Source organism: Acomys russatus, chromosome 26 (genome assembly GCF_903995435.1).
Source record: "Acomys russatus chromosome 26, mAcoRus1.1, whole genome shotgun sequence".
Taxonomy (NCBI): Eukaryota; Metazoa; Chordata; class Mammalia; order Rodentia; family Muridae; genus Acomys; species Acomys russatus.
Window position 1 is genome coordinate 7,365,730 of NC_067162.1, and position 144,179 is coordinate 7,509,908.

Below are 144,179 nucleotides of genomic sequence, written 5' to 3' on the forward strand. Positions count from 1 at the left end.
TACAAAACATTCTTAGTCACAGGAGTCACACAAAGACAAAAAAGGAAACAAAGCACTAACCAACAAAATGAGACTTCCTGATGTGCACAGGTATTGCGACATTGGCATCAGCCATACTGCGGGAGCGACCCACTTTGTCTCCCAAACTTGAGGTTGCCTGGCTCGTCCTTCAGTTCATCAGTCTCAACACTACACACACAAAATCGCAATCAATACTACACACGTACACAACAGTCGTCGGACACACAAACACGTTCAGCTCACTGATTTGAGAGGAAACGAATGTACCGGCTTGGCCATCCAGGAGAGCGTTCAGTGGCCAGATCCAGCACTAAACAGATGTGAGTCCTCCTGATGGGAGTTAGAGAGACCCACCCTCCTGATGGGCACGGACGCACCCCTAAGGCCTCTCCGATGGGGGTCAGTGATAAGCTCTTTTTAAACAACAATGTATGGCACTGGGTGCATAGAGCGCTCTTTGTTCATTGGCTAAGCTTTGCCTAGATCATTAGAATTTACTGAGAACTAGACTCAATCAAGATTCTCTTCAGCAGATGAATGACTAACCCCAGCATAGTACACTGCTACAAGGAAGTGTCAGTCAGCAGTTACATTCAATAAAGGCTGGAGAGCTGGCAGGGTGGTTAAAGACTCTTATCCTCTCATAGAGGACCTGTGTTCAGTCCCCAGGTCCCACATGAGACTCTTCACAGCTGCATGGAACTCCACCTTCAGGGGATCCGATGTCCTCTTCTGGCTTCTGTGGTCATGCATGTGGTGCACACGCATACATGCAAGGCACTCACACAAACACATAGAATAAAAATAAATTGTATGTTGGGCTTGGGGAAATAACCTTCCAATGCCAGTTATGTTTGCCTTCCCTTTCCTGTTATAAAAATGTGTCTACGAGGAAACGATCAAATGTTGACAAAAACAGAGCTCGCATATCAAAGGAAATAAGAGAGTTTATTCTGAAGCCAAATATGAGGGGCGGTGGGTCCAGGAACACAGGTTTAGATTACCCCCCCCCCCCAAAACACTGTGTTCAGTGTGGCAACAGTTTTTATAGTAACACGAGGGAGCAAATCATAAATCAAGATACTTTAAAAAGCACATGATGGAGATGTCAGATAGACAGGCTACAGTGAAGTAGGGAGGCTTCCGCTATAGGTCTCAGATGTTGTCTGTTGGTGACATGGGGAGAGAAGAGGAGAAAGGGAGACCCAAGAGAGAGAGAGAGAGACAGAGACAGAGAGAGAGACAGAGACAGAGACAGAGACGGCAAAAAAAAAACAAGAGTAAGAGGACATTCCTTTTTTTTAATAATTTATTTATTTTATGTGCACTGGTGTCTTGCCTGAATTATGTCTACATGAAGGTGTCAGATCTTGGAGTTATAGACAGTTACAGTCGTGTGGATGCTGGGGATTGACCTAGGGTCCTCTGGGAGAGCAGTGAGTGCTCTTAATCACTGAGCCATCTCTCCAGACCCCTCAACTGATGAGACTCCTGAGAGCCCAGTGTTCAGTTCCGTGCTACGGCTCTTTTCTCTTTTCCTTTGCCGATTGCGGTGGCCAATGACATTCTTAGCCTGTGGGTGGGTGGACTCTTGGGTCTATTTGTACATTTGAAAGTACGTGGCTAAGAGTAGCAAGGATGGTACTTAAATAACCAATGATTATTTGGAGGGCCAAAGAGAAGCCAAGATAATTTTGACTCCCAACAAATAATATGCCAGCTCCACAATCAAACATTGCTTAATGCAGGCGTAAGCCCTTTCTGAAAACTTCAATCTATGAAGCTCTTTGGTTTTTAAATCAGAAACAGTCAATGCTTCTTATGTAGGACAGCATAGACTGGAAGCGGGGCTCTCCAGCAGGTATGTCACCGCCAGCCTTTATTTACTATTTCTATTTACTTAGACTTTTATCCACACAAGCACCAGGCCATTTGTACTTCTTAGGCCGTGGTCTTGGATCAGTGAACTAATGCGAAATTATCTTAATATTGTGAAATCTCTTTTTTGTGTGTGTAATGAACCTAGTCCAAAGTGTGTGGTGTGTGTGTGTGTGTGTGTGTGTGTGTGTGTGTGTGTGTGTGTAATTACAAATGGAAACAATTCCTTTTCCTGTTTGCAAACTTGTCATTTTGACAAAAAAAATGTTTAGCAATGTAATATAGAGATTATATTATATAGAGAGAGGTCTCTATTGTAGACCTCAACCCACATACATAGGAGATACGGCCAATAATGGCTTTCATTCAGCCTAACAGTGTTTTGGTTAGTATCTTGGAATAGATTTCTCATTATGGAGCTATAAAAAAAGAGAGAAAAGATGTAAATAATCTTTTAATTGCTGCTATTTCCATTTTGCTGAACCAAAAAGCTTATTTTAATTTCAAAATCATATGTTAATAAATCTTCTAGGTTTAAAGCAAAGAAATCCTCCCCAAAGCTTCAATTAAAACATTAAAGCCTCCACTCTTGGAATTACACAGGCATTTCTCTTTTGAAATTGCACCCAAGGCTTTCAGACCATGTTATGAATTTCTTATTGTCGGATACAAATAAAAACGCTACTTAGCAATTTCATCGTCTGCTCTTAACTGCCCCCATATGCTGTGTTCCAACGTGATGCCGACTTAAGACTTCAATACCAATCAGTCATTTAGAGCACGGAGTTGAAGCTATGAAAAAAAGTCTGTTGCTGGCAGCTAGCGACGGTCACACTCAGAGGACTTGCAAGTGTCCCGGAAAAAAAAAAACAAAAAACGTTTTATCTATATCTCAAAATGGACTGGCCTCACTTTTTTCCCTGTCATCAACTAGATTTTAAATGGACTCATTTCACTTGTTGGATCTTAGAGTTCTTTGAAGACTTAGTAAAACAATCTATTTGGTGTGTGTGTGTGTGTGTGTGTGTGTGTGTGTGTGTGTGTGTGTGTGTGTGATGTGAATCCATGTGACACGGTATACATGTAGAAGTTAGAGGAAAACTTTATTTTACTGTTATTTTTTTTTTCCTTCCATCTTTATGTAGGTTCCGGGGATTGAACTCGGGTCATCGGGCTTTTGTGGCAAGCCCCTTTATTCCCTTATTCATCTCACTAGTTCTTGTTCATTTTTTAGAGAAATTACTAGCTAGACTGAAACCTGTCTTTCTTCTCCCTCTGCACCTCACCTGCCTTTCACTGTCATGTGTCACTTCTCATCATAGTGTCAATCTTGGTTTTGATATCTCTTTAGTCAGTGCAATATTTAAATCAGTATTTCCTTGTTGTTGAAGCTTGCTTCTTCAGTGCAGTCGTATTTTTAAATCTTTATTCAGGTTTGCATTGTCTAAGTGCTAAGCTAAGTAAAATGTATTACAAAATAAATTAGATTCTTTTGAAGAGCATTTTTTCACAGAATTTTTTTTTTTCATTTGGGGGTCATGATTTGAAAACTGTGACAGAGTCCTACCATTTGAGAAGATTTTGTGATGTATTTACAGGAAGTATTCTGCATCTCAGAATACTGAACAGGTCCTTGGCTAATAAGTAGTGCTGACGTCAAACAACCTGAAAGTAGAGTTACAACACGCAGTGCCAAGGCTCTCTGTATCTGTGACTCAAAATAGCACATTAATGTCTGTTCTATATTCCCAGGGCACACAATGAAATACATTTATTCATGATCAGAGCTGAAAGCATGATAATGTATGCTAAATTAAATGGAGACTTTAGTATAATCATAGAACTATTGGGCTTGAAGGAGATGCTGATGATGATCAGGCCACCTTTATTTCCCTTCCTGTTTCTTGGTGGGGACCATGTGGGCCACTATACCACAATGCTTACAGATGTGTTACTCCGTGTTAAAATGTTTAAACTTGTACAGCGTTGAGTACCTTTTTTTCTTTTCAAAACTCTCTAGCAACAGTTACTACTTTCAGTGTTGACTCTCCACCTAGACCGGAAGTTTCAAGGGTACTAGAGGAAGTTGAGGGTTTAGGCTAGCACCCAGCAGTTCTCCATTCCACAGCAGGATACACACAGAACTGGAGATGAGGCAACTGGAAACTTTTAGAGCAATTTGACACAGCTTTGATATGATTTCCCACACTGGACGAAATAATTGTTCAAAATAAACCAGAGCTGAGAACCAGGTCCTCCTCACAGGTCCTTTGAGATGTACAAACCAGGTAGTCTTGACTACTCTACCACCGAGAAGCCGGAGAACATTCCCAGTCTTTACTGAGTAGTTAAAATACAATAGAAAATGTCCAAAGGTTGAATCGATTTTTTTTTTTTATTTTTGAAGTGGTTTTGGTTTGACATAAAAAGTAAGAGGAAGGAACAAAGTTCTCAACTCTCCCCGTGTGTCACCGTTGTGTCATTCCAAACAGTACACCCGCCCTGCCGCATCGTTACACTAGAACATCACAGTGTGCACCCGTGTCTGTCACGCCCGCCCCGCCCCATCGTTACACTAGAACATCACAGTGTGCACTCGTGTCTGTCACGCCCGCCCTGCCGCATCGTTACACTAGAACATCACAGTGTGCACCCGTGTCTGTCACGCCCGCCCCGCCCCATCGTTACACTAGAACATCACAGTGTGCACCCGTGTCTGTCACACCCGCCCCGCCGCATCGTTACACTAGAACATCACAGTGTGCACCCGTGTCTGTCACACCCGCCCTGCCGCGTCGTTACACTAGAACATCACAGTGTGCACCCGTGTCTGTCACACCCGCCCTGCCGCGTCGTTACACTAGAACATCACAGTGTGCACCCGTGTCTGTCACACCCGCCCTGCCGCATCGTTACACTAGAACATCACAGTGTGCACCCGTGTCTGTCACACCCGCCCTGCCGCGTCGTTACACTAGAACATCACAGTGTGCACCCGTGTCTGTCACACCCGCCCTGCCGCATCGTTACACTAGAACATCACAGTGTGCACCCGTGTCTGTCACACCCGCCCTGCCGCGTCGTTACACTAGAACATCACAGTGTGCACTCGTGTCTGTCACACCCGCCCTGCCGCGTCGTTACACTAGAACATCACAGTGTGCACCCGTGTCTGTCACACCCGCCCTGCCCCATCGTTGCACTAGAACATCACAGTGTGCACCCGTGTCTGTCACACCCGCCCTGCCATGTCGTTACACTAGAACATCACAGTGTGCACCCGTGTCTGTCACACTCGCCCTGCCGCATCGTTACACTAGAACATCACAGTGTGCACCCGTGTCTGTCACACCCGCCCTGCCGCGTCGTTACACTAGAACATCACAGTGTGCACCCGTGTCTGTCACACCCGCCCCGCCCCATCGTTACACTAGAACATCACAGTGTGCACCCGTGTCTGTCACACCCGCCCTGCTGCATTGTTACACTAGAACATCACAGTGTGCACCCGTGTCTGTCACACCCGCCCTGCCGCGTCGTTACACTAGAACATCACAGTGTGCACCCGTGTCTGTCACACCCGCCCCGCCCCATCGTTACACTAGAACATCACAGTGTGCACCCGTGTCTGTCACACCCGCCCTGCCGCGTCGTTACACTAGAACATCACAGTGTGCACCCGTGTCTGTCACACCCGCCCCGCCCCATCGTTACACTAGAACATCACAGTGTGCACCCGTGTCTGTCACACCCGCCCTGCCGCATTGTTACACTAGAACATCACACTGTGCACCTGTGTCTGTCACACCCGCCCTGCCCCTTTGTTACACTAGAACATCACAGTGTGCACCCGTGTTTGTCTCGTAAAGCATCCTAACTCCATGTGGACATGTGGTGAAGTGAGAGCAGGAGCTAAGGAAGCACACATTTCAGGAAAGGAGCCACCAAGGACTCGTGCTCAGATCCTCTCGGAACTGAGTTGAAGAAAAAGGAAAAGGGCAGGACTGTCTCCCAGAACTCAGAGTTGGGGGAGCTACCAGGTCTCACAGAAAGAGGGGACAAGCCACTGAAAGTCAATTTTTTAAAAAGGCTCTATCACTCTCCTTCTCTCTTGTCTCTCCCTGTCTCGCTGTCTCTTTGCTCCCCCCCCCACTCCCCTGGCCCCCCAAACTGCCCCCATCTCTCTCCTTTCTGAAAGCCTGTTTTCTCTGTGACTCTGCATATGGCTTCTCGGGCTAATCTAAATAGTCTCTTCCTTAACTACAAATCCGTTCATGACCACTCCAGCGAACTCAAATACCCAGCACTACAAAGGGATGTGTAGATCATCCAGCACAAGAGAGCCCAAACCACCCTGCTAGCCACGAAAAGCCCAGAATATCTACAAAGACAGCCAAACACAAGATTATACGCTTCCTTAAAATACGTCATTCTCCAAGTTGCTATTGTAACTCAATTGCATGTTTCTTTAGCACGAGCATTGTAAACGGCAACGTTATAGCATGATTTTTACTCAAAAACAATGCAAAATAAATACATGTATGCTCTTCCAACCCATGGGCCCAAGACAATTTATAGCCCAGCATGGGCCAGAAAAGCCAAAAGGCTGGCCATTCCTGGCTAAGAAGATGTCACTCCAGTGGTTTTAAGAAGTATATCTCAGTCATAAAGGCATAAGCCTACAGAAGTACACACTCTTCTGTCATTAATACCACAGCCACCACAGTGGCCTCTCTTGTCCATCTGCAGAGGATTGAATTTTTTTTTTTTTTCTTTTTAAAAGCTAAGTGAAGAATCTAGAACAGGAAGCCCAGCGGCCTTGCATGTGTATCCGGTGATGTAGAGGGGGAAACTGGCTTCTGAGGACACGATGTGGGGCTCAACGGGGTACCTGCTCACCCCCAAGGCTGCCCGCCTGCCTCTCCCTCCCAGCTCTGATGCTGCGGCTGATCAAAGGTGAGAAATACAGAGTGCATATCCGTGGTCACTTCTGTCTCCAAACTTTCCTGGTAGACTTATTCCTGGACGTTAATAACTCTTGTAAGTTAACAAGGACCAATTCCCTTCACAAATCGGTGGAAGAATGATAGTGTGAGGATATGTGCGTGTAAACAAAATGTGAGCCTGGGTATTGGGATGCACCCCTGTAATCTCAGCACTCAGGAGGCAGAGACGGGCGGAGGGCGGTAATCAAAGTCAAGACCAGCCGGATCTACATAGTAAGTCACAAGGCAAGCCAAGGCTACACAGCAAAGTGTTGTCTTAAACCAACCTCCCTATCTAAGAGCCTAGCTGCAGCTCCAGCCTTGGTGAGGAAGGAGCTGACACCCTCTCAGCACACTCCCACTTCCTGTGTTCGCAGAGACCCAGGGGAAAGACGGTTCCTTTTGCTCTTCTGTTATTTCCTAAGCGCCTCAAGTTCTTTGTTGACAAATGGTATTGATCGTAAATCTAATTACTTTTTACTGTCGTTGAAGAAGGTTCCTGGGCACATAACAAGTGGTAGCTATTACTCCGTTTGCCAAGCAAAGCCTTACTGAGAAAGGAAGCCCTTAAACTTAAATAGTGGAGTTAATAAAGAAGTAGTAAAAATAAATGAACCAGGCTTTAAACTCAAAAGTTTAGAAACAGAAAACGAACTTAATAAGAAGAGAAGAATTGGGAAAAGCCATGGGAAAATGTGCAAATGAGACAACAAAAACATTGAATAGGCCTAATAAATATATTCAAGAACAGTTTCTTCTGATGTTTTTATAAAATGAACTGTTGGGTAACCTGAGGAAGAAACTGGATGTGTAAACCGTAAAATTAAAAAGACAAAGACATCAAAAAAGACATGTATAAAGAATTTTGCAAAACCTTGAGGAATGTCACTATTTCTAGGAAAATGCATATGAAAACCAACATGCTTTAGTTAATTTTTTGAGAATGCGTAAATAAGCGAAACTAAGCCAGAAAAATTTTTAAAAAAACCTAAACTGACTTTAAAAAATAAAATAAAACAGAGTAAACTGAGGTTGGTGAAATGGCCCAGGGGTAAAGACACTTGCAACCAGATCTGATGACCTGAATTCCATCCTTGGGCCCCATGTTGTGGAAGGCGAGCTCAGGGCATTTCAGAGTTCTGAAAGCTGTCCTCTGATCTCCATGCACATATGCCATAATAAAAATATGTAAAACTTTTTAATAGAGAGAACTGCCAAAAAACCACAATCAAACAATTTCACAATGGGATTTCACCAGGCATTTAAAAATATCAAGATTCGTCAATGGTTTCAAATCATGAAAAGATGTTAGCCTATTGCCCCAGTCTGCTTAGCAACCTATGACGTCATTACCTGCCTGCCACTAGGCATGCCCCTGCCCAGTATATAAAAGGGCAGACGCACCTCGTCCCTCCCTCTTACCTCTCTTGTTTCTCTCCTCCACTCTCGCTGTCTCTATCTCTCTGTCTCTCTTTCTCTCCAGGGTGACCCTCCCACTTCCGTGCTCTCCTATGTTCATATAATAAACTTCTCTGCATCTTATCTGTTGTCTGGCATCTTTTTTTTTTTTTTAATCATTACAGACCTTTTAGATAATTCTTATATAATGCCAGGATAACAGAAAATCACATCATAAAAATAAACACCATACCCACCTGTTGAAGTAGTTTTCTCTTTTCTTTTTGAGACTAATATAATTACATTCTCCCTTCCTATTCCTCCCTTCAAACCCTCCCATGTACTCCTCGAAACTCTCCTTCAAATTCATGGACTCTTTTATCACTAATTGTTATTGCATGCATATATGTATTTGTACATACATGTATATTCCCGAACATAAGCTGCTCAGTGTCTGTAATATCAGTTGTATGTATGATTACAGGGCTGACCATTTGACACTGGACAGCCATATGGTGTGTTCTACTCTGAAGACGACCACCTCTCCCACTCCCAGCTTTCCTTAGTTGCCTATAGCTCTTTGTGTAGGGTTGAACCCTCATGGGCTTTTCCATGTCCAGTGTGGCATGTCCATTGGTGATAGCCTTCTGTTCACATTTGTACAGTCATGCTGACGAGACTTTAATAAGTATAGCTCCTGATATTTCTAAGAAACACAATCTCACAGCAAACCCCCCTGATCCTTTGACTGTTACAATTTTTCAGTGCCCCACCCCCTTCCAAAAATGTTTGCTGAGCCTTAGGTCGGGGAGTGTTTCATAGACGTAGCCATTGGGACCGCGCTCCACAGCTCAGCATTTTGACTGGTTGTGGGTTTCTGTAGTGGCCTCTATCTGTTGCAAAGAGAAGTTTCCAGGATGAGAGGTGAGGCTATCCTTGTCTGTGGGTGGAAGGACAAATGTTTAGAGTGCAGTCAGGGACTGTGCTGGTTTAGTAAAGTAGTAGCTGTAGCTCCTCCTCCGAGATCCATGACGTCACTATCCCGGGGTAGCTGTCAAGGTTTGCAGCACCAGGCATGGCTTCCCTCTTCTTGAGTTGGTCTTCGGTCCAATTAGAGCACTGCTGGATACTGTCAAGTTTGTGTGCCACTCCTGAGCCCTTGGGGTTATTGTGTCATGCTGGTCATCGACATGGTATAAACCATGGGGTCATAGCTGCGTAGGACTTTTGGTTGCTTTCTTCCTTTGGAAGCTTGTGTTGTGTCTTTAGGTACCATGAAAACTATTCCTCAGGGAGAGGCAACTCAAGTCAACTCCAGTTCGGGGTCTCCAGATCTTGTTTCTGAAGTGCATGGTGTCTCAGCAATAGCTGGCATAATAAAAATAAACAACATACTTAACCTTTTGAGTTGAAAATCTTAAAACATTACCAAGCACAATTCATCCAGAATTTACTGAAAACTCCTCTCGAAAATGAAATGATATCACAGTACTGAAGCTGGTTGAGAAAAAAAAAAAGCACATCACTATTTCCATAGACACTGGAGAATGGCGTGATAAAGTCAATAATAGTGCCTTTTGAAAGGCCAAAAAATACAAGCTTTTAAATGGCTGTAATGGGCACTTCCTATACATTGCAGCATTGCCAGCCTACTGACAAATAGGAAAACAAACGAAAAGATCCATTCTCAGCTGCTTTCTCTGCCTCTGCAGCAACATGACCGGCTTGGGGAGGTCAGGACTTATTTCATCTTACACTTTACAATTCAGCAGCAGCAAAACCACGGTCTGAGCTCAAGGCAGAAGCTTGAACCATGAGGAACACCACTTCCAGACTGGCTCCCAGACTCACATTCTACATTTCTTATATAGTTCAGGCCCACTTGCCTGTGGATGATACTATCACAGTGTTCTGGGCCCTCCCACATCAATTAGCAACCAAGAGAGTACCCTGAGGACATAGCAACAAGCTAATCTGTGGGATGCAACTTTTCAGCTGAGGTTCCCTCTTCCTAAGTGTGTCAAGGAGACAACCAAGATTAGCCAGTACACTATCCAATTAAGATAAGAACAAGGCAAGGAGCTCTATTATCACTAAGGCAGACAAGCCAATGCAATGAGTAAGATGTGATCAGCATAAAAGCTGGTGAGAAAGTTACGATTTTGTAGAAATTACCATTATATAGCTGGAAAATTTAAAAGATTTACCTAAGAAAACTCTTTCAACTGTTAAGTCCACATACTTCTGGAGAAAAAAAAAAATTAACATGCTAAAACCAATGTTAAAAGATACAATGTATAGGGCTGGGGAGATGGCTCAGAGGTTAAGAGCACTGGGTGCTCTTCCAAAGGTCCCGAGTTCGATTCCCAGCCATCGCATAGTTGCCCATAACCATCTATAATGAGATCTGATGCCTTCTTCTGCCTTGCAGGCAGAACACTGTATACATACATTAAAAAAAAAAAAAAAGGCGTGTGCCGCCACCACCCATTGAAAAGATACAATATATTAAGATACTGTGTATTCGATAATAGTAACACATCATTCACCTATAATCACAACACTCATGAGGCTGAAACAGGAGGATTGACAAATCAAGGCCAGCCTGGCCTACACAGCAGCCATAAACTCTATTTAGAAACAGAACGTAAAAAACAGGAAATGGCAACATGAGTCTTTAGGAAAGTGAGCACAGTAATTATGAAATCCATGTAAACGATAAGCAAGAAGAAATCGCCAAAACTCGACTGCGCTGCCATAATGTTAGATATTAAAGTGCTCTATAAAGATGCTGTAGCTGAAACAGCAGCGCTATATGGAATGGTGACGCAGATGCAGAGCTGTTGAGAGAAACTCAGGCCCAAACAGAGATGCCGTTTTACAGGAAGGTCTAGGGTGCGAGAAGTGGTCTGCTATCATCAGTGCATAAGAGAGATCTGCAGTAACAGGACCAGAGTTCAAATGTCAGTGCCCACATATTAAGGCCAGTGATCCCACAAATGCCTGGACACCTGGCTCGGAGGGGCACAAAGGCCGAAGTGTCACAGTGGCTTGCTGGCTTCCAGACCCACTGACAAAGTGTGAGCCTCAGGCTCACGCACAGACCCTGCCTGCCTAAAAGAAATTGCTGGCAAAGCAAGAAAGGGGGCACTCAACGCCCTCATCTGGCCTCTGTGTGTGCACACAGGACCATGCATCTGCATATACACTCACAAAGACACACAGACACACACATGTACATATATACGTATAAATTAATCTTTAAAAGAAACCCAATAAAGATAAAACAGTGAACAGATAATACACAGAGAAAAACAGCTTAGAAAACAAACTTATATGTGGTTGCTCCTAAAACCCAAAGTGAAGGTGACAAAAATCCAACAGGTCAAAATATATTAAAAAAAAAAAAAAAACCAGTTAACATATCAGAATAACAAATAATAAATAAAAATATTCCATTTGTTCATATTGATAAAAGTGAAAGTCAGACTAAGTTAAAGCAATTTTCCTCAGAAGTTACATAACAAGTGATATTTACCTCTTGGAAAATAAAATGCACATCTCAAAAACTGAGGTTGGAAAAAGCATACCATCCATAGAATATTTTTAAATTATAACTTATATGAAATACATATAGAATCTAATGAAAATTGCTAGGCATGGTGACATCTGCCTTAAATACCAACACAGATGAGACAAAGGCAGTCAGGTCTCTATTAGTTCAAAACCAGCCTAGTGTACATGGTGAGTTCCAAGCCAAACAGGCCTACACCGGAAAACATTGTCTGAAAACAAAAAAGAAAAAGAAAAATGCTTAGGAAAGAAGCTAAATTGAACCACCTGCATGTTGAGAACACAAGACTGTACTGCTGTTTGTAAACACTGACAGGAAGGAGGGCTGGGAATCAAACCAAGGGGCCATCTAAGATGACTACTGTCTTTAATCCAAAGCAATTACAATTGATAATCCTTAGCAGTGGGCGCATAGGCATGTTTTAGTTTCTCTACATTGTTTAGTGAATCCATGGCTTTTAAGCAGCTGCACAGCCTATCAGAAAGCAGAAAGCACTGTTTTGTTGCTATGAAGGACATGGAAGCCTTGGCAAAGAGTCAATAACATTCACTGAAGGTCATTCAAAAGCATGACCCATCCTTGCTTAAGCGCACTCTCACTTCCGCCTAGAGGTAAGTGACATCAGCGGACTTGGTGGAGCAGGGGCTAAACTCTCACAGACTCCTTGTTGCTGTGGATTCCATTACTGAGTATTGCTGAGGTGGGCGTCTACGACTCTATTCACTATGCCGTCATGGTTCTCAAAGAAGAAACTCCGCCTTGAGCTTTCCATGTCGGAGGAACCCTGCCTCCCTGACATGGTCTCAGTACTTCACTCTCTGAGTGTAACAGCCATCGCACGCACATCCCTCTGTCTGCAGGCTGCCCCTGAAACTGCTCATTAAACTTGAAGCCTTACCCAACCAACATGGGTGCTCTCTTTTCGTTATACTTTTCTCTGGATCTGCTTGAATTTCCTATTTGTATTTATTTCGCTGTCAATATTTTTACCGCATTGTTACCGTCTGGTAATACGGCTAGATAGTCATCCACAAACTTGCCATATTGGTCATCCACAAACTTGCCATATTGATGCATGTGCACGGCACCTCCAATTATCTCCCTGGGGTAGATTGTCACCAATTTGTGTGTTTTGTGGGGATCCGCATCCTGAGGAAGTAGAGACAGTGAGCTTTTCTGGTAGCTTCAATAGCAGCTGTGTTTGGGACCCAACAGGACTGTGGTTTTATTAACTGACTTCAGATATATGTACAGATTCCTCTGATAGATACTGAGGGGAGAAACACCAGTTTGCATATGGGTTCATGGACAAACCACACACACACACACACACACACACACACACACACACACACACACAATTTGAGTCACAGAAAATGGTGTTACGCCTTTAATACTTAGCTGGGCATGGTGGTACACACCTGCAAACCCCACAGAGGTGGCACAGTCATCCAGTGATACATACTGAGCCTTCTGTCAAATGACCAAGAGTGCTTTTACTATCCAATCAGTAAACGTGTCTGATTGAGCTGCCCAGCTGACGAAACGTGTGTCCCTTTACACAGGCTGCTCTCTCTTTCTGAAGGGAGCATCTTCCCCTCCCTGGGCTGTGTCTAGTGATGCTCTGAACCTTTCCTCCTGCACTCCATCAGAACTAGAATCCTTTACATGAGCTCTCCAGGGTGCAGTGTTAGGTTGTGGCTGCCTCTTTATGAGGATTCATCAATGACAGAGGTTACAAAGTCCCCATTAAAAACTTGTATATGTCCTATTTATTCTTTTAAAACGTAGTTCTACATATTTTGCTTCTGATAGAAAACTGGATTTGATAATTGGATGTCCTCGAAATTACTACTAAACTCTGTGGTCCATAATAAACACTGATTTGGTGAGATGCAAAATGAGCCAACCTGCCTTGATTCAGCTGAGCTTATTTCCTGGAGACTGGGATATTTTCCTGGAAAGAACCATTTTGATGACAACTTTTGTATTCTGTTGCCCTTTATACAGAAAAATAATTGCTTGGCTCACACGCTAAGATTACAGTCACCTCCTCCAAAGAGCAAGGTTGCGGTCTACATAGCTGAGTGGTCAGAGGTGAAATGTATAGGCTTACTTTTTATCTACTTTATTTTACTGGGATTTCTTATATCTCTTTTTCCCTACTCCATTCTTTATCCACCCCAATCCTTTCCATCACCCAACACCAAATAAGAAAGAAAGAAGGTTAGAAGGGAGATGGGACATTGTTCTCCCTACCTACTTCCTGATGGTTGGTTGGTTGGTTGGTTGGTTGGTTGGTTGGTTGATTGATTGGTTGGTTGGTTCGTTGGTTGGTTGGTTGTTGGTTTTCATTCATGTCTATTAGTGTGTGTGTGTTATGTACCTGTTTGCAAACATGAGAACAGTGCCTGTGGAGGCCAGAAAAGGCCATCAGATCCCCCCTGGAAATGGAGTTACAGACAGTTGTAAGCCACCTGATATCAGCACTGGGAACTGAATACAGGTCCTCTGTGAGAGTAGGAAGTGCTCTCAACCACTGAGACATCCCTCAGACCCCCCAAGAAATTGCTTTTTCATGTGGGTGGGGTGGGGGGGATAGTAAAGGCCTTTCTGGGAAGATAAGAGGTGAATAAAGGGTGGGAGCAAGTCGGGAACCTGTTGAGATAGCCTTAACTGTTTGCAGACATCTCTCCAAATCATCATTAGTCACATTGTCATGTGATAGACTCTACCATCACCATCCTGGGAGAGGTGGTCCTTTCAATATTTGTCCCAACTCTAAGCATAAATAACAACAGAAAACCCTAAAGACAAGCCCCCAACATCTATTCTCAGGTTAATGCGACTGCACACCTGTGACCCACAAATTCCACCGACTTTGGGGTGCACAATTACATGCTGATTCTCACAGTTCACTTAAGGGTGGCTTCTTTCTAGACCTATTCTTGGGGGTGAGGGGAAATCTTGTCAAAGGAAGATATTTGTTTCTTCTAAGCAAATACCATAAGAGACTTGATTTTTATTAATTTTAAATTATATTCACTATTTTCAACTATGTGTATGGGCGTGTGTCTGAGTGCAGGTATGTGCACGTGAATATAGGTGCCCGTAAGGATGGAAGGTGTTGGACTCCCTGGAGCTGGGAGTTCCAGGTGATTGTGAGCTACCTGATGAGGGTGCCGGGAACCAACCCGAGGGTGCTCCTGAACAGCAGTGCGTTGTCTTAACCTCTAAGCCTTCTCCCCAGTCCCTTCTTTTTAGATGATAGCAGTCCTTGAGCCAGTGCCTCTGCGACAACAGCTTACAAACAGCTCTGGCTACAGCAGGCAGCAGGTGCCCTGGCTCTCACATAGACTCTGTTCCCACGGTTCCCTCCTAGTTGTCAGAAATCAGGAAGAGAGGCCATGCCGAGTTCCTCTCCGAAATACCACTCAGCATGAAGGAGAGCAGAACTGTCCTCCTCACTCCCTCTTCTGTTCTGCGAGTTCTTTGGGAATGTCAGGAATGGCAGAATGAAAAGAGAACACGGGGTGGGGGTGGGGGAGGGCGTGTTCAGAAATGCGGATAGAAGATTCTTTTTTCTGCTTCCTCTCTTTTCTAAACCAGAGTTCCTCCCCTTCCCCCCCCCCCACCCCCCGCCAGCACTGACGACATTTGAACCTAGAGTCGTCTTTGCCACAGGAAGTCATGCTGTGCTCTGCAGATTATTGATCCGCCACAAAGTCCCAGCCGTCCACAGCCCCACGCCTTCCAGCTCAAAGACAGAAATGTCTCCTAGAAGGAAAAACTGTCCCCATTTGGGAATGACTCAGTGAAATTGTCCTCACATAACTTTGGAGGAAATTACAAACAACCCAGGTGTAATTGTATGTATGTATTAGAATTACAAAATATATATTTATATATAATATATACACATATATTACACACACACACATATATATATGTATATATATGTGTGTATGTATGTGTGTATGTATGTACGTATGTATGTATGTGTGTATGTATACTAGGCCAATTGATCTTAGAAGGTAACCAAGCTTTTCTTCAATTACACTTTCCATAGCCATATGTCATTACTGGATATAAAAATATTTTTCCAAAGTGTATTATTTTTAAGGCTATTAAACTAATAAACAGATCATCTCTTCTTGAGTCTGCCACTCTGCCCAACTTTGACATAAAAGCAAAGGGAAATTTGTAACATACTAAGAACATAGAGTATTTTTGCCAACCCCAATCAACATCATTTCTAGCTCTGTAAGTATTGGAAATGTTCTTTGGCATTTTCATGCATGTATGCAAAGCATTCTGGTTATGCTCACTCAGCACCCCACCCCTGGTCTCTGTCTCACCCCTCACAATGCCCTTCTCTTCCCAGCATGCCTCCCTTTCCATATTTATGTGGGGTTGTTTATCTTTGTTTGAATTGAAGACCCAAAGAGTTTAACCAGGGTCTTCTGTGTGTCCATGAGTTTGGACCCTGGTAGGGTCACTGGTGGCTACACAACTGATGGCCGTGACTCTACATTTGCTTAGAATCCATCAGTCACCACTAGTTCAATAGTTGTGAGCAGGCCTCTGAAGCCATCCCCCATCCATGGTTGCCTTTTGTCAGGCCCATTCATTTGGAGGCTCCGTGTAGGCAAGCATAGTTGCGTTGTGTTCATGATTGAAATGGCGGTATCATGCCCGGATTACGGCATTTCGTGGCCCTTCTTCCTGCCTTCTTTTAGGCTCTTACATTTTTTTCAACCCCTCTTCTGCAATGTTCCATGTCTTGGAGGAGGTAGTATATAAATGCTTTGTTTATGGCTAAGCATTCAACTGTCACTTATTTTTAGAGCCTTGAGCAGTCATGTGGCTTTGGTGCAGAGAGACTTCTCTGATTAAGGCTGGAAGCAGCATCAAACATAAACAATTAGAAGGCCCATGGTTCTTTGAATGAGGGCAGCCCATATATATACTTTCTTACTTACTTACTTATTCAACCTTGCATCCTGGTCATAGCCCCATCCCTCCTCGCCTTCCAGGCCCACCCTCCCTCCCTCTTTCCCATCCCCATCTCCTATTCCTCAGAAAAGGGTAGCCCCACTTCCAAGCCACCCCAGGTCATCAAGTTGCATCAGGACTGAGCATGTCCTCTTTTCCTGTGGCCTGGCAAGGCAGTCCTCCTAGGAAGAAGTGATCAAAAAGCTGGCATCAAAGTCCATGTCAGGCACTTACTAGGGAACCCACAAGAGTTGTCCATTGGCTACATTTTTATAGTGGGCCTAGGTCTAGTCCATGCATGGTCCTTGGTTGGTGCTTCAACCTCAGCAAGACCCTCTGGGCCCTGGTTAGTTGCTTCTGTTGATCTTCTTGTGGAGCTCCTGTCTCTGGGGAAAGCAGGGGTGGGAAGACAGAATACCGGTAGAGAAAAGGCGGTAGCATCTCTGGGACAAGCTGCAGACCTAAGTCAGGATAGACTCCCGAGAGGATATGATGGAGACTTTAGCAGAGACTCATAACAGGGGCCATAGAGACTGAAGAGGGCTCTCCCTAACTAGGCCCATATATTTAAATGCCTGGTTCCAAGTTGGTGAACTGTTTAGCCAGGATTAGGAGGTATGGCCTTGCTGGTGGAAGTGTGTCAGTCAGGGTGAGCTCTGAGGCTTCAAAAGCCCATGCCAGGCTTTGTGCAAGAAGAGGTCATAGCTAAAAGCAATGGGAAAATACCACAATACACCTACAGGTGTATAGTGTTCTGTTTGCCTTCCTGTGGAGCACAGGAAGGCTTGCTTTGAGGAACCTAGTTGAGGGTATGTGATCGCACTCCCTAGACAGAGAGAAGTAAGAGAATGTGGAAAAGTGTTTCAGCAGCCCTGAGGGAGAAGTGACAAAAACTGTAGAGCTCAGTCCATCAACCTGTTGGCAAGCTACACTCAGTAGAGAGCCAGCCAGTTGGAATCCTTGGTCTTATAAAAACTGTCCTTTAAACTGACCTTGCTCCACACCTCCCTCGCATCTCGCCTACTCTGTACCTGACTCCCCGCCGTGATTCTGCCCTGCTGTTTATTTTGCTTAGAATGTTCCAGTACCACCTCTTGGTTGATTTCCATCTCTCGTCTTCAGCCCACGACTTTGTCACCAGCTGAGTCTAAGTATGAGTGGCTGTGTGACTTTCTGGGTCATCTTTTACTAACGGCAGTGGGCCTTGAACTCTGTCCGTTCCCCCCCTCCCCAGGGAGTGGACAGGAAGGATAACCAGACTAGGGCACTCAGGAAAGGACTGCCATCTGACTACCAGGCATGTGGAAGCAAGAAAGTGAGGTGTCACATCCACAGGAGGCCTTGACTGTGCTGAGGCTCGGCTTTCAGTCTTCTATTAAGATGTTTCTGGCCAGTGAGGTTCCTCTGTGCAATGTCAGGGACATGGATTTCTTTCTGACACGTGCTCTATTCTTCAGTGCCAGGTTTCTTTCCAAGGTCCTCGTGGGCCCATATCCACCCACCCACCTGAAAGTGAAGAAGAGCATGGGGCATCACATGGGAAGGGTCCCTGTGACTTCTTCCCCTGAGTGAATCATGGGTCATCACCACTCAGTGAGCCAAGTCACATGATCACATATGACTACTCGGAAAGCTGGACAAAATGGTCAAATGGAAAGGTCCAGGGGTAGAGAACTGGTATTTCGATCACCTCACAAACTCTTCTGCACATTCAGTATTAATAAAATAAAGGAACCTTGGTCAATGTTATAACTGTGTCTCTTAGAATGTGAGTTCACTGTTACAGCATGAATGTTCTGTATCTTCCTAGTAGCAACACACATTTGGAAATCCAGTGGGGAGACTTGTTTTAGATTACAGTAAAATTCCTTGTAGCATGTTCACATGTGGTTATTTTGCTGTGTGGTTCTTAAACTGGGTTCAGCTGGGCCTGATGGCACACGCCACTAATCCCGGCACTCAACACTGAGGCAGGAGGTTTGCCATCTGTGGGCACAGTCTGATGCTTTTCCAGGGCATCATGATGAACACAGAGTCTAGATCCTCACAGCACCAAGTCAGATCTCTTCCTGCCATGTCACATCTGAGCCCCAGGGTCATCAGCAGAGACAGCAAACCTCACCACGGACAGCTACAGGAACTTTGCTCAGCATTTAAGTTGCAGCATGGTACACCTGCTCAGAAGCCAGTTTCCGTCTTTATTCTACTTTGATGTCACAGACACAGGAAATCCGACTCAGGCAGAAATACGGTTGTAAATGACAATTTTTTATTTCATAGCTTTCCTTACCTTTTCAAGAAAATTTCAATTAAACAAAAATAGCAGGAAAAACACCTTCCCTGCGATTGCTCGCCAGTGTGTATTACGGCTCCCATGGGACTTTTTATGTGATAGGACACTGTAGCTCCACCAAGCCTGAGGATGCTACCCAACTCTTTCTCATAAAGACCAATTTACAAACTCTGCTCGCAAATTCAAATTACTATGCAATTACCAACCACATCTTAATTTACAGCATCTGATATTCTAAACCTCACATGCAAAAGTAATGGGACTAACTCTGTAAATGTCTTGATAACAAATAAATCAAGAAAAAAATAATTGAAAATAAAGTACACACTGAGAAAACCCGAGGGTTCACACAAATGCTTAAAGTGACTACTCATAACTTGTTTTTACAGGCAGTTTAAATGAATAATAAACAGGGTAGATTATTAAAAACCAGCTCCTTGGGTGACGATAACAAACAATGACAGCAGCTGAATGGCTCACTCCGCTCCCACAGCAGCTGGTTTGGATTACTAAAATCGACAATTTTCAATTGACACACAAGCCATCTAGATTACTCTGGATAACATAAGGAGATGCAGTAAGATGGCTCCGTGGTTAAGGGCACCTGCCTCCAAGCCTGAAGACCTCAGTTCAATTCCCAGGTCCTCCCCCACGCTGCACCACCTCCTGCAGTGGCAGAAGGAGAGAACTGACTCCAGCAAGCTGTCCTCTGACCTCCACAGGAGCACTATGTATTGGTGCGTATATGTACGTGTGCACACGCGTATGCACGTACATACGCGCACACACACCCAAATAAATAAAATGTATGAAAAGAAAGAATTTCTTTTTTATAATTTTTTATTTTATTAATTTGTTCAGATTACAACTCAATTGTTATCCCATCACTTGTATCCTCCCGTTCCTCCCTCCCTCCCTCCCACTTTCACCCTATTCCCCTCCCCTAGGTCTATGACCGAGGTGGACCTCTTCCCCCACTATATGGTCATAGACTATCAAGTCTCATCTTGGTAGCCTGAAAACTCAAGAAAGAATTCCTAAATAGATAAAATCTTCAAAATGCAAATCATACTCCTCCAGAAAATATACAGAAGCTAAAACCAAGCCTGTAGCCGGGCGTGGTGGCGCACACCTTTAATCCCAGCACTTGGGAGGCAGAGGCAGGTGGATCTCTGTGAGTTCGAGGACAGCCTGGTCTACAAAGTGAGTCCAGGACAGCCAAGGCTACACAGAGAAACCCTGTCTCAAAAAAACCCAAAACAAAAAATAAAAAATAAAAAATAAAAAATAAAACCAAACCTGTATGTTGTGGTTTGTGGTCTGGAGCTATGTATACTGACCCCCAAGATCTGAGTGTACACCAAGTAATGTTGTGTAAATCTTGTTCCTCAAGTTGGTTGGTTAGTAAAAATAGTTAGCCACCTGTAACTGGGCAGAAGATAAGTAGGCGGAGCTTAGGGTCCCAGGCTTGGGGACGGATGGGGACCAGGAAGCTGGAGAAAAGGAAGTCACCACGAGGCAGCGTGGACCATGAGCACATGGCGGAAATGAGCCGCCGTGAGGGCTGACCTGACGGAGCAGGAGCAGCTCAGGCAGGAACAGTGACTGCAAGTATCCTGGGGCATGCAGCTGGGAAATAGCAAAACAGCTTAGAGCCTTGATACCTGCCCAGCTATGGTGCTTTCAAGCTTATATAAATCTAAACAGCCTCTGTCTCGATTATTGGGAACTAATGGGGTAGAGAAGCCCACTAGAGTCCAGTATCCCTTACACAACACCAGCCTAAAAATATCTACAAATAAAACACCAGATAACTGTGTAAAGCATGACAGCTGAAGATACACTTAGGATGGTTTACTTTAAAACAAGCAAAAACCACTCTTAAGCACCTACTAAGTATTCGGCCCAAGGTAACATACGGAAATCAAAAAAACGGAAGCAATGGCCAAGGAAGCAACAGACGTCAGACGGGCCATTGGTCCAGATCCAGGAAGTCGCTTGTCGCTTCGGTGAACTCCTCACTCCAATGCTCTGCTCCGGTCCCGTCATCCTCCTCTCTCCCTGTGAGCTTTCTCCTTCTATTGCTTCCATTCCATCTGTGCATCTTTTCCCCTTCCTCCCTCTTGGCTTCCGCTAAACTAGCCTCCCACTTCCTCCCACGGTTCCCTACAACAGAGCACTGAGTCACTGAGTGGGCATTGGCCCAGACAGAAACCTGCATCTAACGCTTAAAGATCAGGCTACGATGTGCAGAGCCGATCTCACACCACAGCATCACAGCTCACCAGGGACAGGGGCCAAGTGCCCCTTTACCATCCTGCCCTTGGGATCCACACAGCTTTATATGTTTTTCACATATTTTCATTACGACTTTCATTAACAATGAAATAAAATGCGTATTTTTTCCCCAGCCCATGATGATATAAACCCTGGTGAGCTAAATAGTCCCCCAGTGTCTCAGATATGCAACATCTTCCAAAAGTAATATTTCAGAAGACAAAATGTATACGGTGAAACAACATTCAGACGCCCATGTGTGAGAACCGTGCCTTAGGTGCAAAGCATGCACTGACACGCTCACCTAATAAGCTCGGAGGCAGCCTTCCCTTCACTTTCTTCTGCCAGAGGGGCTTGCCTAGGTATCCTTGTAAAGAACTGAATTTAGGCCTGCTTCCAATTATCCGAACACGCCTACAGCACCTGTTAATCTTCCTGGCCCTCCAAATTCCCAATGCCATTTAGTTTCAACTTGAAAATGAGTTTCTTTGCTAAGCTGAGTTTTAACAGTAATCTCAACTTTCCGGCCTGTGGTTAGGGAGCTTGGGACGGAGGCGCGTGCGCATGCGCCGAACCTCCAGAAGGCCCTGTCTGCTGCTCTAAGGAAACCACCCTCGACAAACCCAATATAACCCTTCCTGGCCGAGAAGAAGCACAGTCCCATGTATATCCACCTACACAGTTCATGCATTCAACCATCCTACTGTTCATCAGCCTCTTTAAAGTATGCCTTTAAAGTGACGATTACACGTCAGTTTTTAAAACAAATAATTAAGTTTTCTTTCTTTTTTTAAAGACATTTTCTTTTTTTTTTAAGATTTATTTATTTATTTATTTATCTATCTATTTATTATACAGTGCTCTGCCTGAATATACACTGAAGGCCAGAAGAGGGCATCAGATCACATTATAGATGGTTGTGAGCTACCATGTGGTTGCTGGGAATTGAACTCAGGACCTCTGGAAGAGCAGCCAGTGCTCTTAACCTCTGAGCCATCTCCCTAGCCCTCAGTTTTCTTATAAAACAAAAATGCCTAATAAACTTTATCTAAGTGCATTAAATGTATGTAGAATGCCCTTAAAGCAAATTAATTGATTCAACATTTATAGCAATCACAGTTCTCCAGAGAAATGGTGCCGGCAGGCTACAGATTGTTTATCATAAAGCATTTGGCTCGTGCATCATGGGAGCTGAAATCTCACACTGCCATGTGCAAGCTGGAGGCCCAGGAAAGCTGAGGGTGTTCAGCCAGAGTGTGAAACAGAGCAGTGGCCTAGGAATGATAAGAACGGCAAAGAACGGCTGCCTGAGCTCAAGCCAGCAAGCAGGACGGGAAGGGGCGGCTTCCTCTGTCTCCACGTTTTTGTTCTCTTCAGGCCTTCAGCGGGGGAGATGCCACCCAGACGCACTGGGGAAGGGTGTTGGGGATGGGCTAAATGGCCAATGTTCTTCCATCTTGCCAGAGCCTAGGTTCTTATTTCTCCAGCAGTCTGTCATTTACCAGAAACCAGCTGACCCTGTCATGGTTCGGCAGTTAGACACCTGCTGTTGTTTATTGTGGCGGATGGTCATTCTAAGACCCCCAAGCTCATAGTAAGAGCTACTCCTTTCTGGCTATAAACTAGCTTTTCCAGTAAGACTACTGGTAAAATCAGATTAAAGGCCAGCTGCCTCCGAGCAGCAGTTCCGGGAACTTTTTCCTGACTAATCACATCTTTTACAACTTTCCTTTCTCTCTGGAATTTCTCCCCCCTTTGTGATTATATCAGCTGTAAAGGTAGACACCTGCTGGAGCATTCCAGAGTTAGGTATCCATAGCAACCCTCGCTTATGCATATACCCATGCCCGAGTGCCTATAAAAACTCTGTGAAATTTTTCAATAAACGGGATTTGATCAAAGACTTGCTTCCCTTCTTTCTGTCTTGTGTTCTGTGCCTATACAGGAGAATTCTCCTCCTGAGCATCAGTCAAACCCCGGCGGGCCAGGTCAGAAGGGGATCTGCTCTACCACGTCAACTCCTGCACATGCTAGTCCCCTCCTATCCAGAAATAATGTTTAATCTGGGAACTCCATGATGCAGTCAAGTTGACCCATAAAATTCACCATCGCACACATGCCTTGGAAGTATTTCAAGTATCATTAATACTTCTTGAAAGTTTCTTTACCCAGGTGACAATATATGACATTCTTCCCACCATCATTCCAAGGTCTGCTTATATGGGAAAAATCAGTCTCATTTTCAGTCCTAATCAAATTAAACATGGATAGCTGTAACTAAGGACCTGCATTAAGTCAGCTTGAAGCTGCTTAATAATTTGACTCAGGGTAAATGAATCATGATAAAAATTAAAAAATAAAAAGTATGGCCACATGCCATCTCATTGATAATCTTCCTTGCCATTACTCCTGGAATGGACCTATTAACAAATTGATAAATTACTGTCATATGAAGAAACTTCTATAGTTGATTTCTCATCTGTACCCCCAAACACCATGTTGGCACTAGAAAGGCACACGACATCCATTCATATAACTGCTCCAGAACATTGTCACATGCACACCAAGGGCATGAGTGCAGAGATGCCCTCGGGAGATCCTAGAAGAAAATAGTGAGTTGAGTATCCATCCAAAGATTATCCTAAGCTCACGGTCCAGTGCTCTGTCTCTGGCACACTTCATGGGGACCCACTCCTTTTCTCTATTGTTCCCTAGTTAGGTTTCTACTCTGGGGTAGCACAGTGACCAACTCAGCCGGAGGAGGAAGAAAGGGTTTATTTGGCTAGCACAGTCAGTCCTTGAGGGAAGCCAAACCAGGCGTCAGAAACGAAATCGGGGTGGGGGGGGGATGGCTCAGAGGTTAAGAGCACTGACTGCTCTTCCAAAGGTCCTGAGTTCAATTCCCAGAAACCACATGGTGGCTCACACCCATCTATAATGAGATCTGGTGCCCTCTTCTGGTGTGCAGGTGTACATGCAGGCAGAGCACTGTATAGATAATAAATAAATCTGAAAGAAAGGAAGGAAGAAAGAAACAAAGAAAGAAAGAGAAATGAATGCTGCTTACTGGCTTGCTCATAGCGGCTTGCTCCGTTTGCTTTCTCACACAGTCCAGGACCATGTAGCGGGGCCTCTCACCTCAGTCAATGATCAAGAAAATGCAGACTTACCCGCAGACAGTCCGAGGGAGGCAAATCTTCACTAGAGATCCCTTCTTTCCAGATGACGCTGGGGTGTGTCAAGTTGAAAAAATGAAATTTTTTTTAAAAGAAAGAAAACTCAATTTTATCTCACCCTCTTGGAATAAAAATAACTAGTCTAATTTTTTTTCATCACTATATTATAGAAACAGAAAACTCATTGCCTGTCATCTCAGGCTTACAGCTAGAGGGGAATATGGTCCTGTGATAAACCGTATCTTGAGTTTTGGCCTCATTGTCTGATCGCTGTTTGGATGGACAGTTGTACTTAGAACTGATACTATGATGGTTAAGACTTCTGGAGACAGTAAAAGGGGGGTGAATGGACTTTGCATGGGTAGAAGATATATGACTTTGGGGGAAACTAGAGTGTTGTTGTTAATTTACCAGTGTGGCTTAATAATGTCTATCATTAGGCCTATAATTATTATTACGGCAGTGTTTTCTAACCTGCTAGCAATCAATCAAGACACAGACACCTGTTGTATTTCAACATAGCCTTTGTTAACCTGGGGCAGGCCAGATATTAATTCCCTAAACTACTTCCCATAGTGGGGCAGGTATGGGATACCTGTCCCAATCCCAAGGCATCTGTTTCTAATAATTTCTATTAAGCTGCCTCCCATCCATAATCACATATACTTGCTAATGTTCTTCATCTGGGCCAAATCCGCCATCCATGCCAGTCATGTGCTTCTTCTCCACCTATCCCATAATGGCACAACCCTCTTCTCCTCTCCTCTCTCCTCTGGGTCTCTCTTCTTCTCAAGATTCTCTCTGTCTCCCCAAAGCCCAGGAACCTTAGCCACGCCTATCTCATTTGCCTTGCCCAGGTGTGATGGCTTTTTATTAATGAGCATCAAAATACATCAGCCCATCCTCCAACACTAGAGCATTGTTGTATGGGTTAAATTCCAAGAATTCACAGATTTACTAAAGTCCTAACACCCAGAGCTTCAAGATGTGACCCTTATTTTAAGATAGATACCATTACAGAGAGGGTCACAATAAAGAAGGGTTAGGAAACCAGGCCTTGCCCTTGTTTCACTAACGTCCCGAGGGAAAGGAGAAACAGCACAGAGAGGAAGGGCTGTTAGACAGAGCCTGCCCTCAAGAACACCCCGCCATGTACAAAGACACACATCCCTCAAGACACAGAGAACCCCGCCCAGATCTTTTCAGAGGCTGGTTCTGGCCATGGGACAGTCGGTGAGGCAGGACTTCATAACAGGCTGTGCCACATAGGTAACTCCACTGAAGCTGCAGTTCTGATAGGTGACAAATGACCTCTGTAGCCAGTGTTTGTCACTTGAATGGTTTTGTTTTTGTTTTTGTTTTTGTCACAGTTCTGTTTGTTTTTACTTGTAGCCTCCCTTCTACAGGTCCTTCAATGTCTTAGAGTCTCTTAGTGGTTCCAGGTCAACTAGATTAAACCCTCCAGGTACGCAGAACCTAAGTGTTTTGATAATCATTGGCTCACAGTCAGATTCAGATGTTCGCAAATATACAGTGACTAAAACCTTTCAGTTCCTCCACTGGTAGAGAAGAAATACTTTTGACAAACGTCCATTGCATTAGTCTTGACTAAGATAGGCTGTGGAAGTAGGAAATGCTATTGGAGAGCTTTCTCGCTGAAAGGACAGACCCCCTCCTTACCTATATCAGGCATTCTCCCAGAAGCTGCGTGTGACCTTTCTGAAAATACCTTGTCTCTCTGCCAAACACACGCAGGATATTTGGGCAGGGTATGTCCCCTTGTCCTGTTGAATGTCATTCATTCTACATATGTCAGAGCCCAGCCAGTATCTGGTACCTGACAAGAAGTCCTGTTAGACTGTCAAGGGTATATAAGGAGTCTTGTCCTATGAGACCCATTTTGGTGATAGTGGAATTAATTTACAAGGTAACAATTTTATGTTTAATGACTATAAATCTCCATTTCCTATCTGTAATTATAATAATAACTCACACTTATTGAGTGCTCACTATGTGCCAGGCAGTGTTCCAAGTATTCTTTTAAGCGCAGTAGCCCATTTAATTCTCGCAGCCACTGGATGAAGTGGGATTCATTATTACACATAAATTAGAGACAAGACATAGCCACCTTGAGAGGTTTGTGCCGGAGTCACGTGACTCGGGGCTTATTAAAAATACGAGCAGTGCATATGCTTTGTAATTTTGTTTTGTTTCTCTCCTGCTTAATGATAGATTTGAAATGCAGCTTGGGTTCAAAGGATAAATTCGAGGTGATGAAATATAGAGATACAACCCGGATAAAAGAAATGGCTCTGAGGAAACAAAAATTTAATGATACAAAGATTTGGCTAGAAAACGCGTCTGAGAAGCATAAACACAACTGACAGCCGTGTCTGATGAGCTGGTGCATTCTGGGAGAGGAAGGAAGTTACGCCTTCTGTACTGACTTCTGCTAATGAACACCTGAACTTCATGATCTGTTAATTACTACGTCACAGTTGCTTTCTTCCCTCTGTTCTTGGGCATCTGTGGTGATTGTCAGACTCTCCCTGCTGGTATATAATGCTTTAAGATTAGCACAGAATACCCACCTCAATTAGCAGGTATATGCACGAATATGAAATTTATTAACATGGCTGACAGAGCCACATTTCCGGAAGAGAAACTAGAAAGGTGTGGCCACATCGACCATACTGATGACCTCAGTAAGATTTTGGTCTATGCGTCTAAGGCCAAACTAGCGTGTCCTAAGGATACAGCAAGTTCCAGGAAAAGAAATAAGACAGTAAGTTGGGGAGGGCCTAGCCGGGCGTGGTGGCGCACGCCTTTCATCCCAGCACTCAGGAGGCAGAGGCAGGCGGATCGCTGTGAGTTCGAGGCCAGCCTGGTCTACAGAGTGAGTCCAGGACAGCCAAGGCTATACAGAGAAACCCTGTCTCTAAAACTCAAAAAAAAAAAAAAAAAAAAAAAAAAAAAAAAAAAAGATGTGGAGGGCCCTTCATATATAAAATGATATGGTATATGCTGAGCAGCGAGGGTCAGAGAGTGAAACCACGAACTGCATAGAAATTTAGCAACTTTTATCTCAGCCCGGCACCTCCACTTTTGCATCATGGAGATAGTGTGTGCAAAAGATAGTTGTGTCAGAGGGAGTGATGCTTAGACAGGAACCAAATACTCATATGTGAATGCTCAGCTGGTAAAAAATGTAATACACATAGACTAAAAAACGAAGTTCCGTTATGCCAGGCAAAGCGATGCATGCCTACCATTCCATCACTCTCAGGCTGAGGCTGGAGGCTCACAAGTTTGAGGCCAGACTAAGCTGTACACTGAGGCATCGTCTCCAAACAAGAACCATTTGAAAAGTTTGACTATAACGTTTGCCTTTTACACAAGGCAGTTGGCAGCTTTCTGGAATATAATGCCCCCCATTCATGCATAATGGAATTATAGCTACGTTTAAATTTTTTTTAATGCATGTTTAAAAGAACATTTTCTGGATGTGCTGGGTAACATTGCATAATGAAGCTAAACATACGTTATTCAGCATGAGCTGTCTCTTACAGTTTTGCTATATGAGCAAATCTGGGTGCTAATGAAGTGGATTAACACCCAGCTCTAGAGGTTGTTTAGAGAGAAGATTAACACTTTCCGGCGCCTACGGTATTCTTCTTGTTTTGAAAACAGTAATGTGGTGGTGGCTGTGGAAGAGGCGGCTGCCGGCTGCCGCTGAAGTAAATAAACCACCTGCAACATCAGAGAAAGATCAAACACATTCGTTTATGGATGACAGTGCCCGGGTTTAAAGCACTCCATCAAAGCCATTTTTGTCAAGAGTTTTGCACGCGTCTGTTTTCAGGCATTTAAAACAAAAAACAAAAAACAAAAAAACTCCCTGACAAGAAAAAAGAAATCAGGTGAACTGGACTACCTTGCACAGCAACTGGCTGGATTCTTTTTCTTCTTCTTCTTTCTTTCTTTCTTTCTTTTTTAATTTTTTAATTTATGTGCTTTGGTGTTAGGGTGTCAGATCTTGGAGTTACAGACAGTTGTGAGCTGCCATGTGGTTGCTGGGGATTGAACCCCTGGTCCTTTGGAAGAGCAGGTGGTGCTCTTAACCACTGAGCCATCTCTCCAGCCTGGATTCTTCTTATCTCTAAGAAACTGAGACAAGCTGGGACTTTACACTCACTGCACTCAGACGGGAATCACGGTCACTTGAAAGCCCTATTCCAAGTGTGCAAGGGGTGGTTGGTCCAGAGGTTTATTTGTGGGGCTTCCTTAGGTACTGTTCCTCACGCCTCCTCACCTCTGGTTACCATATATTTTTCAACAAAGAAAGTAACAGGAAAGAGAGGAAACAGCCCTGTCTGGTGTTGATCAGCTATGGAAACCCGAGTCTAAGAAAGCCACAGGAAGCTGACCTGCACAGCCAATTGCTGTATGTCAGACCGGTTGACTGGGAACAGATTCCAAGCTATTCAAGTTTGTCCGCCTGGAAGTTGATGATTCCCCACCCCCAGGGAGGGGGGGGGGGGAGAGAGAGACAGAGAGAGAGAGAGAGAGAGAGAGAGAGAGAGAGAGAGAGAGAGAGAGAGAGAGAGAGAGAGAGAAGAAACTGCCAGGGTTGCTACACATGTGCAGAATTACCAGACCTGGAACAAACTGCTTCATCAGACAGATGGACAGACAGAAAATCCTTTTTGTAAAATCGCCCCCACAAGCTCTTTTAACATTCAAAGTGACACTCAATTTTGGCGAGGAAAAAAAAAAAAAAGCACTCCTGTCAGCGGTAACAGAAGGACGCTGGCTCTGTACTGCACAGGAGCGAGACACTATTGCTGGGTGAATGAATGGAGCGCGCCAGCAGTGTCTCCCACGCGCAGAACTCACCCAGGCGCAGTCGCCCTCGCTCTCCCAGCCCTGGGGGACAGTCCTTTTGTAGCTCCCAGGGAAGAGGGTATCCAGAGAAGCCAGCCAGACGGACGCAGGCAGCCGGCGCAGTGACCGATCAAGGTAATTGGGATAAAGACACTGGGAGTGGAGAGGGAGCGCCTGCCTGTTCATTAGGTCTCCGTGCGCTGGGGCACACCAGGGTGGCCACTGCCACCAGCGCAGGTGGAGACCTGGAACGCAGAAGAAAAGAGAGAGCCTTTTTCTCGCTATTACCTGCTGCAGCTCAAGTGCAGCCTCTGGCACTGGCGGGATCCAAGCCTCCCCTGCCTTCCCGCAGAGCATCCCAACCTCCATTGCCAGCACCTAGCTCTAAGTGAGCCCTCAGACAGGGTATCAGCTCCAGAATTCCATCATCGGGGACCATGACTGGGGATTCTCTCAACCCATGTGGGGTGTCCCCACAGCTGGTAGTGGCTCTCACCTGCCTGCTTCTCACTTGTCGCGCACTGAGAGAACAGCTACCCCTGAGTGGGAATGCGTCCCACTGGGAGCTCTACCTGCCTCCCTGGGGAGCACCTGATGGTGGTAGTCACCAGAACCCTGGCATCCTAATCGCCAACCCCGGCTTTCAAGTGCCCCAGGGCCGCTCCGTTTGGCTCGATCCACTGCGAGACCTGGTGATTCGAGTACAGCCAGGGGACCAGTGCCAGGTAACAGTGCTGGGCATGCCTCGACTCCAAGGCACGCTCTCCCCGCGCCACTTTCCCTGTGACTTCGGGGCCCAACAGGTTAAATACACTCACTTCGGCTTACCCAGCGCCACAAGAGCCCGGGTGCAGCTGCAGCTGAGCTACGCCGCCGCCGCTGCCGCCGCCGGGAATTCCACGCTGGTGCTGCCCTTCACGCTAGAAGTGAATGTCTTCTCCAGGCTCCAGCTGATGAGATGCAACAGGCCGTTGGTGGTGCTTAAACCGCGATCCTACAGTCACGCCATCGACAGGAGAGTGCTAGACTTTGCCTCCAGGAGCAGGTGCAGACTCACCTTACTTCCTCACCCTGGCGGACCACTCCCCAAGTATGGGCGCTTGGTGGATGCCACTGGGACCCCTCTCTCCAGGGGCCATGTGGTCAACTGTGAGGCTTTTGTCCAGGCTGGGGTGCGCTACCAGCATACTGCCACAACCTCCTCACCTAGCAGGGATTATGTGCCCATGAGAGTGGAACTGCTAGGGCCAGAGTCCCAAGGTCCTGGGTCAGGGGAGGTGTTGGCCCAGGAGTACTTTCAGCTTCAAGTCAGAATCCGGAAGGGAGCCAGGAGCACAGCACCCAGGCCCAGTTTCGAAGCTTTAATGATGTTAGAAGTTGATCAGTCCCTACTAACAGCACTCACGCCTGATGCGCTGGCTGCGAAAGACAGCGAGTCGGATGCTGACAACCTAGTCTTCAATATTCTCAATGGCCCTGAGGACCCACTTGGACACCGTGGTCCGCAGGGCTATGTGGTGAGCACAGATGACCCCCTGGGTCTTCCAGTTTCCTTCTTCACCCAGAAGGAGCTGCGGGAGCTGAAAATTGCCTATCGACCCCCCACAGGGAGCTCAGAAGGGGACCGCATCTTTCAGCTGGCACTGCAGGTGGTAGATGAAGATGGTGACACATCTGACCCTTTTGCCTTCACGGTGGTGGTGAAGTCTATTAATGCCCTGGCTCCAACGGCTAGCTACAGTGGAGGACTTGTCGTTTTTGAAGGCCAGGCAAGGCCCTTGTCTGATGTCCAAAGCTTTCAGATCAATGATAAAGATAATTCGGAAGAAATCAGAATTGCTGCGGTCAGAGGTTTGCGCCATGGGCAGCTGGTGGTGCATGGGGCACCTGCCGGGTGTAAGCATTTCACACTAGCAGACCTCAGTGCAGGGCGGGTGGTGTACAAGCACGACGGCAGTGACACCTACAGTGACAGCATTGTCTTCAGGATGGAGGATGGGCAGCATCAGGTGGAGTTCCTCTTCCCAATCACCGTAGTGCCCGTGGATGATGAGGCACCCGTGCTCACTGCCAACACAGGGCTCTCGGTGACTGAAGGGCACGTGGTCCCAATATCCCCCTTTGTCTTGTGTGCCACGGATATTGATTCCGAGGACTCAACTATCCTCTTTGTGTTGGAAAACCAACACATGGAGGGGAACGAGGAAGAGAGGAGTGAGGATCTGGCCCCTGATTCCTACAACTCAAGCCAACGCCCAGGCACTATGGTGCTGAGGCAGGCTGAACCCCCTCTGTCCTTCCTGCAGGGTGACTGGCACTATGTGGAAAAGGAGGGACTTTATGAGAAGGCAGTGACTGAGTGGCTGCAGAAAGACATAACGGAAGGGAGACTTTTCTTCTCACATCCTGGGACACGCATCCCTCAATCTACAGTGGCCCGTCTGGCTTTCCATGTGCAAGATGACAATGACCCACCAAATGTCTCCAACCAGCACTTCCTCACCATCAGCCTGCAGCCTGCAGATAAGCTGAGTCCTCAGCTGTATCCGGGAACCACCCTAGAAATGACAGTGCAAGGATACCAGCTCACTCGCTTCCAAAAGAAATTCCTCCAGTACACTGACCAGAACTCAGATGACCAGAACCTATGGTACACCCTACTGACACCACCAACAGATACTGACAGCAACCACCCAGTCCAGACTGGAGAAATTGTGCTCACCGATTCACCAAACAGACCCGTTACTCATTTCACCCAGGCCCAGATCAATCATCAAAACATCGCTTATCAACCGCCACAGAGGAATCTGGGCATCGTACCTCGGGTTGTACAGTTCACATACAAGGTGGAAGACACTGCAGGCAACAGTGTGCCAGGCACATTCACAGTATTCCTGCAGCCTTTGAGCAACCAACCACCCAAAGTCATCAGCAGAGGCTTTGCTGTCTTAGAAGGAGACAGCTTCATTCTCAGCAGCGGTGAGCTTGATGTCACGGACCCTGACACTGATGCTGATCAACTTTACTTCGTTTTAGTTTGGGGTCCCCAGCATGGACACTTGCTGTACTTTAAAAAATATATAGTCCCAGGGGAATCTTTCCTGTTGGCTGATATTATTAATGGGAGCATCTCTTATCAGCATAGCAGAGACCAGACTACCAGTGATATCTTCTGCCTGGAGGCAAGCGATGGGGTACACCATATACCCATCACTGTCCAGGTTTCTGTGCGGCCCACTGGGACTGGTGAAAGCCGCAGGGTCCCTGTCACAGGTATTCCAGTCTTGGCTATTTCTATCAATGTACTTGAAAATGCAGCTACAGGGATCACCACGGGTGATCGTGGCAGAAGGGACACAAGGGACGTAATGCTATCTTTCATTGTGGAGGACAGCCCTAAATTGGGTGTTATCCTGGTAAATGGTTTGCCTGCAGAACAATTCACTCAGGAGGACCTCATTGGTGGGGCAGTAACCTATGTCCACACTGGAGGGGAAGTTGGCTTAAAAAAAGCACGTGATGCTTTCAGCCTCATCCTTTCCAAAGATTCTTATCCTTGGACCATGAGGGACAACATACTGGAGAGGGTGCTAGTGAGGGTGACAGTGCTGCCAGTGGACAACACGGCCCCCAAGGTCTTGGTGGGAGAGCCCTTTGTTGCATATGAAGGTGGGAAGAGTCTCTTGACCCCACAACATCTCATCATTGAAGACGTGGACACTCCCCACGATGAAATCCTTTGCACGCTGACTGGGCAGCCATCCTCTGGTTACCTGGAAAACGTAGCAGCAGCTCCTGCTTCAGAAGTGTCACGGGCTGGCAGCCCCATCAGTGCCTTCTTCATCAAGGATGTCCGAGTCGGGGTCATCAATTACGTGCAGAGCATCCACAAGGGAGTGGAACCCAGAAGAGATCACTTCACCTTTTATTGCTCTGATGGCATCAGCTTCTCCCCAGATGTCCTCCTCCCTCTAACCATCCTGCCCATCAATGATGAGCGGCCCAAACTCTTCACCCGTGAGTTTGTGGTATTAGAGGGGATGAGCAGGGTCATAGACGCCCCACTGGTCAGTGCGGTAGATGCTGACCTCCCACCAGACAAGCTCCACTTTCGACTCACCGTCCTCCCCAAGCATGGACAAATCATACAGCAGCTGGCCACAGGCAGCCAGCCCGTCCACAGCTTCACCTTGCAGGAGATCCAAGAGGCCTCCTCCATTGCTTATGAACACGATGACTCAGAGAGCACAGAGGACAGCTTTGAGGTCTGGCTGAGCGACGGGAGGCATGGCACTCACAAAAAGGTGCCCGTTGTTGTCATCTTAGTGGACGACGAGGCTCCTCAGCTGACCATCAACGACGGGCTACAGGTGGAACCCGGACACTCTGAGATCATCACAAACCACGTGCTCAAAGCCATAGATCTTGACTCGGATGACAGGAGTCTCAGTTTTGTTCTCCATGCTGAGCCTCGATGGGGGCTTCTGCAACGCCTGCGGAAGCCAGGAGGAGAAGTGAGGAGCAACCTCACAACGGGAATGAATTTCACTCAGGACGACATCGACAGAGGCCTTATCTGTTACACCCACACAGGCCAGGAGGAGGCTGTTGATCTTCTCAAATTTGATGTGACTGATGGGGTTAACCCTTTGAGGGACTGCTATTTCTACATCACCATTGGCGACTCAAACAGCGTCCCCCCTGAGGTAGTCAGCAAAAGAGTCACCTTGACAGAAGGCAGCAGAGTGCCCCTCACCATTGAACTGCTTAACACCAGCGACATCCACAGCCCTGATAAGCAAACTTTATTACGGCATCACACGGGCTTCTGGCATGGGTCACTTGGAGAGCTCTGACCAGCCTGGGGAGCCCATGGCTTCTTTTACTCAGCTTCAACTGGCTGGCAACAAGATATCCTACGTCCATTGGTCAAAGGATGAGATGACAATGGAGCACTTTGAGCTCAGAGTAACTGGTGGACACAGCTCCGTGCTCAGAATCTTCAAGATATTCATTACACGTGGGGACAATAAGAAACCTACCTTGACCATCCAAACACTTGCGCTGCAAAGAGGGGACAGCATAGCAGTCACTCCTTTTCAGTTGTCGGTAGAAGATGAGGATACGCCAGATAATTTTATCCTTTTTACGGTCACCCAGGTCCCCAGCCATGGCAGGATTCTGTATAATGGTAGCCGTCCTGAGACAACTTTCACCAAGAAGGACCTGACTGAAAGCTTGATTCTCTATTGCCACGATGGCAGTGAGACAACTGAAGACAGTTTCTCCATCATTGTGACTGATGGCGTTCACACTGGCTTCTACGTCTTCCCAGACACTACCGTGGAGACACAGGTGCCTCAGATAGTGTCCATCCAGATAAGCCCCATTGGCAACAGGCTCCCACAGATTACCGTTAACAGGGGAGCCACAGCCTTGAAGCTCCTTCACACTGGACATTTGGGTTTCCTCATTACCAACAAGTATCTACAAGCAGCCCATCAGGATGGTCCCCACAGGCTCCTCACATATAAAGTGACCAGCGGACCCAAGCATGGCTACATTGTCAATACTAGGCTTGGAGGCGAGAGCACCCAGGTGTTCACACAAGGTCAGTCACATTCTTCCCTGCTCTCTCTCTCTCTCTCTCTCTCTCTCTCTCTCTCTCTCTCAGTGGGTTAGAGCTCTCTGTGCTTTATAAAATGGTTCTGACACTAGTTTTGACTTAAAATAAAAATAGTGGAATGTAAAATTACTCAAAAGAAAATGAGTCCTTTTTCAGCTGTTCATTAGAACAACCGCTTAACGGAGCCCCAGAGATATTTAATGAACCTTGTAATTACACTTTAAAGCTGCAAAGCACAGAAACTTCAGATTTTGAAATAAGATAAGGTTACATTTATTTGGATAACATGTTTTGAAGTTAACAGTGACATACCTAGGAATCATTGGCATGGTGTGTTAGTCAGTCTAGATTTTTAAGATATTTGTCATCTAGAGTTGAGATATAAATGATTACTTTACTTCACACATTTTAATGTACTATTCTAAAGTAATTTCTGAAGCTGAAAGCATGGCTCATGCCTGTAATCCCAGGACTTGGGGGTGGGGGCCGGGGGAGAAAGAGCAGTATTGCAAGTTCCATGCCAGTCTGTATCAAATAAAAAGGTCAGACTGGGCTATAGTGTAAATTCCTATCTCAGTATAGGAAAAGTTATAATTTATTTATCAAAAATGATGCATAGAACTAAGTTAGCCTAAGTGTACAAAGGACTGTGCTTTAAAAGTCATTTTTCTTGCAGGCTATCCAGATGAGACCTGATAGGTTGTAGTCATATGGTGGGAGAGGAGGTCCCCTTCTGTCAGAGGGCTAGGGGAGGGGAATAGGGTGGAAGAGGGAGGGAGAGGGGAATGGGAAGATACAAGTGAGGGGATAACAATCGGGATATAAGCTGAATAAATTATAATAATTTTTTTTTTAATTTTAAAGAAAACAATCATTTTTCTTTTAAATTTGGGATTAATACTAGTGCTTAACTAGAGAGAAGTCTCCTGGTTATGTGGCACCAGAGGTCCTTCGGCTGATCTTTACTGCTTCATTGGGTAGCTTTACCCATGAGATGTAAAGAGATGCCCGAAATATTCTACCCTCGATACACATGTACCTGGCTGTCATTGTAGAGTAACTACTCACAGAGAGTGTTTGTCTTGGCTACGTTTCTATTGCTGTGAAGAGACACCATGACCAAGGCAACTTATACAGGAAAGAGTTCATTGAGGCTCACAGTTTTAGAAGGGGAGTCTGTATGTCAGGGAGCATGCCAGCCAGCAGGTAGGCATGATGCTGGAACCATCAGAGCTTACGTCTGATCCGCAAGCACAAAGCAAAGAGAGAGCCAACTGGAAATGGCATGGGCTTTGGAAATCTCAGAGCCCTCGCCTAGAGACACATCCCCTCCATGGAGGCCACACCTCCTGATCCTTCACAAACAGTTCCACCAACTACACAACAAACACTCAAACACATAAGCCTATGAGGGTTCTCAGTCAAATCATCACAGTGCTTAAAACCCAGCTTAGTTACATCTCAGACTGCTTCTAAAGCCAGTGAGATCATATATGGCTCTATAAGAATTGTTCACCTATATAAATTCCAACTGGATGCAAATTCTCCTTAAAATACTAATGATTACTAACATTAAAAAAAAAAGACATGGGTTATAGATAATAAGCAAAAACAGCAGCTTTATTCTCATATTCTTTGTCCTCAGGATGTAACACTTGCTGTAATTTACACTAATTTTGACTAATAGTTAACAGCTACTGGTCATTATGGCAAGCTCTGTGCTCACACAAAAACTTAAGATCATACTGACCTGACTCCTCACAAAGTGGCAAGGATGCCGTAAAGCACGTATAGCCAGAATGCGCCCCCTGGTCGCATGGTGTATCCCAGAACACACAGTAATAGCAACACTATAAAATGTTCTTTCGTTCTTGCCAGTCTAACTTTAAAAGGCAGGTCGGTTGGCCAGCAAGGTGGCTCAGTGGGTGATGGTGCTTGCAGCCAGATTGATGACCTGAGTGGTGGGAAGAGAAAACAGACTCCTCCAAGCTGTCCTGAGATCTCCACTTATGCACCAAAGCACACATAGACACACACACTTACGTGCACACACACATATTAAATAAATAAATGTAAATAAAAATTTTAAAGCACACCACCTATATTTTAAAATGTGCTGCATAGATCTAAGGGAGGGAAGTAGGGTGAAAGCGGGAAGGAGGGAGGAACGGGAGGATACAAGTGATGGGACAGCAATTGAGTTGTAATCTGAATAAATTAATTAAAGAAAAAAAGTAAAGACAAACTGAAAAAAAAATGTGCCACGTCTCCACACTATATGAAACACTGAGGTTGACGACACCTCCCTTTCCTGCTGTGCGGATGTGACTTAGTGTGCTGTTTGCTCTTGTTTAAAGCTGACATTGATGAGATGCGGGTCTACTACATCCTGCGCAAGGCCAGCAGTGCCACAGAGGACACCTTCTACTTCTCTGTTGAAGCCAGGGGTAAGTCTAGTAGAGCTCCAGAGTGCAGCAAGGTGAGTGAGCATCAGTACGCGACTGCAAACACTGTCAGCCATTGCACTTGACGTCACAGTCAGTCACATGACACACCACACCGTGCCAGGGAATGAATTCGGGTTTTTGTTTTTGTTTTTGTTTTTGCTTTTGCTTTTGTTCGCTGTGCTCCTGTGCTCAGTGCTTCTTGGCTAATGAATAATTCCTCAGTCTTCTCAAAGAAATGCTGACATCCAACACAAAAAGAGGATGGCTGAGTGGCAAGCCAGTTCTTAAGAGGAGAAAGCAGTGGTTCGGTGAATGCAATGGAAACGCAGTACCTGATTTTCTGGCAAGGAGAGTGACTCTAATGGCAGCTGAATCCTAACTTTAGGAGATTTTGAAAACCCAGGTCATGCTGTCTCTTATCCTGGCACTCCACAGAAAGCCTCTCTCTAGGTTTGATCAACATTTTTCAGCTGCAGAGTGAGTTTTGTGCGGCTTCCTAACACTAGAATTTAATCTTCTCAGGGGGCTGATGGGGGGCAGTGGTGGGGCATATGTTTTGCATATGTTAGACAGCGCCACCTGCCCCCCCCAACCGCCCCAGTGTAATCTTTTTTTTTTTAATGTAATATGAACGATTTTATTTTTCAATAAAAAAAGCATTTTAAAAAACGGATGTTTTTACAATATCTGACAATGGCCTGGGAAATCATACTTGTGAACAGCTTCCTGTTTCGCTTTGCTATCAGCAGCTTATTAGTGACAAAAAAAACCCATGCACTTTAATAGAATAGTAGCAAGTTACAAGACAAACACTTAGAAACAGTGAAAGCCAAGCTACTCACAGCAATAAACGTATAGCACCATTATGTATATGGCAGCCAGATTTGTCTTCCTCTCATCTCAAAATGAAGCAAATGTTGAAAGAAGGAGGGTTGGCTTCCAGTTTCACTATATTAATAACATGACAATTTCTTCAGGATGTGATAAGGACCAGGGCGTCAACAACAGCAGTCTATCTTGGGACTGGAAACTTCTGCCTGTGCTTGGCTAACAGGTGGTCCCATTGGTCTGGTGGTTTTTAAGGCTGTTCCCAGAACTGAAGGCCTATGTGCTAAGATGGAGGACAGGCCTAAGGGGGAGTCAGGCTAGGTAATCCAATCACACATCAAAGTGTCAGGGAAAATGTTGTGTGTCTGCAGCCACTGCGCCCCAGTGTAACCTTATTAAATTTTTCTTGAATAGGTGGGAAGTGTAATTGCTGGAATTTTCATCTTATTAGATGGGGAATGAAATGGATTTACTGACAGAGAGGAAAAGTTATTAAGAAGCTACCTGTTTCTGTCGCACCTGAGTCTATCCAAAGTCCCAAAACAGGAAGTGCCAGTTAACGGAAGCCATTTACTTTGCACAGCAGGGGGGGGCAGGATAATCGTGTGGTCAGAAGCAAGCCCATCTCAAGGTTTGACAGGATAAGAGGGAACAGGATGCCCTCATGCTGCTTTCCACTCAGTAACCTCTCTCAGTAGAGGACGTTAACTCATCCCCAGCAAGCAGCAACCGCCCCCTGCCTAAACCATATGTCATCCATCAGTCAAGAACCAGCTGATTTACTCCAAAATCATTCTGTATGAGAAGCTGGAGGGTGGCCTCGCCCCAGGTGACCTTGTTCAAGTATAAAGGCGGCTTCCTACCTAACTCAGCAAAGCAAGCCCTTGGCACAAAGTTGATGCTCACTTCTCTGATGAGGCAACCGTGCTTTGGGCTCACTGTTCCCTCCTTTCTGCTTTCTCATCTAAATCTGAGAACAAGTCTTTTCCCCTTTTCCCGAGTTCTCAAGAATCGCAGTTGTTAAAAAGATGAGCCTATGCTTTTAAAACAGATTCATAAAGAAAGGTAGGTCGCACACTGGACGTGGGATAGTCAGTATTTTCCCTTTTGCTTTTGAAAAGGAGACGTTCTTTGATTCTGGCACTGTGGTTTGTAGAAAACACCAGAAGCAAGATAATCCTATGACGATTCTGATGAAGGCTCTTTTGGTTTTGGTTTTGGTTTTGGTTTTTTTAATGACCACCATGTTTTGGAGTGTTTCTTATGAGCCAGGCTGCACAGGATAAGTTAGGACTTGTAACCCTCCCTGTGAGATCAACAGAAAATGCACAACACTGTCTTTAGATGAAGACACTGGGGCTGAAGAACTTGTCCAAATTTGGGGCCATAATAAACCAATGAGACAGAATCAAAACTCCAGTTTCCAAGCTAAAACTCAAGTTCTGGAGATCCAGGAAGCTGAGGCCACACGAAGGGGCCTTTCCCAAGCCAGCAAAGGAGCACCTTACAAGCCGAAGGCACAAAAACAATCTAGTGCCTGACACTGACGTCAGGGATGTATTTGTTTACAGTTGGAGCTTAAACATCTATGCATGGCCATGAGCTGATGGCATATTTGCATGAATCCTTTCTATTTTCAGTAGATTGCCCCATGGCCTGCTGAGTACCCAGCCTAGAGCTCCGATCAATGTCACTGGTGACTCCAACTGCTGATAAAGGGTTCCCTTTAAACACTGTTTATCTGATAGTTGCAAAAAAAATTTTTTTTAGTCTCTGTCTCCACAGGAACCAACTTAATCTTTTTTCTCCTTTAAAATAATCCCATTTTGGCTGGAGGAAGGGTTCCGTGGTTTAAAGCATGTGTTGATCTTGCAGAGGATCATGTGCCGTGTACCTCAAAATAGCTATAAGGAGTTCTTAAGGGCTGGAGAGATGGCTCAGAGGTTCAGAGCACGGGCTCCTCTTCCAATGGTCCTGAGTTCGATTCCCAGCACTCATATCAGGCAGCTCACAACTGCCTGGAGCTACAGCTTCAGGGAACCCACACCTCTCTCACCTCCTTGGACATATACACTGACACACATACATCCACACAAATGCATAAGAAAAATTCCTTAAATTCCCATTTAAAATATTCCTAGTAAAGTGATATCTGACTATGCATTAGGCATATGTCTCTGGTGAGCTGGGAAGTCTTTAGGATGGAGATACTGACAAGATATCTACAAGGCATTTTATGAAAACCACAAGGTCGGTACCATTACAGCTTCCAGTTCACAGGCTCTGAAACTAGACTATCTGCTTCCAAGTTCCAGCTCAACTCTGTAAAAAAAATATATATATATATATGAAGCATCTTTGAGGACCTGCACTCTGCTGGTTGTCATAGAATGAATGTAACACTAGGCTGTGCTGCGCTGCAGTAACTGGGTAATGAATCACCATGAGTGCAGTGGCTCCGACAGCATGCCCTGTCACCCAACAGTTCTGGTGGTCAGAAGCAGAGAAGGTTCTCACAGGCTGGAGCCGAGGTTTGGTCAAGGCTAAATTTCCTGGTGAAGATGTGTAGGGGGACAGGCACTTCCTTCAGAGGTTGCCCACTCTTCCATCTGCACAGGCAGAAATGACTCCCTGCCACCCTCTCTCTCACTGGCATCGGCCTTTGGGCTTAATCCAGAACAAGATCTCCGTTGTCAGCCTTCACTTAAGCACATCTGCAAAGCCCCTGTTGCCGTGCGATACAATCTATTCACAGGCTCTAGGTTGAGACGGCGGTGGGAACATCCTATGCCAGCCACAGCTATGAAGGGAATGAACCACGTCAGGCGTTTAGGAGGGTGCCTGAGGCACAGTGATCACGCAATAAATCCCGCCTCTGTGATTATTTGTGAAGAGATCAAAGTTTGTATTTTTTATTTCCTCCAACCGAAAAAATTAAGTTTAACAATTTAGTCCTCACATCTATTATCAACTGACTTAATTACATAAGATCAACTTTTAAGCTACAGACGAGTGCTTCATTGGCCGCTGTGTGCAATACTCAGATTCTCACCAACTCTGGCCAACTTTGTTTTCTGTTTGTTGGAAATGGGCACGTGCAGGAGGAAGATGTATCACTGAGCTGGTGTAGGCTTCGGCACGGCGGGCTGAGCTGGTGCTGGGTGGGTGGCTACCTCGCCTGTCCAGTTCTTGACTTCACAATCACCTGTGTCCTTTCTGTTTGCTCTGCTACAGCTCAGTGAATAAACAGACGTAAAAATGTAGAGAGAGGTCCACTATGTGTCCATTGCCCATTGAGTAGAAGGGTCTCTTGGTATCAAACAGTTATAACTATGCTTGTGTAGTGTGAAACCAGCAATATAATGTGAAAGCTTGGCAATAAGACAAGTTTGTGCGATCAAATGGTTTCTACAATTAAAAGAACTTAAAGTCAGGCTCTTCCCGTGTAAATGCTCAATCTGCTTTTTTTAATTAAAGATTTATTTATGTGTATATGTGTGCGCTTAGTGCATACATGTGAACCACATGCATGCAGGTACCCGAAGGGCCAGGAGAACATCAGCTCCCTGGAACTAGATGTACAGACGGTTGTGAGCCGCCCAATGTGGGTGCTTCTAACCCAGGTTTTTGAACAACAAGTGCTCTTAACTTCTGAGCCAACTCTCTAATTCCAAGATGTGGGGAGCATGTTTCTTGTTTGTTTCTGAGAACTGGACTTAAGGCCTATTTTAAGTGTTCTATTGCTTTGAAGAGACACCATGAAGACGCAGCCATTCTTACAAAAGGAAGCATTTAACTGGGGCTGACTTACAGTTTCAGAGATTTAGTAAATTATCATGATGAGAAAAGTCACAAAAAACAAGCAGTGAGCTGGGTGGGTGGTGGTGGTGGGGGAGTCACTGCAACAAAGACTGAGCTGGGGGGGAAGTCACTGCTACAAAGACTGAGCTGTGGAGGGGGGGAGTCACTGCTACAAAGACTGAGCTGGGGGGGGAGTCACTGCAACAAAGACTGAGCTGGGGGGAAAGTCACTGCAACAAAGACTGAGCTGGGGTGGGGGGGAGTCACTGCAACAAAGATTGAGCTGGGGGGGAGTCACTGCAACAAAGACTGAGCTGGGGGGAGTCACTGCAACAAAGACTGAGCTGGGGTGGGAGGAGTCACTGCAACAAAGACTGAGCTGGGGGGGGAGTCACTGCAACAAAGACTGAGCTGGGGTGCGAGGAGTCACTGCAACAAAGACTGAGCTGGGGGGGAGTCACTGCAACAAAGACTGAGCTGGGGTCGGGGGGAGTCACTGCAACAAAGACTGAGCTGGGGGGGAGTCACTGCAACAAAGACTGAGCTGGGGTTGGGGGGAGTCACTGCAACAAAGACTGAGCTGGGGGAAGTCACTGCAACAAAGACTGAGCTGGGGGGGAGTCACTGCAACAAAGACTGAGCTGGGGTTGGGGGGAGTCACTGCAACAAAGACTGAGCTGGGGGGAGTCACTGCAACAAAGACTGAGCTGGGGTAGGGGCAGTCACTGCAACAAAGACTGATAGCATGACTGTAGTCCTTGGGACCAAGGTGGAGGAAGGGGAGAACTTGTTCCTCCTTGGGTCTCATTGTACACTGTGCAAAAAGGCTTTAGAAAAATAAACCCTGTGGACTGGAGATGGAACTCAACTGGTAGAGTGCTTGCAAGAGGTCTTGGGTTCCATCCCAAGCACGTTATAAACTAGCTGTGGTCGCACATGCCTGTGGAGCTGTGTGGAGGCAAGAGGATCAGAAGTTCAAGGTCATCCACAAGTACATAATGAATTTGAGTCAAGACTGACCTACGTAAAATCATGTTTGAAATTTAAAAAAAAAAAAAATCTAAGAAGGAAAATAACCAATTTGACTATGTTTAAATATTTATATAAAAATACAGATTCAATTATTAAATTAAACCCAACATCACATGATAAACATATATATATATATATATGTATATATATATTTGACCACTAATGTGTTTGAGAAAGTATGTAATTTATTATTTTTAGAAGTAAAAATTCTCTGAAACAGAGGCTGGAGAGATGGCTTATAGCTTAAGAGCGCTGTCTGCTCTTCCAGAGGTCCTGAGTTCAATTCCCAGCCACCACATGGTGGCTCATAACCTTCTATAATGTGATCTAGTGCCCTCTTCTGGCATGCAGGTGTACATGCAGGCAGAGCACTGAATAAATAAATAAATAAATCTTAAAATAAATAAATAAATAATTCTCTGAAACAGAATCATTTGTGATGCTTACTTTAAAAGATAAGAATAGCATTGGCCTGGTGGGTGCAACTATAGGCCCAGCTACTGGGCAATCAGGCAGGGTGACACTTACAATCAGGACTTCTTGGCCTCACTACATAATGCTGGAAGACACTATTTCAAAAACAATTAACACATAAGAATAGTTTTTTAAAAAAGTCCACTAAAAAACTAAGTGCTACCAAAAAGAGAAAGAGAAATTAAATTCCCTTAGAGAAATTAAATTCCCTCAGAGACTAGCTAAGATATCTAGTCACACAGTGAGCTCTCGGGATTGAACCTCCTCTGTCTAATAACTGAAGGTGGCCCCAAGCCACAGGGAGCCGCACTCGCCATACTGGCAGGATAACAGCTGGATGCAGCAGAGCCCAGAGGAGTCTTCCGAGGCACTCAACCGAAGAAGTTCTACAATATTGAAAATGCTCTGTGGTCTCTGTTTCCTCTGATGAAGGGAAAGTGAAAAAAATGCTCCAGTTGGCAAAGAATTATGGGAAACTAAATTGGGTTTCTTAACACAATGACTCTGAGGTGACTGGAGTTAGACAAATGATGGGTCGAGGGAAACTTTGCCATAGACCTCCCATTTCCTGTGATAGTTTGATGTAATACGCAATTCTAAACTAATAACTTGCCAAATATTAAATTCTCCATTGCCAAAAATTGTTCATGCCAATCAACTAAAGAGAGCAATGGGCCTGAGGTCCCATAAAATGAATATACACATCTTAGTCCATATCTCTCTATAGCATTCAGAGAGGGAGTAATACTGAATAAAATAATAGTTATTTTTATTAACTGTCTTAGTTAGGGTTACTCTTGCTGTGATGAAACACCATGACCAAAAGCAACTTGGGGAGGAAAGGGTTAATTTTGCTCATAGTTTCATATCAAAAGTTCATCATCAAAAGCAGTGAGGGCAGGAACTCAAACAGGGCAGGAACCTGGAGGCAGGTTCTGATGCAGAGGCTATGGAGGCATGCTCCTAATGACTTGCTCAGCCTGATCTCTTATAGAACCCAGAGTCATTAGCCCAGGCATGGCACAACCCACAATGGGCTGAGCCCTGTCACACTGATCACTAGTTAAGAAAATGTTCTACAGGCTTCACCTTTTTGTTTGTTTGTTTGGTTGATAGGTTGGTTTTGTTTTGTTTTGTTGAGGTTTTTTGGGGGGTATTGTTTTGTTTTGTTTTGGGTTTTTTTGTTTGTTTTTTGTTTGGTTGGTTTTTTGAGGCAAGGTTTCTCTGTGTAGCCTTGGCTGTCCTGGACTCCCTTTGTAGACCAAGTTGGTTGGCCTCGAACTCACAGTGATCCACCTGCCTCTGCCTCCCAACTGCTGGGATTAAAGGCATGAGCCACCATGCCTGGCCTGCCTATAGCCTGATCTTATGGAGATATTCTCTAAATTGAGGTTTCCTCCTCTCAAATGACTTCAGCTTTTGTCAAGTTGGCATAAAACTAACCAGCACAACAACCTTCACATAAAATGTAATATTATCCCAGTTATATATACCTATTGGTAACAATGACAGAATTACTCCTGTCACTGTCTATATAGCCATAGAAACATCAAATTACAGACATTACAGAGAAGTCAAAACACCCTTTCATTCATTAGTACTCGGTTATTTTGTTAGTAAGTTTATTATAGATTTCTTTTTTTAACTGCTTTATTGAGTTATAGTTTATATATCATCCAGTTTATCTTAGTTTTCTATTGCTGAGCTAAGACACCATGACCCCATGGTGTCCTGGTTTCTTGGGTTTCAGTTTCAAAGGGTGAGTCCATGACCATCACGAAGACAGGCCCACATGACACTGAAATACCATCTGAGAGCAAATATGGTGATACAAGAGCCATGAGGTGGGAGAAAGACAGAGCCAACTGGGAACGGCATGGGTTTTTAAAACTGCAAAGCCCACATCCAGTGACATATCTCTTCCAACAAGGCCACGCCTCCTAATCCTTCCCAAACAGTTCAACCAGCTGTGGACCAAGTATGCAAATATATGACTTCTGGTGCTGTTTTCAATCAAATCATCAAACAATTTATCCATTTTAAAATGTTCAATTCAATGCTTTTTAATTTTTTATTTTTACTGCTCTTGCTCTTGTTTTTGGGATAGAGTCTCTCACTCTGTAGCTCAGGGTTACTTCTAAATCACTCTATTTCTTAAGTTGGCCTTGAACCTCTGGTCAATCCAAATGCCCCAGTCAACCAAGTACTGCAATTATAGACGTGAGCCACCACTGAAGAATATGCAATATAAATTTTCTTGTTTCAGTAATTTTTAGTCTTAGATAGCATCAATTTCACATACTCCTGCTGCCATCCCCCCCCCCAAACAGGAAGTCTATAACCACTGAACAGAAACTTGGAGTGGGATAAGTATCAGTGACAAAAACATCCCTTAGTACATGTATGGCCCTGGGTTCAAGTACAAAAAAAAAAAAAAAAAAAAAAAAAAAGACTGGCCTTTTTTTTTTTTTTTTGTCTTCCTTCAATCCTTGACAAGCTCTAATCTTTTCTGTATTTCTTTCTCTCATATGAAGAGACTAATATGATATTTGTCCTTTTCTGTCTGACTCATTCCTTTTAGCATACTGTTGTTTTTAAATAAAATCCTAAACATTTTATTTTACCAATAAAGACTAGGAGCCAGATGCTGGAGTGAAAGCCTACCACCTCAGAAAGGCAGAGGAAGCACCCAGCTGACCTTCCTACTCAGGCAACATCTCAGAAGTGAATATCCCCTTTTTCGTACTGTCTTAACCCTTCAAATTGAATGTCCCTCCTTTCTACTTCCTGTGCATCTCTCTATTAGTCCTCTGGACTTCCTCTCACTATGTTTTTTTTTTTTTTTCCTATGTTCACTTCCTGTCAACTGGTTGCTTGCTCTGCCTCTTGACCTATAGTTGACGTTATTTAATCAGAAATCATCTTTATTTACAGAATAAAGGTGTGTGCTGGGGATAAGCCACACCACAACAAGAAACAGGTTTTCCAGTACACAATCTTGAGGTTCACAACGGGATCAAATATCCTGCAACATACTGTCTTCTATGTTTATCCACATTGTAGGTTGTGTCGACACATCACTGTTAGACTGAACAGTGTTCCATTTTATGTATATATACTCTGTTGTCCGCTCATTTGTTGACAGACACTTGAGACGTGTGGGGAATTATGAAGAATGCTTTGGTAGAGTATCTAAGCTCCGAGTTCAGTTGGGACTAGCTTACAGTTTCAGAGGTTGAGGCCATTCTCATGATGGTGGGAAGCATGGTGGCACACAGACAGACATGGTGCTGGAGAAGAGCTAAGGGTTCTACACCTGGATAGGCAGGCAGCAGAAACAGAGTGGCACTCTGACTGTCTTGAGCATTTGAAACCTCAAAGCCCACCTCCCAGTAACACACTTCCTTCAACAAGGACACACTTCCTAATCCTTGTGAAGTAGGTCCACTCCCTGATGACCAAGCATTCAAATCTATGAGCCTACGTGGGCCATTCCTATTCAAACCACCAGACTCAGTATGCACATACATGAAATTGTCAAAGAATGAAAAAAGAATCTAAAAAATCTCATCACCTACATAAAACTATAGTCACTTTATTTGTTTTTGAGGGTTTTTTTTGGGGGGGGGGGTTGTTGTTGTCTTTCAAGACAGGGTTTCTCTGTGTAGCCTTAGCTGTCCTGGACTCACTTTGTAGACCAGGCTGGCCTCAAACTCACAGTGATCCACCTGCCTCTGCCTCCTGAGTGCTGGGATTAAAGGTGTGTGCCACCACCACCTGCCTGTAGTCACTTTAAACATCTGAAACACGCTTATTATAGTCTGCATTCTACACCATTTGCAGAGTTTTGTTTAAATTTGGTATCCTGCCAGGGCCTGGCTGCATTGTTGCTGTTGTTGCTGCTGCTGCTGCTGCTGCTGCTGTTTTTCAATTCACAACTGAAGCTGGCTCAAATTCAAGGCAATCCTCCTGCTTCAGAATTCCCAGTGCTGATGATGCAGAAATGTGCCAACATGTCCAGCTAATCTTTACAGTTTTGGTTTGTGTGTTTTTATTTTTTTGAGATAAGATTTACATGTGTAGCCTTAGCTGTCATGAAACTTGATCAGTAGACCAGTCTGGCCTCGAACTCAGAGATCTGCCTGTTTCTGCCTCCCCAGTGCTAGGGTTAGTGGTGTGTGCCACCACACCTGGCTCAAGTTTTTGTTTCTTGATAAGAAACTTGTAAAAGTGTTTAGCATTTAAAATATGGTTGATGCCAACACACACACACACACACACACACATACAAAACGTAGCAGAGCCTAGACTCCAATTCAAACCTGACTATTCATCATTTCTTTGTTGTGAGAAAATTTGGAGTCCTCTTCTCCATAATATGGATTGTGCTACCAATAGCTAGTCACTCTGCTATGCAATACAACTCCAGAACTCATTCACCCTCTCAGACTGTAACAGTTATCTACAAATGTATGAATTTATTAATGGGCCCTCAATGCTGCCTTACTGGTCTTTATATCAGTTTCTATGTTGATACCATTTTGTTTTGTCTTCTATAACTTTGTGGTGTATTTATAATTGAGTAGAGGGAAGCCTTGGCTCTGTTGTTCAATGTTACTTTGGTTATTTGGGTTCTTCTGTGGTTCCATATGAATTTAAGGGGTTTTTTTCTAACTCTTCAATGGAGACAATAGAATTTTGATAGCAACTACACTGAATCTGTAACTGGTTTTGGATTGTGAGATAGATAAATCACTAACAGTGACAGAGTATATTAGCAAAATGAAAAGAAAAAAGCACATGGTACTTTAGCAACTTTTTGAGACAGATTGTACTTATTGTGTAGTATACCCATATAAAATACACAATCCAATGATTTCTTAGAGTGTTCACAGAATTATGAACTCATGACAACCCAGACACCAAAGAAATCACATATCCATCTGGACAGATTTGCCCTTCTTGGGCTTTCCATACAAATGCAATCTTTTGTCTGACTTTTGTCATACAGCAAAATGTTGAAAATCTCAGCCATGCTTTAATATGTGTCATTCCTCTTCATGTCCAGATAATATCCCACTCTATGGACTGTAGTCTAATGTACAGACGTGATGCCATTATAAATATTTATAAATATTTCTGTCATTAATAGTCACGAACAACTTTTTGTATGGCTCTGAGTGTTGTGTATGTTTCTCTTGGGTACATAAGGAAGGGTGTAACCTTCAGTTTTGAGAGCTCAGGACATCCTGATATCTGCTCTCATTGCTGCCTTGCAGAACCTCTCTATTTCAGTAAAAAACAATAATATTGATGAGAAGTTACTAGAAAAAAAATAATTTGATCTCTTTTAAAAACACTTTAGACTTGAGCTGCTGCTTCTTCTTTTTCTTCTTCTTCCTCTTCCTCTTCTTCTTCTTCTTCTTCTTCTTCTTCTTCTTCTTCTTCTTCTACTTCTTCTTCATTGTTCAAGACAGGGTTTCTTTATATAGGCCCTGGCTTATCCTTGAACTCACTCTAAGACCAGGCTGGCCTCCGACTCAGAGAGCTCCATCTGCCTCTGCCTCCTAAGTGCTAGGATTAAAGAAGTGCGCCGCCACCACCACTATCACCACCACTGCCCGGCTTGACTTAAGCATTTTCTAAGTGTGCATATATCACTTCTATTTGGGCTTAGAATTATTGGAAAGGGAGAGGTTTTAGTGTCATGCTTTGGAGAAATTCAGCACCCTAAGGTTGCCATCATGAGTTTTCATTCTGTTTTTCTGGTCAGTAATTTTATTTTAATTGTTTGTTTGCCCCGGGGGTTGAAAGAAGTGCCTCCCATTTTCAAGTAAGTGCTCTACCATTGAGCTACATTCCCAGCTGTGAGCTATTCTTTCAAGAGATTTCCGAGTTTTCCCCATACTTGCTTTGATATTAATTGGCTCAGGGCTTAGATCCATGATCTAGAGGGCTCAGATAACAATAAGTCTGATGCATAGTCTCTTAACAGAGTTTGCTTTTATAATAATAAAAATCCATTATCAAACATAGTATAAAATTCACAGAGAATTCTTAAGATGTCTCTGACACTCCAAAGCTCATAGGCTCCAGCTGTGTTCCAGGACCTGGGTCCTTCCTTCCCGCGCTCTTAGCATGGGTTCGTTCGCAAATACCCGAGTCCTTTAGTGCAAGGTGTAGGAAACACTACCTGAATCAATTTGAAGTGTTTTTATATGAAGTTAAAATAACATGATTTCTTGAGTACTGCTTTATGTAACTAATAGTGAAAAGGAGGAAAAATATTTTATTCCAAGAACTATAAATATGCCACACAGAGTAGCGAAGACACTGGCCAAGGCCTTCCGACAGATTCCCATGGCTTCAGAGGTCAGACCTTCCCCGACACAACCTGCCTCCAACTCAATCACCTGCATACACTAATGGTACAGGACTGAGGGGACAGTTCCGGGCCAGCTAGCTATCTGTTACTTCTGGATAATTTCTGTCCTACTGTACCTGCTGCTATGTTTAACGTGTCTCCTTTCTAGGCCCAACATAGCTCAATGCAGACTAACACGGCAGAACAGAAGAAACATAACTTTGAAAATCCAGCTGAAGAGCCATTGTGAGAACACAGCCCCCAGAATCAACTAAGTGGGCTCATAGGAGCCCACAGAGTCTGAGGCGACAATCAGGGAGCCTGCTTGGGTCTGACCTAGGTCTTGTACATGTATGTTATGGTTGTGTAGCTTGGTGTTCTTGTGGACTCCTAACAACGAGAGCGGGATATGTCTCTGACTCTCTTTCCTGCTTTTGGGGCCCTTTTCCTCTGGCTAGGTTGCTTTGTGCAGCTTTGATATGACGATATGTGCCTAGTCTTATTGTAATATGTTATTCCTTGTGTGGGAACGGGGGTGGGGTGGGCGCGGGGTCTGCTCTTTTCTGAAGGGAAATGGAAGAGGAGTGGATCTAGAGGAGAAGAGAGGTAGGAGAAAGAAACCCAAAGTGGTGGCGGGGGGTGGGGGGGGAGGTTTAGAAAAAGAAAGAAAGAAAAGAAATAGTCACCATGTGAAAAGATACTCTTTTCTTGGTCAAGAATTCTACTTGCCAAAGAAAATAGAAACACAACAGTTCAATGAATGTCATGTTTTATTCAATGGAGATATACTCAGCCACACATACATACAGAGAGAGAGAGAGAGAGAGAGAGAGAGAGGAGAGCGAGAGGAGAGAGAGAGAGAGAGAGAGAGAGAGAGAGAGAGAGAGAGAGAAAAGAAGAAGGAGGAGGAGGAAGAGGAGAGAAAATGTATATAATTCTGTAAACTGTATAAGCTTCATTAATGGAAAACAATGGCATCTAGAAAATTGGTGTGTTAGTTTTCTACTATTAGAACAAAATACTTGATATCAACCTTATTAAAAAATGAAAGGTCACCGGGCATGGTGGCATACACCTTTAATCCTAGCCCTTGGGAGGCAGAGGCAGGTGAATCACTGTGAGTTCGAGGCCAGCCTGGTCTACAAAGGAAGTCCAGGACAGCCAAGGCTACACAGGAAAAACCTTGTCTTAGAAAAAAGAAGAAGAAGAAGAAGAAGAAGAAAAGAAGAAAAACAACAACAACAGAAAGAAAGAAAGAGAGAGAAGGAAAAAAAAGGTCATAATTCGTTTGCTTTCATTAGTTTCAATGCATGGTTCTTTGACCAGTTGCTTTGGGGCATGTGACAATACAACCAAATGCAATGTGCTCACATCTTAGTGAGTGGAGGTGAATAAAAAGCATGGCCAATAGATAAAGAGTAGAGAAATAGTTATTACCTGGTGAAGGGAAGGACAGCACAGCAGATCCCCAAAGAGCAATGCCTCCTTTAGCAAAGGAAGTATAGGCTTTGTTTGAGGACCTTCCACACATTCATTCAGGAGATCACTTGACACTACATTTCTGAGAGTACCCTGCTGAAGGTCATAGCTCAACAGGGAAGATGGCGACTATGCTTCTGGGCATGCTCAGCTGAAGGTCATGGAGACCTTGTTTAGGAGGTTGAAATGGTGAACAGAAATGCTCTGAGCATGCCATGTTTTCCAAACAGTTTTAGCTAAAACAAAATACCCTTTTGAGAATGGATTGTTTGGTTGGTTGGTTAGTTTGTTTTGTTTTTTGAGTCAGGGTTTCTCTGTGCAGCCTTGGCTGTCCTGGACTCGCTTTTGAGACCAGGCTGTCCTCGAACTCACAGCCATCCGCCCGCCTCTGCCTCCCAAGTGCTGGGATTAAAGGCGTGCACCACCACGCTTGGCTGCTCTTGGTGATTTATTTCTCTTCCACACGGTCAGTTCCTGAAGGGCCCACCATTTGCACCAGCTGAGGACACATCCTTTAACTCCTCATACCTACAGAACATTTGGATGTAGATAAGCTTTGGGAGCAATTGGGCCCTTCTGGTTTATCTTTCCTGGTCTTGCTCACACGTTCTCCTGGTAAATCTTTCTGAAAGAGGTTTTTGTTCTAAGTGCACCTGAAACTCTTCCCAGTAGGGGCTCCTCCTCCACTCCTTGCTTGGTTTTTGTTTGGTGCTAAGGACTAAACCCAAGGCCTCTGACTGCACGAATCACTTTAAAGTCAGTCTTCGCAGGGCATGGTGGCACATGCCTTTAATCCCAGCACTCGGGAGGCAGAGGCTGGTGGATCACTGTGAGTTCGAGGCCAGCCTGGTCTACAAAGCAAGTCCAGGACAGCCAAGATAACATAGAGAAACTCTGTCTTCAAAAACAAAAACAAAAATAAAGTCAGTCTTCATCCCTTCCCCATCTTTGCTGTCAGCCGACAAAGCAATCCTCTAACCTGCTGTGTGAGATCTGGATTTAGACCAGAAATCTAACAGCACTAGCTCAACGACTAGAGGCTGTCTCACTTATTCGGGCAACCTTTGCTTGCTTTGTGTACCACCTACTGGAAAAAGATTAGTTCTTTTAAACTCTCTGTCGTTCTTGGTTCAAAAGACGATAGCCCGATGCTTCCAGAATTATACAATAGGCACACTTGAAACTTTGTGACAAGTTTGTTTTATGATAATTAGATTTTTTTTTCCTTGGAAGTTTTATAAAAGAGATCACAAGTCTGGGCCCAGGCCTCTGGATACTGTAGGGGAGTGCAAGCCATCGGTATGCTAAGGAACGTTCCTGGCAGGTGTAGTGCACAGTCAGATTGGAAACTGCAGCAAGTAAACCTCTTAGGGAAGGCCCTGTGTGCTGCTTCTCTCTTCGTTTTTCCTTGATTGGGAGTTGTGACTTGCCTCATGTGGTGGCTTGAATGAGAATGGCTCTGTCACCGGAGGTGCTTGAGCTACACTTGCATTCACATGCAAGCCAGTTTCCCAGGAGGCATTGGGCCATCACAGGGCACTTACCAGCCCCGTTAGTCACCATGGGGGCCAATATGAAAGGAAACCCTCAGTCATCAGTCAGAGATCAACACGCAGGCAGCTGCAGCCTTGTGAGGAAGGTGCTGCCACAGAGGTATGCGACAGATAAGCCACAATCCATGGGAGCGTCGTCCAGAGGCAGGAATTTTCTAGGCTATGGCTGCGCGTGCGCCGTGAACAAACTGCACTTCTCAGCAGAAGCGGTAAGAGGGGCAGGAGACAGTGGAAAAGAACAAACACCGCGAACAGCTTTACAGCTTCTAATTTGTTTACCAGCTCTGTGACCCGGAATGAGGCATAGTCACAGAGCCTCGTGGACGTAATTTGTCAAATTGTCAAGCTCGCCCACTCCTGACATACACTGCGCTTGTTACACATTGGGATTTCACAGGAGATAATGGGAGTGGAAAGACTTGATAACATTGTGCACCCAGGACCAAGACGGCACAATTCCAACAGCGCCTGTGCCTCCCAAAGAGTTCATCCTCCTGACTCAGACTTGGACAACCAGAGAGCTTAAAGCTCACATTGTATTTCTCAAGTCCTCTTGAATTTACACTAAGCAACATAGTTTGTCTAAAAAGGACATAAATTAATGTTTTTCTGCCAGGAATGACAGTGTGACATACTAAAACGGGCCGAAAAAAACATCGTGGATTAAGCCTGAAAATAAATTCAGAAGAGGCGTAATCCCTGAGATGTGAGACACTGAGATCACCTTCAGGGCCAACTCTAGTCAGTGGCCTTGCTCAGGCTCCTCCCCTTGCTCAGGCTCCTCCCTGTGAGCCCAGCACTTCTGGCCGGATCTTGCCCCCAAATTCATGTGCTAAGTTCATCTATGTGAAACTGATGATATCTAGCCAAGTGTGGTGGTGGCACACGCCTTTAATCCCAGCACTCTAGGGGCAGAGACAGGTCTGTGAGTTTAAGGCCAACCCGCTCTACAGAGCTAGTTCTGTGGTCTCTGCTGGTAACCAAACTTCCCTTCCAGTTTAAATCCCTGCAAGTGTACAATTCCTGGAATTTGAAGCTCTCCGGAGCATTTGCATCTATCTTTACCTTTGATCCGTATAATAAGTCTCAACACAGAGGACAGAATCTTGGAGAGACAGACAGACAGAAGTGTGCTTTAGCAAACACCTAAACTTTTCTCCAATCTAGTAGAGTTGACAACCTCAACCGACCAGGATGGCCCCACATGATCAGGAAATCATGCATTTCTGCTCTTCTATATATTGAAAACTGTTAACACACTCTTGAATTCTTTTTTAATTTAATCCTCTAAGATGGTTTTGAGACTTTTTCAGGTGCTTTTATTTTCTGTTCAAAGCAATTGATGCCTCTCCTGAGCCATGCTAAATAATCTAAGAAAACCTGTGATCTCTCTGGGCTGTTTCCACTGGGGCAAAGGGCACATGTATTGTGCACAGCAGCACCTGTTGTGTTTTTATTCCCTGATGTGTCCCGGACCGCGGGACAAATCGAATCAGGGTTCACCTGAAAGAGGGAGTGGGGATTGAAAGTAGGGTACAGAGACGAGAGAAATAATGAGTCAAGTCTAGAAATTTCTGATCAAGACTCACTTTAATGCCGACTAGTGAGAATATAGAGAGAGCAAGGTCAATAGGATCTATTCTAATCCCACTCACCCTAGCCCCCAGGCAAGAATATAATATCCTGAATCGCTCCCTGTAGAACTTCCTAGTTCTCTGAGTAGTTCCCTGTAAGAACTTCCTTGAACTTCTGGGTGGTTCCAAGTTGGGACTTCCCTATTTCTTTCAAAGGTAAATAGTCCAAGATAGCCTAGAACACAAGACCTTGTGAGGCAAAGGTCAGCAACTCGAAGGTCACAGCATGCAGCCTAAGCACAGGATTTTTTTTTCTTTTTTAACATTTATTTATTATTATCATTTATATATTATCATGTTATATTATTATACAGTGTTCTGCCTGCATGAACACCCACAGGCCAGAAGATGGAATCCCATCACATTACAGATGGTCGTGAATGGAGGTGTGGTTGGTAGGAATTGAACTCAGGACCTTTGGAAAAGCAGGTGGTGGTCTTAACCACTGAGCCATTTCTCCAGCTCCCCTTAAATAAATTCTGTTTCTATTTGTACTTTCTGGGTTTTTTGTTTTGTTTTGGTTTTGGTTTTGGTTTTTGAGACAGGGTTTCTCTGTGTAACCTTGACTGTCCTAGACTCACTTTGTAGACCAGGCTGGCCTCGAACTCACAGCGATCCGCCTGCCTCTGCCTCCCAAGTGCTGGGATCAAAGGCATGCGCCACCACGCCCAGCCTCTAAGCACAGGATTTCTGACATGGCGGAATTTGGCATGGCTCCCCACAACTCCCCAAATAGAGAGGCAAATATATCAAGACAGTTTGAAGACACTTGCAAAAGGAACACACCAGATGCCGCCTCTTTGTTACTGGAATCGAGCAAGAAGCCTTGACACCTCCACCCGGCACAGCAAAGGCCTCTCTCCCTGCCACACCCACACCCACATCTCCAAAGGAGACAGAAGTAGCTTCTCCTGTGGCTTCGGTACGGGGGTGGGAGGTGGGGGGGAGGGGAAGACAGATGGCTCTCTTACCCTCTCTCTTACAGCTTAGAGTTTTTTTGTTGTTGTTTTGTTTTGTTGGTTTTTGGAGAGAGGGTTTTCTCTGTGTAGCCTTGGCTGTCCTGGACTCGCTTTGTAGACCAGGTTGACCTTGAACTCACAGAGATCTACCTACCTCTGTCTCCCAAGTGCTGGGATTAAAGGTGGCTGCCACCACACCCGGCCAGCTTAGGGTTTTTTATTTTTCTTGACTAGTTTTTATGTCTTCACAATGCCTCATTGCATGTACTTGCGGCACACATCCTTACACTGAAGCCCTGGCAAAGTGTTCAATATTTGCTTCTCTTGTTTCTGAGGTCGGCATTATGTAGCGACGTTAGTGACAGCAGCCTCAAAACCCCTAGAGTTGAGCGTCGCCCCTCAGCATCATCTACCTCTTCCTCCTAACGCTCGAGGGCAAACATCGCCTAGGTGCCTGGACACACAAGGGTTTTTAGTGCACACTGCTTACAGTTCTCATTTCTCTAAGGAGAAATTGACAGGCAGCCCAACAACAGCCGTGTGCTTGAAGCCTTAGAGGTCGGGCCACAGAGACTGACTAACTCAGGCCTGAGGCAGCAGCAACGCTTTCACACCATTTACTTATCTTCCTCAAGCTAACATTATAGTGTAATAAATAACAATGCTTGTCTTGGCTACTGGGAAGAAAGACGTAAGTGAACTGAAAAAGAATATGCAACAGCCCAAGAAGCCGCTTCTGAGTTGAGATGTTGTGATAAAAGCAGAGGCTTTTCTATGGCTGGCAGAAATGTTAAAATATAAATTTTCCAGTTATTAGTAAAAAGAAATATTATCCAGGAGTAGACGGCCTGGTGTAAATCAAGTCTGTGCTGCTTTGAAATTCGGACAAAAGTTAAGAAGCTCATGCTACTGGAGCTCTGGCTCCAGGTGCTTTGATGCCTTTTTCTGGCATCCATTAGCACCTCCACCGACATGCACATACCCAAACACACACACACACAGAGACACAGACACACACATACACACACACACACACACACACACACACACACACGGACACACACACACACACACTCATACAGACAAATAGATAAAAACCATGATGAAAATAACTGACGAGGGGCTGGAGCACTGACTGCTTTTCCAACGGTCCTGAGTTCAATTCCCAGCAACCATATGGTGGCTCACAACCATCTACAATGAGATCTGGTGTCCTCTCCTGAGGTGCAGGCACACATGCAGGCAGAACACTGTATAAATAATAAATAAATAAATAAATCTTAAAAAAAAAAAAAAAAGAAAAAGAAAAAGAAAATAACTGATGTGTATTGACTATCTAATTTGTGCCCAACAATTTGTCGTATTCTGCCTCTAAGCCTTTATGATGTTAAGGAAAATAAATTTTCTCTAATATATATATATATACATATATATACATATATATGTATATATATGTGTGTGTGTATATATATATATATTCTTTTCATCATTTCTGCTCATGTCTTCTTTATCTCTATCAATTACAGGAGGAAACAGGCTAACAAATCAACCTTTCCATCTAAACTGGGCTTGGATTTCTTTGGAAAAAGAATACTACATTGTGGAGGAAGACTCCCCATTCTTTGAAGTGACCCTCACACGCAGGGGATACCTTGGAAGCACATCCTTCATTAGTAAGTAGCTTGGGATTGGTTGTCAGCAAAATGGTGGGAAACGTGAACTATGGACTTTGTAGTCACAAGAACAGACTGAAGGAAAGTCAGTACCTGGTCTGATGGCAATGCCATCAAACATAGCTCTTTGGCATAAACACACAGGTAGGGCCTGCATAGAGGATCCAATTATTTTCATTAATACTTATTAATTGTTCTAAGAGCTCACCATGTTTTCACAGCACTGTTAGCTACCAGAACCTTCATTTTGGCCTTTTATTTATGTTCTCTTGAAGAAACAAACAGGGCACTTTATTTATTTATTTATTTATTTGTTTATTTGTGGAGGGAAGTTTCGAGACAGGATCTCACTATGTAGCCCTGGCTATCTCAGAACTGACTATGTAGACCAGGCTGACCTCAAAGGCATGGAGATCTGCTTGCCTCTGCCTCCAAACGCTAGGATTAAAAGTCTGAGCCACTACACTCAGCCTTTGTTGTTGTAGTTGCTGTTCACTTTATAAATGAACATTGGGAGCCTCCCAGACAGGTGAGACTCCACTTAAGAGGAGGTGGCTCCAGAGGAGGAGGTGGCTCCAGAGGAGGACGTGGTTTCAAAGGAGGAAGTGGCTATGGTTGAGATTGCTGCCAAGAACTTCAGCTGAAATGGCCTCCTTTCTTTCAGAGGGACTTGGCTTCTGCAATTCGTAGCCCAAGGTCTCCTTATGAGTTTGAATTAATATGCTAGGAAGAGTTCCCCTACCTCATCTTTAAGGCTCTATCTGTGTAGAACACTCATGTGCATGACAGATCCCCAGGAGGCCTCCCCTTGCACCTAAACCAGCAGCCTTCCAGTGCTTGCCAACCACTGCCTCACACAAGAGGCTTGTGTGTTACTGTCTCCCCCAGCAGACTGCTGCCTCCACTCTCACAGGAACCCTAACCTGACTGTAATAGCCGCCTCTGGCTGCTGCTTGAAAGGAACCTCACACATGCCTACTCTGCTGCTCCTGGAAGTTCTCTTGGCTCCACATAGCACCCCAGAGCAGGTCTGGCAACAGACCAACCGTTCTAGAAGGAGAAAGAAACAAAAGCAGCAAGTCCAGCTCCCTGTTCCTGCTCTGGCTCCTCCATGAGTATTCCACAGAACCCAAGCTTCCTAATGTGTGCCTGATCCACCTCAACATGGGTTGCTAACTGGCACATGGCAGGGAGTCAGAACGGTACTCAAATTATTATTATTATTATTATTATTATCATCATCATCATCATCATCATCATCATCATCATCATCATCATCACCCCATGGCCTTAGCAAACAGAGTTGAAACCACTGTTCATCTGTATATGTCCCCATACACAGAAACCTCCTTGAGGGTAGTAGTGGTTGCACTTTAATCTGTGTGACAGAACAGTGATAGCCTCCATAAGTGCTGAGCAAGCACCATCTTCTTCCAAACCTCAGCTGAAGAGATGGCTCACCCTCCTCGCAGTCTCTACTTCCCACATGTGGCCAAGGCCATGGTCCTTAATATTGACCAGTCACTCCAAATTATATGAATGCAGCTGTGTGTGTGTGTGTGTGTGTGTGAGAGAGAGAGAGAGAGAGAGAGAGAGGCATGTGTATGGGTCAGGCATGTGTGTATATGGGTGCACATGCATGTGGAGGCCAGAGCATGACACCAGGGATCTTCCACCATCCATGGGCACTTTATCTTTTGAAGGGGTCTCTCTCACTCAACCTGGCATTTACCAACTCATCTAGACTGGCTGAGCAGCAAGTTTTGGGGATGCATCGTCATCAGCCTCCCCACCTTCAGCACTGGGGTAACAAACACACACAGTACCTGCTTTCCCACAGGTGCTGTGGACCCGGACATAAGTCTTCATGCTTTTCTGCAGGCTCTTCACCCACTGAGCCATCTCCCCGAGTTCAGTCTTTCCTTCACTGGTGTAGAAGACAGAACCAGCTCTTCCACCCAAGAAACGATTTTCATGTTATAAAGCTGAGGGTTATTTTCTTAGGGTTTTATTGCTGTAAAGAGATGCCATGACCATGGCAACTCTTCTTCTTCTTCTTCTTTTTTAAAGATTTATTTATTTATCATATATATAGAGAGTATTTTGCTGGCATGTACACCAGAAGAGGGCACCAGATTTCATTATAGATGATTATGAACCCTCATGTGGCTCCTGGGAATTGAACTCAGGACCTTTGAAAGAGCAGGCTGCGCTCTTAGCCTCTGAGCCATCTCTCCAGCCCACCCATCTCTCAATCCCCATGTAACTCTTATAAAGGAAGACATTTGATTGGGGCTGGCTTACAGTTCAGAGGTTTAGTCCATTAACATCATGGTGGAAAGCATTGTACTTTGCAGGCAGATATAGCGCCAGAGAAGGAGCTGAGAGTTATCCATCCAGATTTGCAAGCAGCACAAGGAAGAATGCGTGCCACACTGATGAGACCTCAGAGCCCGCCTCCACAGAGACACACGTCCTCCAACAAGGTCACACTTCCTAATAGTGTCACACCCTCTGGGCCAAGCATTCAAACGCCTGAGTCTATGGGGCCATTTCTAATCAAACCACCACAGTTATCTTCCATAACGTTTCCAATTATTTGAGGACGAGGCAGCAGAATTATACAAGCAACTATTAATCTCATTTTTTTTTTAAACCATGCCTGGTATCATCTACAAGAATTATAGTATTATATTTTATTTTATATGTTCAAACAACTATATAGCTGAAATTTTAATTGAATATACAATTTTATTTATTTATTTGTTTATTTATTCTGAGACAGGGTTTCTCTGTGTAGCCTTGGATGTCCTGGACTCACTTTTGTAGTCCAGGCTGGCCTCGAACTCACAGTGATCCACCTGCCTCTGCCTCCCGAGTGCTGGGATTAAAGGCGTGCGCCACCACACCTGGTACAATTTTATTTTTTTATTGACCAAATTTACACAATATATTCTGGTCACAGATTTCCGGCCCGGAACTCCTCTTTCCCACCTCCACACCCACCCTACCATGCCCTCTTCCTCTCTTTAGGAAACAAACAGGCAAACAAACCAACACATCAGGATTTACTTAAACAATGAAGGAGGAGGAGGCGGGAGAGGAAGAAGAGGGGAGGAAGAAAAGAGAAAGAGGGGAGGAAGAGAGGAGGAAGAGGGGAGGAAGAGAGGACGAAGAGGGGGGAAGAGGGGGGAAGTGGGGAGGAAGACAGGAGGAAGAGGGGAGGAAGAGGGGAGGAAACACATGGGAGAGGCGGGAGTAAGCAGGCCTCTGTGAGTTTGAGGCCAGCCTGGTCTACACAGTGAGTTCCAGGACAGCTAGAGCTATGCAGAGAGATTCTGTTGCAGAGAGGGGGGGAGAAAGTACAAGATATACACACACATAAAAATACAAAATCGGGAACCATAATTATAAGTGAAAAACCAATAATACAAAAAGTACTCCAATAAAGCAATATGAGGCCAAAACCAACCAACCAAACAAACAAACAAACAAAAAACATTGAGCATATTTAGAGTTGAGGACCTGTTGCTGTACGTGGGGCCTACACTTAAGTGTGGTTTGTAAAACCTAATGAAACTCCATTAAAGAAAACTAATGTTTCCTTTGTTGTCAGTTGTCAATTGGAGATAGTTGCTTGGTACAGATGGAATCTGGTGTCCACTTCCCCATCTCAGAGCTGGGACCCCACCTGGTTTGACCCTGTGCAGGCCCTGTGCATGCTGGCACCATGTCTGTGAGTTCCTTTGTACATCAGTCCTATTATGACTGGAAGACACTGTTTTCTTAGCGTCGTCCATCCCCTCTGGCTCTTATGATCTTTCTACCTCCTCTTCTGAATAGTTCCATGAGCCCTGGCCAGGGGTGGGGTGGGGTGGATGAAAACATCCCATTTAGCATAAGCCTTCAATGAGACCTACAGTGGTAAGCATAGTTGTTTCTGCTTCATTAAACTTGATCAGAGTGTTGAATTAAGAATCAAACAAATGCCGGGCATGGTGGCACATGTCTTTAATCCCAGTACTTGGGAGGCGGACACAAGAGGGTCAGAAGTTCGAACTCATACTCAGCTGCATAGAGAGTTGGAAGCCAGTCTGGACTATGTGAGACACTGTTTCAAAATTATAAAGAGAGAGAGATACATTGGATGGATAGATAGATAGATAGATAGATAGATAGATAGATAGATAGATAGATAGAAAAATAGATAGATATTCATTCAAAGATAGCAGAAGTCTGAATAGTCATAATATAGTCTCTCAGTGATATTTGTTGAAGACATCTTGTGTACCATGCTGTGTCCCCTGCACTTATCAATGAGCAGCAGTCCAAGCCTCCACAGAGCTCCTGAGCTACTGTGTTCTGTTAAACAGTGAGTTTTCTAAGGCTGGAAGTCTTCCTCACTCATCTTCTAATTCCCAGCATTTGACCAGTCCGGGGTCATGGGTTAAGATACACTGAAACAAATCCGTTAATGGCTGTTCTTCTTCTGTCATCTCTCCTTCATGCTTCCCGGCACAGCATTGTCATCTTTGCAGAGGAACTCAAAGCCTGGTACATACTTAGCAGCTGCGCCACTGCCCTTCCTTCCTTCCTGCTTTCCTCTGGAACTATTTCACAGCTGGGAACAATGTTCACAAATATCTTTCCAGGACATTAAAATGAAGCAGCATCCACGTTATCTATTTTTACCAACAATAGAAACCACTGTGAAGGGGAAAATATTCCTTCAGACCCCTCAGGTTTATGTTGAGTTGTATGGCTTTTATTTAGGCATTGGAACCAAAGAGGAAACTGCAGAAGAAAACAAGGATTTTAAAGGAAAGACTCCTGAACGGATCCAGTTCAATCCCGGCCAGTCTACAGCCAGGTGGAAGGTGGGACTTCTACCCGACAAGAAGTATGAGGCCTCAGAAACTTTCCAAATCATCCTATTGGATCCTGACCTGGCTGCACTGGAGTTTCCAGAGACGGCAACCGTTGAAATTGTGGATCCTGAAGACGGTATGTCATGCACAGTTTAATGAGGGTGGGTTCCTAAACCCAGTTCTCCTGTCTTTTTCTTAATAATAAATCTTGACACCCTTCTCATACTTGATCAAGTTAATCATGTTGGAAATGTAGGGGCCAATGGCTGCACACTTCTGCACGGGTGTGTTAAAGTGGCAGGGGCCAGTTTAAGACCCGCTGAAGTGTCTTCTTCCGTCTTTTCTAGAATCAACAGTGTACATTCCTGAGGCGGAATACAAACTCGCAGAAGCCGTTGGGGAGTTTCTGATTCCTGTAAGGCGGACTGGAGACACCAGCCAGGAGCTCACGGTCATCTGTTCCACGCATCCAGGTCTGAGACTCCATGGGGGCCCTTTGCATGCATGTGGCAATAGCGCTGTGAGAGTTTGGTTGGGGCGATGCTGGGAGTGGTGGGTGTAGGGGAAGGCAGAGGGCAGGACATCGCGCACCAGGCTCAGCCATGGCCCGTGGGTTGCAGTTTCTCTCTGCTCCAGTGCTCTGAGTGCTCCCAGCTAGCTAGTCACCATCAAGCGGAGATAAATGTAACTCAACACTGGAACAAGAACGCCTGCTCTCCACGCGGCACTGTTTTGTGAGAATCCAGTGAGACCCTCAGATGACGCAGTTTCTGTGAACTAACGGGGAGTATAAGGAAGGCATTCCTGCCTCCGCTGGTCTGCGTGGCTTCAGAGCAACACTGTAGGATAGTCTAAGCCTCTCTGTCTCTCTTCTTCCTTCCAGTCTTAGAACTATAAGTAACTCCAGCTTTGAGATCTGGAGTTCTCACACCTCTGCATGTGGCCCCGTTCTTTCTGGTTTCTCCAAATATATATATACAGGGAGAAAATGCCCCTGTCCTGCATCCTGCCCCTTAGGTACATGCTCTGGAACGGATTAGACTTGTACAACAAACAGAATGAGGAACTAAAAAATACCACCCGGGTGGGAATAAGAAAAAGGTCTTGTTCGGTTCTGGCTTCAGCAAGGAAGCCTGCCTCGTGCCTTTGGCGGAGACTCAAAGGCCGGGAGAAGAACAGGAACGCGACCCAACGACGTAGTGGGGAGAAGCTGAAGGTGTTGGGCGTGGCCTAAGTCGAGGCTGATGGTGTGGGGAAGCTGAAGTTGGCGTGAGAAATGGGGTGCCCTGTGTGACTGGTTAGGAGAGCACATTTGGGTTTCTCTGATTCTTCCTAAGTGAGAAGAGGAGGTAAAAAGTATGAAAGCTGGGCTCACTGGTACCCAGTGTTCTGGGAGTTACCGGGAGGTACTTATTTACATATGAGGGTTTCACGCCCGTGTGTGTGTGTGTGTGTGTGTGTGTGTGTGTGTGTCTACGGCTGGCACTCGCTTCGTCTCCTTTTTGTGGCATCTAGGACCTTAACCCACGGAATGGCAGCGCGCACCCATATAGGTCTTTCCGCTTCGAGAAACCTGTTCGAAATCTGATTTGTTTCCGTGATGATTCTAAATCCAGCCAAGTGAACGGATCACAACCGAACATCAGAGGGCGACAGTGGGAGGCAAATGGAAACCCTTTGCTGAAGCAACCTGGAGAGTCATCCCCAATCATAATATAAAGCCAATGGCCTGTGTCACTTACCCAGAGTCCCAGTCAGTATTTGTGCTTTATTAATAAGATGTGTCTCCCCTCCATCCAACCACTCAACTGCTCCTGCAACCCCTGCTGATTTTATTCATTGTTAATTGATAAATGTTTATTTTAAACTTTTTAAAAGGCTGAAATGTCTACCTTGAAATTTCAACCTCTGAGATGTTGAAGTCCATGTGGGGGCAGAGCGAGATGAAAGGCTACAGTGGCCTTCCATGTGAGAGATTTGACAGTTCCCACAATTACATGAAAGACCCCCAAAGGGAGACCCTCACTTAAGCCTCGGGATGGCACGCACCCAAAAACACACAAACGACCGTCTTGCTGTAAACACGAGGCAGTTTATTGGCGGAGCTCCGGGTCAACACGTATCTCACGCAGGAGACAGAGGGGTCTACCCAGAAGCCCAGGGGCTTGGGGTTTATATGGACAAGGGTTGGGAGGAGCGGGAAGTTTTGGCGCGGCCACACACAATTGGTTGTTTCAAACATTTGAACATCAGCAAATTGCATAGGCAGATCTGGGGTAAGGTCAGACTTAACCACACAGGAACAGTCCTTGGTCCCTGTTTTTCTCGGAACCCGAGGGTAGATGTTTATCTGAGCTAACGACACATCTGGTTAAACTCAAACCTGGAACATTGTGTGCAGGCCTCAAGGGGGGATTAAGCAAACACCATAAGATCGGATGAGGGGTCTTGGCTCATTACTCACTTGACCATGTCTGGTACCTGTTTCTCTCAGGAATTTGTCCTTGTGTATCCTCCCTATCTTTTACGGCCAGCCGGTCCCTGGAGCACTCAATAGGCCTTTGTCTCCTAGCTCCGCATTCTTTGTGACTTATCATCTGGGGCCTTGGGCTAGCGTATCTGCCAACCTGCACTCTCAACTATTTCGGCTTATGAGTTAGAAAGCTCTGCTGTTCTGGTTGCTTTAATGCTAATTAAAAATTCTCTCTCTCATACACAAGTATTGTTTTTAAAATTACATGTATTATCTGTAGGCCCGGCTAGCAATCAATGAAGACACAGACACTTGTTATATTTTAAGATAGCCTTAGTTAACCTGGGGCAGGGCAGATATCAATCCTCTAAACTACCTCTCATAGTGGGGCAGGCATGGGATCCCTGTCTCAATCCCATGCCATCTGCTTCTAATAACTTCTATCAAGTCACTCCCATCCATAATCCCAAATACTTGCTCATGTTCTTCATCTGGGCTGGATTCTCCATCCACGCTGCCGGCCATGTGCTTCTTCTCCAGCTAAGACATGGCGGCCTTCCTCTCTTCACGTTAGGCCTTTCTCCTTCTTTCTCCTGGTGGTGGTCCTTCTTCTTCCCAGGATTCCTCTCTCTCTCTCTTAGCCCCACCAACTCCTGCCCTGCCCAGGTGGGATGGCTTTTTATTAAGCAAAAGGTAAAGCATAGAGACAGTAAGCAGTAATTAGCATTAAAATACACCAGACCATCCCCCCCAACACACAAGGGTTGGGTGCTTTCACATATACCATGTACGCATGCTCTAGGGAGAAATGTGACCTTGTTATCTGTTTCCTTGTTTTAACCACAGGCAGGAAAGTAAATGTTTGTCTAGAGTCCAGGGTCACACACCAGGCTTTCTGTGCTATGTGACCACCAGGTATGGAGTTTTCTGAAAACGTTTTTCAGATGTGGAGACCTAATAGGAAGTCACGTTCTACAGGGGAGTTTTGTGAAAAGCTCAATTTGAGTTTGGTCCTCCACGCTCCCGGGGAGGCAACTCCCACCTTCACCACCTCTGCCAGCTGGCTCACAAAGCAGTACTCTCTGATTCCCAGTTCATTTCCAGGGGGAGGGAGGATTGGCAGACACCCTTCTAGCTCAGCATTACATGTGCTCTACCAAACTGCTCCAGGTATGACCTCACTGCACTGAATTCTGGGAGGCCCTCTGATTATGGATGCAGCATGTCAGGGACACCAGAAGTGTTCATCTATCTATCTATTTGCCACATATACATATATATAGAATTTATTGGGATGACTTACAGGCTACAGTTCGACTAATCCAACAATGGCTGGCAGTGAGTGGAAAGTTCAGAAATATAGTCATTTCTCCATTCTCTAAGGCTGGGTGTCTCAGCTGGTCTTCTGTATGTGCGGGAATCCTGAAGAAGTAAGCTCCAAGGCCAGTGAAGGAATGGGTATGCTAGCAAGGCAAAGGCAAGCAGGCAAAGAAAAAAAAAAAAAAAAAAAAACCATCCTTCCATTATCCTTCTATGGGTTTTCAGCAAAAGGTGTTGGAGGTGTGCCTTCCCGCCTCAAGGTCCAGATCACAGGTGTGCCTTCCATTTCTGTATTATAGTTCATCCCAGAGGTAGTCAAGTTGACAGCAAACATTTAGCCATCACACCAGAAGAATACATCTAAGGGTTCACATTTAAGGGGTGCATTTGTTACACCCCCCGGCCACCAAACACTTCCTCAGTTAAGGCTCATGTGATCTTTCATAGGCACACTGGGCCCTTTGGAACTGAGTGCATGCTCCTGAAATCAGCTGGCAAAGAAGGAAGACTTCATGGGGCAGTGGTACACACCTTTAATCCTAGCACTCAGATCTCTGAGTTCAAGGCCAGCCTGGTCTATATTATGAGTTCCAGGACAGCCAAGGCTCTACACACACACACACACACACACACACACACACACACAAACCCTGTGTCAAAAAACCAAAACAAACAAAAACAAAACCATAGTAGAATGTTAATTCAGAACATGGCTGTTCGGCCAAGAGATCACATCCAAAGATCATCTAGGTCTGTGTGATCCTGCTGGAATGCAAATATGTCTTTAATCCAGGAGACAGAGGCAAACAGATCTGAGTTCAAAGCCAGCGTGGTATAGAGCAAGTATCAGTAAAAGAAAAATTTAGGTCCAGGTGTGGTGGTACATGCCTTTATTCCCAAACGAAGAAGTTAGTTTGTAGAAAGAAGCGCCCATGTTTGAAAGTGATGTTTAATTGAGGGGCAGAAAAGGTGAAGAGTCAGAGAAGAATTGACAGAATAAGATATGCCCAACTCTCAGGAGAAGAGAGAGGAAAGGGAAGCTACTTAAGAGGCAGTTTTACAGAGAGAGGGGGCAGATTTTACAAAACAGGTGGTGTAGAGAGATGGGTTGCGGGGGAGGGGGGGTAGTTCAGGTGAAGATGGAATGAGCCAGGAAATTAGAAGAAGCTAAAAGATTAGGGCAGATTGCTGAGTTCACTCCAGTCCAAGCAGCCCAATTCAGGCCAAGAGAGAAGCCTGAATATTAAATAAATCAGCTTGGAGAAGAGTTTGAGCCAGAACAGCTGAGTTGAACCAGCCAGCCCAGAGCTCAGGAAGAACAAGTAAGGGTGAGCTTATTAAGCAGTACATCTCAGAGGCTAAAAACATTCCAGGCTCAGGTTAGATTGTACTTGGCTAAAAGCTTCCAGGACCAAGCCTAGGTTAGCAGAAGGAGGTAGTAAGCCTCCCAGAAAATAATTGAACCAGGAGAATAAAAGTTACTTTTATACAAAACAAAAAACAAAAGAGAAGTGGAAGAAGAAAAGAAGAGGAGGAGGAGGAAGAAGAGGAGGAAGAAGACGAGGAGAGTTCCTTATGGAGTGTTTCTGTCCATCTTATTTTCTTTTCACTTTTCAAGTCCCAAAAAGGAATAAACTCAGGGCTGGCAAGGAGGCTCAAAGGGTGACGCCACTTGCCACTCAAACCCGACAGCCTGAGTTTGATCCCAGAACCCATGTCATGGTAGAAAGAAAGAACTAACTCCAAGATCATCCTCTGACCTCTCCATGTGCTGTGCCCACACACATGCATATTTCTCACACACACTGATGGTAACAGCAACGGGTTTTTTTTTTTTTTAATTTTAAGAGTAAAAGTAAATTAAACTTAGAATTATTAAAAATTCTACATACATCTGACTGTATCTGGTGTTTTCAGGATAGAACTTCTGTGTGTGTGTGTGTGTGTGTGTGTGTGTGTGTATCCCTGTGTTGCATGTATACAAATGTACAGGTGTGTGCAATGTGTGTGCCATGCATGTGCGTACAGAAGTGAGAGCAGGACACCAGGTGTTTTTCTCTAGCACTTGCTGCCTGGTTTCTCGCGGAACCAGAAGCATACACTTCGGCAAGGCTGACTGGCCAGTGAGCTCTTAGGATCCAGTGAACGCTGTCCCCCACGCTCTGCGGTTACAGGCATGTGCAGCCACGCTTAGCCTTTTACATGGGTCTTGAGGATTCACACTCAAGTCCTCTTGCTTGCAAAACAAGTGTTGTTACCCACTGAGCCATCTCCCCAGTCTATTGAGAGAAAAATCTAAAAGAACAGGCCATAGGATTGTCCATATGTGGATCTACAGCCAAACACAAAAACAGGAAAATCTTCAAAATATGTCTCAAGTGCTTTGTCTTCGTGCTTGATTCTGAACAGCTCAAGCTAAATGGTACATGCACCGTCAAATCCTCAGTCCTCAGGGTCAGAGGAGAATTGTTGTTTGTAGAATATGATGTAAACATCCTTGGCCTCTAGATGTTAGCGCCCAGGAGCATCCACCCTTTCCAGCTGTGGCTCTCCGAAATGCTGCCAGATATTAGCAAATGTCCCCCTGAGAGCTCTACAGGGAAATGTTTTCGGTTCAATGGTACTTTGTATAAAGTCTTGCTAATTAGATAGTTCTCAGCCCTACTTTGTTCATCAACTAGATCTCATCTGTCTTTTCCTACTTATCCGCCACTCTGTTGTTAGGAAGGTACTCTCCTTGGAAGAAATGGTCAATGAAAAGCAAACCACAAAGCCAGAGGGACAGGAGTAGTGTTGAATCATCCTGTGGTTTTTGGTCAGCCTGAAAGTGAGTACGCATGTCCTTTGTTAATGATTGGCTCTATCCAGTTGAACCGGACCCTATAATAAAACATACGGGGTGGACTTTTCTGATTGGCCATGTTCCTCAGTGTCATGATGAGAGGTGGGGAGGGTGATGTATTTGGCTGCAGCTTTGGTTTGCGGGAAGCCGGGGACCAACTTTCTCTTTTACCGGAGGTACTTACTAGGCAGATCTTTTCAAAGTTCATCTTGTGTGGGTCTGTTAGGGGTGAACTAAGTTCTGTGTTCATCAGCTCTTGGGTGAGTAGCTGTCTTCTCCTCCCAGAATCTTGATTTCACTTCCACAGTTATTTTGAAATCTGCCTTTGATTTGAAAACCATCTTGGTAGTGATGACATTTTGCATCTAAGACCTTTTGTCATAAATTTGGGTCTAAAGCTGTGAAAGTTCTGGAAGCTTCATTCAATCCGTGGACCAGTGCCAATTTAAGACCCTCCTGCTGCTCCCAGGTGTCTTCTCTCCAGTTCCATGTTTGCTCTTGGAAGGTGCCCCAGGCCAGGCCAGGCTCCTCCTGCAGTGCCGGGGTTGCATCTGCTGCTGGGAGAGACCAGTTTCTAAGCTGAAAAACCCTAGGTTTCTGGTTTTGAATTTTGAAGGATTTTGTTGTTGTTGGAGCAGGGTATACTGTTTCTGTTTCTGACATTGTTTTGGGCTCTTGATAGGTTTCCTCACTTTCTTTCAGCACAGAAAAGCCAAGGTGGCTAGTTTTGCTTACACTGTAGTATAAAGCACCTCAGAGGGAGAACAGAAGTTGCAAGGACTTGAAGGTCTCAATCTGCCCCCTTTCCCCACTCACTTCCCTGCCTTTCTCCAATCATAGGCCTTCCTCTCCAGCTTAAATTGCTACTGATATAATTAAACGTTTAATTTATATAAATGGCAATATTCTGTGGTCTTGACTAGCCCATATACCTAGCCAAATAGTTTCCATAGGCAGGCCTGGGTGGGGATGTAGGTCTGTGGATAGAAAACATTCTTGGTGTGCACAAAGTCCTGGGCCCAACCCCCAGCACTGCATAGACCGGACATGGTAGTACAAGCCTGTAATACCCAATACTCAGGAGCTGGAGGAAGGAAATCAGAAAGCCTCCTATAGCCCAGATTGATCTCATTCTGGGTATTTTTGGCCACCTTTTGGAGCTTGGGGTTGGAATTTCCTTTGGACCTGACAGGGTGCAAAAGTCAGTGATAAATGGAAACAAAGCCATGATACAGTGATGTCTCAAAGCACTGTGGTAAATAAAAGAGTCAAGACACACAAGACTACGTGGTATGTTTTTCCATTTATATGGAATGCTTATGATGTCAAATAAAGATATAGAGACACAAAACAGATCCGTGGTTTCTTCGGTCTGGAAGACAAGAGGAAGAGGGATTGCAAGAGGTATAAGTCTGCATTTGTGGGAGGATAAAAAGTGTTCTATGTTAGGGCTATGTTGCTAGTTACATAGTATATGTTACAGTTATGTTGCTAGTTACATAGTATTTGGCCTTATCCAAACTCATCAAGTTGTTCATTGTCCTGGTGAATCTTTTTAAAATATTTTCTTTCTTTTTAAAAATAATTTCTATATTTGTATTTCATGTGCATTGGTGTTTTGCCTGCACTTATGTCTGTGTGAGGGTGTCAGATCCCCTGGAACAGGAGTTACAGACAGTTATAACCTACCATGTGGTTGCTGGGAATTAAACCCAAGTCCTCTGGAAGAGCAGCCAGTGCCCTTAACCACTGAGCCACCTCTCCAGCCCCTACAGTGAGAAACCTTAACACAAGTGAATTGTTCGATAAACTGTAAAGATAGGTCTAGAGAGAAGGTTCGGCAGCCAAGAACGTGCCCATTCTGCTTTTTCAGAAGACCCAAGTTCAGCTCCTAGCACCCGTCAGACAGCTCCCAATCCGTTCTAACTCCAGCTCCAGATGATCAGATGCCCTCTTCTGGTCTCCATGGGAACTGCACTCATGTTCACACACACACACACACACACACACACACACACACACACACACACACACACACTTTTTTTTAATTAAAAAAAATCCTAAAAATGCACACACATATAAAGTGCACTGACTCCAAGCTAAAATCTCCTGATGGGGGGTCCCGCTCAAACTAAGGCACCAGCCAAGGACAATACAGGAGGTAAACTTTAAACCCCTTCCCAGATCTAGCCAATGGTCAGAATATTCTCCACAGTTGAGTGGAGAGTGTGATACGACTTTCTCACATACTCTGGTGCCTCACATTTGACCATGTCCCCTGGAGGGGGAGACCTGGTGGCACTCAGAGGAAGGACAGCAAGTAGCCAAGAAGAGACTTGATACCCTATGAGAATATATAGGGGGACGTAATCCCTCTCAGGAACAGTCATAGGGGAGGGGAATAATGGGAAAATGGGGGGGGGGAGGAATGGGAGGATACAAGGGATGGGATAAACATTGAGATGTAACAAGAATAAATTAATAAAAAATAAAAATAAAAAAAATAAAAAAAACAAAACAAACAAACAAAAAAAATCTCCTGATGGATCCTGCACTGTTTGCAAATTGACAGGTAATCTCATATGTGTATGATGTCAGCATGCAGGGAATTCTAATCACAGTGTGAGGGACAGATTATGGCATAGGAAGGACGGAAAAACACTATGCACTTACCATACCACAGATTTCCAAGTCCTCCTGCCTCTGCTTCTCTATTGTCTCGTCTGTTAACGTCAGAGTAAGGCTAAACCAAATGTAACCTCTGTCCTATTGTCTTCAGCTCATGTAATACCTAATCTAAGCAAACCTTACTAAATATGTCCTGCTGTTTGTGAGGGGGCTGAGGAAAGAAACAACTTGACAGCGTGACCACCCCGTGATGTGGTTAAAGAAGAGAGAGAAAATATCCCGAGACACTGGAAGAGTCCAGAGTAGAGAGAAATAGAAACAGAATGAGCACAGGCAGTGTTATCTGAGGGAAAGGGGAGACTAGCAAGAGATAAGGGGTGAGAGAGAGGGTAGAAATAACAGCCGAGCATGGGGGAACCTTGCTGTTATAAAGAGAATGAACGGGTGTCAGGGAGGAGGGAAGCCTGTGGAGGCCATGTGGACTGTAAAATATAAAGCAAGTACTTGTGGGGAGGAACCAAGGGAGCCTGGAGACCAACATGGCCTTTGAAATGCAGCCATAGTGATGCCAATGGAGCCATGTGTCCCTTCTGTCAGAGGTCAGGGAAATGGCTCCTTTTGGCAGATGAGGCCTCCCTTCACACGTTCTTAAGTAATGCTGGCTTTTTTTTTTTTTTTAAATCTAGCAGCCAGAAGTTCTTCTATTGTCTAGGTTAAGCTGGGCCTAGACTCAGTTTTGGACCCCGTCAGTGGGCCTGCCCTTTTATTGGGGGTGAGGGGTGGGATATCCTTTGGACCAGGCACCTACTTAAAGACCAGTAAATATGGACCATATCAAAATAGTAATCTGTGCTGAAAGCCTTCCAACTACAATATTAATGCTTGTGAGAGGAAGGCTCTTGTTGACAAATAGTTTGATGAACCGGGAAGACATCCCCGTCAGGAATTCGGTTTCTTCTCTCCTTCCCTGTTTTTCTCCACACACCTGCAGGTTCTGCCACTGACACAATTCCTCCCACCGAGTTATCTTTGTCAGATTACGTCTCAAGACCAGAGGATAACACCAGCACGCTCCACTTTAGAAAAGATGAGACGGAGAAGACGTGCCAGGTCCTGATCATCAATGACTCTCTTTTTGAAGAGGAGGAGTCCTTCATCGTTGCACTGAGCCTGCCAGTGGGAGGGCAGCTGGGAGACAAGTTCCCCAGCACCAGGGTAACAATCCTTTCTGACAGAGATGACGGTAAGTCCTCTTTCAGCTCTCCGCAATGGCTCAGCTCATCCTTTGTTCTCACAGTTGTAAGGTAATTAGACAATTTTTATGCGAGCCACATGTAGCTCCCATGTAGCCCTGGCTGCCCTCAAACTCACTATATAGCCATGGATAGCCTTGAACTTCTGATCCTCCTATCTCTAGCTCCTGACCACTAGGATTAAGGATGTAAATCACCATGCCTGGTCTGTGCAGTGCTGGGGATTGAACCCAGAGGTGTGTGTGTGTGTGTGTGTGAGAGAGAGAGAGAGAGAGACAGAGAGAGAGAGAGAGAGACAGAGAGAGAGAGAGAGAGAGAGAGAGAGAGAGACAGAGAGAGAGAGAGAGAGAGAGAGAGAGAGAGAGAGAGAGAGAGAGAGAGAGAGAGAGAGAGACAGAGAGAGAGAGAGAGATAGGCAAGCACTCTATCAACAGAGGTACTATGCCAGTCCCTATTACCTTCAAACTCTGCTTCCTCCTAAAGCTGTGATATAACTTCCCACAGGTGTGTTAATCCTGAGATTTGGAAGAGAAAAAAATTGGTTCCACAATTCTGAGCCAAATTTGAAGCAAGCTTTAATTAAATACTGACCAGGGTGAGCTTTGCTCTGGGTCTCTCCCTGGAATTCCCAGCTAAGTGGTAACAAGACACGTGATGTAGGGGCTATTTAAGGACAAATCGGTTGGACCACTGTGTTTTTTCCATTGGGTTTTGGTAGTTTCCAAGCACTCAGCATCCCTGAAAGTTGCCTGGTCCTTGGGTAGGGGAAGCATACAACTCCCAGAAGTACAGGACGTTATCTGGTCCTTAGGTGGGTAGGGCTTACAGGCTATCTTTTGAGTCTTGTATTAGACTCAACCAACACCAAGGCCAAAGTAGAAGATTTTGTGTATGACTTTATTCTAAAAAGGGAAATAAAAATCAGTATAGGCCAAGGAGTCATGTAATTGCTTCTTGGCCTTTTGGCTAAGATCAAGTGTAGTATCTATTCTTATTGGTTTAGTGCCTGATACACACTCCAGCCAAGGAGTCATGTAAGGCTGGGAAGGTCTCATGCCAAACGTTTAGGGCCCTAACATCATAAGGAGTCTTAAAGTGATATGGGGGACTGTAAAGCTACACCTGCAGGCATCTGGTCCCCTTCCTAGAGCTCCTGATCTCTGGGAAGTTCAACTGAAACTTGGTCAAAAATAAAGGGGTTCCCTATTCCTCAGCACCAACTCCCTCATCCCAATATGATAAGACATAGCAAGCTCAGTGTTGCCACCTTAGGTCTCCATCATCTTGGATTTTATTTTGTTTATTTGGTTTTATTAGTAATTTATTCTTATTTTATGTTTGTTGGTGATTTATCTGCATATATATCTGTGTGAAGGTATCAAAAACCCTGGAACTGGAGTTACAGATAGATGTGAGATGCCATATGGGTGCTGGGAATTGATCCTGGGTCCTCTACACTGGCGCAATGGTCATGTCAAGTTCAGAGGGCAGCTCTTTACATCTCTCTTCCACACCCTCCAGGCCTACATTATCTATTCTTTAATGTGTATGGGTGTCTTGCCTGCATACTTGCCTGCCCATCAAGGGAATTCCTGGTGTCCTCAGAGGCCAGTAAGGACACCAGAACCCCTGGAACTGGAGTTATAAACAGTTAATGAGCCACTAAGATTCTGGCAACAGAACTCACATCTACAGGGAGAACAGTCTGTGTTTATTGACCACTAAGCCAATTCTCCAGCCCCTCCTGCATTCTGTCAACTCTCTCTTCTGTGATGTTTCTTCAGCGTTGGAGTGGGATTGGGGGAAAGGAAGGGTATGTTTGGTACAGTCCAGAGAAGGTTCTATCATAGCCATAGTTTCTGTCTTTGAATGAGTAGATTTATTAAGTATACCACAAGCCAAAATAAAAGAATAAATAACAAATGATAGACAAATGAGAGCAAAACATCATCAAATTGGATACTCAAAGTATCTAGTAGTCTACATTGGAATCCTACACTGGTTCTCATATCAGATAAGGAATGGAGCAGTAGCAGAGGAGATGAACTTTCCAATGAGAGCAAGCACAAGCAGGTACAAAGCCAAGTGTCCTTCTTCCCACGTCTTTTCCTCAGGGCTGCCATCAGAATGTGCAGCCCACAATTAGGGTGGGTCTTCCTGCTTCCAATAATCTGACCAATAAAATCCCTCATAGGCTTCCCAGGGGCATATGTTTTGGTTGTGCTAGGAATTGTACAGTCCTCACAGAGTCTACTGATGCAAAAGGAGGGTTACCACACCGGGTTAACACAGCTGGTCTGGTCCAAATGTGCCATCCTAGAGGCAAGGACACTTTCAGGAGATGGCATCACCAAATGCTTACAGGCTTTGAGAGGGACTGATAGGTGAGCAATCAAAATGGTGACATTTCATCCGTATCAAGAAACCACAGAAGAGAGATGCCCAACTATGGCAGTGACAGGCTTCTAAAGATGCCATAAAGTTTCTACAACAAACAAATTTGGTTTCTGTCCATCCAAGGCCAGAGAGGATCAGCACCATGATATGTTTGTCAAGAAAGACCTTCCCTGCAGATCCATAAAGTCATATGTGTACAGACAGGAAACTAGAGGAGAAACTGTCTATGGGGACAAAACGGACTACCGGTGATATAATACAAGAATTGTCAAGCACAAACCACTCAAGCACCAATGTCAGTGAGAGATTGATGGTTCATTAGGATGCCACACCCCAAGATTGACCATGGCCAGGGACATAGTGGACTTGAGCTTTTCTCTCTTTATAACAACAGTGGGCTCTTACAGAAGCACACCTTCAAACTTCATAATTTCTTGAGAAAATTCAACCTGGCTTCCAGAGCTATAACTCCAGGTCCCCAGTTCACAGCAATGTTTCATCAAAGCTTTGAAGAACACGCATTCACCAAAATAGCTCAACCCAGCTCAAAGAGAATCACCACAACAAGCAGAACCCCAACCAAAAGGGAGTCAGAACCACAGCATGTCATCCATGGGCTTGGCGCTCTGAGTTTTGGTTTTTGGTTTTGGTTTTATTTTCTCCCTGAGCAAGCCCTGTGTGCCCTGAGAGACCTGAGAGGTGGCAAATGCCCAGGCCCACACAGGGCCAGTGAAGACAGTAAGCACACCTGGAAGGCCAACACATCCTCCCTTAGTTTGTCCTTTGGTGCCTCCCTAGAGCCTGCCCTGCACTTTGGAGACTCTGAATACCATGTTGAAGAAAGTGCTGGCTACGTGGAGGTGGTCATCTGGAGAAGAGGTACTGACCTTTCTCTAGCATCTTCTGTCATCGTGTGCTCTCGGAGGACAGAGCAACAGCCAGCAGAAGGTGAGAGAGCTGGAGGAAGGAGGTTAATGTTGATGGTGGGGTCGGGTCTGTCAGGGGCCAGCATGCCAGGCCTTTCTAGCCTAAGGTGCTTTGGTCAGGGTACTTTATCACAGCAATAGAAAAGGAAATAAGAGCATCTTTCTTGTTTGCCCTGGCCGGCAGTGGCAAGCATGGAGCTGACTGAGCCATCCCGCTGGCACCTCCACCCCACCCCCACACCTTTTTCCTTAATGTTCATCAATGGGTTGTCTTTGAAGATGATGAGCTAGTCTTTGTAATATACAGAATGTCTCAACTTGGATTTGCCTGGTTTCCTCGTGGCTATGTCACAGGGTTGTTGGTGTGTTCTCATAGCATTGTCTGGTGATCTAATTCTCGTCACCTGCTCAAGTGGTGTGTGCTAGGTTCTTCCACAATAAAGTTACCTTATTTTCTTTGTGAGTATTAATTATTTTCTGGAGAGATCCCTGAGACAATATAAATATCCGTTCCTCAAATTCTGTATATATTTATGCTGCTAGAGGTTTCTCTTATTCCATTGTTATTGCCGCTGCTGTCATCATAGTTAATGTCTTTTAAAGTAAATAACCACGTATCTAAATGGTCAGGTGAGCCAGCCTGCCAAAATGGTGGATAAAACAAGCCAAGGGATGGCAGAAACTCCATAGCTGAGCAAAACTCAATTGGGATGTTTCAACAATGAACCACAGTTATGAAGCCTCATCAAATCAAAGTTACTTTCTTTTTGTTGCTTTGTTTTGAGACAGGGCTTCTCTGTACAGCCTTAGCTGTCCTGGACTCGTTTTGTAGATCAGGCTGGCCTTGAACTCACAGAGATCTGCCTGCCTCTGCCTTCCTGAGTGTTGGGATTAACAGTGTGTGCCATCACACACAGCTTCAAGATAGAGTTTAAAGGACACATTTTTATTTCCAGTTGAAGCTGCCTTCTTCCATGTAATGAGTGGAGTCTCTGTGGAAGTCAGAAGTGGCACGTGGGTGTGTGATGAGGAACTACACATTTGTTAGAATATAGAGATTTATCTCCCCTTCTGGGAATCCACTACAATTACGATTCTGGTAATGCTGACTCTAGAGAGCCTGCAATGCTAATGGCAGCTCTCTTTACTTACACAAAGAACCATGGTCTCATGCTGTCTTTTCTCTCCTCCCCACCCCAAGCTGGAATAGACTACATTGGCGTCAGGCAAAAAATGCAGTTTAGCCCTGGAGTGAGTGTGCAGAGACTCCAAGTGACAATCCTTGACGACCTACAACAGCCTGCCTTTGAGGGTCCAGAGATGTTTGAATTACTTCTCCAGATGCCTACAGGTGCAGTGCTTGGAAAGCCAAATACAACCACCATTATCATCAATGACAGCATCAGCGACTGAGGCAGAGTGCTCGTAGTTCCTTGGACTAAAGAAAAACTTGAAAAGGAGAACAGAAGCCCAGATGACTCCTAACACAAAATGTGTCATTGCAGAGTTTAGCAACTCTGCGATAATATATTGTACTGTCATTGTGTTGTGTGCAAATAGTTTATGTGACTGCATGAAGATCGAAATACACACACACACACACACACACACACACACACACACACACACACACACCACATACACAAAGAAAGAATTGAGCCAATAAAATATGAGGCTGGGGTTGGAGAGATGTCTCAAAGGTTAAGAGCACTGTCTGTTCTTCCAAAGGTCCTGAGTTCAATTCCCAGCAACCACTTGGTGGCTCACAAACATCTATGAGATCTGTTGCCCTCTTCTGGCCTGCAGGCACACTTGGGGGCAGAATAGTGTATAAATAATAAAGAAAATCTTTTTAAAATATGAGGCCGTGTTCTTGTAAATACTTTTCTTGTTTTGTTTGCCCAGCAAAAACCACTGTCACTATTTAAATCAGCATTCTCTTTACTATTGATGCTGGGTGTAAAGCACAGGTATACACACACACACATACACACACACACACACACACACACACACACAGTTTATTTGATAAGTGCCTTAACTGAAATCTGCAGATAATACCAAACTCATTTGCTAACTCTTCGATGTCTAGCCACAGCTTTCATCAAAGCAATTAGCTGCTTTTTATTTTTCACTCTTCTGTGCAAAGGATAATAAACTAATGTGATAAAAAGTGTCACAGCAGGGGGGAAAAAGAAAACTTGAAGATTTGTATAGCTCTCAGACTACCAGTAAATTAACAAATTTTAAATTGACAGTATTTATAGCCATCTCATGCCTTAGTAATGTCACATAAATCAAATCAAAATTCCCTAATTATTTTTTCTGAGACAGTGTCCCTCTACATAGCCCTGGTTGTCCTTGAACTCACTATGTAGACCAGGCTAGCCTCAAACTCAGAGACCCACCTCCCTCTGTCACCTGTGCTGGGATTAGAGGCATGCATCATGCCAAGATATTTTAAATCACATCTTTGTTCCCCACGATTACCTTTTCTTGTGCAACCGTCTTAAATTTGTTACAGACATTTCTTAACCTATTTTGAAGCCTACATGGGACCTAAATTTATGACTTTACACACACACAAAGTAAGAAGTCTTCTGTGAGATGATCTGCATGTCTTCCATTAGCCAAAGCTTTCCAAGAGTGTTAGAATTCAGTGCAAGGTTCTACCATAAAAAATGTGTCAGCAGTCTTTCCCAGTTTTGATTCCACCAGCAAATCACAGCCCTCAATTAGCTGTCTCATTACCCAAGTCAAAAATCCTTTAATCATATTTTATGTCTTAAGTATATGAGTGTTTTGCCCGCATGTCTTTGTACCACATGCATGCAGTGCCCATGAGGCCAGAGGAGGGCTTTAGATTCCCTGCGACTTAAGTTCCAGATGGTTGTGAATCACCAGGGGGGTGCTGGGAATCGAACCTGGGTCATCTGAAACAGTAGTCAGTGTTATCTGTTGAGCAATCTCTCCAGGCCAAAATCTTTTTTAAACCAGTTAACAAATACTGATTTAGCCTTCTATAGGTCAGAGAGACACACTCCCTATATATTAGCAAGAGTACTGAAAAAAAAAAAAAAAAAAAAAAAAAGAGTACTGAAAAAGCCGCATGTGAGCAGGATAATTGTTGGCTATGCTGGGCTTCACCTAGGCTTTTGTCTGTTCATCATGGATTTCGTGCTGAGAACATGTGCCCCAAAATTCACCAGACATTATAGGGAAGAAGAAGATTGGTTTGAATTCCATCCTCTCAGTGATTTGCAGAAAACTCTTTTGTGTCTCTTACTCTATCACTACTTGAGAAATTACTGTCAAATGAGTGAGGTGAGCCATTTGTCTTACTTTCTGCAGATGTTAAAAACGCTTCCTATGAAACTAGTCTGTTTTATTGTTTCCTAGTAGTTACTCTACAAGTGCCATTAAGTGGTTTTGCGAATGTAGTGCTTACAACCCTCCAGCATTAACTAGGAAACTCTATTGGGTATACATTGGCAACTTGAAACACTTTGACCAAAAGCAACTGAGAGATTTACTTTATTTACCTAAAATTCCAGGTTACAGTCCACCACTGTGGGGAAGTCAAGCTAGGCACTTCAGCTTATCGTATCTTTTCCAGACTGGAGAAAATGAGTAGTTTCATGATGCCTGCTTCCTAGCTTTCTCTACTTGCAGTTCTGGACCCAACCTAGAGGCTGACACTGACAATGATCTGATCTTCCCATATCAATTAACAATCAAAACAAACCCCAACCTCTTTAATAAAAGGCCACAGGCCAACTCTCTTCCCAAGTCAGTGCCTGGCAATCTCAGGTTCATCCTCAAGACCCATACAGTCAAAGGCAACAAGCTGCCCTCCTACCTCCACATATGTTGTGGCACATGCTTACACACACACACACACACACACACACACACACACACACACACACACACACACACACACACAGATTTCTTTATTGTCTGATACACGAGAAACTGACAAATCTGAGGACAGGAAAAATCAACTGTTGAAAGTCTTATTCCATTAAAATGGAAGGAAGACAATAACCAATGAATATACTGGGACCTTCTAAAATCAAATTTAACATGCCTCTAGCCCATAAACTTCTGGGTTACTACCTGTGATTTATTTTTGGAGATGTTGGAGATGGGAGCCAGGGCCTGTGCATGCCAACTGTTCTCATGATTCTACATCCTCCTCATCCTCTTGCCATTGTTGACAACCCTAGTGCCACATCCTGAAGAAACACAGCTCTAATGATGTTGGGCTCTTGTGATGTAAATGCTGACATTGAACAATTTAAAGGCTGGGTGTATTGGAGCATGCCTGCTATCTCAGCCCTTGGAAGGTACAGGAGAATCAATGGCCGGCATGGACCATGTACGTACAAAAATGAAGCATTAAAGCTTTCTTTCTGGAAAATATAATTTTCCTTTGCTCAATCTAGGTGTTGCATACACTGGCTTGGACATAGGGTCTAAACTAGAGGAGGCTGACGCAGAAGGATCACTTGTTCTAGACCAGCCTGGAAGAAATGGCTGGCCTTCTGACAAATATTATACTGATAACATCTGCTGCCGCACAGCAATTTTCCATTAGCAAAATACTTGGAAGCATTGCTTTCCCAGCTCTACTATATTCATGGCCTCTGAAGATCTTGGCGCAGTATGGTTCAGAAGGCCGGGCACAAATCTAAGTCTACCTTTCTTACAGTCCCACATGAATGTCTTGGAGCCTGTCAGTGTAGGACCAGAATTGTCTTCCAAATATCAAATTTGGGGTGACACTTGTCAAATCAACTTGTAGCTGCTGAGTGATGCCTGACTTTCTCAGAAAAGGTGGCTTCAGAAGAGACAATTGTGAAGACAGAGACTAAACTGCGGTGGCTAACAAGTTTCGGAGGTGGCCTAGCATTCCTCAATGCTAACACTGGCTACCCAGATTTGTGGGAGGCCTAGAACCAGAGTTAGGTCCACACACTGCAGTATTCACGCTGCCAGCTCCGCCCTCTGAAACAGCCACAGTAGACTGTATTCCTGAAGCTGCTCTTGGGCATCACGCTTTTTCCATTTCTAAACCATGACTCTACTTCAGAATTCACTGTTGTAGTCAACACTGACCAGGGAATTATCAAGCATTAAAGGCTGCATGCTTCTCAGAAATGCGAGTTACAGATGTTCCCCAACTGTTACTAAATCTAAACCTGTTTACTAGCCTCAGAAGAAGCAGATATCTAAAGAAAAGAAAGTTAACATGCAACTCATTTTATTTTACTTTTGGATTTTTGAGAGAGGGCATTTTACTTTACTTTTGGTTTTCTGAGAGAGGGCATTTTTGTGTAGTCCTGGATGGACAGACTTGATGACCTTAAACTCTAGAGACCTGCCTGCCCCTGTCTCCAAGTGCTGGCTTTAAAGGCCCGTTCCCCACCAGCATCATGCTACAAATTAATTTAAAAATACTGTCAACATAGAATGTAAAACTATGGGTTGGATTCTATTTAAGAGAACAGTTATTTAAAGTTATTAACAAACTGACATGTACAAATATTAATAAGGAAGAAAAAACAAGTATTATGTTGCTTGCTATTGTGTATGTTACCATTCAGAGGTCAACATCCAGATGTCCGTAAGTACAAGTATGCTAATTAGGGCTGGCTCAGAATTCCTAAACTTTAAAACTTTTAACAATTAGCCAGGCGTGGTGGCGCACGCCCTTAATCCCAGCACTTGGGAGGCAAAGGCAGGCAGATTGTTGTGAGTTCAAGGCCAGCCTAGTCTACAAGCTGGTCCAAGTCAGTCCAAGACAGCCAAGGCTAACACACAGAAACCCTGACTCAAGGGAAAAAAAAAAAAAAAAAAACCAAAAACCAAACAAACAAAAAAACACTTTAACAATTAAAAGGATAAATAGCACTGCTATAAAATTAAGCACTTTGTTTTTTGTACCAGGCTAGCCCAGGCTGGCATCAAATTCACCATACTTCTGAGCACTGGGGTTATAGGTGTGTACTACCACAGCCATTAAAGTAAGCAAAGTGAAAATCTATTATGAAGTACCTTCAAGTAAAAGGATATGAATAGAAACTTTCACATCATTCTTATGTCATTTTAAAATTAGCATTTATATTGCATTGTATTTGCCAGCACAGTATTGTCTTCCCAGCAATAACATATATGGTCTTTATACTGTGGGGAACAGATGGCCAGGGGCTCTGGTTTTGCCACTGGAGTAGTCTGTGGTGTGGCTTCCTATTCTATCTTCACCTTCAATTCCTCTTTAAGACACGGACAGTTAAGGGCTATAGCACCTTTCCTTCCTTCTAGGGGAGCGGGGAGTATTGCCCAGGGCCCTAGAACAAGCCTCCAGCACTGGCTAAATTTGGCTAGTATCTTCCACATTTTTTTTCCACTTAAGATTTCCCTTTATATTTCTTCTATATTGAAATCTCCACATCTGTCAGATCCAGGTGTGGTGGCACACGTCTTTAATCCCAGTACTGTGGGATGCAGAGGCAGATGGATAGCTTTGAGTTCCAGGCTACCGTGGTCCAGGACAGCCAAGACTACACAGAGAAACCCTGTCTAGAAAAACCAAAACCCAAATAAAAAAAAAAAAAAAAAAGGCAGGAAGGAAAAAGGATCTGTAGGTCTTGATCCCTCACGCTCAGCCCAGCTTCCTTCTATTGCACAGCACCTCCCAATTTCTATACATCTTCAAAAACCTCACATTTGTGACCTTTATAAAATTTTCTTTGATTTTAAGATATTTTCAATTATTTCCTCCAAAATGAGGCCACAATGTTCAAATATAACGAACTTTAGGAGAGCAGAAGATTCAGATTACAATTTCCCAGACTATTCTGCATGACACTCACGTCAACAATCCTACACATTTATGGAAACCAGGCTATCTTTTATGGGGAAAAAACTGGAGTTAAATAAATAGGAAAAAAATTTTTCAGAGAAATGGAAAGAAAACACATTAAGGATTATAAAAGTTATATTTATTCACGATGCTACATTTATTGCATTCCCTTAGAAAAATGGAGAACTGCTTATGTACCCAATTTGCACATATAAAACTTTATACAAATGACATGTAGCACATAAAGGCCTCTGGGTATTCCTGCTTCAGGGTCTCCAGTTTACCAAGTCTATTCCATAGAAAATAAAAACTGGAATTACACTCCATCTTGCTACTAGGACTTAGAAGTTATTTTGAAATATAATAAAATAAAATTCTCATTTACTCTAAAAACTCAAAAATACTATAAACTGAGAGGGTACATTCTATTAGTATTGTGACAGTATGACAAATTCACACCTCATTTTGGCTGGGTCATTCAAATTAAAAAAAAAATCACCTTACTTCTGACATTATCTTTCTAAGTTGTGGCTGCTGTAGGCCATTTGTCAAAAATATTTACTAAATACTTTAAAAAAAAAATCCCTTTTACAAAATAATACATCGCCTTAAGAACCAGAAAATATTAAATGTCTTTGGCTATACAACTAAAAAAGACCATTCATCCTACAGAATAGGGCACATTCCTGTCAGAACCATAGGAACAGACAGTGTTAACAGAGATATGCATAGAAAACATTATAACTTGTGTTGCCTTCCCCCATTCTATAATAAGCAAGATGCAGTTTACACAATCTCTCCAGGTGAGACTCAATAGTACTACAAAAAGAAAAAAAAAAAAAAGTTCTTTTCAGCAAAGGCAAAGAATGTGAAATAAAATAATTACACAACTAAGTGGGAGAGAACAATCAGATGTTATTTGTAATTGTTTTTTACTTGTTTGCTTGTTTTTAAGCCATACAAGTGTTAAAGTAGTAGCTCATAAAAAGCCACAATCCTCACAAATGTAACTATTAGAAAAATAAATCAAATGAAACATTTATTAATAAATGAAGCCTGTTTTATTACTTCAAGTGTTAATAATAAAAAAAAAATTTCAGCACAGCTGTTGCATTTAAAAAAAGTGAAACTACATACTATGCTTCTAGCTCAGTAAGCAGATGGACCTGATGTCTTTGAATGACATAACAGTTGAGCACTGACTGTACAGCACATCTTATGAAGACCCGTAAATTAAACAACTACTAGTTAGTGATTATAAGACAAATATGTGTTCATAGTTTCAGCTTCTTTTTTCTTCCTCGGCCATCAGGAGCACCATCCATTTTACGCTTCTGTGTCTATAAGCAAACAAAAGGATCAGCTCTCGTGAAGATAAAAATAATACAAATAATTAACATGTTCTCAAACACACTCCAGCACATTTGTAGTGACTAGCACACAACAGGTCAGTACAAGACTTTTCTCCAGGGATCATAACAAACCTTTCAAACCCACCATCAAATCTCCAAGTAATCGACTGGTGTTAAATGACAAGATGCCTGCCCCCTTCTGAAGCACACTCACCCTGCTAGCACACTGCTGAGTTCAGGAGACCATCATAGAACTTGTAAAGCTACCACTCTCCTAATAGTCCTGCAAGTCTCCTAGAATTTCAAGAATTCTCAAGAACAAGTGTGCACTCTTGGCAGTGAGAAGACACACCTCATTTAGTGCATCAAATTCAGTTTATATTTTCAGGTGACTCAAATGTATTATTTACAAAAAAAAAAAAAAAAAAAATTGTGTAAAGACTTTAAAAGGTAGTTGTGGTGGGATTTGCTGGAGAGAGGGCTAGTGGGTAAACTGCTTGTCCAGAAAGCATTAGAACTTAAGTTCTAATCCTGAAAATGCCGGGAAGAGAAGAGGTGCACAGGACAGCCAGGTTAGCCAAAACGGCAAGCTCCAAATTCACTGAAACTCTCATCTCAAAAAAGAAGATGGTACTTCAATTGTCATGCTAACCTGTGCCTCACCCAGTGAGAACTACCACACATACATGTATGCACCTCACACACACACACACACACACACACACACACACACACCCTGTGTCATTCACACAATCTATACATTTTACAGATGCATGAGCACTCACGGAAGGCTTTGGTCCTCTTTTCTTTTTCTCTGCCTTCTCCTTTTCTTCTAGCTCCATATTCTCTCTTTCAATCAAAGTAATTAAGGTATTACACCTCCTCTGGAGCTCCTGCGTCATACACATGGTAAACTTGTTATTCCAACTACATGTTGTCAGGACTTCGATCTCTAAATAAAGGTGTTTTAACAAATACAAAAAGTGCCGGGTGATGGTGGCGGCGCACGCCTTTAATCCCAACACTCAGGAAGCAGAGGCAGGTGGATCGCTGTAAGTTCGAGGCCAGCCTGGTCTACAAAGTGAGTCCAGGACAGCCAAGGCTACACAGAGAGACCCTGTCTCAAAACCAAAACAAAACAAAACAAATACAAAAAGCATTCATATTCCCAGTACACTTTAAAAAAAGGCAAAAAGAAGTTAACTTTTACTCATAGACCATGCTGTGAGGATACAAAAACCCAAGTATTTAATGTTTTTTACTTCACTCTTTAAAGGGGCACTGAAATGGTTGAGGATATCGCTCAGTGGTAATGTGCCAATAAGCAAAAATAAATAGTAGAGCTCCATACTAGTGCATGTTCCTCACAAGCTGTTCCTTCACTTATCATGCAGGTACTAAAGCAATGAAAAGAAACAATCTCGGGCTGGAGAGATGGCTCAGAGGTTAAGAACACTGATTGCTCTTCCAGAGGTCCTGAGTTCAATTCCCAGAAATCACATGGTAGCTCACCACCATCTATAGTGTGATCTGATGCCCTTTTCTGGCCTGCAAGTGTATATGCAGGCAGAGTGTTGTATACTAAATAAATAAATAAAACTTAAAAAAAAAAAAAAAAAGAAAAGAAACAATCTCACACTTGCAATAACTATGCCTAGAAACTCTGGACTCCTTATATTTAAAGGATAACATACGTAATTCAAAACCAAAATCAGCTAGAATTTAGGAGATCAAAAATATTTTCTTTAAAAGCATTATCTTAGTTTATGGCAGTAATATGCACATTGCTATGAAGTCCACGATGACTTTAATCTACCTCCTTTCTCTGCCAATCTATGTGGCCCCCCAGAAGAGATGTGAAGAAGAGTAATGTGGAAATAGCAGATAACACTCACTGAAGTAAAAATTCGTTTGCATCACTGTCTGCTAGCAGCTCATTTCCTTACAGAACAAAGATGTTTTGTTTGCCTGCTTGGTTTAATCTCTTATATGAATAAAACTTTTACATTGGCAACCACAGTAAAATAATTCTGAACTACTTGGTAGAAGCTCCATGCATGCTTAGTAATATCTTCAACCAATAGAGATAGAAGGCAATAAATAGCAAAGTTGTATTTCCTTTAAGAAGTATAATGCAAAGCCAGGCAGTGATGGTGAACACCTTCAATCCCAGCACTCAGGAAACAGAAGCAGGCAGGTGTCTGTGAGTTCGAGGCCAGCCTGGTCTACAGAGCAAGTTCCAGGACAGCCAAGACTACACAGAGAAACCCTGTCTAGAAAAAAAACAACAAACCAAAAAAAGTATAAAACGGCACACACACACCACGAAGTGCTGCACACTGTGCTTTATCCAGTGTACTATAATACACATACTGTGGTACACTGAATCCTTTGAACCCCTGGGCAAGAACTATGCGTCATTATTTATCACAATAAATAATTGTGAGGGGGCTGGAGAGATGGCTCAAAGGTTAAGTTAAGAGCACAGGCTGCACTTCCAAAGGTCCTGAGCTCAATTCTCAGCAACCACATGGTAGCTCACAACCATCTATAATGAGATATGGTGCCCTCTTCTGGCGTGCAGGTATATGCTGTATACATAATAAATAAATAAATTTTTTAAAAAATTGTGAGGATCCTTTAAGTACAAAATTCCTTATCTATTCTATAAAAACAATACCTTATATAAAAGAAGCACAGGAGAGCTTATAGCAACTCAATCTTTGAACTATTTGCTTATATAGTATAGTATTTTCAGGATAGCTCTGCATGCTACTGTAGCCCAAATGCCTACTGAACATTTGACTACTGAAAAATACATGGTCCCCATGGCTATGTACATTACCAAAATACTTCAAATGCATACAGTTTGCTTATTGCAGTATGTTTCAAACTCAAGACTACTCAATCTTTGCACTTTCACTACTCTAACAAAGGTCAAACGTGCTAAATAAAATACCAGAGGTAAGACACATTTCAAAGGTAAACTTTTTTGAAATCTAATTTAAAGATGTCAGAAATGGACATCTTGTTAGAAACAGCCAGACACTGAATTACAAACAAAACCCAGTCTTAAATCAATATACCAATCAGCCATCTTACAAGACCCCAGATCTAGCACCATGACGGGCAGGTAGAGCCTGAAGCACATTCTTCTCTATAGAACTGGACTCATGAATCCAAAGGCAGCACTTCTCCTCACTCTGACTAGTGCTATCGTATGAAGTAATGTTAAAACACCCAACATTAAAGGATTTCAAATTGCCTCTCATGTTTTCAAACTGTGGCTGTGAATAACAGAGGAAATTACTTAATAACTTAAACTAAAGACAAATATACTTCAACAAATACTGAACATACTTATTCTGAACTCTGCTCCAACACACAAAAAACCTTGGACACTCACCATTGCAGTTCTGGACTTGAGAAACCAATCAAATCTGAACTGAGGGGAGTTTCGAATGCATTGTCGTAATTCATCATAAACATTTTCCTTGTCAAACCCAAGTTTGTGCAGCATACAAATAAGAAAACGGTCCTCTTCTTCAGTGTAGTTTTTTCCTTTGTTAGTACCATATGATATTCTTAGCTGATGAAAGGGTGCTTTGTACCGTCCAATCTACAAAAGTTATATTTTATATATATTATATAAAATACAAGTCCTGTGTAATCCATAGTTCAAATTTACTTCAGTATCTCGATAATTAACCATCAATGTTCCAATTTCCAATCAGAATTTCCTATCTAGATACTCTCACCTGCTCTTTGTCCTGAAGTACTTTTATACTTTCATAGTGTTTCGCTGTTGTTATTACTCTGAGAAGTGAGGCCTAAGCTTTCTAACACTTATGAAGAAGCAGAGCCTAGCACATTTAAACCAGGCTATCAACTTAATATTTAGGTAAACTATGCTACCAGAAGCTATGATTTTTTTTGAAGGAGTTTTAATTTTTGAATGGTAATTTCTGTTCCCTTACTATGGTTATGTCATCTTGTTAATGGAGTATAGAGTTATAGTACCTACTGTACTTAATATACAAAGTACCTTTGTATCTAGTGCTTTCTTGATACTTATTCTTCTTTGAATTCTTGCCTCTCCCCTTTCAATCTGAGCCATAATCTTCTCTATGTCCTGGAGCTCATTGCATCTTTCCCAGAACACGGCTGTAAGAGTATAAAAGAACAAATAAAGGGAGGAAATGGAAAAAATATTAAAAAACAAAAAAATCTCCAAAAACTTTCTATTCAACTCCCAAAGACTGACAACATTCTTACATTAATATAGTAAAATTATTACCTGAGTATTCAATGACTTCTTCTGGAGTTTTTCCTTCTACTTCTCTGGCTATATTTTCAATGTCATCACGACCCCATTTCTCATTAGCTTTGATAAACTGGTTAAAATCTCTCTTATTCCAATTAGTAAACCCCTAAGCAGCAATAAGCAAAATATTTAATCACAGTACATAGGACTTAGAAAATAATGCTATCATACTTTCAAATGCATTTGATATTACAGGGGGGAAAAAAGCCTCCTTTTTGACCTTAACTAAGAGTTTTGGAGTGGTTAACTTTCCACGCATACACTTTTGCCAGTACATTATATATTTCTCAGAACCCTGGGCAACCAACTCTCAGTGGAAGACAGTAAGAAATTCCACAAGAAAAGGCTCCATGACACTATGCTTTAGCTTTGAAATACTATTAGGAGTTTGGAAGGAAAAGTAACAGATAGTAAAAAGGAGCAAGTACAAAACTGCAAGAAAAACAAAGCTTAAAAGATACAACATATGTGAAGTGAAGGTAAAGAAGAGATACTGGGGAGGTAAAAAGTAAATGGAAAAAGAGGGGCAGGAGAAAGGAAAAAAACAGTAAGTGACAGGGTTAACCAGAACTAAAGCTGTAAGAAGTCTTATGGAAACCTACTACTATATGCAAACCCTATGAAAGAAACCGTACTTTCAAAGAGAGCCAGTGAGGTGGTACAGCATCTAAGTTACCTGCAGCCAAGCCTGGTGGCTTGATTTCAATCCCTAGAATCTACATGGTAAAAAGTGCTGACTCCTGCATGTTTGCACACACATGAGCACAACTGGATTTGTTTTTTAACAACCTCTGAACAAGGGTCCTCGATGGGTAGATAATGCTGATCCCATTGCCAGATATGGGATACCTCCGCTAAGCTGTTGGTCAGGAAGGCTCCAGAAACTCAAAGACAGACAGTACAAGTTATTGCAATGCCATGGGGCCCACCAGAACTAGATGGTCAGACAGTACACAGTCTGGCTGCAGGACATAGAGGACTCAAGCTGGGACTCAGGGAAGCTTCTTCCCTGCTGGCTGGCATACTGTATGTGCTATATATAAACTAGTGCCAGAAGTGCTATATACTACTACAGGGAATATCACAGAAAAGGGGACAGAAAGGATATAAAAGCCAGACAAAGAGAGCTGTGAAATGCTACCCTTCTGGCCATAACAGACATTATAATCACAAACGAATGCCAATTACACATCTTTAAGCTCAACTAGTTGTGAAAACCAAATGCAGCAGAATGTGTTGAAGCTTCCCCATGTTTAGTTCCCTCCCTTGCTTCTCCTCAGTGCTGGGGCTGCAGTTAGAACTGTGCTAGAGAAGCACTGCAGGACTGGGTTACACTGTCAGCTGCAACAGACATAGACAGTATTTCACTAAAGGACATAATCTGTGTTCATCAAGGGTTATACCTGTGTCAGAAGCTTCTCTTTTTCCTCCAACTCCTCGTCATTAAGGGGCTCTGCTTCATCAATTTTAAGCTGTTCTTCTTTCTGTGCCTGTGCTGCATTAGGTAGGTCAGGACTCCGAGGCACCTAATAGGATGATTTCCAATGCCATCAATTCGTAAATACTAAGACGCTTAATAAATTCTTAACAAAATTAACATTACACATTTTCCAATATATTCATGAAATTGATTAATTGCCAATGTCACATCTTTAAAAAGTATTACTCATGAAAGTTTTTCTTTTCGATGAAAACTCAGGAAGTTCATTACTAGACATGTAACACTAGAGTAGAGCAGGTAACAGTATTTCCTACTAGGCTCAAGCTAGTTAAACAAATGTCAATAAGCAGTTTTGCCCTAGTGGTTCTGAGTAGAAAGCACACAGGGAAGAATTTCAATCACCTTGTACCCGATAGTCTTCCTGTAATACAGAATTTCTTTTTCCAGTAATTCAAATAAACGGGGGGGAAAAAACTGGAAATCTTGAACATTTGGTTGTTTTGGAGGTCGAGGTGCCTAAAGAAACATAAAAACAGTACTGCCCATTAAAAAACAATCCACATACACACATTAAGTGACTTCCTAAACCATAATAGCCATAGAATTTACCATAAAAATGAACTGACAAAATTTAAACAAATTCAAAAATAACGAAAATATAATTTTCAATTTTATTTTGTTGTAAAAATTTGAGAAAACAATTTCACTTGCAGCACATTTACACATTTCCATGCTGTCACCTTACCTTGGGTGCTTTGGGCTCACTAACACGGAGAGCTTCCCTGAAATATGCATCCACAGCATAGTTAGCTTTTCTTTCTCTTTTAGGTGGTTCAATCCACTCTGTGAATGCAATCTAGGATATGGAAAGTAATTCAAATCACTAATTTCAATATACACAACAATAAATTATGTACAGTGATTATAAATAAAAATATATTGGCATAATACTGGACTAAAAATTCTATAAAGGTGAAGACTATGGTATTTTTTATACTATGTAACATAGAAGACAAAATCTATAAAATACTATAGAAATAAACTGTAACCCAAGTAAGTAGAAAAATAAACATTTTCTTAGAAAAACTGAAACTATGTTCAATACTTGTCTAAATGTTAAGAGATATGAGAACTATTTCTTCTATATAGCATTTGACAACTTCTCTCTAGTAGCAAATGTTGCTAATGAAACTAAATCATTTTATTACCAATCAGTTCAAGTTCTAAGAAAAACAACCTGTGGCCTTTTTTATTGCCACTTAGTTTACTTTCAAATATTCCCAATTATACTCACACTATATAAGAATGTGTTCAGTAACAGTGTACAATGAACTTTATCATATAGATTAAAAATACTCCAAAACTAGCTAAGTGGCACACATCTGTAATGCCAGCACTAAGGAAGTAGAGGCAGGAGATTAAGAGAGTGCAAGGCAAGCCTCAGATATAACGGGAGGGAGGCCACCCAGGGCTGTGTTAAGACCACTGTCCCTCCTCTAAGTAAATAAATAAGCAAGCCAACAGATACATCAGCGTTTACAAGCTACCACACTACTTAAACAATGAAAAACCTAGGAAGGGATAAACACAAGACGGTTCCAAGTTTTCATTACAACTTCATTCTGAAATAAATACCTTTTGTTTTTCTCTATAGTCTTCTCCTTCAAAGTTATAAACACTGGACTCTGTATCCATTGTAAAGTTTCTAAGTGAACTTTCACCCATCTTGGAGAGCTTTTCATTCATTTCTGCAGTCTACAGAGGAAAGAAAAAAATCTTATTGAGAACAAAGTAATCTTAAGACCTGTAGTCAAAACAGATTATAGACTTTCAGGACTGAAAAGAGGGCTAGCAATTAAGAGCACTTGCTGCTTTTCCAGAAAACCTGGTTCAATTCATAAGGCAGCTCACAACTATATTCAACTCCAGTTCCAGGAGAATGTAGTGCCTCTTCTGGCCTCGCTGGGCAACAGGCACATTCATGATGCACAAACACATACACATAAAATACATTTTTTAAAAAAATGAAACTACAGCGCACAGAAGCTTGATTTTTTTTTAAATAGAAAAACAGTGGTAATTCACACGGGAAATCATTTCTCAAATAGTTTTGGTTTAAAGGAAACTCCAATTCTTCAAAATCTAAAAGGCAGTCTATCCAGAAATGAGATCAACCTGGACTACAGGAGGATTTCTGGCAGCTAGACATATGCCAGCATTCCTCAGGAAGTTATCAAGCCAGCTGTTACCAAAGGGAGTCATTTCCCTGATCTCTGGCAGCCTCCCTATCACTGTACCTATCAGCGTATCAAAGCACGTGCTGGCCTTCAGGCTCCCGCAGGGTCACAAGTACCTGCTACACAGTTCAGAGTCTACGCTACCATGCTGGCATCCTAGCCCCTCTCACATGCTCCCCTATGTAAACGTCCCTCCTGCCAGCTACTCATCCTTCTTACAGCCGAGCTGCTGTCAGTACTCCTCCCTTTGTTGCTGACATTGTCACTACGCTTCCCTACTCTCTGCTGCCCCCCCCCCCCCCGCCCTGGCCATGATGCTCTGCTGAACATGTTCTTCCTCTGCTCTGGACTCCTCCAAATGCCTCTGGCTGTCCTCTCTCATATCTACAATTAAAAAACAAAACAAAACCCAACTTCTCCTTGGTCATGCAGTCATGTATGATTATGGAGAACAGTCGTGTGTCGGTTCATTCATCAATATTCTTGTTACAAACATTATCATTTACTGTGCATCTCACCTTCTTTGCGCCTCTTTCCAAAATACCGTCAATATCCTCATCAGTGATTTCACTTTCTTTTGAAGCAAACACATGTGTGGCGCCATGCCGAATCATTTGAAGCATTTCATCTTTCCCAATTTTGTTCAGGTTCTGATCTACAAGCCTCCCTGAAAAAAAATATTGTGCTGTATATTAATTACTGTATTTTACTGTAAATTTAAAAAATATTAGAAATGTTATCCATTTCTCTTTACTGTTAATTTACAAATAATCAAACTCACTATTACAATAAATTTAATGCCCCACTCTTTTCAGGCAGACAAGTTTTTAAATATTTAAAGCTTACATACATATGTTACCAACTATACACTGGCTCAATAAAATGTTCTTTGAAGAATAAAGTATTTGAAAATCAAGTTGCTGAGTACAGCGGTACACACATTTAATCCTTCACTCATGAGGCGGAGGCAAGGCCTGGTCTACATAGTGAGTTCCAGGACAGCCAGAGAGCCACACAGTGAGACGGTTTCTAGAAATAAACAACAACAGCAAAAAAGGAAAAGAAAAGCAAAGTTGAGAGGAAATCTCACAAATTTTAACATATGTAAACATTACAAACATAAGGAATTTCGTATTTAAAAAATGCTATTCTTAGCCATCTTTCCCAGTCAGTTTTTTCTTAGAAAACTGAGATACAAAAGTCTACATTGTGTTTAGATTTTACATAAGAGCAGGTGTCTTTAATCCCAATACTAAAAAGGCTGAGGTAGGCAAACCTCTCAGTTCAAAGCTAGTCTAGTCTACTTAGCAAATTCTAGACCAGCCAGGGCTATACACAGGAAGACCATTTCAATCAATCAATTAGTTAGTTAGCTAATTAATTTTTTTTTTTTTTGTTTTGTTTTTTGAGACAGGGTTTCTCTGTGTAGCCTTGGCCATCATGGACTCGCTTTGTAGACCAGGCTGGCATCGAACTCACAGCGATCCGCCTGCCTCTGCCTCCCGAGTGCTGGGATTAAAGGCGTGCGCCACCACGCCCGGCTTGCTAATTAATTTTTTTAAATCACAAAATATAGATATGATAAACTCAAAAGATTTTGAAAATTTATTTTGATCACAGATAAGAATCAATATTAATAAATTAAGATCTTCAGCTGGTAGGAATTTGCCAAACTTGATTTGTGTTTTCACAAATATAGGTCAAGTATGTCCTCCTAAAAGCTGATCTGGTACAAGGACTTGAAATTTCCTTCAATGGAGCTAAATAAAGCCCCATCCCTTTCTAGTCCTATGGGTCTAGTCAAGAGTCTCCCCCCTACTAAAGCTCCTTGAAAACAATAACACTCGACCTCATCAGCAAGAACAGTGCCTGGCATCTGATAGTCACTCAGTAAATAGTTCCAGACAAAAACGAAAGTAAAATACATTTTGTCTTTCAATTCTTCAGTACCCCCTAGTGCTTATAAATCATCACCACAGCTCAATTTAAATTATGCTATGCATAATCATGCATTTTATATATTTTCCCACTTAATTCTTAAAAAACTTTAGTATTAGGCCAGGAGTGGTAGCACACCCCAGCACTCAGGGGGCAGAGTAGAAGCAGGCAGATCTCTTAACCTCCAGGTCAGCCTTGCTACAAAGAAGAGTTCCAGGACACCCAGGGCTTTAATACACAGAGAACAACCCCGGTCTTGAAAACAACAACAATAACAACAAATTTTTTAAGTATTGCTTTTATTTCCACTTAAGTGATGTAGAAGAAAACTGCTAGCAAATATTAAAATCAACTTAAGCTCAAAACTTAATAATGAAATTAAAGTTTAAAACAGCTGGAATATAAGCCTTCTGTCTTGACTGTTAGCTACTCTCCAGGTGCTTAACATCCTCCCTCAGAAAGCATTGGACAGAAATATGTTGCTGTCAATCCAACTTAAGGAATTATCTACAGTTCTAGGCCTCACCTTGTTGAATGACTATCGAGTCCAGTCTGAGTTTCATCTCAGCACGTTCCACTATTCTTTCTTCTACAGTGTTATCAGTTATAAAGCGAAACACCCGGACAGTCTTCGTTTGTCCAATTCTATGAGCTCGGTCCTAGCAAAATTGTATTTTATGTCACTTTGAATATAGTTAAAAAGTGAAATAATACAGAAACATGTACACTGAGAAGCAAAATCATTAAATATAAAAATATAACACCTACAATATGGAGTCATATTATTTCACCAAATTTAATACGAAGAAAGCTTCCTAAAACTAAAGGAAATCACAGTTGGTTAACAGGTAAGACCAACTACATAAGTAATACAATGACACTAGCTAACAGGCAGGATTGTCACATAAGTAACAATGACACTAGCTAACAGGCATGATTGTAATATTTCAGTTTGATAATCATTTTTTTAAAAATTTTTTTTGATAATCATTTCTTTTACTTGAGTTTAATTTCAAAATCTTTTCCTTCATCAAATTAATGAAATTTTAATTATCACTCGTATTAGGAAAATAAAAACATGAAAAATGTTCTTCCCAAATGATATTTAAAAATCGGATTTAATTATTACCCAATTAGCTACATACACTCAATCAAATTAATTTGAATGTTAATTTGTTAACTTCTGGTAAATTCAGACATCCCTCCAACAAACACCGTATTTATCAATTTCCCATAACCACCCTTACAAAGAGTACAAAAGTGACTAGTGAAGATAATTCAGAGTCGGACTTACAAACACCCAACACATTCTAAGTCAAAATCTGTACATTCCACATTAGTCTGTGGATCATGAATCTTCTCAGCCTCAAACTCGATCAACTTCCTCATTCTGAGGTCAGACACAAAACGAGAATAAGTTTTAGGCATCCCAAGTGGCAGGTGAACTACCTGCTCACAAACTGATTTCCCTTTTCTCTTAAAGCACAACTATACTCATGCTCTCTTTCAGCAGAGTATTCAAAATACCTTGACTGACATATTCTATTAAGTGACAATGAGTGCTCAACTTTAAATGAGAAACCTTCCTCAACCCCCTACCCCATTCAAGGGTTCTCTAAAAACCTCAAAACAGAGGTGAGAAAAAAAAAGGGTGGGTGAAGGAATCTGAGAGCCAGAAAATGGTGAGGAATGTTATGACCTATCCATAACATGTCTACTACAGGCATTGACCTATAGCGGTTATGGCTACCTGCCCAAAATCAAGGCCATCAAAACTCCAGCTACTGCAACCCCCATCCCTAGCCAAGGAGCTATTGGTAAGGAACTGCTACCAGGGGAAGGGACAATCTTTTCTCTGGGTGTAGCCACTGGTAAGTTGGCCTTGCTCCACTAGATGAGACAGACAGACAGACACACACACACAGAGAGAGAGAGAGAGAGAGAGAGAGAGAGAGAGAGAGAGATAGATATGAAGTTGAGAAGGGAGTAGGATGAGTCCAAGAGTAGGCAAGGGGTATGGGAGATGGATATGACCAAAATAAACTATATAAATGTAAGATATTATCAAAGAATAGTTTATTATATATTTATAAGAATAAAGAAAGTTATGGGCTGAGAAAACAGTTAAGCAGGCAATTAACTTGTTGCCCAAGCCTGATGACCTTAGTTCAATCCCTCAACCCCCGACCCCATTCAAAGGTTCTCTAAAAACTTCAAAAAAGGGGTGGGGGGAAAAAAGGGTGGGTGAAGGAATCTAAGAGCCAGAGAATGGTGAGGAAAGAGAATGGATTCCCGAGTTGTCCTTTGGCCTCCACTTATGTAGCAGGCAGAGATGTGTCGGCACTTTCTAAATAACTAAAATTTTTAAAAGTTCTACTAAGGAACACACCCTAAGATATTTACTAAGCACATAAAGTATTACTTGCCATCTCTTACCATAGCCTGAAGATCAACTTGGGGATTCCAATCTGAATCATATAAAATTACTACGTCAGCAGTTGCAAGATTGATGCCCAGACCACCAGCACGCGTGCTTAGCATAAAAACAAATTTTGTGCTATTCGGTTCATTGTATGCATTGATGGAGTCCTATGGAAATAAAATAGCAAGTGTTAAGAGTTTTCTGTTATATTTGTTGTGGGATGGGATTTAAAAAAAAAAAAAAAAAAAAAAAAAAAGACATGATCTCACTATGTAGCCCCAGCTCACTATGTTAACCTCCCTCTGCCTCCTGAGTGCCGGGTTTAAAGGCTTCTCCACCACACCCAGCACTGGTGGGATAGTTTTTATATTGCCCACACTGGCTCAAGCATCTGCTCTTTCCAAGCAGCTCTGACTACAGGTTTACACCATCCTCAGTGGCTTAGAAAGTTATTTTATCTAGAGCATGACAGCACATACCAATAATCAATCCCAGCACTCAAGAAGAGGCAGAAAGATCAAAAGTTCAAGAACATACTTGACTACACAGTGATTTTCAGACCAGCTTGATTGATTATATATAAGTTACTTGTTCGATCTTCAACCCTCATGTGGCAGCTCACAACCACCTGTAACTTCAGTGCTCAATTCTGGCCTCCTTGGGCACCAGGCACATACAAGGTGCAGACAGACAGACATGTAGGCAAGACACCATACACACAAAATAAAATAGGTGTAGAAGGGAAAAAATTGTTTTTAATCAAACATTATAATACAATATAATCATATATTAAATTGGTACATGCTAATAGAATATGAAAAATAAAGTACAATTGTTTAATCTGACTTTTTAATTCCCCCTCCTTCTTTACTTACTTGTCTCTCATCATGGGGTGTCTGCCCATCCAGCCTGCAGTACTCATAATTTCTCCACATGCAATAATCTTCCAAAATGTCTAATACCCTTGTCATCTGACTAAAGATTAGCACTCTTGAACCTGATGAACATAAAGAGCCCATTAGCAGAGCTTTCCAATACAGAAAATTTTAATTTATAAGCTTAAGGCTAAGCAAAAGTAGGACAAACAAATTACCCATCACTTCCAAGTTACTTATTTGGTTAAAAGGATAAAAATGACATCAGGAAATACCCAGGTCAGTCATTCTCTGCCTATCTTCCATCATGGAACAACAACAAAAAGAGTGGCATGTGTACAGTACTAAGGCAAACTGTCTGGTTTAGGAGAGTGAACCACTAGCCTAAGACCTCATTTATATTTAAAAGTAGTACTCCCCCACGACACAAACATGATCCCCTAGGCTCCCCAACACTAAGCCTGTAATATCATTCTAATTATAAAGACACATTTTAACTCTGCAACAGACCACAAATTGTGCCTCATTTATACCAGAAGTCCTTCACTTACCTGCAATTCAGATTATTCTATTGTTTTCCTCACAAGCCAGCCATAGAACACATGACAACAGAGTTGTTTTGAAAATAACTGATTACGGTAGGAGCCTAACTCAAGAGCAATGCTGACAACCCGATACACACATTCTTTAACCCAAATGTGTAAGGATGATGTTCTGGTCTCCATCTCCTCACAGGGTACAATGTAACTTTCATTAACATTAAATAACCTACAGGTTCCTGCCACTTCTACCTACCAAATCAGTTCCATTAAAAAATACAAAGAAGTAAATATAAGTAGCCAATTCACTAACAAGTACAATGGTGTTTCTGGCTGTCATTATCAAGGTCCATCTACTGGTATACCCATCTTTCCTTCAAAAACCATACATAAGCCAGGCAGTGGTGGCACATGCCTTTAATGCCAGCACTCAGAAGACTGGGGCAGGTCGGTCTCTGAGTTCGAGGCCAGCCTGATCTACAAAGTGAGTCCAGGGCAGCCAGGTCTGTTACACAGAGAAAACCTGTCTCAAAAAACCAAAAATGTAACAAAAAAACAAGTATATGTAATGATATTTAGGTAACAGAAAAAAAAACCATGAACATAACACCACTGTCTCACAAAGGACCTGGGAAATGAGTGTGTAGGAAAGACATCCTGGTATCTTATGTTAAAAAGACACAACTTCTAGGAAGGCTACAGGAAACTGAATGTCATCTACTCTGCATATTTACCAACTTCTAGAAGAGTTAAGGCCTTAAATTAGGGGAAACGGATTTGGTTGAAATTTTTACAAAGTTCTTTAAATAAGTTATTTAACACCATAAACAGGTATTTCAAAGTGTTGTGTTTCATCCTCTGAATATTAGAATTTTCAAAGTTTTCGTTGCTTTTCAATTTAATGCCAGTAACAAAATACCTTGTTCTTTTAGTTTAGGGAGCAGCTTGTCTAATACCACCATTTTGCCACTGTTGGTGACTAGATGCATGTCTGTTGTGTACGGTGGACCAGGCTCAGCTCCATCGAAGAGATACGGATGATTGCAGCATTTCCTCAACTGCATCAAAATGTTCAATAACCTCATTTTGTCCATCTTCCCTGCTGAGTTTAATATGTCTATATCCTTCATTAATATCCGAGTGTACCTATTAAAAACAAAAATCATTTAATGCTTGACACTTTGCATACTTAATCCCCTTACCCACCCCAACCACAAAATACTTAAGAATAATTTGAAAAATCATTGTCTGAAGTTTGCTTGCTAAATTGGTACAACACAGATTTAAAAGCTTTCCATGTTTATGTACCATCATCAAATGATGGATCATTCATTGTGCTGTATATAATGTAGCTGGTGTGCCATCAATTTCTAAGGTATGGCTATAATTTTTCACTTTTTCATTGCCTATAGTATTTTAATATTCACATTTATGCCCTTGGACCTTAAGAACATTATTTTAAATGTTCAAAACAGGCTACCTGTATAAAAATAAGGTAGTGTGATACAACATTTTCATTTGAGATAGGCCGTCCTAGACTCGATTTATAGACCAGGCTGGTCTCAAACTCAAAGCGATCCACCTGCCTCTGCCTCCCGAGTGCTGGGATTAAAGGCGTGCATCACCGTGCCAGGCCCTTAATTGAGATTAAAACAAAACAAAACATTAAGTTTTAGACTTAATTTTAGTATGCAGTATTTTGTTTAAAAAAAAATTACTCATTTTAGATGGGTGGTGGTGGCGCACTCTTTAATCCTAGCACTTGGAAGGCAGAGGCAGGTGTATCTCTGTGAGTTCAAGGCCAGCCTGGTCTACAAAGTGAGCTCCGGACAGCCAGGGCTACACAGAGGGACCCTGTTTGGGGGTAAGGATTACTCATTTACAGTCACGAACATAAAATATTTCAGTAAACAGACTGCATATACAATAGCTGTTCCAGGCAGTGGTGGAGCATGCCTTTAATGCCAGCACTCAGAGGCAGAGGCAGGAGGATCTTTTTGAGTTCAAGGCCAGCCTGGTCTACAGAGTTCCAGGACAGCCAAGGCTACAGAGGAAACCCTGTCTTGAAAATCCAAAAATAAGCAAATAACTCACTTAACAGATGTCATCATTTGTGTAAGAATACTCTAAGGCATTTTTGGGCAATTAAAGAAAGCCTAGTTACGCACTTCTCAGAAGTCACCCCATCACTGAATGATACCTGACTGTGCCACACACTGGGTAGCTAGTGCAGCATTTGAGGAAGAGAATTAAGAACTAAAAAAGGAGGAAGAATCCTGAGAGGCTAAGGCATGATGACGAGATTGAATGTGATGTGACGTCAACATATGTATGTATAAATACAGAGGGAAATGTTTGTCAATTATAGCTATAGGCTAAAGTCAAACCATAAAGTCATTAATGCATACTAATAATTTAAAAATTGGCAGTAGTGAGTAATCTATGTCTAAAGATTAAAGTCTTAGTCAAAGTGAATGTTTTGAACAAAGTAACTTGAATGGGCCTAAAGCAACATTTAGTTAAAGTACCATTCAGAGATTTCATTACAATTCTGACCAACAGAGGAGGCTCACATGTTTAATAACATCAGTTCACCACTGACATCAACTCATTCCCTGGCTCAACATTTTATAGCAATACAGGGCAGACCTAAGCTCTCTGCTAAACAGTGTTCCTAAAGCCCGGAGGACATGGACAATAAATAACTCCTCCTCTACAGGAGATGTTTTTTCAGACAACTTGCCTAAGTCTGTATACAATCATCCTTCCTGTCCTTTTGCAACTCTAGCCCCTCAAAGACACAGTTTGAAGACACGGGAGACCAGTAAATATGGGCGAGTGTCCACCTCCTCCCAGCCCTCAGCACTATGCTCATGTCAAACAGTCTAAAGTTGTGCCATCTTTTCTTACAGTCACTGTGCACTGACTTCATGGTATGCTTTCTACCCAAAGGGGGAAAAAAGTCATGTTGGAAAGAAGGGATTCAGTGGAAGAACAAATGTGGTAAGAAAGGACAAAGGAGTGTGAATATGATCAAAATATATTACATATGTATAAAATTGTGGTAAGTACATTTAACAAAATAAGCCACCAGTTTCTAGTTTTTTAAATTGTACTTATCTGTAAAACTTTTAAAAGTAAAACTTAATGCTAAAAAGTGGGAACAGTAAAATAGGTCAGCAGGCAAAGGCACTTGCCACCAAACCTGACAACCTGGACAGACCCACAGAGCCCACCTGCTAAAGAGAAGCAACTTGTAGTTTTCCTGACTTCCACACACAGACCATAACATGGAAACGTACAAACACACACACACACACACAAAAATTAAATGCAAAAAATAGAAGTCCTTAAAGACTAATACTTTTTCAACTTTTAAATTTTGTTCTATGAAAGTACTAAAACCACCAGGCATCATTACTACCATTTCATAAAGACATTTTATACTTGTTATAATTTTATATACAAAAAGTATTTTTACAACAAATACATATAGCTTACAGATTAAAAACATTAAGTTTTGCCACATGGTGGTATAGTACGCCTTTAATCTCAGCACTCAGGAGGCAGAGGCAGGTAGATCTCTATTGAGTTCCAGGCCAGCTGGGTCTACAGAATGAGTTCCAGGGCAGCCAGGGATACACACAGATAATCCTTGTCCTGAAAAACAAAACAAAAGGCAAGGCAAAGCAAAGCAAAGCAAAACAAAACAAAACAAAAAGCAACAACAACAACAAAACCCACTAAGTTTTACATCTACAGAGGATTGGAAAGGTGGCTTACAGGTTAGAGCACTGGCTACTCTTGAAGAGGACCCGGGTTTGAGCTACACAATGGCTCACAGCTGCCTGTTACTACTTCAGAGGATCTGATGCCCTCTTCTGATCTCCAGAGACCAGGCACTCACATGGCAAATTAGATATACATGCAAGATATTCATGCAACAAAGGTAAATAAAAATATAAAAAGTTTTTAACTTTTGCTACACATTAAGTCAATATGTATGTATTTCTGTGTGTGCATATCTCAAGCTAGTCTCAGAGATACAGATGACTTTGTACCTCTGCCTTCCCAGTGCTGTGATTACAGGTGCACACATAAATGCCTAGTTTATGTGGCGATGATAACTGACCTCAGAACTTTATGCATGTTAGATAAACACTGTAACAACTGAGCTACATCCTGAGCCATAATTTTTGTTTTGTTTGTTTCGTGGATCTTGCTTAATTCTGTCCATTAGCTCTCATGACTGGCCAGCAAAATGCTGTACTTTTTAAATATAGAAATTATAACTCAGTGTTAGAATAACTAAATTAAACCTCTAGTTTTTATCACTTGTCCAAAATAAACAGACAATTTATACCCACCACCAGACTATCCCTGAGCAGCAGAAAGCATATCATAAGCCAGTCTGCTGTGCTGACTTGCGTCGTATCACCTGGCTTTTAATGGGCATTGCATTAGGTTAAGCTTATTCCAGTCAACAGAAATGCCAAAGACACAAATTAGGAAAATAAAAGACTGTAAAATGAAAACCTGGGGAAAATAGTACTGTCAAGCACCTCAGAATACATACCATTCCCTTTGCATTTTACTAAGACCCACATAGATTTTTACTTCTTTTTTTGGAGGCAAACTCTTTTCAACATCAGCTTTAATTCGACGAAGGAGGAATGGACGCAGAACCTTAGAGAAGGCAAAGAGAAGAAAGGTGACCTTATGTGCAATATTGATATTATCTCAAAAATCTTAAAACTATGTACCAAATACACGGAAAAAATCTGTTTGAATAACATGTAATTTTAAAGATTTTCCTCTTCAAAAAACATCGTTTATTACTATTGGATTCCTGAAGGGTAACAATACAACTTCACCATTTACTCTATATATGAGTATTTATAATACTTGCTATAGTCTCATAAATTCTAGAAAATGGTGTTTTAAAACTATTTTCAGCATTTCTAAATCATACTAGTTTAAAAATTAGTTTCTTGTACACATATTGCTCAACACTGCTGAAAAGTGGCTATCCTACATTAAGCACTGTATGACAAGCTTTTAAATAATTATCCATTGTTGCAAGAGCATTCAGTGAGGCAAGGGTGAGAAAGCTACTCTAGTCTTTACCTAGTCAGCACGCCCTGCAGTCAGACACACGACAGGTCCTTGTGTTCCTCCCAGTCCTTTCCTAACAGTAAGCAATATTCTTACTTTTTAAACAACATAGATCATCTTACTTTTAATTTTAAACAACATATTATTTGTACATATTACCACTCATAACTTTTTTCATTCAATGTTTGTGACTGGTATCTAGGTTTTGAAAGTAGTAGTTCTTTTAATAAAATTTAAATTTTAATATAATGATAAAATTAAAAATTATTTTTACATCTTCTTTGTTTTAGTTTTACTGGCTTATAAAAATACTGACTATATCACATAACAAATTTAAAATGGGTGAGAAAAACCACCAGCAACCCTTGTCCGATTACAGCATGTAACAGAAGCTACTCTAGGTCAAATACCAGCTACTGCCAAGACAAGAAGACCGAAGGCTGTCCAGCTAAATGCAGCTTGACAAACCCACAAAGAGCCAGCCAAGAAATCACCAGATCACCCACTGACGCTGAAATTATTAAAACGCAAGCTATTAAGGTAGAAATTTGTAGAGAATAAGGGAGTAGTTCTGTAGCATTACACAGCTGGTAAATCATTCCTAAGAATACTAGGCTGTTTCCAAAAAAAACACCATTATTATCATGTGCATACTGTTCATGATGCACCTGCTGTGGAACACATGTGGAAGTCAGAAAACACCCATGTCAAATCAGTTGTCTCCTTCCAACTTGGTATGAGATTTAACTTGATGTCAGGGATTTAACTCAGCTCACCAGGCCTCCTATATATCCCGTTCACCACAGGGCCAGACACGGCAGTGGGGACTTCAGATTGCAATGGCAGGAGGACAAAGTAGAGAATACCATCCTTTTCTGTTGAGTTGATAAGCATTTCAAACTATTCTAAGAAAAACTAACAAAGATATGGAAAAACTTGACTCTGTTGCATAGTGCTTTAATCTGCTCTACCTACATGGACCTAGACATTTACTCAAAGGAAAGCCATGAAGTAAAGGGTAAGAGGGGAAAGTAAGAAAAGAGCTAAATTCTTTTGCCTCGTTTTTTCATCACTAAGATTTTAGTGGGCATGGATGGCACACACCTTTAATCCTAGCACTCAGGAGGCAGAGGCAGAAGGATCGCTGTGAGTTCAAAGCCAGCCTGGTCTACAAAGCAAGTCCAAGACAGCCAAGGCTACACAGAGAAACCCTGTCTCGAAAAAAAACCCCAAGATTTTATCAAACCTCTAACCTTTCAAGACTTTCAATCCTTTGAATAAGAAAAATCTAAGCAGTATTTAAATGCTTGACTGCTACCTGAATTAAAAGTTCCTAGAAGACTACCACTACTCTCAGATGTACTTAACAAGAAATCTCAATATACAGGAGAAGTAGGAAAAAGGTCACCCTGGCCTAAGGGCTCATACGTGCCACCAGCACGTGGGAGGCGACGGCTAGAGGACTACCTAGTTCAAAGCCAGGAAGAGGGGCAAGGCAAAATCTTGTCTTAACAAAACAGAAGAGGGAAAGGGCAGAAAAGAAAAAGGAGGAGATGAGAAAAAGAAGATAAAAGAAGAAAACTATCCATTGTGCCAGGCACTGTGCAAAGTATATGAACTCCAGCCTTTGTGCTTACAATCCATCAAAGTTCCTGTAGAAAGCACGGCCTTGTCAGAATGCTCGAATGACTAAGGATGGAATAAATAAGTAAATACACAAAGTGTCTAGGCTAGCCTCTGCCTAGATGGTCAAAAGAAAAAAAAAGGAGGTGGTGGATATAACTGAGTCTTAGGCCACGTAAAAGGAAATCAGGAAGAAGAGATTCCTTTACACACACACACACACACACAACCAACGAAGAGTAAGTGAAGCTAGCAAGACGTTTTCAGTGTATCTATGTAAAAGTACAACTAAAGCTACAATATTCTAAAAAGATTGGGATGGAAGGAGAGGCAAGCAGAGCATGATTTATCTCCTAGAGAGCTTTTACCATGTTTACAGCATTTTTATTGTCACAAATTGCATTGAGGAGAAGGTATTAAGGATGCTGTTCTCTTCCCCTCCTACCCCTGCACAGTATCCAGTCCAAGATATTAAAAGATGTGGAAAAGCTCTAGTATTAAGTAACAGTTATAATATCCTATCTATCTGCCTTTTACCTACGAAGTGAACTATACAGTAAACCAAAAACTGTATCAACTCAACTCACAATGCAGGATTAGTCGCCTTATGTACACATATCAACTGGTCCTTTCAGGTATCAACATGTGAGATCCGATTACAGAATTTGAATGAAACTAAGCTTTAAGAATTTATCTATTCTGTCATCAAGTACTGTTGTATCCTTTTCACTATACTTTTTGTAACTTGTAACTAAGAGATTACTTTCTTCATTACACTGGAAGTACATCCTAGGTTCAAATACAAAAAAAAGATCACATCATCTCCCTAATGTCATTTCAAACAGTGGATTTTAAATTCAAACTGTAATTCTATACCATACTTCTGCTAGCAGTAAACTAATTAAAATATTTTCTCATTGAAAGTATGTCCTAGCCAGGCATGGTGGCTCACACCTGTAATCTTAGACTCAGGGAGGCAGAGGCAGGAAGATCTCTGAGTTCTCCTGGTCTACGAAGTGAGTACAGGACAGTGCAGGCTACACAGAGAAACCCTGTTTCGAAAAACAAAACAAACAAAAAGCATGTTCTAACCATACTTACCATATGAAGCCTCTCAACTAACTTTTGATCCCCAAGGCAATTATTTGTATCAAACCAGGAATCAAAATCCTAGATCAATAAATAAAAAACATCCTGAGGTCAAAGACAAGATTAAACACAAATGCCGTATAACACTAGCTGTAAGAATTATTTCTAAAGTTACCTGAGTTGTAAGCCACAAAAAAAAAAAAAAAAAAAAAAAAAGCTCAAGCCCTTTTTGCTTCCCAAGAATGTTTAAGGGCAAATAGATGAATTATATTCTCCCTAAGCATTTTTTCCACATATAACATGGATTTACAAATAAGAGTCTAAAAGCTTGTTTACAGACATAATTACAATACACAACTCAAGGTTTCCAGAGAAATGTTCATCTCATTAATTAACCTAAGTGAAATTGAGATTAAAAGCATTGTTACTATTTAGGTAAGATCTGAGTAAGGACAATTTCCTTAACCAATATCCTGAAATATCTATTATAAATTTGCTATGCTAAGTAAACATCTTATAATCACTGTTATAACTGAGAGCTCTAAGAAATATTAGCCTAGCAAGAAAAACAAATCTGGAAACTATCTCTAAAATATCAAAATGCTAAAAAAAAAAAAAAAAAAAAATTAAAGCTTTCAAATCTGAATGTACTTTTTCCAGACAAATTTCTGTTCTTTCTAACATAACCTATAGCTGGCTGGTGGTGGACCTTTAATCTTAGCACTTAGGAGGCAGAGGCAGGCAGATCTCTTGAGTTTGAGCCCAGCCTGGTCTACAGAGTGAGTCTACGATACTCAAGGCTACACAAAGAAACCTAGTGTTGAAAACCAAAGGGGGTCAAAACCTCACAATGTGTAAAATATATAAAAATACTTGAAAATGCTTAAAAACAAGCATTTAGGCTAGAAACATTGAGGCAAAATTAAACATTCCTGATTGCCAAACAGGAATAAGAATATACCATCCCAGATGTAAAACCTGTTGGGAAATGAGATTAGACCGAAGGCTCTAAAGTGAATTCTCAGAATATATAATCAACTTAGTAGGTTAGTAACAGGCTAGTTACTTAAGTATAAAAAATTAGTAACCATACCAAATAGTGCTATTATTAAAATATTAAGTAAATCTAACTAATAAATTAATAATTTACCTTAATAAAATATAATTAACCACAAAAAGAGATGCTTACATCAGCTGAGTTAAACACATCTGGTAACAAGAAGTTTAGAAGTGACCAGAGCTCGTGCAAGTTGTTCTGAAGAGGCGTCCCAGTTAGCAACAGCCGATTTGTAGTCTTGAATTCCCTCACTATTTCTGACAACTGAAAGAACCAAAGACCATTATTACAACATCCCAATTAAGTATCAAACCCTCAGACACAAAAAAAGTTCATATCAAGTATCAAATTACCTTAGATTTTTCATTTTTTATCCTGTGAGCTTCATCTATAACTAAGTATCTCCAGTTAAATTTTTTGAACACAGACTTCTCTTTAATAAGCATTTCGTAAGATGTGACGCACACATCCCACTCTCCAGGTAATAAAACATCCCTGACAAATGCAGCCTGTTAAGCAACAACAACAAAAAAGTACATCACTTAATTCCATTATACATTAAATTCACTGACAAGTAATCAGAGACAAACAAGACATGAGACTATTAAGCAGAGTGGCTACTAAATAAGCATTTTAAATTAGCTATCCTACCACTAAAATTACTTTTAACTAAGTTTTAACTTAGTTTCAAAAAGCTGAAGTGAATCAGAAAATTCAGTGGCCTAACTCTTTAAAATGGCTTCCTACAATTTCACTAGGTCTTGAAATCCTCAGGAAGGAGGCCTGTGACAGGGAAGACTGGCAGTTGGTAGTAGGCAGTTTCACTCTTTTGATGGGTAGCTGTACTGACACATTGCTGCTATTTTATAGATAAGGATATGAAGTAAAAAGCAGAGAAGTGGATGAGTCCCCCGAACAAAAAGCAACTTGGAAACTTAGAATAATCCACTTGTCTGTCTGTTCCGGGGGAAAGAAATCTAGACTGCTGCTGGAGAGCTGGCTCAATGGTTAAGAGCATTTGTTGTTATTATAGAAGACCCAGGTTCAATTCCCAGCATCCACATGGTGACTCACAACCATTCATAAGTCTAGTTCCAAGATGTGACTCTTTTCTTGCCTCAGTGAAAATCCAGCATGCAGGCAAAGCATCCATAAATATAAAGTAATCTAAAAAAATTAATCTATTCTAATTAAGTATAAAATAATTTAATATCATTTAATCAATGAATACAATCTATTATCTCCAACTTCCAAATCTAAGTTCTCTATTCTTAATAGTGTCACTATTTCCATGACATCGCCCCAAAAAGATGTGGCTAAGAAATCAGTAATTTAGCTCATATTGTGTAACGGCTCACCAAATTACTAAACTGAGTCAACTCATATTTAGCAAATTACTATTCTATGACGATACCACTGTACCCTAATCTCGAAATCTGGCCCCTCAAATTTCTAAGATCTAACATATTCAAAAAAGCAAGCTAATATGTCCAAATTTAAAAAATCTTTGCCGGGCGTGGTGGCCACACCTTTAATCCCAGCACTCGGGAGGCAGAGGCAGATGGATCGCTGTGAGTTTGAGGCCAGCCTGGTCTACAAAGTGAGTCCAGGACAGCCAAGGCTACACAGAGAGAGACCTTGTCTCGGAAAAAAAAAAAAAAAAAAAAAAAATCTCTGATTTTATATAGTGACTTCCAAGAAGGCGAGAAACAAACTGAAAATAAAATTAAGAAATCCATATAGCTCTCTGTAGTCTTTAAAGCATTCTCGGTTAAGATTCTTGAATAACCACAAAGATAGTAGCATAGTTATAAATTACTAATAATTTGCCAAGATCCTTTTTAATCCCTTCTCCAGCTATTTCATTCTAAGCCTAAATTTAAATTCCTTTAATATCATTTGTGAAATGTTATAAAAACTTACTCTTTGCTCTTTATCTCCTATCAAGCAAACAGACCTAAGTGTTGGTACCCATCTCTTGAATTCACTCATCCAGTTGTGCAATGTAGATTTGGGAACCAAAACCATATGAGGACCAGGAATATTTCTATAGTGTTTCATGTATCCAAGGAGAGAAATTGTTTGAAGTGTTTTTCCCAAGCCCTGAAAAATTCATCATAATTAAACATTAAATCAATTTAATTAATTACATCAACTGAATTAATCATTGAACAATTAGAAACATTATTCCATACTTACAGCCCCCATCATACACAGAAACATTGAAAAGAAATGCTAAGTTTGAGACAACATAACAAGAGCTTAATGTGTATGAAGCTTACAGGCTCAAGTCACATAAGTCTACAAGGAAGCTAACCAACTTCACCTCTACAAGGCTTAGGAAATGTGATATTCCCAAACTAACCTACCGGAGGCAGAAGTGTTAATCCATCCCTTTCCACTCCATACTTTCTCAAACAATTGTTTAAACTCTATGTTAAGAAGAGTTAAAACCTTCACTACGTAACTAGTAAGTAGTGAACTGAAGATACAATGTTTTGTGAAATTTAACCATGTGAGCTGTTCTTAACAGTGGATGAAAATGGCCAAATTACTTTACTACCAAAAAATGTTCTTAAAATGTATTGTTTTAAAATTTACTCTACCTGCAGTGGTGGTAATTTTTCACATGTGAAAATGTCACTTATGTAACTAATGCAAGTTGCTTATAACACTTTGAGAAAAATTTAGTTATAATCAACAAAACCATTTTTCTCTCTTAACAGCTACACATTTAATGTCAAACTATCTTAACTTACAATAACAACAACAAAAATCTTCAAGCTTCAAGATAACCAAATACATACCATTTCATCCGCAAGGATACCATTGATGCCATTTTCATACAGAGAGATGAGCCAGTTCAAGCCTCGAACTTGATAGTCTCTCAGTTTACCCCACTTTACATCTAAAAACAACAATAAAACACAATGCTCACTTTAAAGACAAGAAATAGAAGAAAAGGCAGCTGCCTTTTATCTGATATTCAGAGGTTTAACTGGGACTACAGACATCTGTAGAAGATACGTGCATTGTATGGTTTCTGCTAGGTTAAAATCATTAAAGAGAGCTGATGAATGCCGGGGAGCTGGATACAAATAATTTATAGTGAGGCACAGGGCCCATGACTGTGGCATCAGAGTCCTCGTCCAAATCACTCAACTCAATGTTAACATATTGGCCTTCAGGGGATCTCTGGCCTCTTCACCTCTCTTTAATGTTAGCACATTTTTAACCAAGTGTTTTCATCCTTCATAAAAGTCAGACAGTGGTTCTCTGAGGATTTTCCTTTCCTCCTATTGACAGTAGAAATAAAGACAGGAAATCCCTTCTCCAAGCCCACGCTTTCTACTGAGGCTCCTTTTCTGGTAGATCTGATATAAGGACCCATGTCCTCCAGTGTATACACATCATTTGTTTTACTTTCCTGAGTAAATTGCAATTTAAGAGTGAATGGACAATCAGGACTAGGCACACTAGTTACAATGAAGGAATGTGAGAAAGAAAGAAGCCAAATCTCCTTTCCAACTTGTCAGACATGCAGCTCTAGCCTCTAGCTTGAAGTGAAACGAAACAAAACAAAACAAAAACAACAGAAACTGTGCTTTGTATGGCAAGGGAAAAAAAACGAAAGTGTACGCTAACAAGTGAAAGTGTGAATGAGCGAACTGCTTAATGTTCTAACTAAGCAAGAGTCCAGGTGTCACTCTGTTAGCTTTTCATACTAACTACTCATCTCATACAGGAATTGCAGAAAGATAGGCTTTAATGAAGATTACAGAAGTCTCTAACCCTATCAGAAATCTTATCAGAAATCAAGATTATGTTTAAGTGAGACTAAGCTGGTTAAATATTTTCTTATAGGAAAGCACCAGTACATTTCCCAAAAGTAATAAATTCATATGAAAACATCAACAAAACAGTAAATTTTTTCATGATTTCCCATCCTCTTTTACAAAGTACTTTTGTTTGGGAAAAATATGTTGCAAAAACCATTCCATTTTCCATTATCTTAAAAACCATAACTGAATGGCATTCTTACATACCTCTGAAATACAGCACATACCATCGTCTCTGTTCTAGGGATCGAGGCCAGGGTTGCACATGCTGTAAGTGCTCTATGCTATAACCCCAGTGAATATATTAATATCTCATATCAAAAATGCATAAAATTTACTCAAAGCCAATAACTATCCAAGATTACTAAAAATTTCCTTTAAAAATTATAGAAAAAAAGCAAATTCACACATCGAAAAGAGGCTCCTTCGAAGATCCAATGATTCAAGCTGGGCGTGGTGGCGCATGCCTTTAATCCCAGCACTGGAAGAAGCAGAGGCATGCAGACTGATTTGAGTTCGAGGCCAGCCTGGTATACAAAGTGAGTGCAGGACAGCCAAGCCTACTCAGACAAACCCTGTCTTGAAAAACCAAATCAAATGATTTAATAAGTTTAACGTACATGATGGAGAATCTTCAAATCGAGTGCAAACATTGGTTGCTTTGGAGCTTTCTGTTAACAGCTCTTCATCCTCCTCTTGCTCTGTTCTACGGTGTCGATAGCTGTCCAAATAAAGACAAAAATCAACTTATGAGTTGTAATTAAATGCAGTAGCCAAATGATGACATCACAATAATCTTAATAAGCATCTAAGTTAAACCAGGGCTACACATGTAGCTCAGTGGTAGAGCACTTGTCTAGCATGCATTTAAGACCTGTGTTTAGATCCCATGTACCACAAAAAAAACCAAAATATAATAAAAAACTAAAAAACAGAGTATGGCTGAAAAGTGAGCAGTGGAAATTACTAGTAATTTTAAACCTAAAATGTTTACATGGTTAACTAAACTATGAATAAAAATTAAAATACATTTAAGAGACAGGCGGATCTCTTGAGTTTGAGGCCAGCCTAGTCTACAGAGTTCCAAGACAGCTAGGGCTACACAGAGAAACCCTGTCTTGAAAAGCAACTGTGACTAAAGCTAGGAAATAAGGACTTAAGATGTTTAGTAATAGTGACTAAGGAATTCATTAGATTAATTCCCAAAAATGATTTTGGGGACTGAGAAATAATAGTTCAGTCAGCAAAGTGCTTGCCTAACAAGCAGAAGACATGAATTCAAACCTACTGACCCACCAAAATAAAAGCCCCCAGCTCTGAGGAGGCAAGATAAACAAATGCCTGGTCTTAGTGGGCCATGCCTATGATTTCAACAGCCCAGGAACAGGCAGAAACACTGAATTTGAGGCCAGTCTGGGCTATGCATTGAAATATTGTACCTAGTAATACACAGCTCCACCTACCTCCTAAATGAGAAAGGGGGACTAGAAAGTACCTGTCTGTAGTACATTTCTGTCTGTGCTTGCCTAGTGCACCCAAGGCTTGAGGTTTGACCCTCACAAGACTATCTCAAAAGAGAGAGAAAACCTCAACCTTATTTCCCAATAATGTCAATTAATAAAGAAAATAAAAACAAAACTTAGTAGCTTACTGTGTATTATTATCTTAATCTTAGAGAATTACAAACTAAGAATGGGTGGTGGCGGCGCATGGCTGTAATCCCAGCACCCTGGGAAGCAAAGGTAGACAGACTGCTGTTGAGTTAAAGGCCAGCCTGGTCTAGAAAGCAAAGTCTAGGACAGCCAAGGCTACAAAGATAAAGCCTTGTCTCAAAAACCAGAAAAATCAATCAATTAAGAATTACAAACTAAGCGAGCAGAAGCATTTTTCCTTATCATATTGATTATAGCACAATAATGTTTAATGTTTATTACAGCAATTCCTATGACAGATATATTTAAGTAGCTAGCAAGATTTCCAATCCGGAACAATTATTTTTTTCTTTTTTTTCTTTTTTGATTTTTCAAGGCAGGGTTTCTCTGCCTAACCTTGGCTGTCCAGGAACTCTTTGTAGACCAGGCTGGCCTTCCACTCAGAGATCCTCAGCCCTGCCTCTGGAATGAATGCTGAGGTGAAACGTGTGTACTACCATGCCCAGCCTTGTATCTTGAACAATTAAAACACAGTTTTTTCTAAGTAACAAGCCCCCCTGGGAGGTATATACATAAATCTCCCTGTGAAGAGAAATAGAATATGCATTGCGGGTGGATGGGAGTGTGTATCTGGGTGGGTATAGGAACAGAATCAGGTTGGGGATTGGAGGGGGGAGATGAAACCAGAGAGCAGTAGAGACAACTAGGGGGTAGGGGTGGGCATCTCTGGGATGGCTAGAAACCTAGGGCAATGGAAACCCCCAGGAATCTATTAGGGAGATCCTAGCTAAGACTCCTAGCAATAGGGGATATGAGCCTAACTGGCCATCTCCTGCAACTAAGCAAGACTTCCAGTGGGGGGATTGTAACACCAACCCAGCTGCAAAACCTTTGACCTACAATTTGTCTGCCTACAAGATGTGCTGGGGTAAAGGTAGCACAGAAATTGTGGGAGTGGCCAATCAATGACTGGTCTAGCTTGAGACCCATGCCATGAGAGGGAGGCCACCCCTGACACTGCCTAGAGGGCCAGGAACCAAAGGCTGGACAGCCCAGAGACCTAGGAGAGAAAGTGATCCCTAATGACATTCTGCTATACTTATAGTAATGGGTGCCTAGCACAGCTGTCATCAGAGAGGCCTCACCCAGCTACTGTTTACTGATGGAAACAGATAAGAGACCCACAGCAAACATTAGACAGAGTTCGGGGAATCCTACAGAAGAGGGAAGGAAGGATTGTAGGAGCTTGGAGTCAAGACACCATAAAAAAAAGTCCACAGACTCAACCAACCAGGGCTCATAGAGACTAAACTGACTAGGGAGCCTGTGTGGAACTGACCTCGGCTCTCTCTCTATGTTACAGCTGTGTAGCTTGCCCTTCTTGTGGCATTCCTAACAGTGGGAGCAGGGGCTGTCTTTGACTCCTTTGCGTAAGGGACCTTCTCCTACTGGTTGCCTCATCCAGCCTCGTAAAGGGGGTACACAGTCTCACTGCAATTTGAAATACCATGGTTGGTTGATATCCATAGGAGATGTGCCCTTTTCTGAAGAGAAACGGAGGAGGAGGGAGGGACTAGAGGAGGAGGAGGACAACTGTAGTCAGGATATTTTAAAAAAGAAAAACAAAAAAAGAAAAAAGCATGAATGTATTTATATTAAAATAAAGGGTTTTTTGTTAAATATAAAAACAGCACTTGTATATATGTAATTGATAAGAAAGATACACTGGAACAACAGAATATTCCAAAAAAACTAAGAAATAATGTTCACTCCCTCTAGATGAACATTATACTTTCCTATTTCAACTAATCACTTACCAATTTTCACATTGAGAAATATATATTCTCACATATTATAATTACTTTTCACACCTCATTTATCATGCCAGAAATTGTAGCTGAGACTACCTTAAATACATTAATATGCTAACACAAAAGATGTATTTGCATATTCAATACATACAGGTATGATCAAAAACCACCAAAGAATGGCGTATGTGATGCTTCAGCATGTAAGAAGCAAACTAACATGTAGCAAACATTTTAAACAAATGGCTATGAAACAGATGCAAATACTCTACACACCAGCTCAGACTTCAAATACTCTTGTAACCAAGGATTTGCAATTCTAGCTATTTGGACACCTGAAAGAGAAAGACCTTAAGAAGTCCATAAGGCCTGTTTGAGCTATAGAGTAAGTTCAAGGCCAACTCTAGCAACTCAGTGGAACCCTACCTCAAAAAGTCAACAGGGTGTGGTAGTACATGCCTATAATCCCAGCTCTCAGGGAGGCAGAGGCAGGTGGATCTCTGAGTTCAAGTCTAGCCTGGTCTACAAGTGTATCCAGGACAGCCAAGTCTACACAGAGAAATCCTGTCTTGAAAAATACAACAACAACGACAACAACAAAAAGTGAAAAACATGGGTGGATTTTATAAGTCAGTGGTAGAACGCTTATCCAGAAGCATGAGGCCCTAGGTTCAATCCCCAGTACCAAAAAACAAACAAACCTACCTTAATATATCCTTAATGTACCTTTTTTTTTTTTTTTTTTTTTTTTGGGGGGAAGACAAGTACATCAGATCCAAATTCAAGCCTGGACTATCTACTTCTATGTAATGGTGAATAACATATGTAACCTTTGTATTTTTAAACTCTCTAAGGAATAGCTTATCATCTTAATACCATATATAGCATAGCTGAATAGCTGTTACAGTTCATAAAGCATATAATGGTATAAAAATAAGTCATTGTACCTAGTTTCAGACACTGAAGGCCATACCTATGAAGCCACAGAAAACATTTAAAATCTTAAAAAAATAGAATTTAAAAGCAAGTTTGGCTTAAAATTATCAAATATAAACTACTACTCACTCGCCAACTGAAAGCAAATTCTGTTTTTCATCCTTTTTTACCCGTGGGCGCCCTGGTTTCATCTTCAAGGGAGAGGTTGGAGTCTTCTGAGCAGCAGGCTGAATGAAATGTGCAAACAGCTCTGTCTGCTTTAATAAATACTCAAATCTATTCGCTCGGTCAGTTTGCTGCAAAATTTAAGACACATTTTATCAGACTAAAAATCAAGTTCAACACTGCATGATGAGCTCAAGAATCAAGTGAACAAACTACTAAATCATGCAACATGGGTGACTCTCATAAGCACTTTGCCAATTGACAAACAGGTTTGAATACATATAAATATATGAAGTGCTAGTTAGTGGTTTAAAGATGGCAAGTGGTAATGGCTAAGGGCAGAAATGTTTGATTGCAAAGGGGCATGACACAAAATACATCATGCTTACAGTAATGCTTAAATAAATTCATATATTTCCAAAACTAAAATTTTATGTACATTATTATTTAATAAGTTGATGGTCTGTTTAAGTGTGCCACTTGCCGGGCGTGGTGGCGCACGCCTTTAATCCCAGCACTTGGGAGGCAGAGGCAGGTGGATCGATGTGAGTTCGAGGCCAGCCTGGTCTACAAAGGGAGTCTAGGACAGCCAAGGCTACACAGAAAAAACCCCCGTCTCAAAAACAAAACAAAACAAAAGGAAGAGTGTGCCACTTGCATGCCTCAGACCTGAAGAGGTCAAAAGAGGTTGTCACACTCCCCAGGACTGGAGTTAGACAGTCAAAACGCTACCATGTGGGTGCTGGGTCCTCTGGAAGAGCAACAAGTGCTCTTAACCACTGAGGCATCTCTTCAGCCCCGATTAAAATCTTTGTGATTTGTATTTTGCTAACATCTGTGTTATGCTAATTCTGTATTTATACCATAATGATGGGATCTGAAGCGTTTTAATGTATTTTTAAGTATTTTCTAATATTAGAAGTTGAAGTAAAAGGTAATTTTAAAAAATATTTGAAAAGCTTTACTCTGGCCAGGGGTGATGGCACATTCCTTTAATCCCAGAACTTGGTAGAACTGAGTTCAAAGTTACCCTGGTTTGAGACCCTATCTCAAAAAACCAAAACCAATTGTGTACCAGATATCTAGGTGGTAAATACAAAATTAGAACACCTTTAAAGAACACATCATATAATTGCCTTACTAATTTGCATATTTTCACTTCATAAGGTTGTTGAGTTTAAATTAATGTTCTTAATATATATAAGAACAGGGCCATAATAAGCACTTACTGTTGGCCATTACTATCATTAAAACTAAATTTAAACCTCTCTTTTTAAGTACTAGCTGAGGGAAATATATGATGTAAACTGGTTCTGTAAACAGTAAAATCCCAAGCTTCCTTTTTATAAGGGATCTATTTATTAAGGACTGTAGCACTGCAGAAGAATGAAGACGCAATCCCCAGCACCATAAGAAAAAGACAAACCCATCCCCAAGGTAAGAATGCTGAGAACAACTGCATATATTAGTCCTTGAACACAGTAGAGAAGAACACTGGACATACTTGAGAAAGTTGGCTGGCTTCTTAAAAAAATCACTTTCAATGCTAAATTCTTTAAGGATATTCTATTAATGCAACTGAATAACTGCGTCATACTATGTAACCCCTCCCCCTAAAATATGTGTTTGGTTTATGTAGGCAAACAATACTCCATGTTATATTTATTTCAATTAGATATCCCTGCTCTGCTTATACAGGATTGAGTACATTAAGCTCCATAGAGTCAGCACCAGCGCAAGCGAGGGGTGGATGGGCTCTGGGCGGACTCTGCCTCACAGAGGAAAAGCAACTGACCACGGGCAGAGGAGACCCTAAGCAGCCGAGGGAAATGTCTTCTGTGTGCCAGGAGAAGCACAAGAAGGCCCTGGGCGCCAGGGTTCTCTAACAGTGCTCAGCGCGGACACCATGGCCGCTGCTGAAGAAAAGAGACAGTGGCAGACATGGCAAAGGCTGAGATGGAAGCCTACATTCCCACCACCACCACCAAAGGGGAGACAGCAAAAAGAAGGTCAAGGACTCCAAAGCACCCTGTACACAACTCACCCCTTTAAAAGAAAAAAAATGAAAATGGAAGGCTGTGTCAGATTTAAACAGTACAGTGTCTTCTTTGGTACAGTTAACACACTACCGAATATTTGCTTAGATAGCCCTGTGCTGCAGATATTTTAAATAGCTACTACCCTTGCCTTGCACAGTTGGGGATTATACAGTGGCATAGAAATCTAAAACATGTCCTAGTTGACGCACAGCACGAAGTGGTTATCTATGGTGATGGTAGTTTTTTTGGTTTGTTTTTGTTTTCAGTTGTCTCTGATGTAGTTCATGCAAAGATAATAGTTCTGTTAACTGAATACCACTCTAAGTGCAAAAAAAAAAAATGTGCAGCTGTTTTGCTCACATATTCTGAATGCTTTTAAGTAAATATTGTATTTATTAAAAAAATAAACACAGATGCTCAGGAGATTTAAATCATCTTAAGAAAAAATTTCATTATAAACTATACATGTCATTATAAACTCTTCACATGTCTAGAACATACCATTTTTTCTTCATATGTAGGGTCTGGTTCTTGGATTTCTTTTTGCTTTCCAGGTGATGCATCATCAAATACCTCCTAATAGGAAAGGAAAATTGTTTATGGATTGTCAACTCACTATCATACATTGATATCTCTTAAAAAAAAGAAAAGAAAAAGCATTCTAAATAGTGTACTCTTGCTCCTAACTCCCTAGGAATTTAACGGCTATCACATAACCTGACATGACCCCTGTAGGAATAGTATAAAATACCATGGGGATAATTACTTTTCCCAATTATAAAATGTACAACTGTTACTGTGATAAAAAAATATTAAAAATATTATCAACAACACCCTAAGGCAAAATTACTTTCTAAATAAGCCAATGGGCAAGTCTATCTTTTCAAAATACTCTTTTTAATCATAAAATTCCACCTGACTACTGTGCTATTTTATACAAATGCACGCATGGAAGGCAGCATTAGTCACTAATTTCCACTATTTAGGACACTGCCCCAAAAGAAGCTTAAATTATATATATCCTCAGTCTGGCTCCTAGTTAGTAATAAATATGCTATTCTTAAAAATGAATTCATTTTGACATTCAAATGCCACAAGGAAAACGACAAAACCTTCAACTCCAATTACAAAATACCTGCCGGCACACATTCAAGGAAAAGCACACTCTACAATAATGTGTTTTCCAACTGCAGATACTATTTCTTCTGTAATTCAATTTCCATTTTCCAACTTCAAAACATATCTAAGGGTATCAGATACATTAGGCAAGCATATTCTCAACTCAAACCTAATTCTGATTCTAAAGTCAGCTAAGACAATGAAAAGCAGACTGAAGATAACTGTCTTGGAATGGTGGTGCACGCCTTTAATCCCAGCACTTGGGAGGCAGAGGCAGGCCAGCCTGGTCTATAGAGGGAGTTCCGGGACAGCTACAGCTATGTAGAGAAACCCTGTCTCAAAAAAACCAAATAAACAAACAAAAACTATGATATAAACAGAAAGAAAATGAGTGAAGAATGAGATTGAAAAAAAGAGAAATTATTAATATTCCTATACTGAGAAGACTCAGTTTTCTCTTCTGGTTAATGAAAATACCACTTAATTTTATACCATAGGTGTTTTCATTCATGCTTATATTTAAATTTCATCTTAACTGAAAAACAGCAACTCAAAAATAAAAGAATTACATGTGGGTTTAACATTCTCATCTTTAGGACACATAAACAGAATTATAACCCATAGGTAAAATGTGACTCCCAAGTTTTCACAGCAAGCAGAATCTGCAAAGCTCTCTGCAGTGAACTGTGCATTTATACATAATTCCTTCAGTGTCACTGGTGTCCAGACTCCTCTATACCATGGAGCGGGAATCTAAGAATCCAAGTTAAACAGCTCAACACACTACTTACCTGGAGTGGAGGCATCTGCATTCACTTCAAATTGGTGCATTACACTAACACTTCCGCTCCCCACTAGTAGGTATTTCAAAGACTACTAACATGCTATCTCACCCAAGCAGCCCAATAAAAGTGATGCAGACTGCACCATCGGTTGCCTTACAGCGTAAATTCTCCACTCAAGTTTTTTTTTTTCTTTTTATAGTATTACTTCCCATGTGAGAATTAAAACTCTCCGAAATCTTCAGACTGGAACTACAGAATACCTCAAAACAAGACCAAGGCCAAGAATAAAAATTGGAAGCAATAATTTTGTTCCCAGGCAACTTAAAAGCCCGGGAGCATATCCGAGAGACCTGCCTGGCAGCTCCCCCATTTTCCACCCTCTCCCCGCCTTCCTGTACTATTGTCATCATCATCTGGTTCACTCGAGCCCCAGAAGGGGGTTCAACAAGCAAATCGTCTGAATGGCTAAAAGCCCATCATCCTCCCCTGATGCTCCCATTCATTCATTTCTCCATCCGTACGCCCCTAATGAGATGGGGATCCGGGACAGGTGCTGCAGCTGTCACGCTCGCTTCCCCTCCCGGTGGAAGCAGGGCCCGGGAGGGGGGGGCCCTCCGCCCTCACTGCACAGAAGCAGCTGCGCCCCGCTTATCCCCACTGCGCACTCGGCCCTCCAGCTCTCGCCATTGTTTCTGCCCAGAACAGACAGATGCCGCCCCCGCCGGCACCGGGATGAGGCACTGGGGGGACGCAGGTCCCCAGCTGCGACGCTGGGCCACGTCGCCCCCGGCCCCGTGAACCCCACTCCGGTGGGGGCGCATCTCCCTCGCCCTCCCCCAAAGTTTGATGCAAACTAAAACCTAGATCCGGGTTGGGGAGAGGAACTGAGCGGGTTCTGGGGGGTCTGGGGTGGGGGAAGTCTAGCGATCGATGGGGGAAACGGGTCCCCTCGCCCACAGTAATGAGGAACATGTGTTTCGTAAGAGCGCCCCGCGCGACCAGCCCGGGCTGGCTAAACGGAGGGAAAACGGAAAAGGTGAAGCGCCGGCGCCGCGCCAGCCGAGCATACGCCTCCCTCCCCCGCGGCCCCGGGGCGCGCTCACCTCCATCTCGCCGTCCGCGGGGCCCGCGCCCGCCGCACACGGCTCCGCGCCGCCCTCGGGGCCGCCTTTGTTGCCGCTGCTGCTGCTGCTGCTGCTGCTCCCGCCGGCGCCCGCCGCCGCCGCCGCCGCCACCGCCGAGGGCTTGGAAGAAGGCGCGCTCTCGGGAGGCGGGGGCGGCGGAGGCTCGGCCGCGGACGACATGTTCCGGCTGCGTCACCCGCCGCGGCCACGGGCCGGCGCGGCGCGGCGGAGGGAAGCGGCCTGGGCCTGCGCGGCTCCGGCGTCCGGGGACCCCGCCCGGGGAAGCGAGACCCGCCCGGGAGCTCTCACGCGCAGCGGCTCCGCCACCGACCCGAGCCGGCCCAGCCGCGGCGCTCGCTGCTCGCCGTCCTCTTCCGCGGGACTCCGCTCCCCTTCCACCCGGCGTTTACCTCACGGCGGGAAATCACGTCGGCGAGGGTGGGCGGGGCCGGCGGGGTCACGGAGGTCAGGGAGGGCGGGCCCGACTCCGAGGAGGCGGAGGGCTGAGGGAAAGGGAAAGGAAAGCGAAAGGCACTCTCAGAGGCCTGCCGGCGCCTTCTCCACTCCGCGAGTGGGTTATCTTCCTCAGCCAACCAGGACGGCTACCTACGCCACCCGCTCTCAACCCTCGCGAGATCGCTAGTTCCGCCCTCCTCCCCTATCACCCCCGCCTCTCCGGGTCGCGAGGGCGCATGCGCAAAATCCTCCCCGGCCCCGCCTCCTCCAGGCCTCTGAATGGCTGTGGAGGGAGAGTAGGCGGGGCCTCGAAGAAGCGCGTCGGCGTGGGTTTGCGCGACGCGAACTGCTCTCCCGCCGCGCCAGAGAGGTTTGTCTGGGAACAGCTAAGGCGACCCTGCCACCTTCGCTCACGGGCGTGACATTAAGGTTTCCTCAAGTGACGTCGGACGACTGAGGAAAAAGGAAAAAAGATCACCTCAGATTTAAACTCTGCGTGTTCGCTACGTCAGTCAGCTCCCCTGAGAAGAGTTCGATCCGGGGCGTTTAAGGACTTGCAGGTGCCCTGTGAGAACGTGAATGGCGACAAGTGACGACAATGGTGGCGTGTTGTTTTCCACCTGCATCAAAGGAAAACGCACGCTGTCCCCTTAAGTGTGGGTGCGCACGCCTTACGATCTCAGCCCCGGGAGGCAGAGGCAGGAGTTCAAGGCCAGCCTGGTCTACAGAGCGAGTTCCCATAGGGGCCAAGTCTTCCTTACTCAGAGCTGCTTCCGTTTCCGGCCTTAGGCTGTCATGGAGGCTGCTAAGGCCTTGTGTCCTCTCCTACAGAATATAAAGACTGTTCTGTTCCTTCTACTCTACATCACCCACCCACTCCTACACACACACACACAGACACACGGCCTCTGTTATCTTAACGCCATTCATGACTTAGTCCCCACCTATATTGAATAAGAGAATTTCAAATAGGTAACGTGTGTGTGTGTTCAAAAAGTTTGAACTGGTCAAACAATTCTCTAATCAAAATTGAGATCTGGAAAACACTCTCATTTAAAATATTGGAATTGTAGCTCCGTTGGTAGAGCGCTTCCGGAGCGTGCATGAAGGCCTGAGTTGGGAGTCCTAGCACCACTCGATCTGGGTTTGTGAGATGCGTGCCCATAATTCCAGCACTTACGGAGGCTGAGACAGGAGGATCCAGAGTTCAAGGACGTCTTGCCTCCACAAATCAGTAAACGAAAGGGCTAGAAGAGGTGACTCAAGAAGACCGGCGTGGTGGCGCATGCCTTTAATCCAGGCGCTCTGGAGGCAGAGGCAGGTGGATCAGTGTGAGTTTGAGGACAGCCTGGTCCACAGAGTGAGTCCAGGACAGCCAGGGCTATACAGAGAAAACCTAAAAAATAAAAAAATTAAAAATTTTTAAAAATTAAAAAAAAAAAAAAAACCCAGGATGGATGGGGGCGGGGCTCAGAGTTAAGAGCACTGGCTGCTCTTCCAGAGGACTCTAGTTCAATTTCCAGCAACCACATGGCAGCTCCGAATTCCAGTTCCAGGGCATTGGACACCCTCACACAAACATACACATATGCATAATTTAAAATGAAATAAATATTTTTTAAAAGTTAATAAAACAATATTTCTAAGCTATAGCAATGCTTACATATCCATGTAGTTAAATACAATAATTCTCAGACTTTATAGTGGCAAAAAGCTCATAAAGGGCTAAAATTGAATTTATCAGTATTATATTAGAAATATTGTACTTCTAGAAAACGAGCTATTAACATTTACCAACCATTAACATAAAAGTATATTGACTGTGAAGTACTGTCTGAAAATTTTTAGCACTTCAAAAATGTGTTCAATGGTGGCACAGACCTTTAATCCCAGCACCTGGGAGGCAGAGGCAGGCAGATCTTTGTGAGTTGGAGATCACCCTGGTCTACAAAGTGAGTCCAGGACAGCCAAGGCTACACAGAGACACCCTGTCTCAAAGAGAAACACCCTCCCCAAAATACACAGTTACTCATGCTGTGATGACCCCCAACTTCAGGTTCTTTGCCACCCAGTTAGTGCTCAGTGACATGGGCCTTAAATCAGATCTTGGCTGGCTACTCCCACAAGCTGTAGGCCACCGTTGTACCACCAGCATGCGCAGGCAGGACCGATGGGGTAATCTTTTTGTGTACCGTGTAAAGATTGTCTCTGTATATTCATTTGTTGATTGCTAAAACCAGCAGAGAGCTGAGAACTGGCCAGACTTTGCAACTGTTATCCTTACGGCTCATCACTACCTTCCTCACTTGCTGACTGACTTAAGAAAGAGCTGACAGACAGTTGGAAAGATGGCTCAATATCAAGAAACACTGACTGCTCTTCTGGAGGTCCTGAGTTCAATTCCCAGCAACCACATGGTGGCTCACAACCATCTATAATGCGATCCGATGCCCTCTTCTAGCCTGCAGGTGTACATGCAGATAGACCGCTCATGTACATAAAATAGATAAAAAATCTTTAAAAAAAAAAAAGCTGACAGACGATATCAAGGCAGGAGAGGAAAGGAAGGGCTTCTGGGCTGAGAGGGAGTCTCTGGGAGGAGAATAAGATGCAGGAAGATGCCAGTGAGACAGGGGAAGGAACAGGTGATGGAACTGAGTGAGAGGTAACGGGCCAAATGGCGGATGTAGGCCAGGATTCGGTGGATCAGAGTAGCTGAGAACCAAGCCGGGCATGGTGGCACACGCCTTTAATCCCAGCACTCGGGAGGCAGAAGCAGGTGGATCGCTGTGAGTTTGAGTCCAGCCTGGTCTACAGAGTGAGTTCTAGGACAACTAAGGCTAAAAATCGAAACCCTGTCTAGAAAAACCAAAAAATAAAATAATAAACAAATTAAGCAACAGGGTTGGAGAGATGGCGCAGAGGTTAAGGGCACCGACTGCTCTTCCAGAGGTCCTGAGTTCAATTCCCAGCAACCACATGGTGGCTCACAGCCATCTGTAGTGTGATCTGATGCCCTCTCCTGGCCTTCAGGTGTATATGCAGGCAGAGCACTGTATACATAATAATAAATAAATCTTTAAAAAGAAAGAAACAACAGCAGAGGGCTTTTTGGCCAAGTATAGTGTTATTCTGACCATCAACATAGAAATAATTATATGGGGGGCTGGAGAGATGGCTCAGTGGTTAGGAGCACTGGCTGCTCTTCCAAAGATCCTGAGTTCAATTCCCAGCAACCATATGGTGGTTCACAACCATCTATAATGAGATCTGGTGCCGTCTTCTGGTGTGCAGGTGCATGTACAGGCAAAATACTATACATAATAAATCTTTAAAAAGAAATAAGTATATGTTCAGTAATTGTTGTAAATTTTATATCTTTAAGAAAGGCCAGAATAAAGCAGACTTAGATAAGGAGATGGTTAAGGAATGCAGCACTAAGTTACAGGCAATAACAAAAAAAGGGTTTTTTTTTTTTTTTTTTTTTTTTTTTTGGTTTTGTTTTTTTCAGAATAGTCTTCAGAGGAAACCAATCTAAGGCCTACAGTGCCACCTTGTGACGTGATTTCAAAATGGCACCCCATAGAGACGCTATATGCTGAATTAAGAATACAGATTCTGTTTGGTGATGCCATCTTACACCAATGTCATACAATAGCTTATGTGTTTCATTTGGAAATTTAAAATATGTACATATGTTAATACATTATTCAATTAATACCTCTTTAGGGTTCCAATGTGCTTTTGTCTTGGGTTCTGAAAAGGCTGATTCTGAGATTGCACATTTATTAGAGGTGATGGCTATATTGGAGATGTCTTTGCAGATTCAAGCTGCTGATGCTCCAGCATATATATCCAGTAGAATACAGCAAGTTTTTTAGACATTGTAACATGAAACACATTACAGGTATAACTTACAGTCCTATAGGTCAAACAACTATGGAGAGATATAACTATATAGCCATATCATATAGTATATGTCTTTAAAGTAGAAGGTGACATGGTATCTCCCAGACATAGATCAAATAATGCTCTGACTTTAATTTTCTTTTCTTTTCTTTTTTTTTATGTCAATGAGATAGGTAGTATAGCTGCTGAAAAACCCTGGACTTTAGAAAAGACTGCTGATTAGATCGGCCCATATCTTATAAGGATGTGCTAACTTCAGAGTGGAACTCAGGAAATGTTAGGGAACAGGTTTTGTCTTTGTTTCAACAGAAAACAAAAAGCTGTGGATTCCCTCGAAGTTAATTGCAATTAGATTTGACCAAGGGAGACCTCCTGAAAAATCTCGCCTGCAAACACGGAGGAAGAAGTTGAGAACAACAAAACGGTTGGCATAAATGAAGATCCCTCTACATGGGAACAGCTCAGGAAACGGCTGAGGCATGACTGTCTCTGCCTAGCCAATACACACTGTTGGCTCCCGAGTCGCCATGACTTATTATTACATGGAACCCTTCCATACGGCATGGGGGGATATTTGTACTACAGTTTGGTTATACAGTCCAAATAGATGTCTAATGTATGATGTCTTTCACCTGCTCAAACATAGAGCAGAAACTCGTCTTTAGCTGACTGCGCACACTGCACATTCCATACTTGTGTTAATGTAGAATTGTATATTACCTTCAAAAGTTTGTGTTTTTTTCAGAGCAAAAAGACCAGGCACCAATGGAGACAAAGCAAGTAACCCAGATGATCCAGCCTCACAGACGGCCCCAGTTGCTGTTTCCTAAAAGTTGCATCCAGGACAACTTCAAAGCAGCTAGCTTAAATGGTCCAGCGTTAGCCAGAACTTCAGCTAAGCCTGGCACTTTCTTATCACACAGAGAGTAGACAGAAAATAATACAGCCGGCTCTCCCAGGGCCTGACCACTTTCCCCAAAGATGCCTTCACCCCAAGATAGGAACCAACTCACCTCCATTCCCAAGAGGTGGGATGGATGGTTTTTGGTCTTTTCATGGATGATGGATGTTTGTTATCTCCTTGATCTCTTTCAGTTATCTTATTGCTAAGACTTCAAGTACAATATTGAACAGGTATCAAGAGAGTGGACATCTTGCATTGTTCCTGGTTTTAGCGTAATTGCTTGAGTTTCTCTCCATTTAAGTTGACTTTGGCTATGGGCTTGCTATAAACTGCCTTTTTTATATTGAGGAATAGGTCCCTGTCTCCCTAATCTCTCCAATACTTTTATCATGGTTTTTTTGTTGTTGTTGTTGTTGGATTTTGTCCAAGGCCCTTTCTATATCTAATTAAATGATCATGTGGTTTTGTATTTCAGTCTGTTTATATGGTGGATTATACTTACTGGTTTTCATATATTGAAAAATCCCCATATCTCCAAGAAAGGAGATACTTGATAAAGAAAGCTTTACCAAAACAGTTAAGTTGGACCACTGTTTTCTCCTCTGCAAACGTGTGTGTGTGTGTGTGTGTGTATGTGTGTGTGTGTGTGTGTAAGGGTTTCTAGTGTTGTGATGAAACACTATGAATGGGTGATGGACCAGCCCATTGTGGGTGGTGCCATCCTTGGGTTCTGTAAGAAAGAAGGGTGAGCAAGCCATGTAAATCACACTCTCCTAGTCCAAAGTTCTCCTCAATTCTCCCCAAAATTGGTCAGGTCTGGCACAGCAGTGTCCCACTATGCTGATACTAACTGATCTTAGTTAGGGTTTCTATCGCTGTAATGAAACACCATGCCCCAAAAGCAAATTGGGGAGGAAACGGTTTATTTGCCTTACACTTCTAGATCCTAGCCCATCATTGGAGGAAGTCAGGACAGGATCTCAAGTAGAGCTGGAATCTGATGCAGAGGCCATGGGGGGGCGGTGCTCCTTACTAGCGTGATTTACATGGTTTGCTCAGCCTTTTTATAGAACGCAGGGATGACACCACCCACAATGGGCTGGTCCCTCCCCCATTGATCACTAATTGAGAAAATGCCTTACAGCAAAATCTCATGGAGACACTTCCTCAACTGAGACACCTTCCTCTCTGATGACTTTAGTCTGTGTCAAGTTGACACCCAAAACAAGCCAGTACAATATCATTATACATAAATATATATTAAATAATATATAGTTAATATATATATTTTAAATATAAATATAACATTTACTTAAGTATATAAATATATGCATATTTCTAAAAATTTATGTATATACTTTAATATAAATTTATATAGATTTTATATATTATGTATATTTTTAAAGCATGGGAGTGGGCATTTGCCATTGGGGGGTGTGGGTTCAGGGGTGATGTTCTCTCCCCACTCACCCCTTGCCACCTTTAGCTGGGAGAGCTGGCCCTGAGGTCATGAGAGCATTGGGTATGCTCTCATGCCCCAGCAGTGCTAGAGAGCTCGATATGGTGGTAGGAGGGCCAATGCACTGATCAACTCATCTGCCACTCAGGCTGAGAACCAGGGCTTTGAGTTGGTTCTCCCCAACATCTGCATCATCTATGAACCGTGGGAGGGCTTGAAAGGGCAGGTCCTGCTGCTCCAAAGCTGTAGAGTCTCCATGACACAGGCACCAACAGGATATACAAAAGGATTCCAGGGAGGATCCAGTATTGATGGTGTATCAGGAACCAGAGGCCTCGTACCAGATCAATAACTCATTACAAGGCACGTTGGCAAGTGAAGATGTGTGGTCAGAGGCATAAACTGTAGGACACGCTGTGACACACTAAGCCTCCACAGCAAGAGGTTTCCTATGTTTTATTATTTATATTTTTTGCAAGGTTGCAAGGGCAGAGGGTGGATATGAAAGGGCAGGGAAATGAATGGGACTGAGGTGTATGATGTGTAACTGACAGAGAATAAAAAGTAAAAAAAAAAAGAAAGAAAGAAAAAAGAAAAAAAGAAAAAGAAAAGAGGAAAAAAAGAAAGAAAGAAAAAAGGAAAAGGAAAAAACAGAATGAGAGTGGGAAGAGGCAGTACACGCTTTTAATCCCAGCCCTCTGAGGACAGAGGCAGGCAGGTCTCTCTGAGTGTGGGGTCAAACAGGGATACACAGTGAGAACTTCTCTCAATAAAATAAAAATAAATGGCGGGGGGGGGGGGGATTTCCAACACCAGAAAGCAGCAATCACACCTTGTCCTTGTCCCTTTCAGGGCTCTTGCTGTTGGTTATCTCCCAGTGTGTGGCTAGCACAGCCTGAAGAGAGTCACTAGACTCTTCACAAACTGGGTAAGTAAGACTTAAGTGCACCCACTCATGCTCCATCAGCAATCACAATTGCCCCAGCTCCAAGAGATCTGACTCCCTCTTCTGACCTCTGAAGGCACTTGCGCACATGTACATCCGCACAGACACATCCACACATGCACATAGATAAAAAAAAAAAAAATTATGTATTTTTATGTGTATGAGTGTTGCAGGATATTTGATCTCAGTGTGATCCCTGAGATTGAACTGTAAATCCCTGTTTCTTGTGCTTGAGCCCTAACATATCTTTAATTCAAGAACGTTCTGCTTAATGTAAAGAGGTGATTAAAGTGACCAGCCTTACACCTTTAATCCAGGAAATTTTCTGTTTAATGTAAACAAGTGATTAAGGTGACGGCCTTACACACACCTTTAATCCAAGAGCCTTCTGCACACACGATTTAATAAAGTAATAAAGTTAATAGAACAAGAGGCAGAGCAAGAAAACATCTGACAGGGATTAAAGAGTAGGAAGGACTTTGAGTTGAGAGGTATTTAAGACACTGTAGAACCTGACAGGGCCTTTAGGCTTTAGTCTTTGGCACTTTAGCTTGGGATTTTAGCTTAGTTCTCTCAACTCCTTGGCCTTTGGCTTTTTGGGCCCTGGGCTAGCAAGATTTTGGCCTTGGTTTTTTTATTTGGTTTGTTGGGTTTGTTTGGTTTGGGTTGGGTTTTTGTTTGTTTGTTTGTTTTTTGTTTGTTTGTTTTTGCCTTTTCCTCCTGACTTGTCAGCTGAGCTAGTGAGCCATTGAGCCTTATGCTGAGTAAGAAGGTCAGCTGGGTGCTTTCTCTGTCTCCCTTGAGCTAGGCTTTTGACTACAGCATCCAGCTCCTGAGTCTTTATTGGTAAAACAGAACAATCAGGGATTTTCAATTAAAACCACATATGAGTGTTTTGGCCTCTTGTATGTATTATGTGCACCATGTGCATGCCTGGTGTCCACAGATGTCAGAGACGCACGTGTGTTGCAGATTGTTGGGAGCCACCACACAGAGTTCAATTCCCAGTAGCCACATAGTGGCAGGCAATGGGGGCAAGCTCACAATGAGATACTAGGCCGACTCCGTTTTAAGATCAGAAGCCATTTTGTTATTGTTCAGAATTGGGCTGCACCCTACCCTGATGGTCTAGGAAGATTTCCTTAACTGCTTTGTCATGCCGGCTCTCACCTCTATAACTACGCCTGCTTACAAATCCCCCACCCCACCCAACCTATAAAAAAGGTATGGGAAATTGGCCTGGTGCTAATCTCTTGAGCCCTGCCTTAGCGGGGGAGATAGCCACTGGCTAGCTCTCATGTACAGGAATAAAATTTGCTCTGATTTGGCCATAATTTCTGTTGGTGGTCTTTCTCCTCAAATCAGTGGGATTAACAATTTCTTGTAACTCCAGTTCCCTGGGGACCTTAGCCTCTTAGCCTCCTCAAGACCTGTACTCAGGTGTGCACCTCCCAGACTAACAAAAACAATACAAATCAGCAAAATGGTTAATACTGGCCCAATTATTTTAACCTAAATTTAGTTTTTACAGTTATGTCCGCTGCCCAGCCCACGCTGATCAAGTCTTTTTTTTTTTTTTTTTTTTTTTTTTTTTTTTTTTTTTTTTTTTTTTGGTTTTTTTTTTTTGAGACAGGGTTTCTCTGTGTAGCCTTGGCCATCATGGACTCGCTTTGTAGACCAGGCTGGCCTCGAACTCACAGCGATCCGCCTGCCTCTGCCTCCCGAGTGCTGGGATTAAAGGCGTGCGCCACCACGCCCGGCGCTGATCAAGTCTTATTTCTCTAGCAGTGCGCTAACCATACACGCCTGGGAAAAGCGAGCTCACTAGGTTTCCCAAGCGTTTGGGTTCAGATGAGACCACCCTTTCCTAAAAGGGCACACCATGACTTGTTATAGGAGATTTGTTTTATATTCAACCCTTTTCAATTTTATCTCTTAGTTGTTAACATTGCACAAGACTTGAGCTAGTCAGCAGTAAACCTAACACAGTTCTGGAAAGGGCTTCTGAGGCTCCCATCCCTAGTACTCGAAGGCTGTCTGGGGCGATGGTGTTAGTTTTCTTCAAAGGTGTGGCCACATGTAGTTTACGCATGCTCAAACAGGCAGCTCTAATAACTTTGAAAGGATTATTTTTTAAAAGTAGAGACGAATGGAAGTTAACCTTTAGGTAGAAAGGGTTAAGCCAGCAAGGCTGACCAGCCACTTGGCTAAGGGACCAAGCCTAAGGAGAAGGGTTCACTTTAAGATAATGTCCTTTTCCTTCCCAGAATGTCTGTGTCTAGTACAGTCCTTAAGAGCTGAGCTGCCTTGAGATATGTCTGGGTCAGTACCTAAAGTTTCAAAAGGTCAGAAATCCCTGCCCCACTTTCATTATCCTGGGCTTATTTTTGTAGACCAGGCTGGCCTCCAACTCACAGTGATCTGCCTGCCTCTGCCTCCCGGAGTGCTTGGATTAAAGGCATGGGCCACCACGCCCAGCTTCCATTATGTTTTTAAACTACTGGACCAACGGTCTGGATTCCCTGACTGTCTGACTCCCGCCCTGCCTGGTGGCTGCCTGCCAGTGGCTGACCCCTGGGCTTATCTTCTCCTTGTCCTCCACGCAGTTAAGAGATTTAAGGCTTGCCTGCTCTGGGGTTTACTTTATAAAATAAACACATTGCCCTTGAACTTCCACTGAGTCCCTCCTTAATTCTTTTATTAATGAAAACTCCACTAGGCGTTTCCTGGTGTCATCCAATGGCTCTCCTGAGACTCCCAAAGGAACACTTTGCCCTTGCCTTTTCTTTCTTTCTTTTTTTTTTTTTTTTTTTTTTTTTTTTTTTGGTTTTTTTCGAGACAGGGTTTCTCTGTGTAGCCTTGGCCATCCTGGACTCACTTTGTAGACCAGGCTGGCCTCGTACTCACAGCGATCCGCCTGCCTCTGCCTCCCGGGTGCCGGGATTAAAGGCGCGCGCCACCACGCCCGGCTTCTTGCCTTTTCTTTAATTGGCAGAGGAAAGGAACCTTCCCTTTACCCGAGACAGCAGGAAGGGTGGGAGGGACACTTCTTGGGGAGCCTGGAGAGAGTCCTAAAACTAGTTGAGGGGCGATATGATAAAGATACATTGCTAAAGCAGGTGGTGGTGGTCTCAGCACTCGGGAGGCAGAGGCAGGTGGATCGCTGTGAGTTCGAGGCCAGCCTGGTCTTCAGCGTGATTGCAGGACAGCCAGGGCTACACAGAGAAATCCTGTCTCAAAAATCAAGAAAGGGGAACTGGAGAGATGGCTCAGAGGTTAAGAGCACTGCCTCCTCTTCCAAAGGTCCTGAGTTTCAATTCCCAGCAACCACATGGTGGCTCACAACCATCTATCATGAGATCTGATGCCTTCTTCTGGCATGCAGGCACACATGGGGGCAGAATACTGTATAAATAATAAATAAATAAAATCTTTTTAAAAAATCAAAAAAGAAAAGAAGGAACAGGTATTATGCACTGGACATACTGCCTTATAGAAGGAAGATGGACGGATCATTTGGCTCCAAGAACATTGTGTAATAGAGGAAACGGCGTAAGACTATACTGACTGAAGTACCCAGGCCAACAAGGGCAAAGGCCACGGGTTCTCTTCTCCGCAGACGTGTCTATCTCAAGAGTGCCTGTGGAGGTCAGGGAACCAGGAAGGGGACATGCTTTAAGGACAGAGGATAGAAGGGGGGGGGGGGGGGGGCAGGGGTTGGGGGGGGGGGGGACACTGGAATAGAAAAGTTTGAGCATGAAGGAGGGAGGGAAGACATGGGGTGATGAGGTGGGGTACAGATGGGCCAGAGTGAGCCAGATCGGTTGTCTACTGTTCAACTTGTTATACTTTGGCCAGGCGTGGTGGCGCACACCTTTAATCCCAGTACTCGGGAGGCAGAGGCAGGTGGATCGCTGTGAGTTTGAGGCCAGCCTGGTCTACAAAGTGAGTTCAGAACAGTCAAGGCTACACAGAGAAACCCTGTTTCAAAAAACCAAAAAAAAAAAAAAAAAAAAAAAATTAAGGCAGTAAGGTATAATAAGGTATCAGGCAGCAGATATTATGTTTTATTAAATGAGCATGGAGGGAGAAGAAAAAGGAGGGAGGGGTACCCCAGAGAGAGAGAGAGAGAGAGAAAGCAAGAAGGTAGAGCAGGTAGAGGAGTAGAGAGAAAGAGACCACGAGGAGGGTCTATTCTTTTATATGGCCCTGGGCAAGGCCACGCCCCGGTGGCAGGTAAGCAATGACATCACAGGTCGGCGGACTGAAGCAGAACACTAACACAACTCATGGTGTTAAAATCCCAATATCAGCCCTTCAACCCCACTGAAGGATTAGAGATGGGACAACACCCAAGGAGTGTGTGGATGTGAGGATAAACATTGCTAAAAGGACGTGGCTAGGGTCCCATAGCCTCCATAAGCCCCGGTCCACCTCCACAAGCACTGGCCAATCCTAGTCATAGTCACGTAGCCACAGATAGGATTCCCCTAGACACGTTTGCATGTCCCATGAAAGTCTTCAGTTAGCAGGAAAGTGGGACAGAGGGGAGGACATCCTATTGGGACTCTAGGTGAGAGAAGCATGGGAGAATGGGGAAATAGAAGGATCCAGAGGGTCCTAGAAACCTACAAGAAGAACATTATAGCCGGGCATGGTGGCACACACCTTTAATCCCAGCACTTGGGAGGCAGAGGCAGGCAGATCGCTGTGAGTTCGAGGCCAGCCTGGTCTACAAAGTGAGTCCAGGACAGCCAAGGCTACATAGAAAAACCCTGTCTCGAAAAACCAAAAAAAAAAAAAAAAAAAAAAAGAAGAAGAAGAAGAAGAAAAAGAAGAAGAAGAAGAAGAAGAAGAAGAAGAACATTATGATGGGCAGATCTGGGCCCAGGGGTCCTGCTCAAACTATGGCACCAGCCAAGGATAATATGTGCAGTAAACTTCGAACCCCTACCCAGATCTAGCCAATGGACAGGACATTCTTCACAGTTGAGTGGAGAGTGGGGTCTGACTTTCACACGAACTCTGGTGCCACATATTTGACCACGTCTCTTGGATGGGGAGGCCTAGTGGCACTCAGAGGAAGGATAGCAGGCTACCAAGAAGTGACTTGATACTCCATGAGCATATACAGGGGGAAGAGGTCCCCTCAGTCACAGTCATAGGGGAGGGGAGTAAGGGGAAAATGGGAGGGAGGGAGGAATGGGAGGATACAAGGGATGGGCTAACAATTGAGATATAATATGAATAAATTAATAAAATATATTTAAAAAATAAAAAAAGAAGAAAAAAAATACAATAAAAGAGCCTGCAAGCCGGGGCATGGTGGCCCACGCCTTTAATCCCAGCACAAGGGAGGCAGACACGGGCAGATCTCTGAGTTCAAGGTCAGCCTGGTCTGCAAGGTAAGTCCAGGACAGCCAAGGCTACACAGAGAAACCCTGTTTTGAAAAACCAAAAATAAAAATAAAAAAATAATAAAAATTAAAAAAGAGCCTGTAAACTCCTCCTCAGGTTGCTGCCATTTTATATGGATGGTAGACCCCTGCATGCAGATTGTTTCTGCAGAGTAAAGCTCTCTGTTTTTACACACTATTTGAGCGTGGGGTCTTCCTTCAGCCATTTTCAGACCCTTACAGTACCAAAACAAAGGGGGTTATATAAAGGTCTTGTAACACACATTAAAAACATGAAAGAGAGCTGGGCAGTGGTGGCCCACGCCTTTAATCCCAGCACTCGGGAGGCAGAGGAAAGCGGATTGCTGTGAGTTCGAGGCCAGCCTGGTCTACAAAGGGAGTCCAGGGCTTCCCAGCTGGTGACACTGTGCTGAAAGGCCTGAGTTACTCAGCACAGATCGGCTCCCAGGTGTGGAAGAGCTCTGTGCACCCTCTGTCTACAGACAAACAGCACAGGCTTTGGCAATCCTCTTGGTTGCTCACCATAGCCACAGCATAAGACTCTGTGGCCGAAGTCACCACACTTCTCGGTTGCAGCATATATAGACGTCAAGCTGGAACTCAGCTTGGCGTTTCCTCCTGGCTAGGTTGCAAAGTGGCAGAATTTACCAGGCAGGATGACGGTGGTTGCGAGGGAGGCATCAGGATGGTCTTAGTTACCTGAGAGCCTGGGAATCACAAAACCTGCCCCCTAGGGTGGGATGTTCCCACCTGAACAATTACAGTGTGAGTCTTGTAAGGTTTAACCAACCGCCTTCTGATTGGATGGAGGCACATTCCACGGGCAGGAACCGTGCATGGTACTATAATCCTGGCTAACAACCCACGCTGGGGGAGGTTATAGGTTGTAGGAACAGGGATTATACTGTTGCTGGACTAAATCAATATAGCATCTAACTCCTTCACCCCCGCCACGCCCTCCCCTCGCAGAAGGGGTTTCTCTGTACCATCCTGGCTGGCTGTTCTGGAACTCGCTCTGAAGACCAGCTTGGCCTCAAACTCAGAGCTCTGCTTGCCTCTGCTTCTACCTGTGGTGGCATTAAAGGCGTGCGTCACCATCGCCCAGCGATCAAACTGCCTTGTAAATATGTACAGTTATACCATAAACAAAAGCTACGCTCAGCTTTAGTCAGCCAGGCATCTCTTTGCAGTGAATTCGGCTGCGAATGAAGAAAGAGACTTGCTGCCCAAGATGCTAAGGAAACCTTAAGGTTGAGGGCTCCGCCATAAATAAGACATCCATGCTACTTCTGTAAAAAGCTCTGGGAGCTCTGGGAAGAGAGTAAGAAACGCGTAAGAGCCCAGCCGGAAGACAGAGTGACGGGCTGTGGAACACTAACTATGCTCTACGCTCGACGCCACCTTAGCAGTCACAAAACCACAACTGTGGTTATACAAGCCTGGGTCTGTCAGCATGCAGTGTGGGACGGGATGCTTTGGACCCCTTCGTGTTAAACTATGGGACTCTGAAAGATTCTAGGAGAGGAAGAAGCCTTCTTGAGTGTGTATCCACTGCTGACCTTGCCAGGCCCCATTGCATGGTTCCATACCCTCGGAAGGACAGATATCCCTGGTTAAACTCGGGAGTAGGGGGTGTCCCAAAACAAAACACATAGACGTGGAATGTGGGAAAGAGCCTGGGGAGGTGGGGAGGATAGACAGTGGGTAGTAGAGACATGGGAGAGTGAGGAGAGAATGGCCAGTATGCAGATATATACACGAGTGCAATCGTCAAAGAGCAAATTAATTGATAAAAAAAATGTTGAAAAGAGAGCCTTTCACAATTGTAACTCAATGAGGGCATATTAATAGTGTATTCCATGTGTCAGAAGCGTCTGAAGATTTCGTTTCATCCACAAGAGGGCGCAGTCAACTAAATAACAAAATCAGAGCAGGCTATCGTGTGCCAGCGTAATCCGAAGGAAGAAGACTAACCGGCAGGAGGGAGTGACTGGCTTCCCGCCCTCGGCCTGAACTCTCCGACTCACTCTCTCCCTCCCTCCCTCCCTCCCTCCCTCCCTCCCTCCCTCCCTCCCTCCCCCTCCCCCCTCCCCCTCTCCGTCCCCCTCCCCCTCCCCCTCCCCCTCCCCCACTGCTCTCAATAAACTTGCGTTTACATAATATAACTTGGTCTTGCTCATTCCCTTATAACCTATCAGACCTAACTGAAGTCTTATTAATACATGTGAATTTGAATTTGTCCATAATAGCACACAATATCTTCTTTTTTGTTGTTTTTGTTTTTTGTTTTTGTTTTTGTTTTTGTTTTTCGAGACAGGGTTTCTCTGTGTAGCCTTGGCTGTCCTGGGCTTGCTTTGTAGACCAGGCTGGCCTCGAACTCACAGCGATCTGCCTGCCTCTGCCTCCCAATTGCTGAGACTAAAGGCATGGGCCACCACGGCCCAGCTGCACAGAATATCTTTGGAAGTACACATAACTTGCATATGGGAAGAAAATGTGTTCACACTTTGAACACGTAACTGTAATATATATTCAAAACATCATGTAAAAAAATTTCTTATACGAAACAATACTTTCTGAATTCTTATAGGGAACAATATTTTGTGAACTTCTTTAGACTTATGTATGACTTTTTAGAAAGGGATGTGAAGAACACAATATAAAGAGATCACTAAGATGATTTCACAAAGCCTGTCACATCTTATTATTAACTTTATTTATTTTATGTATTAACTTGTTTTGTTTTACATTGTTATATTTTGGATTGGCAGAGGGTTTTTTGTTATCGTTTGCATGCTGTATTAGGTTTTATTATGACATTTTTAAACAAAACATTATTTTTTGCTGTTCCTCTCTCTCACTCCCCTTTCTCCTCTTGTGTCTTCCCGCTCCCAGCAGCCTCCTTTTGGGGCCCCATTTGTTACTACCTTTCACCCTCCTGTCATCTCCTTTATAGCTTCACATCCTATACCCACGCTCACATCCACATGCATACATACATACATACATACATACATACATACATACATACATACATGAGTTTGGGCCCCTTCTCTCTCTCTCTCTCTCTCTCTCTCTCTCTCTCTCTCTCTCTCTCTCTCTCTCTCTCTCTCGCTCTCTTTTAAGATTCATTTATTTATTTTATGTATATGAGTGTTTTACCTGCATTACACCTGCAGGCCAGAAGAGGGCACCAGATCTCATTATAGATGGTTGTGAGCCACCATGTGGTTGCTGGGAATTGAACTCAGGACCTCTGCAAGAGCAGGCGGTGCTCTTAACTGCTGAGCCATCTCTCCAGCCCATGGGCCCTTTCTCTTATATCATACTTTCCAGATCCATCTATTTTCCTGTGCATTTTACTTTTCCTTACAACTGAATAAAAATTACATTGTGTATATACCACACGGTTACTGTCCTTTCATCTGCTGAGGGCATCTCAGTAGCTTCCATGTCCTTGCTGTTGTGAATAGAGCAGCGACAAGCATGCATGTGCAGGTGTCTCTGTGGTAGGATACCGGCGTCCTTTAGGCATCTGCCAAGAGTCATATAGACGGTCATTTAGTAGGTTTCATTTCCTAGATTCGGAGAAACTTCCATATTGATTTTCCCCACATCCTACCGGCATTTGTTTTAAATTGTTTCCCCTTCCCTTTTTTTGCTTTTGTTTTTAAGACAGAGTCTACACAGCTTTGGCCATCCTGGAACTCACTCTGTAGATCAGGCTGGCCTCAAACTCACAGAGATCCACCTGCCTCTGCCTCCTGAGTGCTGGGACTGAAGACTGAAGGTGTACACTATCCTGACCAGCTTTGACTGATTTCTTGATCATAAGCATTCATATAAGCACACAAAGGCAACACATTATCAAGGAAACAGCGTAGAAGAAGTCTTTACAAGATTTCTGATGTGTTGGGAGGCCCTGCAACTGATATGATGAAATGCTGCCGTAATCAAAGAAAAGCACACGCAGTAAGCATAACAATAGAGCCATGGCTATGTGCGCACTTAACTCAGGCAGTGTGGTGGCTTTTAATAAACACTGGTGGAAGATGAGACTTGATAGCCTATGACCATATAGTGGGGGAGGAGGTCCCCCTCGGTCATAGACCTGGGGGAGGGGAATAGGGTGAAAGCGGGAAGGAGGAAGGAATGGGAGGATACAAGTGATGGGATAACAATTGAGTTTTAATCTGAATAAACTAATAAAATAAAAAATATTTTAAAAACCACTGGTGGATGCGCATGAAAGAAGAAAGTGTGTCAGTGCTCAGTGATCTGCAAGTACACTTGTGAAAGGCAAAACCAGAACCATGCAGATGTGGGAAGGCACACTTTCAATCCCGGCACTCAGGAGGCATCGCAGGTAGATCTCCGTGAGCTCACGGATAGCCTGATCTGTTGAGGATGGTCCTGTGTATTCAGAGCTGATTTCTGTGCTTGGAAATCTGGTTACAATGCAGACATAGGCATCGTTGGTTTTTATGAAGAATCACCTGTCTCAATGTTATGTAAAAATTGTTCTCCACCATCTCTGATTGGTTAATAAAAGTTGGCCAGCCTATAACTGGGCAGACAGGAGACGGAGGCAGGACTTCCAATCCCAGTCAGGTGGGAGTCAGGTAGGGGCCAGTGAAGAGGAAACAAGAGGAGGTTGAGAGAGAGGGGGGAGGTGGCCATGAGGAGAGACAGATGGAGCAGAAATAGCCAAGGTGAGACTAAGACAGCAAGCAATATGGGTGCATGGCTGGGAAGTACACAGGTTAGTATAGATGGGTAAGAATAGATAAATAACAGCCCAGTTTAGTGCTTCAAAGCTTACTAATAAGTGTAACAGGTCTCTGTGTCATTATTTGGAAACTAGAGCTGGTACAGAAAAAAAAAATCCTGCATTTTTTTTTTTAACACTGTTTTACAATAGTGAATTGCAGGCCAACCAAGTTTACACAGTGAAACCATATTTCAAAATAACAACAACAAAACCCACAATCATCACCGACAACAACAACAAAAACCCAACAACAATGCTTATATAGGGTAACTCAGGGGTTTTGAATAAGAGGACAAAATGATTACCCAAAAAATGAAACTTCAGTCGATTGGAGTCTCTCAAAAATTAAGGCCATTAATACATGCCATTAAAAAAACATCAAAGGGATAACCATTGAGATGTAATATGAATAAATTAATAAAATAATAAAAAAAATCAAAGGGAAACACACTACGGGGTATGTTTGTAAGGCATTTAGTCGACAGAGCATTCATAACCTGAATGCCAAGCATGGGGACAACGAGTTATCTGGCTTGAGGAACCACTCACTGCACCATTGGTTGGTCTCTCCTTAGGATGCAGGAACCCACCAAAGCAGCTGTTGGTTGCAGCTGTGTAGCACCTCACCTGTGGGTTGGCAGTGATTGCTCTATCTGTGGAATAGACGGTGGAAGTGAATCTAGCTTGTGGATTGTACAGCCTTTGTGGCAAGAAAAACTACAAATGTGGTTTGTCTAATCTTTTCACATTTGGGGTGTGTGTGTGTGTGTGTGTGTGTGTGATATGCGCCACAATACACCTGTAGGTCGGAGGACAACTTGTGTCAGGCCTGGCTTTGTGAACTTAGACACCTTTTTATCTATGCAGTCTCTGGCACCTACAAGAAAGCACCTTGGAAAGAAGCGAGATCAGCAGTTAAGCAAGAAAATGTTAAGACCCCTTATTCCCTTGATGGTGCTTGATAAATGTTTGTTAATTATAGGTTTGGCATATTGGTGAGTAGGGTGACTGTTGGAGGCTTTTGCTTTCCCTGCCTGGCTTATCTTCCTCCTTAGTCTCCTCAAATACCCACAGAGGGGACTTTGCTGCTGAGCTCTTTCTAGAAGGCTAATCCTTGTGTCTATGGAGGACTCAGGCTACAGGTAGATTGTAGCAATGGCAACTCACCAGTGAGGTGCCTGGTTTAGAGACCCTTAAAAATTGAGAGCCTTGGAGGTCTGCATGGAAGTGGTCATGTTCTCCTACCTAAGAGCAAAGCGCCGCCTGTTGGCAGCCCTTTTCCGTCCTGGGCTTGGTTTCAGCTCTTCTTACCTGCCCCTTAGTAAAAAAAAAAAAAAAAAAAAAAAAAAGTGATAATGAAGCCAGCCACACCTGTCATCCCAGCACTCGGGGAGGCAGAGGAAGCAGATCTCTGTGAGTTCAAGGCCAGCCTGGTCTACAAAGCAATTGCAGGTCAGCCAAGGCTACACAGAGAAGTCTTGTCTCCGGGTTGGGGGGAGCAGGGACTATATAACGATAAATAGATAGATGATCTTCAAACACTTCAGAGATCTACAGAATATGGCATTTAATAATAAAGGGCCTTTCTCACAGAGACGTATCTCTGTGATCCTGGCAGCATCTCCTATCTACTTCAATGAAGATGATGGGCATCAAAGGAACAAATGTGCCAGGATAACCACTGAGCAAAAACTGTTCTTATTGGCTACCAAGAAGAGACTTGATACCCTATGAGCATATACAGGAGGAGGAGTTCCCCTCAGTCACAGTCACAGGGGAGGGGAGTAAAGGGAGAATGGAAGGGAGGGAGGAATGGGAGGATAGAAGGAATGGGATAACAATTGAGATGTAATATGAATAAATTAATAAAATATGTTTAAAAAACTGTTCTTATCATGACTGCTGACTGCTGATAACAGGCTAACTTGTCCAAACTGTGAGCTAGCAGGACACTGGGAAATTGACTGCTCAACTTTGCAAAGACTAGGTAGGCCAATTCTTCCAAATTCCTGCTTCACAGAAAAGCCTGTCAGATATTCTGGCCTGGGACACTGAAGATTGGATGCCCCAGTGATACAGAGAAACCATTGCTGGCTGTCCAGGAAGTCAATTATCATTTCTATACTTTTGGAAGCTGCTTGCCTGCATTTCCTACATATTAGGTAATATTTCCTTCTTAGGATCTGAAAACATGTTTTCAGGTTGGTAAATGTAAGTTATAAGAAAGTGATTTAGGAGAATTTTAGACACTAGGATAGGAATGCATTCTCCAAGATTGTCAAATACAAACAAACTGGACACTGTAAATGTACTTTTTGGCTGATAATTCTCATAATTATTCTTATTGTATATAGTTTATTAATGTTAGAGAAAAGGGGGATATGTAGTGGATATAAAAATGTTTTTGTTTTGTTCTCAAATGTGGGGTGTGAAACAGATTTCTTAGAGGGTACATGCTGTTTGTCTGCTAGAAAGGGAACTGCCTCATACGGGGGACATGGTCTTTGCCAGTTGAAAAACATCCTGGTATGGACTCTGAGAAGAAACAAATAGGAGCCCACAAAACAGAGGCTTGGATTTTGCATACTTTGAATGACTTCATATCACTTGGCTGCTCATTGCTTCCACTTCGAGATGCTCATAGAGAGAGATGCTAATGCTACAGAGAATGCTTCTAGAATGCTTTGAGGTTCAAGCAGCCGTGGTTGTGGTTGCTTTTGTTGAGTTGATGGTTTGCTGTTTAATGGGTCTGATGGAATCCTGAGGATGAAGAGTGGAGTGTCCCCAAGGAATTGAGTCTAAAAAGTCTACTTCCACTGTTGCTATTAACCTTCTTTCTCTCCTATCTAGAGTAGATGGGTTGGAAGGGAGGTGAGGTATTAAATAAACCCCAAATAAAGTAGGTGTGTGTGTGTGTGTGTGTGTGTGTGTGTGTGTGTGTGTGTGTGTGTGTGTGTTTTCTTTTTAGTTCTTCAAGACAGGGTTTCTCTGTGTAATAGCCCTGGCTGTCCTGAAACTCCCTTTGTAGACCAGGCTGGCCTTGAACTCACAGAGATCTGCCTGCCTCTGCCTCCCAAGTGCTGGGATTAAAGGCTTGTGCCACCACTATCCGGCCCCAGGTTGGTTTTCTTAATCATCCCATGCAGTCAGCAGGTGACTTAACTCTAACCCTCCTCTATTCTAATTCTAAAGTGCATTCAGCTGTAGAGGTGGCCGCCTAGCTGTTAGGGACTGCACCTGTGTCCCCCACCCAATGCCCCACCCCCCATGCCCCCCACCCAATCCTCCCCAATTTCCCCCCCCTCGAGACTCCATTCACATTGGAGTACAAACTGACAGATTCTTAGGATCTGACTGCATTTAGTTTTTCTGTGGCTCAAATGTGAAATGTCCCCACAGGCTCATGTGTTTGAATACTGGTGTCCAGCTGTGGTGTTGTTCTGGAAGGTCATGGAAACTTTAGAAGGCAGAGAGGCCTGAGGAGTGAGACACTACAAAGTTGTAGGAGAAAACTCCTGAGGGTTGCCCTCTGACCTCCACATGAGTGCTGTGCGTATGCACACGTACACACATAAATTAAATACATACACACACGACTAAACATCTAACAATGGAATTTCATTCTCCATAGGAAACAGTGCCCTGCTCAGTAACAAACCACTTGTCTGCATTCCTAGACTAGGGTTTGAGTTTACTGGAGACATCAACCTAGCGATTCCTGGAAAACAAAAGTTATGTCCAGTAGAAGTGGAAACACAGTTCACCGTCAGTGAACAGTCTCAGAAATTCACCATGACTAAATCAAGGAGAAAGAAAAAACAAACAAACAAACAAACAACAAAACAGAGCCAGGACTAATTCATTTCCAATACATTTTGAAACTACTGCTTGTAACCCATGTAAGGATTCTCAGCTTAATGATGCAGGGTGTGTGCAGGACTCTACATGTTTTCATAGAAGTAGTAACTTTGAATGTTTAAATTGAGCCATGAGCTGCAAATACAGGTGTGTGTGTGTGTGTGTGTGTGTGTGTGTGTGTGTGTGTGTGTGTGTGTGTGGTGTTGGAGCAGCACCTGAGAAGTTTACATTTTGATCCACAGGAAACAGGCAGAAAAGAGAGACACTGGGCCTGGTGTGAGCTTTTGAAACCTCAGAGATACACTTCCTCCAACAAGGCCACACCTCCTAATCCTTCCCAAACAGTTCCACTCCCTAGTGACCACACATCAAACATATGGGAGGGCACTCTGATACAAACCACTGTGTTAGATAATCATTCTCCCAGTGAGCTATGTCTTTAGTCTTTAGCCTTTAAAGTAATATAAAAACTTATATAGAACGCGAGACGTCACCCTAGGATATGTCTCTTTCTTGATCTGTATACCCTGTTGACTTGGCCAGTGGACCGTCCTGTAGGGACCTGATTATTACACTAGTGAGTGGAGAACAAGGCCAACTAGGGTGACCCTAAGAGAACAGGAAGGAACAGCCAGCTCAGTGTTTCTACAGCACCACAGATTCCAGTTATTCAAAATACTAATGTATTTGATCAGAATGGATTAGGGAAACAGAATCATGATCAGTCAATATAGCAGTGTACATATGCAAAGTGGTTAGTATTTCTGAATAGATATGTAATTTTATGTATTTATTATTTTTCATGAGACAAGATTTCCATGTGAAGCCTCAGCTGTCCTGGAGCTCACTCTGTAGACCAGGCTGTCCTTGAACTGACATATCCTCCTGCCTTTGCCTCCCAAGTGCTGAGATTAAAGGTATATGCCACCACCAGCCAGCATATTTCTGAAAAATATTTTTAAAAATTAAAAATAACTAAATACTAAATAAAAGGGGAAAGCAGACAACTTCCCACTAGTAGAGAATGAAAACAAGCTGAAAGCAAGCACTTGGGTTCAGTTTAAACAGCATGGGTAAACTGGGTATGGTGGCGCACGCCTTTACTCCCAGCACTGGGAGGTAGAGGCAGGAGGATCTCTGTGAGTTCGAGGCCAACCTGGTCTATATAGCAAGTTCCGGACCAGCCAGGGCTATGTATTAAGACCCTCTCTCAGAAAAACTATGACTTCAATGTACAATTTTCTTTTTCTTTCTTTAAAGTTTTTTTTTTTTTTTTTTTTTGAGACAGGGTTTCTCTGTGTGGTAGAGCCCTGGCTGCCCTTGACTTGCCTTATAGACCAGGCTGGCTTTGACTCACAGAGATTCACCTGTCTCTGCCTCAAGTGTTGGCATTAAATGTGTCACCACTATGCCTGGCTTTGTTTGTTTGTTTGTTTTTGAGACAGTGTTTCTCTATATAGCCTGGACTGTCCTGGAACTCACTCTGTAGATCAGTCTTGTAGTAGTGAAAGTTTTGGTTTCTTTAAACAACAACAACAACAAACCCTCAGTAGTTCTGTAAACATGTTTTTGTTTAAATCCCAAGTGTGGGATATGGGGCTGCCTTAGTTTATCCACAGGTGCTAACTGTACTTGCCTCAAGTGGGGCGTCTTTGCCAGCTGAGAGTTTCATTCTGAGGACTCTGAGAGTCTATAAAGACCACATGCCCAGAGAAAGAAAAGAACACTTCAAGGAGACGGGGCTGCTGGTTCATTTGCTGTTTGCTGGTTTGCTGGTTTGTTGGTTTGTTGGCTGGATATCCTGAGATGGGAATTGCCCCAAAGAACTCGATGACCCTACCCAGCTGAAAGTAGGTAAAGAGAACTCCAGCCCCTTTACCCATTAACCTTCTTTCTCCCCTACCTAGTGTTGGGGTTGGAAGGTATTAGGAGGGATAAGAGGTGGAGAAAGAAGAAATATGTCAAATAAAATATAATAATAATAAAAAAAGGCATTCCACAGGCTGACTTCAAGTTCAGAGAGATCCACCTGCCTCTGCCTCCGAAGTGCTGGC

The 144,179-nt window shown here is 43.0% G+C and overlaps 2 protein-coding genes and 1 pseudogene across 2 annotated transcripts; 2 read left to right on the forward strand and 1 right to left on the reverse strand.

Moving 5' to 3' along the window:
* Positions 1-29,439: 29,439 nt before the first annotated feature.
* Frem3 (FRAS1 related extracellular matrix 3) lies at positions 29,440-77,639 on the forward strand. The gene is given in 10 exon segments (XM_051169059.1): positions 29,440-34,283; positions 34,285-35,092; positions 37,465-37,554; positions 57,205-57,351; positions 62,125-62,355; positions 62,567-62,692; positions 72,474-72,725; positions 75,931-76,080; positions 77,260-77,466; positions 77,469-77,639. Coding segments are annotated over 10 exon segments (6,408 nt in total). The 5' UTR covers positions 29,440-29,918; the 3' UTR covers positions 77,501-77,639.
* On the forward strand, positions 73,682-73,801 carry LOC127209690 (uncharacterized; annotated as a pseudogene).
* Positions 77,640-83,059: 5,420 nt separating the features above from the next.
* Positions 83,060-120,612, reverse strand: Smarca5 (SWI/SNF related, matrix associated, actin dependent regulator of chromatin, subfamily a, member 5). The gene is made up of 24 exons (XM_051169276.1): positions 120,385-120,612; positions 117,879-117,953; positions 115,303-115,469; positions 111,398-111,498; positions 109,746-109,846; positions 108,862-109,041; positions 107,292-107,447; positions 107,071-107,202; positions 105,894-105,962; positions 102,631-102,740; positions 98,974-99,200; positions 97,516-97,637; positions 96,655-96,807; positions 94,745-94,877; positions 92,799-92,947; positions 91,679-91,798; positions 90,789-90,899; positions 90,446-90,559; positions 90,006-90,128; positions 88,576-88,708; positions 88,324-88,442; positions 87,685-87,897; positions 85,064-85,171; positions 83,060-84,266 (listed from the first exon to the last, which is right to left on the reverse strand). The coding sequence occupies exons 1-24, from the start codon at positions 120,583-120,585 to the stop codon at positions 84,201-84,203; spliced, it is 3,183 nt and encodes a 1,060-aa protein (XP_051025233.1). The 5' UTR covers positions 120,586-120,612; the 3' UTR covers positions 83,060-84,200.
* Between the last annotated feature and the right edge of the window lie 23,567 nt (positions 120,613-144,179).

Bases quoted from the DNA above. Each gene is read 5' to 3' on its own strand.
- Smarca5 (XM_051169276.1), bottom strand. From the start codon at position 120,585: ATGTCGTCCGCGGCCGAGCCTCCGCCGCCCCCGCCTCCCGAGAGCGCG. The intron at 102,741-105,893 runs GTAAGTATGGTT...GCCTTCTCTAAG, and splicing joins TAGTTGAGAGGCTTCATATG to GTTCTGCGTCCATTCCTCCT. The intron at 90,560-90,788 runs GTAAGGTGACAG...ATGTTTCTTTAG, and splicing joins GTGAGCCCAAAGCACCCAAG to GCACCTCGACCTCCAAAACA.